The 121896-nt window shown below is 39.3% G+C and overlaps 1 protein-coding gene across 2 annotated transcripts; it reads right to left on the reverse strand.

Moving 5' to 3' along the window:
• Positions 1–8292: 8292 nt before the first annotated feature.
• GRB10 (growth factor receptor bound protein 10) lies at positions 8293–121681 on the reverse strand. Of its 2 annotated transcripts, none has more exons than XM_063304243.1 (17): positions 121221–121681; positions 86935–87032; positions 61924–62020; positions 48757–48973; positions 46258–46399; positions 34871–35027; positions 28306–28421; positions 25287–25361; positions 22805–22942; positions 20805–20915; positions 20244–20342; positions 18471–18548; positions 17482–17598; positions 16179–16245; positions 13983–14070; positions 13383–13476; positions 8293–11881 (listed from the first exon to the last, which is right to left on the reverse strand). In XM_063304243.1, the coding sequence occupies exons 2-17, from the start codon at positions 86983–86985 to the stop codon at positions 11735–11737; spliced, it is 1794 nt and encodes a 597-aa protein (XP_063160313.1). In that variant the 5' UTR covers positions 86986–87032; positions 121221–121681; the 3' UTR covers positions 8293–11734. The 2 variants fall into 2 exon arrangements, with proteins under 2 accessions (XP_063160313.1, XP_063160314.1); XM_063304244.1 differs by lacking the exon at positions 121221–121681 and adding an exon at positions 107255–107407.
• Positions 121682–121896: the final 215 nt, after the last annotated feature.

The following is a 121896-nucleotide window of genomic DNA, read 5'->3' on the forward strand; positions in this document are numbered from 1 at the left end:
ACAAAATATTATAAAATAAAATTTAGTAAAAATAAAATAAACAGTCTTGTCTAAATGATCAATGTAATTGATGGTGATGAATTTTACAGACAAATTGTCATTCTATATCCAACACACGTTGTTTTAACCTTTCCACCTTTTTATAACCCATTGTTATTAATACATCCCATGACAGGCCCTAACTCGGTAATTTTTGGTGAACTGAACTTCTCCAAGCTGATTCAAAATTATCTGTAAGAACTAGGGGTCCTGGGCCCATAGGGAAGGACATTAACCAGTGTAAAAATATACACAGCCATATGCTGGTTTCCATTCTAATCACTGCTGCCTCACAATGAAGGACAATGTTGAGCACATTTTCAAGGACTTTACTTGAACAATAGACCTTAAGAATCTAGCTTGTACTCTCTCAAGAGGGGCACAATAGCTAACTTTTGTAGAAAAAACTTTAAAGGCAGCTAGTATAAATAGTAATACCTCTGAAATAATGGAAAGATCACAGGGCTGTATGCAGTTTGGGGCATTTGGAACAAGATAACAATATAATGGGCCTTGTGATTACCAGAAGAGTGAAATACTATCTCCAAATATTTAAAGATTTTTAACTTGCTCAGTCAGGTGTCCATTCAGCTTCAAGACTATAATCTAGAACCTTTTGCAAACACCACTATCTTAGTTTTAGAATAATTTATCTCCAGCGCTTCATCTTGACAGTATTCAGCTAAAGTGTGCAGAGCTCATTGTAAACCAGTTGGTGTATAAGATAGCAGTACTGCATCATCTGCAAACCAAAGTATCACAATATGTTTATCGACCAGTTTTGGAGGGTGGTATGCAAGGATGTTGAACCTAATTACTATATAATTAATATACAAATTAAATAACAAAGGTGACAGGATGCAGCCCTGCCTAACTCCTCTGTGTATAGGGATTTCTCTGGCATAATGTCCATGCATATTGCAATGAATTTTTAATCTAGAACTAGACAACCTGTGGCCTGTTGGGTCATCATTTCAGAAATACTTCTTTACCTAAACAGAGAAACAGAATGACAATGGGCAGATTGCTATTGGTTTTTTTTTCACTAATAAGAAAATGAAGTATTTTTTTCCCCCGTTGGCATAATTATCATGATATTATACAACAAAAGAGTGGCGCCATGATGGGTTTTTTGTAAACCAGTGATTTCTATACAATGTCTATATATGATATAGGTGATATATTTAGATTCTTAGTAATTTTGAGGTAGAAGTTTATCTTTTGTTCTGTTTAGAATTTTTTTTTTAGTTGTTTTTGGTATTTCATTGTTTACTTTTTTACTTTTATCTTTTGTAATCTTGTTTTAAATTAAAATTAAATGATGGAAAAATAAAAAAAAGAACAATGCTTTCTAACAGCACAAACTGTAATATTACTGTCTGAGCAATTATCTTTTATAAATAAGAACTTGGGCCTATTAATTGTGTACTGATGATGAGCATGTAACTGCTAAAATGTACAAACTTCTGTTGAAATTTGAAACAGAGGAAGAACAGGTTAAAGAATGTATGGTAAGTGGGTTAAGAACTTTGGTTATAATATACAGATGGATCAATGGGAAAATATGTGGTTAGAAGGGGTTAAATTTACATTGTGTTATGATCTCAAAGAGAATTTTTATAAAATGATGCATCACTGGTACATGATGCCAGAGAAACTATCTAGAATATATAAAGGCATTTCAAATGTATGTTGGAAATGTGAACAACATGAAAGGACGTTCTACCATGCTTTTAGGATTAATGAATAAAACCATGGAAGATTGCTTCAATATAATCTTACTGCAGCAATATTACTATATGCATAGAGATGGAACGATTCAACACTATCCACTATGGAGGAATGATTGGTGAAGTTGACAGATTTTGCTGAAATGGATAAATTGACTTCTTTGATTAGAGAAAAGATACTACGTACATTTATTGGTGACTGGAAGCCTCTATGGACTTTTCGCGTAAAAATGAAAAAAATGAACTTGTGATTTATGATTTTGATCATTACACAGGACTGATTATAGAAAGAAGGGTAATACAATATATTGTTAGAGAGGTTATATTTGTACTTATAACTACTGTGAAGAATATCAGAAGCTACTTCCTTCTATATTTCTTCTTTTTCCTTCTCTATTTTTCTTTAACTTTTTTTCTTGCACTTTCTGCTTTTTCTTTGATTTCTTTCTTTTCCCCCTTTTCTTTCTTACCTTCTTACTTTATATTAGCTTGTGTTAGTTTTTAATCTTCTTGTTCAAAAGCTTTAATAAAAATTATTTAAAAAAAGAACTTGGGCCTATTAACAAGAAATTTTGAGGTTTGTTGCTCAAAAGCTTACAGGAAGACTCACTTGCTATATTGAAAAGACCCTCTGGCTATCTCGAAGCCCTGGAGACGGACCCAATTAAACAATAGTCCTTGGGACGGAGAGTGAAGCAGTCTCAAGCTAATAAAGCCATAAAAGTTAACAGTGGTACTCAGACTAAACATTCTTCCCCACTATGAGATAAACAGTAGCATTTCTATTAATTGTAAAACTTCCCAGTTATAAAATTTCTATTCACATATAAATGAAGTTGTGCTTCATGTATCATTAAACAGCCTTAATTCCGGTTGCTGGGTTTCAAAAAGAGCAACAGTGACTTTCCTGGGACAGCTCTTTCATTGTCAGTATCAGCAAATAAATTTACATGCACCCAAGTAGCAATCGGTAACTAGTAACATTCAAGCAATCCACTATCCCTCTGTATGCTGCTCAAAATAAACGGTATCTTGCTATTTTTCAAATTGTTCCTATCTGAGTCTTCCATGATGAAAAAGAAACTCCTTTGCTCAATTCTGTCCCTCCCAGACCCCACAGTGTTCCAGTTGCAAGTAGTTCCTCTTCACATTTGCCCTTGACAGGGCAAGGTCTCAGGAGTCAACCTGTCCTGTCTCAAGCCACACACGCACAAACATGCAGAGAGGTCTGCAAACTTTACTAGGAAGTTTTCAAGCAAATAAGCAGCAGCAAAGGAAAGGGCCGTGCAAACGCACACACACACGCAGAAGAGAAATCAAGTCCAGCAAGCTTGCCTTGAAAGGGAGTCCAATACAAAACAGCAGGCACAGGAGTAGTCAGGTGAAGTCCTAGGGTCCGAACGTCGTAGCAAGGTCGTTAGCCGGTCCAGGTTCAAAGTCCCGGCCGCAAGAATTCAAGTCGGAAGGCCGGGCACACGGAGTCTAGGTTAACAAACGGTTTTGCCACCAGAGGGCTAGAGCTTGCTGCCCTTCTTAAATAGCAGCAGCCCCGGTGTTGCTCATTTGGAAGGCCTTTGTTGTCCGGAGCCTCGCAGAGCGCCTCTGCTGTGCTCGTGGCGAGCCCTTGCCCTGGAAGGGACGGCAGCTCAGACTCCTCATCTTCCGAGACCAGTGGCAGCTGTGACTCCTGGTTACCGGGCAGCACAGCCTCCTCTGCCTGCAGCTGCTCAGGCAGTGGTTGGCCCGGCGATGCTGGCTGCTCACTGTTGGTTTCCTCATCAGAGTCTGAGCTGGTCATGAAACAACCTGGCATGCAGAAACGAGGCCAAGCATGATCCTATTGAAGCTGGCCTTCTCAGTGCCTTTGATGTGTTGCCTGAGGTTGAAAAGAGGACTACTACGTAGGCTGGATAGTACTTTAAAGCACTTTAATGGCTACTGTTACTACAGCCAAACAGCTTTATTGAGCCTCATGTCCTCCAACTCTATTTGCCTTTGTCGGCAGACGAGAAGCCAGCTAAAATTCATCAAGCCCTGTCATCTGATCTGGAGATTGATACTCCTGTCCTTCATATTGATGCTAAATAGTGTTGGTGTAAATGTTGACGTTCTCCTCTTTGGAAACTTGGCCTCTAATTCAGAGGAGTTCTCCCTTACTTATCTCACTCTCCCAAATTAGGTTTCTTTACAGAAGCACCTACTTCTCTTTATCAAAATTTAATCTCTTTATCAGAGATTATCCCCCAATTACAGGGAGTTTAACAGTTTTAATTTGGGAATGCAGTCGCAGTGGTGGGATGTAAACAAGTGTGTAACATTGCTGAATTTAAGTAGCATAGCCTTCCAAGCAACATCAGAGAAGAACTTCAAATTGAAGTACAATAGAGACAAGCAAGCTTAGGCCACCACAAAGCCTGCCCCCACCTAGCTCCAGGGACTGGCCCCAATGAAAAGGATTTAAATCCATCCAATAATGTCTGATGTAATTCATAAAACAGATGTCACTGGCTAGATTCCAGGACATGGCCGTCAGTGGGCTAGGAGCAGAAGAGAGTCGTTGAGATGCTTGTGGATCTGCTTCTCCACGTTGTTCGCCAGAGTTTTGGAGGAGGAATTGTGGTATTGTCTTGGGGTGCTTTAGAAGCAAAATTACTCAAACTCAAGGGATTTGGACCTTTGTTGGTCATTGATGATTGTATTTTCTTCACATGGTTGGTATTTTCTTTGGCTTCAGATTCTAACCCCCCCCCCTTTTCTTTTGCATATTTTTGGCAAAGACCCCAAGGTCCTTAGGAACCTCAGGGGTGTGGATAAGAACAGTTTGAGCCTTTAATCAGCTGCCATTTTAGAGCACAATAAAATTACTGGAATGTGCATGAAAATGTATGGCCAGAAGATGGACAACTCCTTTCACACTTTCCCCCCCTACTGCTCATCAAAAGTTTAAAAAAAATGTGTTCCTGCTTCCCCCATGTTTCTTGAGGTAGTAACAGTGACAAGTGCTGCTTCTCTCTGCTGCCCATGTTAATTCTTCATTATTCATTTGCAGCCAAGCAAATATTATTGCACCTTGCCCTGGGTAGTGTCAAGCATGAATATTTTGCTCCCTTGGCTAGTTAAATACACACAATTCTGAATAATCAAAAGGAAAGGCTCAGCCTTATATAAAAAGGCAATGCAAAATGCCCCTCCAGAAGCAAAGGGATATTTGAGGATGTCTTTCTTTTGTGTAAAGTGCAATCTGTTTCTTCATGACAGCTGCAACTGGAAAATAGATTAATATGGGTGCTCATGTCATAATTAATATAAAAGCAGAGTTACGATTTTAAAAACTTATGGCTAGAAAAATTCAATAAAAGTTCAGAGTACAGTATTCAATATCTATTTCAATACAGCATTAACATTTTTAGAAAATCTACTACAAAGGTTAACTGATAATACTCAGATCTCAGTAGAATAGTAAGTTTAAATTTTACTGTTTTCCTATAACGCTCAAGTATTCTAGTTAAAGTGGATAGAACTGTATAGATTTTTTTTCAATCACAAACAAGCTTTGAGGCTTCCAGAAATCCAGTCATAAGGCCGTTCTGTTTTATAACATCCAACCCATTCCAAACATAACAATCATTAACTTTCTGTGGCACATGGGCACTTTCTTGCACATGAAATTGTACTGTTATACAAATAAGCTTCTATTACAGAATGTCCACAAATGTCACCTATAAAATTCCTAGTCATCCAATTCCCTAACATGAACTCCACACTTCAGTTTTCCTATCCTACTAACCTGCTCATGCAGTTTCTCTTTATTTTTATCCTGCCTTCCAATCCAGATATCCAAAATGATTTGACAGATGTGGGGTTTTATTGCCTATTTGTAAATATCTCTGTGGTAATTTAGCTCAGCTTAATTCATAACATCCTCCTTTGCTCAAGAACTTTATTATATAGAAGCAGTATCAAGCAAGACAAGCAGAAGTGCATTTATGCTACAAGGGAAGGAACAAAATGCAAAGAGCTACTGAAGCCACTTATGTCATTGCTGGGTCTAGTGATAGCAGTTTATGGCATGCTGGGAATTGATGGGACAAAAGCAGTATCTTAGACCTAACCTGGAAAACTTAGTGAAAGCAGCTTGATTTGCCCAACAGAAACAGAAAAAGCAGAAAATTTATATCAGGATGGTCTGTTTCAGTATTTTGTAGCATCAGTTCTATGAAAACTTTCTGAAATTTATTTTATTCCATTCTATTTCTATCAGTAACTTGAAGCACAGTAAAAAGGCAGCATTAGCTTGTAAGGCCAGGAGAAATGATAGAAGAACAACCGTTCCTATATTTCTTTTTCATGGAGCAGCCTACAAAATGGAGGGATGGTGTTGATTTGCAGGAACAATTCAGGAATTTTTTCCCAATAGCTTGCAATTCTCCATCCTATAAGCAGCCACACCCAGACTTACAATTTTTTTTATACTCTAGTCTATGGACATCTGCATCCTCTTTCAACAAAAATAGTTTCTAACATTGATCACAATGGTCCTTCTAAAAGTTAAACCTGAATTTAGCTTTCCTCTGGCATCCTCTTTCACCCTTTAAGTGTTTTAGTTACAGCTTGCTCTTAAAGGTGTTTAACCCCAATGTAAAAAATTTTTATGAATTTGTTGCTGGTCTGTTCTGGGAAAGTAGACTACTCTTAGGTTCACAATTACAAATAAAATATTAAAAAAACATAAGGAAAGTTTTACTCATTGGACCAGAAGTCCATTTAATCCAGTATGTGTGTAGTATGCTGAATAACAGTGATCTTGAGAGTGTTACTTAGGATTAAAAGTTTCCCTGGAAGTCAATATATATCCCATCATTGGGAGGGGAAATTATGCTAAATTCCAGAGTGATGGGAAATAGGCCAAACATTTCTTGTAATAAATGAAAGTAATAAATGGCCATCACAGAACCTACATGAGTTAAGCTAGTTAATCATGTCGTGTAGTGTTTGTAAAAGAAAAACACTCTTGAATCACATAGCCTTAGTATATTTAAGCTATAAAATCCTACTCAAATGTATGGGGCGTTGAGTCCCGTTACACATGGACTCCAGATTTAAGTTTTCATGCCCAAGCAGCACCCTTAGCAAATTAAAAGGGTCAACAAAATATGTGCAATAAATCTACTAAGTGTATCTGTAGTCTTGGAATCATCTTAAGTGGATGGAATGAGTTTCTTCTCCCTGGCTTGTTACAGTGACCAATCGAATTCACTCAAAATCTTGATGGGATGGACAGGATGACATAGCCCTCTTCCACTGTGGCTATTTTGTTATTTAAGATAGCTTTCAAGGCTAGAAGCTGCTCAGACCCTGATCCTCAGTGAATGTATCTAGTTCCCTTTTAAAACTATCTAAATGATGGAGTCCAGGTCCAATGGCATTGATCCTTCAGCACCTCATGATCTACAGGCCTCCTTTGTAAAGTGAGATGTAAGTAAAATTAAGAATGTACTGTTCCTCCTCTTCGTCATTTTTCCTGCTCTTTATCCAAGAGATTGCTATTCTAAGGTCATTCCCTTCTGCCTTTCCCAGGCACACAAGCACATAGCATAGGCTCTTAAACTTTCCTTCTGGTAGCTTTGCCTGTCCCTAAAATGTATTTTCTGTAAATATAGGTGCCTGCTTGCTTGAGCTGGGATGACCTTGGGTGACCCTGCTGGGAATACAGACTCTTGCCATACACTCCCAAAGTTCTTCGCTCATCCCTCCCAGAAACAACCCCCACCACAATGAGGCAGCACAGCAGGGCTTGGGACAGGAGGGGGGGTAAACTGTGTGTGTGTGTGTGTGACACACACACACACATACACCCCTGCCTTTGGAATTTCAAATGATCCAAATACAGTAGCAAGAATATACCTACTCTCTTCTTGTAATAAAGGCTGCCTGTTTCTCTGCACACATTAAAGTGCTGGTCTTGGGCTTTGCAGGCCTTAATACTGAAGAACTATTTGCATCAACTGCATGAGCATTTAAATCCCTCTTCAAGGCTCTGCTTTGCAGCCAGTTTAGACTGATAAGTAATAAGGAGAGGGCTTTTTAGTGCTGCTTCCATGTTGATGAAAATGTTTTTCTTCAAGCAGAATAGACAGCTGTGTCATGGATGATGTTTTTAGTTTGGTCTTTTTAATTTTTTGCATCTTGATCAAAATTTATGGTTTGTTTTATTTATTATTCAAATTTTGTTACCGCCCATCTCCCCCAAAAGAGGGATGCATTGTTCATTTAAAGGAGCACAATGTGGATATTAAGTTGATGGTTTCTTGTATATTCCACATCTTTTAATGGCTGTTGTCCTGAAAATAGCTTAATATTTTAATTTTAAAAAATACAATGAAAACATGTATATATTGGCTCAAGTAAATTGCTTGAGTTAATGCAAAAATAGTCCACAGGCAGCACCATCACCTACAGCTGTGTTATTGCATTGGGTGGATATGTCCCTTTGAAAAAACAAAATGAAACTTTACCAACAGTATAAAATGAATACCATTGTTTGAATATTTATTTCTAAGTACAAGAAATATAACCAGTCCCGTTTTGTACAAAAATACCTGAAAGATAACAATTAAGTTCACTAGTCAAAAAAAGGCTATTTACAATATGAAGCAATGCATATTGAGTAAGAGGTTGTGTCCCTTAAGTTAATACCTTTTGCATTCCCTGATAACTTTTGTTTCATTTTACAGTCACAATAAAGTCTTGTATTATGACAATATAATTTATGCTAAGCAAGTCTTGCCACTGGAAAGGTGCATTGATTGGTCAAAATGGTCAGGTACTTAGTGCAGAAAAGTTAAGACAAAACAATCTAAAAATAGAGGCACATATTTCTTCAAGATTAATTCAACAAATAAAAAGCTGTACTTTTAAAAAACACAAATAATATAACTTACCTATTTTTTTAAAAAAAATTACCAAATGGTTTGGCATTTTCCTTCTTAACATATTACAAGATGCTATATGACATTTTTTATTTACAAAACAATCACAGGCAAAAATAAAATAAAATCAACAGGCTCCAGAAACAACCCTGAGCATCCCTCTTTACATTCATGTCATTTAAATATTCTTTTAAAAAAAATCAAATTTCCTTCAATCCTTATTTCCTAAGTTGTTAGACAGACGCATCTGCTGGTAATGTTTAAGATGGGTTAGAAATTGTATATTTCCAGCAAAGGGAAGAAATGCAATAATGGCGTGCTCAAGTAATGTAGCTACCATTTTGAAGGTAGTACAAAACAGTCTGCATTCAAATTCATGATAGTCAGAACTTGTATTGTCAAATTCAATTAAATGATATTTTTATAACATGAAGTTATTGCTGGGAAACTGTGTAAGTGGAACTAAGATACTTAACTAAGTAGCTTAATTTTTAATAAACTCAAACCACCTCATTTAAACTTGAGAATCTGTATTAAAAAAAAATCCTGTAAGTCCATTTGAAAAATCTAGGTGGAACAAATATGCAGTATTAAGTCAACTCATGTTAGCTTACCTTAAAATGTTGACAAAATATGTAAAATGTAGTAACCAAGATATTTCTAACAAAAATCAAGTTTCTTCATTGTATATGTAGACATTTCATGGAAAAAACCCTATTAGATATGTCCTGTAAACTAAAATACAGTGTTTTTTCATCTGCTATGCATAACTTAAGCTGGTTATATTGTCTTAAGCTACTCTCAACAGTATATGATTATCTTGTGAATAAATAACTGTACTCAGTTTCAACTGCTCAGATGGGCTATTAGTTACATGCAATAATTAATATTAATTAATATCTATATAAAGGTTCAAGATTTCTGGAGAGGGAGAGAAAGGATATTCCATTTGCAAGTAATTCTGAACATTCATAGGCTGGAACATACTTCTTGATTTATAAAACACAAAACACTTCCTATATGCACTTGATCATCATCCCCAAAGTACGATAATCATAATCATTGACCTTATTTAAGTGCAAGCTATCGATGAAAGAAGTGTTGCTATGTAAACATGGAACAGCTGAAATGTTAAAAAGCAGTGGCCTTGATTCCGATGTTACAAAATCCTCCACATGGCATATCTCCATGCACACAGTTGTGTAGAATTAGAAAACATGAGCCAATATGAGTACACTGACAGATATCACACTTTATTTCCCCCCAATTACAGCTAGAAAGCCACGCCTTTCAAGAGAAATAAAGTATTATTTGTTCTGCATAGCTATGTACGCATTAACATTCCAAGTGTATGGTTTTAGGGAGGCTAAACCAGGACTGAAGCAAGGTTTCCCTAGTTGCTACAGATACTGGCATGCAAATTTTAGTGCATAAACCCCAAAGGATCAATTGTCAGAACTGTCAATGGCAAGTCCTTCTGTGGCAGAGACAGTTGAACATATAATTTCCAAATAAAAAGGATTCATCCAGTTATTGCAATGCTGCATGTGTATTGCTCTCTTTTACAGCTAGACTGAAATGGATGGAGAGAATGTGCAGCAGTGGTTGAGGGAAGATGTCCACAGTTTTGAACAAGCTCACAGTGTAAGTTTTGGCAATCCAGCAGCATGTAATCAGATGGCATTTCTCACATTTACTTCATTGAAAATCATATTTAACATGTCATCACTTAGGAAAAGTGTATCTATGCTGCTGGAGCACTCCTCAGTATCTTAGCTATAATTAGAAGCTTGGGAGTGCCACATGAGCGCTTCTCCGTTGTTCTCACTTGTGTAACACCTACAATAGTATTTTCACTAAGCAAAGAAACCTAAAACCAGAATTGTGCTTGGGTTATTGGAAAATACATGTCCAGAGGAAAAAAATAAATGGAAGGAGCATGCAGACTTACAGAGCACTCTTAAACTCCTAACTATGGTTAGAAGACTAGGCAGTGATATATGTGCACTGGAGCTGTATAATACATTGTGAAGAGTTAAGGAAATAATGCTAAAAATAGAAAACACTGATTTGTGTTATACCAAGTAGACTAAATAAATGACAACCCCTCCCCTCCCCACCAAAACATAAACAGAAAAAAGCCAAGTGATTCCAAATACATATATTATCATTCAGCTCTGAACTAGCTACTGACAGTGGATTTTCCCATGGGATATGTGCAGAAAGAGGAGCTCCAGCAGATTGGGCGGGAGGAGGACAATCAAAATAAAACAGGTTCAAAACATCTGTGCATAGAAGCAGAGTCCTCTTTCATACACACAAGCTACAGCCATTATACTAAAAACATACACTGGTGGGATGTTCTTTCCTTCCCAAAATTGTCTCCTTCTTGTTCCTTCAACAACATCAGCAAATGGCAGGGAATCTAGTTTCAAAAATCAGAAGACATTTTTTGTCTTTTGAATTATTGTTAGGCTGAAGCAATTCATGCAGTATAGGATTTAGAACACCCAAATCAGACATAAATTTAAAAACTGTATCAGCTAATGTAAGCTAAATATAATATCCAAAAGGAGTGCAAAAAAAAATTAAGAGAGACATACAAACAATATAAAGAGTGATCAATACAAAAAGAAAATATACTCAGCTTTAAATTGTCAAGATTATTCCAGGGCAAGAGTTCTTTTCAATAATTTTGCTTCACAAACCTGACTCTGTTAAGTGGACCAGCCAAGGGACAATTTCCAGTTTTGTTTAGTGTTTTTACATAACCTTTCCCAGTTTTTTGGGGTTGCTGGGACACTCAGCAGCAATCAGGCTTAAGATTTAGACAAAACAGCAAAATCTTGGACTGTTGGCACCAGCTCAAGCATCCCTTTCCAAGTCCCCTAGGTGCATAATTTTGATGGTACATTTTGTTCCTTAAAAGCAACTACAAGTTGGCTAATGTCCCACTGTCAACTTCCTTCAACAATACTTCTCTTCCATCTCCAGTCTTGGAACAAAGCCAGTCATCAGCATGGACTGGAACAGAGGTCATAAGGCCACCCGGATGCAGTGATGTTTGAGTTTACAAGGTAAAACTCCCTTGTTTAGTTGGTAGAATTCAACAAGCTGTATTAGGTCAGTGAATTTGGTGCTCCCATCATCCAGGCTGAAAAATATCTGTCCGTCATCTTCACACTTGAAAAATGAAAATGAAACAAAAATAAAATACTAAAACTTTCCTTAAGGCAGAAAATAAATCATTCAAAAAAGAGTATTAAAATATCTCAACCAGTATATGTATCTATATTCATCATTACCCTTACCTCTTAACTTCTTTCTTTCCTGCAAGCTGTAGTCTGTGAAATTACATGAATTCCACAATTCTAAGATTTCTGTGGAATTACACTTAAGTCAAACAAATCAGACCAGAGTTATCACTAAAGGCACAAATGATCAGGCTCAAAGTACCCTACTTTGGACACATTATGCAAAGAAGACTCTAATGCTGGGAAGGGTGGAAGGAAAGAGAAGAAGAGGACAACCAGCAGCAATGTATATGGGACAGCGGCAACGGTTGCACTGTTGGAAGACCTGAAGGACCAGGTTAAGGACAGATCATTATGGAAAAAATCCATCTATGTGGTCGCTGAGAGTTGACACTGAGTTGATGGCACAAAATCAATCAAAATTATCTCTTTCCAAAGTATTAACACTGCTTAAAATTTAAGGAAAGTTAGCAACTTAAGATCAATCATTTCTAGCAAAGGACCATCAATGTAGCATTTAAAGCTAGGAAATAAAGGAATGTATATGCTGATGTCAGAAATAGTACAGCTAATATAGGGAAATACATATACTAATCACATAAGTATTGTACAGAATGAACAAGGTTATCTGAGACTGACAATCCTATACAAATCAGAGTTCTGAAAGTCGGCCCACTGTTTTATGGATCATCATCATCATCATCATCATCATCATCACCATCTCATTACAATGTTCCTTAATTCTTCAATAAATATGAAACCACTGTCTTTTTCAGTTCCTTGGGTTCTGATGTCAAATGAAGTAAATGAAATATTTCTGTATGTTTTTCCTGATTCCTGATAGAGGCTGAATTTATGTCACTTGCCTGATAAATTTCATTCCCTGAAAAAGAGTATTTCTTTCCAACCTATTTATGCAAGAATATAACGTATGAATACAGCCTATATACCTAGCCCTAACCCTAACTCAGTGTCCTAACAGTCAGAAATCACACTGAGACGAGGAGTAGGTCTCTAGTGTTTATTGCTGCTACATAAGACAGAACATCCTAACAAACTGAAGAAGCGTGGGAAAAACCCAGACAGATAAACCCCCAAAGTCAAGGCGGGTCTGATCTGTGTCTCTTTGAATGGCTGCTTAATTCCTCAGTACTACGCATGCTTTTTCCCCCCTGGATAGAGGCCCCCTCCTGCTCGCCATCAGTACTGATGACATTCAGAGTAGATCAAAACCACAGTCAGTTACTGGATATTGTTCTCAGGAATTAGCTAGACATATTCCATTGCCACATTTTTTTGGTAGGGGGAGGGGGTTAAACAGATAGGTAATTGTCAATTTAACACTTCAGAAAAATTAAGGGGACAGAAAAAAATTCACATTCCAAAAGATATCACCACCCAGTACTGCCTGGGTGGAATACTATACTTACTGGTAAAATCTGAAAATGTTTAATTTTTTGATGATAACACAATGTAAGTACAAATGCCTTTGGATTACTCTGGCTGTCCCGAAGAAGAAATAACCTACAAAATAACACATGTTACTACCAGATTGACTATACAATTCTTATAAACAAACAACTCTACTGCTTTATGATGTGATTAGTACATAGCAGATTCTATGTCTATTCATAAGTAATCTAATATTTCACTGATGAAAATAATATAAAACAAAATTATACATAAGATGCTGATATACTATGTATGTTTAAGGATACAATATTAATCATTTTAGGTCTTGCAGTTTGAGCATTCCAGTGATTCTAGACAATTCCAACTCAATAAGCAAGCACATGGCTTGCATGCAAAGGACTTTGTTTCAATCTTGGGCAGCTTCAGGTAGGCTAAGTCAGTACAGATGGTCTGAACTGGTAAAAGATGGTTATTACTTTTTTTTTCTCCAAGGACCTTATCCTATAGGCATCTCAAGGTAGGTCAGAAGGATGTAAGTCTATCAGGGCACTCATTTCAGGGCTATTTCTGGGACTTGTAGGCCATGGAATAAATAGTACATAGTTAAAATTACATACCCATCCACAAGACCTTGTTGTTTAATAATCCTGTGTGATTCTTCTCTTGAGATCCTGCCATGAAACCAGTGCTGTGTCCTATGAATAACTGATGGAGAAATAAATGGTTAATCCTAGTATTTTGCAGTGTTTGTGTACAGTACAGTATGTGTTTTATCCTTGTTTATTAAATTTCTAACTTCGAGATTCGAAACATGACTTCTGGTGATTTATACCATAAAAATAAAACAAGACAAAAACATAATATTAATAAAATAACCACAATACAGTAATACAAGGTTCTAAACTGGTTCTGGAAGAGCTCAGTTTTAAGTAATTTCTGGAAGGCTAACAATGAGGTTGTTCATTTAACTTTAGAGGGAGTGTATTCTCTAATGTGACGGGCTGCAACTCAGAAACAAACCCTTTGAATCCTAGACCCTCTGTCTTATGGGCCCAGATTACCATTAGCAGATATTGGTGGAAACTAGGCTCTCAGAAGATTGGGTGGGCTCCTTCTGTACAGAGAAGATGGTCCTTCAGGTACCTAGCTGACAAGCCACATGTGGCTTTTTAAGTGAAATCTTAAGTTGTATTGAATTGCATTCAAACCTCTCTCTGTAGATATATAAACACACTTGCATGCACATATATATGATATATCCTCAATTCTTCTTTATACTGAATGTGTCCATACACTGTCTTTTTTTTTTTTAGTACAACTACAATGATCAGATTTTCTATTACATAACGAATTACTCAGATAAAGGAATCACTTAACACATCTCTTTGTCCCATCTCCCAACTAACCACTGTTCTGTTATATCCTGGATTGCCTAGTTCTACACCTCTAAAAGTACTATGCATCTCTTTTTGAGTCTCAAAAATGTTTGTATTTAAGGTATTTATGTGGCTGACCAACTCAAACATTTCAGGTCCAGGTGGCATACCATACGAAACAAGATAAACGATTTCAATTGATTTTTGTATTAATTTTTTTATTTATATTAATTTTCTTTCTTTTTAGCCTTATACATCTCCATTTGATTGATTATTTAGTCAGTCTGCTGGCCTCATAGCTGTAATAAAGATTTAATTTGACATAACACAGGCGTGAAATAAACTCAGAAATACAATCCACATAGGGAAGGTTTCTGCATTTGAATCTGTTGAATCTGATCAAGCTACAAACTAAAAGCCAAAAAGTGTAAGTTCTAGCAGAACAAAATAATTATGTAAATTATGGATATCAGATACAACAAGCTCTTATAATTGAATGTGTCTATACAAAGGTTTATTTTTGAAATTCTGAAGCAAGATTTTTCTTCTGCCCAGTACATAACCATAAGCCAACCTGATGAATTACTCCATTTTTTTTTCTGTCCATTTTAAGGGTTCTTAAAATGGACAGAACTTATTATATATACACTCTTATTAAGGGTTAATGTTCGTATGAATCAAAACAGTTCAATGCCATTTTCAAAGAAGTTATACTATCTTGGGTCACTAAGAATAGAATAAAACCTGTTTAGTAATGACTCCATCAGTGCATCAGGACTAAAAGCCCTAAAAGTGGGAAAAGCCATTTACTGTACTACTACGTTTAGTACTGATTCATGGGCTGAATTCAGCCTTAGTCACGCTTACAGTAAACTTAATGACAGCCAGTTAAAGGCCTTCTTCAACTCCTGCTGACTACATGAACGTATCTATACAGTCTTCTTGACAATACTATGGAAGTAGTTTGCCACTGCCTTCTTCCAGGATGTTGTTTCAACTTTTCAGTCTAGCCTATTATCCTCAGATCTCATGGTGTCTCTTATCCTTGTACTAGCCAGGACCTGCTTAGCTTAACTTTTTCAAGATCAGCCAAGACTGTCTAGAACCCGCCACCTGCTCACTTAAAAATATTTATATTAAATTGCTTAAAATTAGGTTGATTTCGGTGGGTCTGTATTCTCTATATTTAAAAAGTGAGTACTGAGTCTGCAGGTTTCTGGGTCTACAATGTAAAGAACCTAAAGCTCAAATACAGTGCACTCTGAATTAACTTCTTTTGGAGGGGGGGAGGGGGGAGGCAAAGAAAAAAAGTTTAACCTTCTGACTTAAGTAGAACAATTATTGTTTGAGTCTAGTTAAATCTGAAATCTAAATTCAGTGACTCAACTTTCACATTGAAATAAGAAGACCAAACTCAGCAGATGCCATTCTTCTTACTTGTGCTCAGCAAGGAAGGATGAAGTGGGCTTTGATTCCCCAAAATGTTCATTCTTGTGCTGCGTTTCTGCAGAACAAAGCATACAATTATAAAGCATTATCAGCTGTATGGAGCAAAAAGCATGAAGTCTGACCTGATTCTCTTAAGAGGGGGGGGAAAAAACTGATGCAAACTTCCAAGCCAGCTATGAAGCTCACTGGGGTGGAATGTGGACCATGAACTACATCCTAAGCTCTCTGGCAGGCAAGGCAGGATTAAACAAATTCATGGAAAGCAAACAATACTATTTTGAATAACCATTTGTCTGAGCAGTGATGACGACTCCCCAATCATTTATAGGAATAATAGTGTTTAAGAGGCAATTTGGTATATAAGTTTATATTTTATATATATTATATAAGTATACTGATATTTAAGATTATATTATATATTAATCAATTAATTAATCAATTAATAATGTAAGAGCCAGTTTGGCATAGTGGTTAAGGTGCTGGCCTAGAAGCCAGGAGACTGTGAGTTTGAGGCCTCCCTTAGGCATGAAAGCCAGCTGGGTGACTTTGGGGCAGTCAAAGTCAATCAAATATCAAATTCTCTCTCAACCGAACCAACTCACAGGGTTGTTGTCATGGGGAAAATAGGAGGAGGAAGGAGGATTAGGTATGTTTATATAAAGGCAAGATAATATTTTCTTCCATACACAAGAACTGCCTACTGTTCCACTAATAAAACAAGAAACAGGGTATTAGCCATTCACTATCTATGAATGGAGATGTAGTAGGTACAGTAGGTTGAAGAGCAAAAAGCCTCTGTTATACAATAATATGATCTCTGAAGAAAGAACAGGATAAAAATATCTATATCTATATCTATCTATGTCTACTGCCCCTTCATTCAGTTAATGCATGAAGCAGGCATAGCCTGACATCTCTTCCTTAGATAGTAGATTGGGTCCATGTATAATCTTCTTAAAGTGAAAACTTTGAATAAAAGGCATCTATAAAATGCCACCCAAAGGACTGTAAGGATTTCCCCAATACAGTCATTCCCACATCAGAGGAATCACACCTGCAGTGTGATTACTCTCCCCATTACTGATGACCATTTGAAGAATCAGCAACAACATCACAGAAAATAATGTCTTCCTTCGATCAAATATCAAATTCCTTTAAAAACCTTACCACAGCAGCTCCTATGCCATAGCTGATAACAACATGAAGTGCTTTTCTAACCAGTGATTGTGTCACAGATATGTTTTACAGAGAAAGGTTTGCCAATTGGCAAAGCAGAATGGAATTCTCTTACCCGCCAGGCATGGCCTTCTTCCAAGGCTGCACACTGTGCTTCTTCTGGATTTTCAATCACTCTTCCTATTTGTCCAGAAAAATCCATTGCTACTAAGGAATTTTCAGACACACTTCTCTGAAAGATTTTAAAAGTATTATTAAAATAAGGATAAAATCAAAACTGAAATCATAGAACAGGTAACACATGGGCAAATATATATAAAATAAATTATCCCTGCTATCACTCAGTCATAGGAAAGCTTGATGGAATAAATCAAGCAGATTTTAAACCATGGGTGGGGAAACCTGGCTCCCAATAGCCCCAGCAGCATGTCAATGGTGGAGGATGTTGGGAGCATGTGATTCAGAAATATATTCCCCGAATTGATTTAAAACAAATTCTAAAGGACAAAGAATAGAACAGTGTTTTTCGACCTCGGAACTTTACGATGTGTGGACTTCAACTCCCAGAATTTCCCAGCCAGAAACACTGGAATAGTACCCTGTTCCAATCACTCCCTGAGAAGACAGGCAATAACATTCTGAGATAAGTAGCAGAGTAGAACTTCTACTGATTTCATTTACTGGTACAGAAGTCAGGAGAAGCTAGGCAAATTGGACTCCCAATCCAATCCCATTCCATCACACAGCGCATTTTGCATATTATTTCATTTGTGAAATTTTCTACTTCTTTATGATGAAAATTACTAAAGAGTGTAACTGGATTACCATTCTGTCTCTACAAGGATGTAGGGCAGTGTTTCTCAACCATGGAAACTTTAAGATGTGTGGACTTCAACTCCAGAATTCCCCAGCCAGCATGTTGCCAGGGGAATTCTGGGAGTTGAAGTCCACACTTCTTAAAGTTGCCACGGTTGAGAAACACTGGTGTAGGGAATGTCAGGACTGAGTACTTAAAAGCTAGTTTCTACCATTCAGTGGAAAAAAGCCACCTGAACTCCTGCTTATGTTATTAGTGAAATAATCTCTGTACCTAAATTAACTTACCACAGGAGTGGTGAAGTGAGGAAGCAGATTGCTTCTCTGTTGTGGAATTCTGTAATTTTCATACAGCAACATCCCATACTGAGAAGTGGAGAGAGAAAAAAATACCCAGCTGTTTATTTTGCTCTGATTGTGATAATGTAGTATCTTTTGGTGCTTTTTAGCTTGACTTAAGCCAAAGACTTGGGCTCAGGAATTCTGTTCAGTTTTCAGTTTGTTCTGAGGAAGGCAATTGAATTAGAAAAATGCTAAAAATAACCCCCCTATGCTCCTACAAAGGTAGTAGAATAGAGCATTCATACTGAAATCTGCAACATTTTACCACTGAATACAAAATAATTGTGTTTATGGCGTAGAAGAAACATCCTGCCAAGATTGATTGATTTATTTAATGGATTTATAGGGCCACTGTCCTGACAAGCAGGAACCACGCCAAGACGAGGAATAGGTCTCTAGTGTTTTATTACTGCTACAGTAGACAGAAAATCCTACCAAACTGAAGAAGCGTGAGAAAACCCATACAGATAAACCCCAAAGGTCAAGGCAGGTCTGTTCTGTGTCTCTTTGAATGACAGCTCAAATTCTCGCTACTACACATGCGTTTTCCCCCCGGACAGGGGCCCCCTCCTGCTCACCATCAGTGCTCATGACAGCCACTGAACTCAAAACAGTGTGATTCTGGGTGGCATACAGGGAAAAAAAACCCCAATAAACCAAAATAACCATATAGCATTAAAAAACATACCCAATATCTAAAATATAAAATGGCGACCAAATGCAATAATTAACCAAAAGGGGACTCCATTCAACTGGATCCAAATGCTTGGAGTATTCTCAATTACTCTATTTTGTTTCTAGCTCCTGTCCTTTGTTAGAAAGATTTGCAGGCCTAGAATTCTTCATACCATTCTCAAGAGATGGCTATTGCTTTTTTTTATTTTCCCAATCCAGAGCACAGCCTTTGCAGTACAAGTAGTCCTCAATTAGTGACTACAACTGAAACCAGCAACTCTGTTGCTAAGTGAAGTGGTTGCCAAGTGGGAAAGCACATGATCACAACTGTGCTTTCCAGCTCAAAACTGACAAGGTTAATCAGTTTCACACCTTCATTTTCTTTGCCTCCTAACCACTCCCCTGCCCTTTGGAATGCTCACCTGGGTGCTGGGATAATTAACAGGAAAGGGATTAATGTTTATATTTACATTCATTGGAGAGAAAGGGATTACAAAAGATTTTCTTGAATTCAACTTAAACTGTTTTGGGTGACAAAAAAGGAGATATTTACAATAGAACAACTGCTCTGAAGTATCTCTAGATCTTTAGAAGCCCCACTATCCCTTTCAAGCCATTCTATAGTGAAGCATCTGGCATTCCCTAAACTGATCCTATCAACTCCCTCTGCTTGATCTACCAGCCAGGATGGCTGTTCAATGACATATAATTTTGGCTAGACTGCCAGAAACATCCTGGAAATTGTTCATTTTTGCCCCAGCTGCTTTGTAACAAGTACTGATTTTTTTGTTACTTCTACCAGCTTCATTTCTATAATCCTTATTTTATATAAGTGAACTTCCCTTGATCCAATTCCTGGACTTTCCCTATCTGCCTGCCATTCATTACAAAGATAATAATTTATTAAACATACATACATACATAAGCCTACCTACCTACCTCTTAAAAGATCCTAACTGTGCCTGTGTCTATACCAAAAATTAATGCAGGTAATCCAGATGGAGGCTACCATAAATGTGAACTAGCCCCATGGCTAACCAGTACCTTGAGCAATCTAAAGGCAGTCATCCAGCATGTTCTGCTTTGTTCATCCTCAGCACACAGCAGTCTTAATTCTTTAGTTTCATTTCTTACTCTGTTGGGCTACAAAACAAACAACGAAATATTAATTCTGTCTCCCAGACATGAAATTAATTTACAGTTTAGGTGTGATATACAAATAATAGCATCTGCTATATTGTGGAACATTTTGGAGTGTTCATATAAACTGAGAATATCTACATAAGCATATAGGCATTATCTCCTTTTTGAAGAAATCGATGCAGAGGCTGAAAGTACAATAGTTGATGTAAGGTACCTAATGAGTTTACTGTTTTGGTAAAATGTGAAATGGGACTTCCGGACCCACACCATTAATATTATACCAATTTGATGGCTAATAATTATATGAAATACCTAATTTGATAAAGGTCTAATTTTGTATGCTTTTTTTCTATCTAGGGGAAAATTTAGGATATAACTGAAATCATAACCATTTAAAAAGTTATATAAAAACTGAAGTTTAACACCATGAACCACAAACCTTGTAAGATTTAAAACCATTACCTTTATACAAAAGCCATAGTCTGTAGGTGCACTGTACATTTTCTTGCCTGCTATTAATGAAAAGATATTGCTGTCTTCAAGATCAGCTAGCAACTGCAGATGTCTTGGTTCCTGTGGAAACAATTGTAGTAATTACCTCACAGGGTGGTTGTTGTGGGAAAAATAGGAGGAGGAAGGAGTATTAGGTATGTTTGCTGCCTTGAGTTATTTATAAAAAAATAAGAAAGGCGGGACAGTAAGTAAGTAAGCAAGTAAGTAAGTAAGTAAATAAATAAATAAATAGCATTAAACCATTTTATATTCCCTGAAAATAAAAAGGAGAACCACTAGAGGGCAATAACATCACGCAAAAAGACTTGCTAGTTGTCACCTCCAGCAGCAATAAACTTGGATAATAATAATACCTTCCATATATTCAGAATCCAAGTATGTGCTTAAAGACATTATCATTCCTTGTCTATCAAATGTTAAAATACCTAGCAAAAGCTTTAAAAACTTGACTGACCCCCCACAACCTCAATTTATATTTGGGAACAATTTTTTTCCTATTAACTTTTTAGAGCATCCTGGTCCTCTACAGGTTTCAACTTTCAGAGGTAACTTCAAAGTGACAGCACTTAGGAGGAAGGCAAGCTTCATTATGAAATGCTCATCTTTTAAGAAAAAGAAAAGTGGAACAATCAGTTTAATTATATTTCAGATCTTCTTATGGGTTTCACTCTAATGGACCTATTTCTTTAAATGACTTTCAAGCCTAATTAGAACTTGCTTCTAATTTGTCTGCCTTTTATTCTTTCTGAGATAGCAAATTTGTCTGTACAGTTAAAAGCCAGAAAAGTTAGAGAAGGGACCATCTACTGCCTCAATTGTTTAAAAGAAATATTGAAGGTCAATGCTGGTTCTAGCAGCTTTATTTACCCACAAGGACAGAATGGTCTATAGGATTAAAGACTGGCTCCAGCTTTTTGTCTCCATTTACAAGAAATGCCCAGTAAGATACACAGGATATATATTCCAGAAACTGACAAATTTGGATTAAACAGGAAATAATCTTGATGGAGTACCAGGCAGAATAACAATCCCATAATAGATAAATCTATCCTTGGGGACCTCTATGTACAACTTTTTAAAAATCTTAAGTCACATTTGAATTCATTCCCAGGGATAAGTTATGGAGAAAACGGGAGGCAACTATGGTTGGTCAGCATCATCTATTTTTAATTCAACAGTTTTATGTCAATATATCTTTATGAGTAATATATGATCATTTGGAATGTTTATCTTGTCTTGTACTAATGGAAAGGGGTCAAAGAGAAATGCTACTAAAGCTTCTTCTATTTAATCTTTATACTAAGTCAGTCAGACTGATTTAGATTTTACTTCTCCAAACTAACAAACAGGCAACTCTCTATGCTACTGTATGCAGATGGTGGTGTTCTTTTCAATTACCCCAGGGCCTGGGGAGATCCCTTCAACCCTCATCTCCCATTGAGCAGTGGAATGCTTTTGATTAGACATGAAAAGACAAAGATGCTGGATATTGCCCAGCACCCGAAATGGCATATACGCCATCTGGATTGGAATCATGTAGAGCATATGAAGCTTTTAAATATTGGAACTTGTCTTCTGGGTATTCAGTTTGTGGAGATTATTTCTGAATTTGTAACTGAGAATGCTCAGAGAAGAGACACTATTTTCTTGTGCAATGGGGAGACAGTACTGATGATCAGCCACTAGGGTGTTTCATATGAAACTACAGCTCAATGATTTTGTGGTGCTCAACAATATAATTATAAAGATTACAGTTCATTAGAAGGATCTAATCTAAAACCTCAAGAACCCCCTTACTGGCTTTATGTTATACACCAAAACCAAGGTTACAATTAAATTCAGAGTACAGAGTAACTGGAACTTATACTCCAACATATTACTGACAATGATATCAGTGCCTTCAGAGTCAATTGGCTATCTTTATTAAACCGGTCTAATTAATCAAGTACCTTTGAAGATCCTTTTGTAGAACAATAAAGTCCAGATTTCCTCAGACAACCATACAGCTTCTTCCATGATTTTCTTCCCAATTCTTTCACATGTAAAAACCCTTGAATTTCTGGACAACTACTTGAATTTAAAAATTTCTGTTGAAGATAAATGGAAATGTTGAATTCTACAATTACAAAGAAAGAAGTACATGCAAGAGCTATTACTTAACTGGTTATTGTACCAGTGCAAATTTTCATGCTGAAAATTTAAAAAATTGTGCCACCTTAAAATGGCAGCCAGACACTTCAACAGAGAAGAGATTTTCTAATTTATTTCCCTAGGAAGATATCATTACAATAATAAATAATTCTAGAATATACTGCCCAATAGGACCATCATACTGTAATCCAAAGTAATTGTGGTTGTAGGTATAGGGACATAATACCATTCCAGGGATGGCCAACGACATTTCCCCTGAGACAACAGTAGCATGTTGTTATTCTACAATGAGCAAATCTGTATAATCTATGTTTGTCATATTCCCTCTTCAGATTTGTTTTAAAAACAAAGCAACAAACACGTTGACATGGGATTCATTGTTCATACATCATGTCGGGCTTCCCCAGCCTGGTGCCTACAGATATTATTAAAATATAATCTCCAAAATATCTAGTAAACCAGCTAGCAATTCTGAGAGCTCTAACCCAATATATTGTGGCAGAAGCAGACTGGGAAAGGCTGAACTTTGCTACAGTTAAAAAAAGACTCTGTATTGGCTTTGAACAGTCTCATTATAACATTTCTATACAGTTACTGATAGCCAGTTGGGTGTAGTGGCTAAGGCATCAGACTAGAAACTGGGAGTCTGTGTGTCCCATCTTAGGCATGAAGCCAGCTGGGTGACCTTGGGCCAGTCATTTTCTCTCAGCCCTAGGAAGGAGGCAATGGCAAACCACTTCTGAAATCTTGCCAAGAAAACTGCAGAGTCCAGGCAGTTTCCAGGAGTCAAGACTGACTTGAAGGCACCCAAAAAAAAAAAAGGGGGGGGTTGCTAAACATATGTGCTGCAGAAAAAAATTAATTATTCCATAATTTTAAGTATCTATGTGTATCTTAATCCATTTTATGGATTAATACCAATGTTTTTACCAATGCTTTTTCCAGTGTTGGAGGAAAATATTATTTGCAATTAGAGACATGATAACTGTATATTGACTGAAAATCTTACTAGCTGACCTTGTGTAGTTTATCCTTTTTTGCAAAGCCTTAGAGAAAAGAGTAAAATCTCATGATTAAAGGCAATTTTCAACAGGACTTTTCCTTCTATTCTTTTTCCCAATGGCTATGTCCTGCTTCAATAACTTGTTTCTCTGGGCCTTCTTTTACTTTAGGTGAGGTAGCACTGTTCCTGAAGCAGCAGCTTCATTGCCAGGAAAGGCTTCACCCAGATTCACTGGTATGCCAATTGCCTCTGTTTCTAGCAACAGTCACTAGTATTATTTCACACCTAGACAAATGCAATTTGTTCCACACAAGGCTGCCCTTGAAGACCATTTGGAAGCTACAGGCTGATACAAATGCAGATGCATACACACTATCCAGTCAACACCCACATAGCAGAATAATACCAATGTAACATTACAGCTGCCACGGCTGTCAGTTGGCAGCCATGTCCAATTCAAGGTGCTGCTCATTGGATGGATGGATGGATGGATGGATGTTTATGAATCAGGTCCTTGTTACTTCCAGGACTATTTGATGCCAGTAAAATCTCATCCTGACTGAGAGGGTAGGCTAAGAATTGCCCCCTCTTGAAGTTAGTGAGGAGGGCACCTAGAACCAAGCTTTCTCTGCGGCAGCCTCCTTACTCTGGAATAGCCTGCCCACCCATGAGGTGAAGAAGGCACTGCTTTCATCCAGTAAGTCTCTGGGGAGGAAACTGGCACTGCACTGAAAACATCTGTTTAGAGTTAGGGTGGCATGATATCTGAATTGTCACATTTTGGCATAGAATGGTGTAGAAAGAAAAAAACAGAGAAAATAGACAGATTACTGTAGAATGCAGTAATCATACCAGCCTGCATATAAGATACCTTTTTTTAGAAGAAGGTCACCAATCCAGCCTTCTTCTCCAGTTTACCTCTCATCCTGAATGTCAAGAGATCTGTCAACCCTACTTAGCCCTAGTTAACAACTGTTTTTACTGGCTTTTGCAAGTGTTTAGGAGAATTGTATTAAAGTCTGCTTCCCTTGTCTCTTCTGTAAGGCAAATAACATTCAGCCACACATTGTACACTGAAAGGCCCCAAAGTGGTTTAAACAAAAATTCAGAAATGTATTGCAAAGCCTGTGCTCTAATAATTCAAACTCAACACTGTGCTAGTCCAGTGCTTGTCTAGTCTTAATATATTCCTCCTTCTATCCAATCTATTCTGACACACATCATTTATTACCTCTTTACTCAACTTTGAAGGCAACTACATCCCCATGAAAGCTTACCTGTAAGAGTTGTGACTGTGGAATACAGCCATTTGTCTGCTGACACCAAGCAATCATCTGTTCTGGAAAAAAGTTCTGGAGTGGGGAGAGACAGCAATATCTGTGGTAATAACTTGCCGTTAAGGTACATCCAACTAATTTAGTACATATTTTAAAAATGTGTACTATTTAAAAATCTGAGTACATTTTTGCTGAGTTGTTTTTATTATTTCATATATATTCTGCCTTTGTGCTCTACAAGCTTTCAAGGCAACTAATGAACTCTATCCCATAATATGGACCTACCTTTTCAATCACAGCAGCATGGCTATTTGCACAGATCTTTCTAAAAATTAACTATCTAGTTGGAAATAAGGAACAAGAAGCCATGTCTCAGGTACCTATGTAACTGCTCCCACAGTTACATCATCTTGCTCCTTATTTCCAACTAGATATTTTTTAGAAAGATTTGTGCAAATAGCCATGCTGTTGTGATTGAAAAGGTTTTGAAACTCAACATTAGAGCAATGGTATGTGTTGAATCACAATATACCCATTTAACACCCGCAACAGGAATTATAGCAGCTACTGTAAATGTATGCAAATTGGATTAAGATACAGATATAGTCAATTTGCTTTCCCCTTCTGAAATACAGTAGTACAATACTGGGCAACTTTTAAGGATGAGGTATTATTTCATGTTATTAAAGGAAATTCTACTATAATTTTTAATAGATAGACCAATCACTAAGAACTACCATATAATTTAAAAAAACCTGTACTGTTTGCTTTTAGATGTCTGGTAAAAATATCGAAGTATCTTATATAATTAGCCTGTTGTTTCATGTTGTTCATACTGTGTGTTCTAATTGCTAATGGTTCTCTAAGCTCCTCCTAGCCATTACTAACTAAAATCAAAGGGAAACTTCCATGTTCAAGACATGCAATCTACCACTAAGAGTGAACAGCTCAAAATAGTATTGAGCTGTTACTTCCTCTTCCCCAAATGGATATTTGTTCACAAGACTGGCTTATAGATAAGTATCTGCTGAAGGCAAAAAGTTTCCACATAAAAACAGGAAGTAATGATTTTTTCATAAAAGTATAACAATTGTTATATTGTTTTCTACTGGGAATTATTATTGTACAATTATTATTATCTTATAATACACACTGTAAGCTTATTGCATTAGTATTATGATATTATAAAAGTTGATACTGCATAGTTTACAAAAAGAAACCAATTCTTTTCAGGACAACAAATTGGCTTCCAGTGGGAATGGCATTCTGAGTGCCTGTGCCTGCTGTTTCAGCAGGCAGAACAGGCAGCATGGCAGGTTTTGGGGGTTTTTTTGGCTCAGGCAGGCTTTCCTGAAGCCCAGAACCATTCTCCAGATCAGGGAGAACTCTCGGAATCATCCCATTTGTCCTCCAGAACAGTGGCTTGCAGCCTGGAGATTGCAAATAGCATTTCACTGTCGATGATAAGAGCTCCTGGGAGGTGGGGAAGTCATCATTTTCAAGCGGTGCTGTAGCCTTAAAGGGACACTAAGACCAGCCATCCCATTTCTAAATCACCAATTTGTTTTTTTTTTAAGTATATGTAGCCTAAGAGAGGCTTTTTACTTCGAGGAAAAGCTGTTTCTCTTGGTGCTTAACATTATTTTTGGGATTACTTTTTAAATGTTCTTTAAGTTTTGGATTTTGTTTTCCTTCCAAAGGAAATTTCAAAGATTGAGTAAATAATTGTCTTCCTGTTATTATTTTTGTATTAAATTTGAAGATATTAGCATTTTCCTACACATTGAATCGGCTGATCTGAACCTTCAGCTTTCTGCCTTCACTTGCCCTTGAGAACAGTCTGCTATTCACTTTCATTTTGTGTAAGGAACTTTCAAACTTTCCCTCATCGTTGACTCTCATTGATTAAGTTACTAGAGGGCACCGTAATCTACTGCCTGAGACATGGAGGATTTCAAACAGATACTTTTTGACCTTCACCAGGACTTCAAACAAATATCTTCTGACTTTTATCAAACCTTTATGCAAGATATCCAGGACATTATGGAAAATATGAGAGCTAAAATGTGCCATCAGGTTGGGGATCTGCTGGATGAAATTGAGGAATTTAAGAGTGATAGAAAGGTTTCTTTTAAGACTGAGCCTGGGATTTCCATCAAGATGCTGGATGAAGATTGGATAATGGAACTGGAGAAATCTAGGGCAGAGTGTGATTTGCAAGGTATAAGTAGGGTTGATCTCCTGGTGGAATGCCATGAAATGCCTGGAATCTTGGATGGGGGCAACTGGGCTGTTTGATTTTCTTAACAAGAAAGCCCTGTGCATATCTTGGGAATATGTAACTGCTCTAATTTATTTCGAAGTGGGATAAGGGTTGAAGAATATTTGGCTTGCCTTAAGGACCTGACTGATGTTATTTGTCTTTAAAGATTTGGACTTACTGTTTTGAACTGGCTTTGTTCTTTGTGTTTATTAAGATTTTGGGTTTACTAGGATTGAGATTATTAAAATTGTTATACCATTAAGTATAATAGCTGACAACTTATGTGCCTTTTGATTTTTATTATAGTAGACAGAAATGTATAGAATCATAGTAGTAAGGGAATAATTAAGTATGTTCTATCTTTTGAAGGGGAGAAAGATGTTTAGGAGGTTTATATGGATTTTTTTCCTTCATTTTAATATAAGGGGAAGGAGTAACTGTACTTAGTTATTTTTATTATGTGTTAAATGGGAATGACTTCTAGAAATAATGTGTTTTGGTTTAATATTGAGTAAGAGATCGATTATGGAAATTTTGTATATCCTTGATGTTAAAAGATGGAAGGCACATCTTCCTGTAAATTTAAAAAAAAAATTCTTCTCTTGCATTTCTGCACTATTTTAGTTTTTTTTCTTTTTTGTAGTTTTTGTTTTTATTGTAGTTTTTATTCTTTCCTTGAAACTTAATAAAATGTACTATTAAAAAAATAAGGAAAACAGATTGTGACTACATAAGAGAAAACGATAGGATGCTCACCACAGGATTCTTAAAGAATTCATATTTTGCATAGTTCTTCCTGAATAAAAATTTACTTTCACTTCCCATGGTAGACTCAACTTGAACAATGAGTTCATGATCTTCCAAGCATCTCTCTATAGGCAGAAGATAAAACAGACATTTTTCAGTTTGGTGAACTACAGGCAAGTATATGTTCATGGACCTGCATCTTCATATGCAGAAGAGAGAACAGATCAATGTTCCTAATCAATGTCTAAAATTTCCTCCAGATATAGATTTTCCATAGTGCAAGTGAAAAACTTTAGAAGAACATTATCTGCTACAGAATCTTTTCCGTATATAATGCATATTCCATGTATAATACATATTCCAAATCTTTTGTGTGTGCGCGCGCACAGCTTCAAGTCAGTTTTAACTCCTAGCAACTGCCTGGACTAGTCCCTGCAGTTTTTTTGGCAAGATTTCAAAAGTGGCTTGCCATTGCCTTCTTCCTAGGGCTGAGAGAACATGACTTGCCTAAGGTCACCCAGCTGGCTTCGTGCCTGAGGTGGGACAAGATCTCATGGTCTCCCTGTTTCTAGCCTGGTGCCTTAACTGCTACACCAAATTGGCTCTCTGTTCCAAATCTTACATGCTTATGATATAAATGTAAGTACTAACTAAATCTTTTGGTACAGTACTTCAACAAAACCCCTCTTGAAGTGGTTTTTAAGCTTCAAAGGAACTCCTAAGTTTGATACCACTTTAAAATCACTGCTCCCCAAAAGCACCATATTTTTCAGATAAATTTGATTTCTGAATTGAAAGATAATTCAGTTTGAAAGGACTGCTTATCGTCCTGAATCTGGTGCCTTTAAGATACTGTACAGTTGTGGTCATGATGGTTAGCACTAATAGAAATCCAACGTATCTGGACAGTTGATAGATCATAAATAGAAATTATCTATAAAAGGACACAACTTAGAAAATATAGCCATCAATCTATGGTGTTTTGTTTATTTTGGAAGTCAATGAAGGCATAAACATTTTGTAGCAAAACAAATGGCATGTTTGTTATCAAACTTATCAAACAATATTGAAAGCTGTTGAAGGAGATCTCTGATGAATATTCGTAAGTAAAAAGCTAAGACTGAGATTTAATGAATCCTATTTAGCACAGCTTTTGTATATATATATTATCTAATATAAGGCTTTACCTGGCAACAGGTATATAAGAAGTACAAACTAAATGCAAGTAGGTTAAGAAATACAGTCAGGTCAAGAAGTTTACAATAAACACATACCATATTCAGACAAATGGCTGGCACTGGCAGAAATGAGTGTGCCAATCTATGTTAACCCTTGATAAATTACAGCTCAATAAACCCCTTTGTTGCACCCATTAGTTGCATCTAATTAGTTGTGCCAAGCCCCCCTAGTTGAACCAAATTCAGAAATTCTTACAGTAATAAGAAGTGGGAAGAAGAAATACTTCTACTTCCCCCCATTCCATCCACAAAGGCAACTTTTGTCTGTCCAAGTAAAAGAAATGAACTCTGATCAAAGAAACTTGCTCAGATCTCTTAAAGCCAAATTGAATAAATGGATGGATGACTGACTCTGTCTGAAGAGTCTGAGTCAATAGTTTCCACTATGCAGATAGGAATCCTGACTTGAGTTGGGTCCACTATCTAAGGAGGAAAACCCTATCAGAAGCCTGAGCCAATCATGTTTTGGCCAAGTGTGTGCGTATTTGTCAGCACTGAGGAAGCAATGCCAGCATCCACATACCACTTTAGGAGTATGCTGTTAAACACAAGAATAAATAGCCTACAGCAAAGCAGGAGCTTAAGAATTAGATGAAAAAGGTGGCAAAAACCATCACTAACAACTCGGAGCAGAGTTAATGAGGTTATCATAGTAAAGTGATCTGAGGCACCTCCTGAGATTGTGCTTATGAAATTGTGTACTTTATTATTATTTTATAATTTAAAAATTATATAATATGGCTAAAGGCGATCAGTTCCTCAGATTTTGAAGTTTGCAACTCATGGATAATCAGGAATCTGATTAGTTTTAATTTTGATGTTAGATTTGATGGTAGATTTATACCAGCGAGGGTATATACACTTGAAAATAAAGAGAGAAAAAATGAACTAAAGCATCACTTGAGATACTAGTAGTAGTACTTGCCTGGCTGCAAACATGTTCTAGAAGGCACAATTAATTTTTTTTTCTCTTTTATAAAAAGTCTTCTCCAAGATGAACTTGCCATCTTCCTTATTCCAGGGATTAATAATTTCTCTTTTGGGTCTAGGGGAATGGAGCCCACTGTCCAGATAGGAATCTAGCACTAAATGTGTTAAGCTTTAGGTTCCAGGTGAGTATTTTTCTCTTTGCCTCATCATCCAGTATAAATGTCTTCTTGCTCTTTTATGGCAAATTTGCCATATTGCAGTATGCATCTGATTTTAGGCTACATTTTAATATATTATATTAGGTTGAGTTACAAAGCATAAACTAATTAGACCTATCAGGGATTCAACCTTAACCTTATGATATGATGTCTTTCTTTAGTTTTAAAAAAGTTCCTTGAATGTATAGGACAGCGTTTTTCAGCCTTGGCAACTTTAAGATTTGTGGATTTTAAGATGCTGGCTAGGGAATTCTGAGAGTTGAAGTCCACACATTTTAAAGTTGCCAAGGTTGAAAAACACTGGTATTGTATAGGAGTTAGTTTATTTGCAAATGTAAGCGTAGTATTAAACCAATCTGAAATCAAGATAGAACCAACCTTCTATTTTCAAACAGATATGTGTATTGGTCTCATTTAAAAAAGGACTTGTCCTGCAGAGCCTGCAAAACTCAAAATTCACATGTGCTTATTGCCACTTTACGTTCAATGCAAGTGAAATGTGCATACCTGATCCAATTTTCTGAGAGTGACAAAGTAAATAAGCTGGTACAGTTTCCCAGCTGCATTATTAATAATATATTAAATTTCTAATGTACTGAGGGCTACATTTTGGGGTGATCTTTCTTCCTCTGTCTCTCCCTTATTTCTCCAGTCCTATCAGTCAGCTAGAGCAAAGAAAGATGACTCTGGAAAGAAATCTAATCTCATTGCTTTGCAAGTGTTTTTGAAATTAGGTGGGGTCATACAAGGACCTAAGGGGCACAGATTGCATTTCCATGCAGTGTATGAAACAAATACCAAGCTAAGCCAGAGCAAGAACCACCCTTCTCAGTGCAAGTGTTAGCTGATATAGCACCCTTCTCTTTCCATTCATACTGCCTTTTATCAGGATTGCTGAGAGCAAGGGGAAAGGCCCCCTCCCAATCTGTAATACAAAGGTAATAACCCTATTCTGATAGCTGTGGAGTATTCTGAATACACAAAATGACTTAAAACAGAGTTCAGATCTTATTTACTTAAAGAACCTATTGGTTTTGGTGGGGCTTGTCTCATAGTGACTGTGCTTGGAACTGCAGCAACACCCTGCTTAGAAGTGGTCTCTCCTGATCATGGTGGGAGTTGCTTCTGTATCATGGGGGAAAAGTGGAACTTTTTACTTTTAAAAATCTGTAGCTTGCTATTTCTCCCCATTTTTTACGGAAATATACATTACAACAGCCAAATTTAATTGATTTACAAAAAAAGAAATGAACATGAAGGTGAACATGTTTAAATAGCAACATTTTACATTAGCTGTAGTTATATATACAAATTATTATGCTCCCCTGGGTACAGTTGTTTTCCAGGATGAAGAAAATATAAACACGGACCATATGAAATCTACAGGTAGTCCTTGGTTTACGATGGCAGTTGGGACTGGAATTACAGTTGCTAAGCAACGTGGTTGTAAAGTGTGATGTCACATGACCACATCACTTAGCGATGGCAGTCTGGGTTGCCATTATTAAATGAGGACTGCGTGGGTTGTTAAGTGAGGACCTCACATGACCACAAATTTCGACTTCCTGCTGGCTTCTCCACTGACTTAGCTTGTGGGAAGCCAGCAGGAAACAATGGATATCGTGATCATGTGACTATAGTTTACTGTGACATAGTAATTGCAAGCTGGGTGCCAAGCACCTGGATAGCAATCACATGACTGCGGGAATGCTATGACAGCTGGAATTCTAAAGACCAGTCGTAAGTACCACTCATTCAGTGCCACTGCAAGTTCAAACAGTTGCTGAACGAATGGACATAAGCTGAGGACTACCTGTAATTTCTATATCCTTGGGGGTGGGAACTTTTTTAACCCATTCCTTCCCAGGGGCTGACAAAAAGCAGTGTAAGCTTCACAGTGACTTGAAGGTGAAAATGACCCAGACTAGAGGAGTGGAGACTAAAAGAAGAACAAACTAGATATGGTAGAAGGGAAAAGAAAGTTAATTAGTATGTCATGCAGTTTCCCTTAGAGGAAATTATTATGATTTTGGACCAAATATCTATTTTCAGAAGGGAAACAAACCAAATAAAATCTGAGGCTACAGAATTTTGGTACAACCATCCCCAAATTTAACATCTGTAACAGTCCCACAGGAAAGACCTCAAAAGCATCCTTTTTACTCTCCTTTCTACATCTCCCACCACCCAGCTGATATAGAACTAGGACTCCTGTTCCCTACTGTCTGGTCTTTCAGAGAAAAAGTTCCTTTTAGTGGGCAAGAAACACTATAGCAGCCCTCCCCAATGTGGGCATCCACTAGCCAAATGGATTCAACTCTATACTTTGCCAGAATTTTCAGCAATAACCATGCTGCCTGGGGAACTCTGAAATTTGAAATCTACACATGGGGCAGTGGGGGTACCCAGCTTGGGAAAGAGTGCATTACAGCAAAGACATCACCTTTTAAAAAAAAAATCTATGATAGGTGGTGTAGCATAGCAGTTGAGCAAATCCCCAGTTCAAAACTTGACTCTGTTGACCTCACTAAATGGACGCAAACAAGCCATTGTATTTCAGCCTTAGCTTTCCCATCTATAACAGGAACATAATAATACTCAGTTATATTATAGGTAAAGGATTTTCCCGGATAAATATTTTAGATAAAGTGCTTTGAACATGTTAAATTATTACATGTATGCAAATCTTATTAATATGCTTTTAGGGCAATTCAAAACAAGCAGCTTGGATGTTAACATATACAGTACTAAATTAGCAGGGCCGCAACTGGGCGGGGGGGCAAGTGAGGCATGTGCCTTGGGCACTGCGCTGGGGAGGCGCCAAAATGGGCACGGAATCCATGTTTGCCCCAGGTGACACAGACCCTAGTTGCGGGCCTGTAAATTAGTGTTAGCATTACAAGAACATGCCTCATGCTGTCAAGTTGACCTTTCCACTTTCTTCTTACAGTGAAACCTCAGAAAGGAGACCAGAAACTTTCACATCCATTGTTTAGTTAACTGCAAGTTAGTAGTGTGCACAAATTTTGAAAAGCTAGGGGTAATTCTGTAGCCACCCAGAGTCACTCACTGAGATGGGCGGCTATAGAAATCAAATAAATAAATTTTAACTATAATTTATTGAAGCAACCAACTTCAAACCATAGAAAACCATTTTTTAAAGATTATAAAAAGAACCTAGAATTTTAAAATGAATTCCAATCTAAGAGAGAATGAGAGAGAGAAAGAATACTATCAGTGCAGCAGTAGTCTTCATATCCATTTATGAGTTTACCTGTGTCTTTCTAAAAGTCTTACTATGCATTTTTTAAAATAAGATTTTAAGAGCTGGTTGAATAGTACTAGTTCACCACTGCTGTATTTGAAAGAATGGAGAGGGAGAGGGATCACTATCTAAGATATTTTCAACTATAAGGCATTAAAATTATTCTTCTTGGTTGTTCTTCTCTTACTGTAACCATGGTTCCTTAATTTCAGTAGGTGCAAGAACAGCTGCTTAAAAACAGAGATTCCAAGTCTATGCAAGATTTCCTTACAATGCAACATGAAGTGTGCTGCCATTTTCACTTCCATAAAATTAAATTTAAGGAAGCACAATCCTAGCTTGTGTCAGACTAGTCTTAAGTAGACTTTCATGATGCCATGTGCTCAAACCTCCAAGTATCTCCACTGGTTCTTACCTTACAAGGAAATCTGACTCTCTGCTAATTATCCAAATAGAAGTCCATCCATTGCTGTGGTAACAGACATGCCCCCCCAAAAGAAGTCATCAATGCAAGCAGAAATGTGTACATTACAGTATATGATCAGATTCCCATTAATGTCATGGTAGAAGTCAGATATACAATGATGCTTATTATTACCTAAAAGATTGGCAGCATACATCTGCCAATATTTAAATGCAGAGGAAGCATATGCATATATCAGTGGTCATAAAATATATGATAGTCAGAACTGACAGGCAAATATCAACAGGAATATATTTTAAAAGTCCTGTTGTTTATGCAACACACATACATTCATCTCCTAAGTTACTTAAACACCTGTCAAATGTTTATATTTTTCCCTTTTTACTTGTACAAATTTCTTCATATAATCTATAACAGATTACCCCAACAGAGTGGACCCATTTCCTTATTAATGGAAATTCAAGTTTATAACAGACTTCCTTTCTGAATTCCTTCATACCTAATCCTATGAGAGGGTGATGCTCCACTAGGGCCCAGCTGTTGTCATCCACACAATGACTTTTGTAAACAAGCAACTGGCAGAGGTCCCGGGCTGTCATATCTGCTAAGATCTCAACCACCTTGCAAGTCCCATCTTCACTAAAAACTTTTATATCCTGCAATACAAAAAATGATACAGTTTATAGATAGCAGCAATGTCTTCCAAAAAACATTAAAAGAAAAAGAAATTTAACAGTTACTATACATAATCAATGCTGGGCACACTCTGGGTTATAATAATGAACCTCTGCACCCTGGGGCAATAAAATGCTGCAACTTAAGCCTGTTTGGACAATTTATCTGGTTTGGGAGTCATGAGAAGTAAAGCTATTAAAGATCACACACACTACCCTATACATACAATGTATCTTTGCTAGAAAACCAAGAAGCTAAGAGTCTTTGAAAAATGAGTCCTTACAACTATTTTAATATGAATAATAAATGCAATATTAGGGCTTCGAACTATTGGCAGGGGTGGTGAGGGGACAAGATTAATCACATATTCTTCACTTCAAGGTCTTTTGCCCTGGAGTGTTTTACCACCCAAAAAAATCAAATAAAAGATTATCAATTAAAACACAGCTATCTTGTTTAGCACTAAAGTTTGTCTAATTTGGAACTGAAATCATTTAAAACAGATTAATTGCAAGCACCAGTTATACTTCTTCCACCCCATATCACAAAATCCAATACTTTCTTACAACTAAATATACTAATAATTAAAAATAAAGAATAAAAAAGAATAAAAAATAAAAGCATTATCCTTAATCATTAGTAAGATGAGACTGTAGTCTGCTGTCAACTTATGAATCTTCATTAAATGGGTAATTCCCCATTACTGATTAATACTGTTTTAATCAATATTAATAAATAGTATTAACCCTGCAAAAAGAATTCCCAAAGAATCCCATTCACAGGTTAACCTTGTATTAAGATTTAATATAAGATTTAACCCTGTATTAACTTCATATGCTAAGTTGGGGGAGGAGGGAGGAAAAGAAAGCATCTTACCTCACCAGTATGCACAAAGCAGCAGTCAGGAGAACAAGATGGCATTTTAAAATACAGATTTCTTGTTCAGAAAGGTTGTTCTCTGCCTCTTCCAGCCCTTTGAAACTCCAAGCTCAAGCAACTCAGGTTATTTCAATGGATTCGTGTCAGCAAGCCCTGGTGGCGTGTGCACCATTTTCTGGGGGAGGCAGAGCTTCCCTCAAAGGGTTACACACCATCTTTTAGGTAGTGAATCAAACCACACTGTACAGACCAATCCTAGCCCTTTTTGTGACTGATGTAATCATTTCCACAGAACTCACAGACGTCCAAATTATGCCCCCCAGGAAGAATTTTCTTCCTTTATGACCACCCACATGCATTTAAAAAAAGAACAGCACATAACCCAGAAATCATTCGCCAGGATCACAAAAGTTCAAAAGAGCAAAATTCCGCAGCCCAAACCTGACCTGCTCCTTGAACTGCTGATCTCTTTGGCAAATCCCTCTCCATTCCCCACCTCGTGGAAGCAGCTGATGTCATGTTTGCAAGTTAAGCCCTTGAACTTCTTTCTCCAAGCTTCTAATACTACTGCTCCCCCCGCCAGCTTGCTCCCTCCCACTCTGCTTATCAGAAGCTCAGCAATGACTTTCTAGGGGGGCTGATGAGCTACCATAAATTCAAAGGATTCACCTGGCCGTTCCAGATGAACTCGTGTTATACTGTATATTTAAGAATGGGACCCCACGCTGCCTTAGCAGCTGCATTAATCTAATGCCTCGACAGCCACTTCTCCACCCACTTTCGGCTCAGCATAGAGTTGCATGTGCATGGAGAGGCATGATTAGGGAGGAGTTAAAATTTAAATGGGGAAAAAAAAACGACTCAAAGCTGGTGCATTCAGGAAACAGCATCTTTTGACAAGCAGGATGAGCCAGCTCTTTCAGAAGGAGGGGGAAGGGGAATCCTTATTCATGTAACTCTGAAAAGTGTTCTAGCTTCATAAAATTCCTGCACATCCAAAAACAAGTGTGTTTTTTTTAAACACTAGCCTAGAAATAAATAATGCACCTCAAAGTTTTGTGTATATACTGGTAAGATCCTTTTAAATCAGGATCTTGGGGACTTTATTTTCCCCATTGAGGCAGAATATTTCTTACTCAACTGGATATAAACTAACTAAGTCAGGTTCAACTGCTTTAATGGAAATGTTATTACTGGTAGAAAAGATATGCATTATGTTTAGTCATTACTGGGGGCAGCCAAAGAACCAATGCATTTCCTGAAAAATCTGCTCAGCAGCAGCAGCAGCAGCAGCAGCAGCAGCAGCAGCCGCCTCTTTTTAAGTTCCCTTCTCTCCCTTAGCGAGTTCATTTCAGAAGGGTGATCAGGTAAAACTTATTGCAGCAAAAATAATGTTTTATAGAACTTTAAAGTAACCAATAGATTATGGCATAGATTTAGGTATAACCTAATCACATCAACTGCTGCCCAAACTTTACTTTGTAAATGGCATATGAACGAAGTTTTCTACCATGGGGAACCAGGGAGATATGGGAAAGAGTTACCAAAGTAGCAAACATGTTTCATATACTGTTTACTAATTCTCAAGTTACTGAAAAGCCACTTGCAAATATTACCTCTATATCACAATTACTAGGCTGAGACAGACAGACAGACAGACAGTGGCTATCTAGTGAGGTCACAGCTGGGAAAAGTTTTAACTCAGGGACTCACTGTTCACATTGAACCAATACACTCACCCATTCACCAAATCTCAAGAGAGTAACGCTGACATTTATGGAGGACTTCTATGTAGTTACCACCGCATTGGTGCCAAAATATTTGTTGTAATTCTGCCACCACTGTAAGAACTATAACAGCCAATATACAGTAGATGGAAATTTATATAAACATATTAATAATTTATATATAAGTTTATAAATCATATGCAATCATATAAAATTATTTGAAATTATTTAATAATTTTAGGATTATAATTATATAATTACATATAATGCATTTTAATATAATAAAATTATATTAAAATACATTATATATATATATATATGTATAATATATATATAAAATTATATGTGAATTATAAATTACATAGATTTATAAAATAGGAAATTTCTCTAATTGGTTCTGCTCCTGCTGCTGCATAGCAATTAGACAGCATAAACAGCTTTACATTCAAGCTTAAGAGCAGCACAGAAAAGACACTCAGTTGCAGAATCCTAAGCCACCTCATAACAAGAGGGTGGGGGAAGAATGGTGGTTAACCCTCGACACACATTGCAATTTCCCCAGAGTAACATCTCACCCCATCCAATAATAAAAGCCTCCCTCCCGAGGCTTCCTAATTGTTATACCCGAATGAGGTATAGATATGAGGTATATGTGAGTGGGAGTGACTGAGCTGTGCATTATGGGATTATGTATGAGTAAGTGGGGGAAGCAAATGCATGAAAGAAAGAAAAAAACAGAGGGGGTAGGCTTGACCTTTTTTTTTTCTTTTTGCTTACAAGAGGCACCCATCTTTGACATGTGTCCCAAATGGTTGTGGCTATGAGGTTTTCTTGGCAATATAGAACTTCCACAGAGGCTTCAAAAAGATTCTCTACCTCTCATATACTGTAAGATAGGTAGGTCTGTATTACTGTTATTTATATAGTGCAGGTACTATGTGTTAGGAATGGTGCTACAGCCTTACTCATGATTCTCAGCATGAGAACATGCTGAGGGGAACAGACTGTGAAAAAAGAAATGCCAAGCCAAGGTTTTATTTAGAAAAAACTGAAACTTCTTGCAACATTAAGGTTCTTCATTCCAGAATTAATTTAAACAAGCTAGAATCTGTTTTACAAATAACTGCAGTTTGTTCCAAACTGTAACCTTTTAAAACCCTCCCCTTCTTCATGTATACAGGATGGAAGCACAAAACCTAGAGATCACCAAAGCATATTTTCATTATAGGGAACAAAGGAATTTGTGGCTAAAGTAATTCCAACTGGAAACCAGCATTAAACAAATCTGAGATATATAGTCTTCTTCACCTTTTTAGCAACAGCAACTATGAATAGATTATAACATTAGATAAAAGCTAACCCTGCTTCTCTTCAGCACTTTGCAAACTGGCATCTACCTTTATTTGCTATAATGAAAAGAGTCAAGTGTAGTTACCTGTCTTATCCAGTTAGAGGCTCCCTGACCTTAGTCCTTACCTCCTACATGCAAACAGCCATTCTAACCATAGAAGAGAGAAAGACACTAACCTGAAGTCAGCCTAGCATGTGCAAGGTATGGGTGAATCACAGAGGGTTGAAAGACTTGATGATCAATCAACAATGAAAGCCTTGCCTGTCATCAAGACTGCTCCCTTCTTTTTCTGAGCTTCAGTGTCAATATAACGGGCACGTGTGGTGTTACATGTTCTTCTCCGCATGTGCACACCTCCTCTTACTTTCTTCCTTCCCCATTTCACTTTCTATTTGCCCTTGACAAGCCCTGAAGGAGGATGGTTGAGATGGGTACAGTATATCAGTGGGTATGTGTGGCATTATTCATTTGGAATAATGGCTTTGTTTAACAACTGGTTTTCAACATTGCTGAAAGTTTAATGATCGGCTCTTGCGAATCAGTACGAGCCAGCTCCAGCACATCATTGCTTCCTGATATCCTCTCCCCAAATACTCCCCACATATAAGGCCTTGCTCTGGACAGATTTACATTACACAACACCTTGTTTCAAATGGCACGTCTAACTGCAGAATTCTACATCTTTTAAAATTGCAATCAGAATGTGCACTTCGAAATTTGGTATGTTTTTTGTAATTACTGTTTCAATAAATAGTATTAATCTCTGCCAGAAACAGAGCCACAGTCCCTGCTGTCCTCTTCATCCATTTTATAATGGATTTTTGCATGGTGTGTTTCACCAATCTATTTATACTACATTTAAAGGGTTTTAGGTTTTTCTAAAAAGCCTTTTGTGTGGTTTGTGGGACGTTTAGATGAGTGGGAGGTAGCCCAGGGAAACATGAATTTCAGGAAGTTTCCTCTCTTGCCAGGTCTTTGTGCTAGCGATGACACTGGGTATACCTGGGTCAGCCATGCATTAATACTGCAGGTTGCAGGCAAAAATCCTTAAGATCACTTTTCTGACCTTGTCAGACACGCTCAAGCAGTTTCTTAAGTGTTTTAAACCTGGGATTTTTTTTCCCAATGTAAGTTTAGTTAACTTGCACAACTTAACACTGGGTTAGTGAATTTTACCTTATTGTAAAGAATTTCAGTAATTTAGTTTCTCTTAATTTTTGGTATGTATGTATGTATGTACGTATGTATGTATTTATATCCCACCTTTATTATTTTTATAAATAACTCAAGGCGGCGAACATACCAAATACACCTTCCTCTTCCTATTTTCCCTACAGCAGCAACCGTGTGAGACGAGTTGGGCTGAGAGAGAGGGACTGGCCCAAGGTCACCCAGCCTTACTCATGCCTAAGGCAGGACTAGAATTCTCAGTTTCCTGGTTTCTAGTCTGGAGCCTTAGCCACTAGACCAAACTGGCTCAAATTAAGCAATTCACAACATGGTGCCCAAAATTAATTTATAGCGCTTACTGAAAATGAGTTTTAACATAGTTGTTGTTTATTCGTTTAGTCGCTTCCGACTCTTCGTGCCTTCATGGACCAGCCCACGCCAGAGCTTCCTGTTGGTTGTCAATACCCCCAGCTCCCCCAGGGACGAGTCCGTCACCTCTAGAATATCATCCATCCACCTTGCCCTTGGTCGGTCCCTCTTCCTTTTGCCTTCCACTCTCCCTAGCATCAGCATCAGCATCTTCTCCAGGGAGTCCTGTCTTCTCATTATGTGGCTAAAGTATTTCAGTTTTGCCTTTAATATCATTCCCTCAAGTGAGCAGTCTGGCTTTATTTCCTGGAGGATGGACTGGTTTGATCTTCTGGCAGTCCAAGGCACTCTCAGAATTTTCCTCCAACACCACAGTTCCAAAGCATCGACCTTCCTTCTCTCAGCCTTCCTTATGGTCCAGCTCTCGCAGCCATATGTTACTACGGGGAACACCATTGCTTTAACTATGCGGACCTTTGTTGTCAGTGCGATGTCTCTGCTCTTAACTATTTTATTGAGATTTGTCATTGCTCTTCCCCCAAGGATTAAGCGTCTTCTGATTTCCTGACCGCAGTCAGCATCTGCAGTAATCTTCGCACCTAGAAATACAAAGTCTTTCACTGCTTCTACATTTTCTCCCTCTATTTGCCAGTTATCAATCAAGCTGGTTGCCATAATCTTGGTTTTTTTGAGGTTTAGCTGCAAGCCAGCTTTTGCACTTTCTTCTTTCACCTTCATCATAAGGCTCCTCAGTTCCTCTTCGCTTTCAGCCATCAAAGTGGTATCATCTGCATATCTGAGATTGTTAATGTTTCTTCCAGCGATTTTAACCCCAGCCTTGGATTCCTCAAGCCCAGCATGTCGCATGATGTGTTCTGCGTACAAGTTGAATAGGTAGGGTGAGAGTATACAGCCCTGCCGTACTCCTTTCCCAATCTTAAACCAGTCCGTTGTTCCGTGGTCTGTTCTTACTGTTGCTACTTGGTCGTTATACAGATTCTTCAGGAGGCAGACAAGATGACGTGGTATCCCCATACCACTAAGAACTTGCCACAATTTGTTCTGGTCCACACAGTCAAAGGCTTTAGAATAGTCAATAAAACAGAAATAGATGTTTTTCTGAAACTCCCTGGTTTTTTCCATTGTCCATCGGATATTGGCAATTTGGTCCCTAGTTCCTCTGCCTTTTCTAAACCCAGCTTGTACATCTGGCAATTCTCGCTCCATGAATTGCTGAAGTCTCCCTTGCAGGATCTTGAGCATTACCTTACTGGCATGTGAAATGAGTGCCACCATTCGATAGTTTGAACATTCTTTAGTGTTTCCGGTTTTTGGTATGGGGATATAAGTTGATTTTTTCCAGTCTGATGGCCATTCTTGTGTTTTCCAAATTTGCTAGCATATAGCTTGCATTACCTTGACAGCATCATCTCGCAAGATTTTGAACAGTTCAGCTGGGATGCCGTCATCTCCTGCTGCCTTGTTATTAGCAATGCTTCTTAAGGCCCATTCAACCTCACTCTTCAGGATGTCTGGCTCTAGCTCACTGACCACACCGTCAAAGCTATCCCCGATATTGCTATCCTTCCTATACAGGTCTTCTGTATATCCTTGCCACCTTTTCTTAATCTCTTCTTCTTCTGTTAGGTCCTTGCCATCTTTGTTTTTGATCATACCCATTTTTGCCTGGAATTCACCTCCAATGTTTCTAATTTCCTGGAAGAGGTCTCTTGTCCTTCCTATTCTATTGTCTTCTTCCACTTCCACGCATTGTTTGTTTAAAAATAATTCCTCATCTCTTCTGGCTAACCTCTGGAATTTTGCATTTAATTGGGCATATCTCCCCCTGTCACTGTTGCCTTTTGCTTGCCTTCTTTCTTGGGCTACTTCTAGTGTCCCAGCAGACAGCCATTTTGCCTTCTTGGTTTTCTCTTTCTTTGGGATGTATTTTGTTGCCGCCTCCTGAACAATGTTGCGAACTTCTGTCCGTAGTTCTTCCGGGACCCTATCTACTAAGTCCAGTCCCTAAAATCTATTCTTCACCTCCACTGTATATTCCTTAGGAATATTAGTGAGCTCATATCTAGCTGATCTGTGGGTCTTCCCTAATCTCTTTAGCCTGATCCTAAATTGTGCAATAAGAAGTTCGCGATCTGAACTACAGTCAGCTCCAGGTCTTGTTTTTACCGACTGTATAGATGTCCGCCACCTTTGGCTGCAAAGGATGTAGTCAATCTGATTTCAGTGTTGTCCATCTGGGGAAGTCCATGTATAAAGCCATCTCTTAGGTTGTTGGAAGAGAGTGTTTGTTATGCTGAGTGAGTTGTCTTGGCAACATTCTATCAGCCTATGTCCTGCTTCGTTTTGTTCTCCCAGGCCATGCTTACCTGTAATTCCAGGTGTCATTTGACTGCCCACCTTAGCATTCCAGTCTCCCGGGATGAAAATAACATCTCTTTTAGGCGTGTTGTCCAGTAGGTGCTGCAGATCCTCATAGAACTGCTCTACTTCAGCTTCTTCAGCATCTGTGGTTGGGGCGTATATTTGGATCACTGTGATGTTAGATGGCTTGCCCTGAATTCGAATTGAGATCATTCTATCGTTTTTTGGATTGAATCCAAGCACTGCTTTAGCCACTTTACTATTAATTATGAAGGCTACTCCATTTCTTCTGTGGTCCTCTTGTCCACAGTAGTAGATCTGGTGGTCATTTGATGTGAAGTGGCCCATTCCAGTCCATTTCAGTTCAGTGACGCCCAAAATGTCTATCTTTAATCTTGACATCTCACCAATAACCACATCCAATTTGCCCTGACTCATAGATCTGACATTCCAGGTTCCAATGGTGTGTTGATCCTTTGAACATCGGATTCTCCGTTCACCGCCAGCACCGTCGGCCGCTAGCCGTCCTTTCGGCTTTGAGCTACCTGCGTCATCACGTCTGGGGCTAGTTGAGCTCATCCTCTGTTCCTCCCCAGTAGCATTTTGACCATCTTCCGACCTGGGGGTCTCATCTTCCGATGGTATACCGACATATCTCTGGTTGTACTGATCCATTTAGTTTTCAGGGCAAGAATAGTGGGGTGGGTTGCCGTTACCTTCCCCAGGGATCGCATTTAGTCTGACCTCTGTCATGACCTTCCCGTCTTGGGTGGCCCTTCACGGTTTAGCTCATGGCATCATTGAGGTGCTCAAGCTCCAGCACCACGACAAGGTAATGATCCTTTGCTGTAGCTTCATGCGTAAGGATAGCCATTTGAAAGAATTACACATCATACTTCCAGATAGAAAGTAGAGTCCCCCTCCCAAAACAATGACAGTTATCTGTAAGTTGAAAATGCTGTATCTGCTGATGAGAATTGTGGACAACAAGGAATGAGTTAGGAAATGCAAATGAATGCAAACACAGCTAAAAAGCATAGATGCTTTGATGATCATTTCTTGCTAGGAGGCAATTTTTTTTAGTGATTCTTAACCTTTTTTGCGACATGTGCAGTTACCTGTATTCCTCACTCTCACCAAGTTTTGTTCTATGTTTCTTTTTCATTTCTTTCCCAATATAGCCACACCTTCCCCTTAACCAAATTTCATACTATCTTCTTCACCATTTCTGCTGGAATGAAGGAGATACGTGTTTGTGTGTGCACTTGCTTGTTTCTGTGTATGAGAATGGTTTGTACCTTACAGAACACTGAAGTATCAATTAATTTTCTAAACTGGTTATTTTACTAGCAATTAATTTTACTTAATTTAATTAAATTTAATTAACCTAGTTTCTAACAGGTATATATGCATACCCAGATATATGTATTTAGAAATGTCCATACTTGTGTGGGGGAGAGGGGGAAAATCTCCAGAAGTGTTTACTACAATCTCCAACGCATACTGATGCAGAAGAACTTCCAAATAATCCCTCAAATTGATAGTCAATAATATACTATCAATGATCGAATTAGCTATCTCTATTTAATCACTCAGTCAGAATGACTAGTCTGCTGTTATTATTTAGCTATTTTAAAAAAACTTGAAAAGCTAACTTGACCAGCATTTTCTTCAAAAAATCCGAAGGATCAAATCTAACAAGCTATAATTAATCTAAAAAACTGTTATGCTATTTCTGCACCTATGGCTCCAGGAGCAATTAAAAAACAGAAATCCAGGTTGTCCCATCTTCAAAAAGAATTTCTCCAATTTGACAGAAAATCAGCATAAAGGGTGAACTGAAATATTCCCAGGCAGAATCTTTAAGGCTACCAGGACACTTTTTCTATCAACAGATTGAGGAGAATTTTTGGCAGGACTTGGGTTCTAACTATCCCTCTGCTACATGTTGAAAACAAGACAAACATTTAGGCTACTTTCAAAAGATAGCCTAAATATATACAGTCATGTGAAAAAGAAAGTACACCCTCTTCAAGTTCTATGGTTTTACTTATCAGGACATAATAAAAATCATCTGGTCCTCAGCAGGTCTTAAAATTAGGTAAAGGCAACCTCAGATGAACAACAACAGATGACATATCACACCGTGTCATTATTCATTTTACAAAAATAAAGCCAGAATGGAGAGGCCATGTGTGAAAAAGTAAGCACACCCTTACTGCTTCCATATGCATTAAGAGGTTAAGTAGCAGCCAGGTGCTGCTAATCAAATGCCCTTGATTAATTGATCATCATATATCCCTTCTCCTTCTCTCTTTTCCTCATATGCAAAACTTCATCTCTACTGTAGCTCTCCATTGCTCTCCACTGCACAAAGAAAGACATTTTTAACAAAATCTGGGTCTTCCCACTTCGTTGGTGCTTGTCCAACAGGAGACAGGGATTTTTGGGACTCTAACATCAGAGTCCTCCAGGAAAAGGTACAAGCTTGCATGACTCCTGTTTTAATATTGCTTATTTACATGAGTAATTTCCATTAAAAAAATCAAGTGTTTGGAAAGATGCTTCTATGTCAAGCTTTTCGGTGCTATTGCCTGTTAAGAGTTGACAGCACTAGGTTCAAAAGTTCAGCAATAGTTGCACTCTGATTTTGGCTGCTTCATTATGGCTATGAAATCAATTCGGAAGCAAAGGGTTTCTTCACCTCACAACCCTGAGCAACAGCAATTCTATTGTGTGCAGTTATACGAAGGTCTTTATGCTAAAAACAGTATTTAGGACACCCTTTGATCAACTACAGCATCTCATGATTCTTCCTTGTTAGCCCTTTTTCCTTTTCTTCTTTAATTTGAAAATCAAAGCAGAATAAAAAAAATAATTAACACCTAATTTGAAAATTAAAAGGGTTTATGTTAATATGGCAATTGTAGAACCTTATTCAATATTATATCAGCAACAAGATGGTTAAAAATCCCAGACGCCCAGAATAAATCAAATTATTGTGAACTTCATGAAGAATTTTTATACTTCCAAAGTGAATAGTAATTGCTTACAGTTAAAAAGATACCAAACTTTTTTGTTCTACTCACTGTAAATCAATTTTAAACTGAAACTTATTTTGAGCTGATTTAAAAGAAAAATGAAGTCTGCATAAAACTGGGATTTGGTGTTAAATGTTTATATTGCTCAAAGGACAGGTTTATTTTTAGCAATATAACATTTCTTCTCTCCGTTTTTTTATGATGACAATGTGATCAGTGATCTCAAGAAAACTAAGAAATGTCAATATTAACACCAGCCACTCCCAAAAATGCAAAGAAAAGGCTCACTCACTTGCTTATCCATAGGCTGACTCTGAGGAAGAGATCCAGGTGCCAGCACAGGTGAGTTTGTAGGGCTGCAAAGTTCAGGGAAAGGATTTGGAATGGCAGGCAAAGAGGATGTTCTGAATTGTTGCTCTTCCTCTTGCAGACGTCTACAGAACATACAGAAATTTTCAGATAGAAGTCTGAAAGGCTAGTTAGGATTAGTTAAAGTGGGACAGAAATGAGAACCATGGTTAAGGTCACCAAAACAAAAAAAAAAGGGGGGGGGATTCATGTGTGACCCAGCAGCAGCACAAGATCCCACATCTTAACTCTACTTTTAAATACCTATTTAAAAATTAGGCCTACCGTTTTTTCTAATATCTTGCTAATTCTGTTCAGAAGCATCATAATAACAGCTAATTCAATAATCATATTTAGGCCAGGGGTATTTCATGGGTAGTTTTTGTTTCCTGGAGGATATGTAAAAATGAATTTCTAAGTTTTCTTCCTGTATTAGAAAAAATAGCACTTCTAGAAGTTTACAGATACTAATGTAGCCTACAATAGAATAAAGCTATTTACATTTGTATTTTATAAAGTTTTTCAGCAGCATCACATGATAACTATGTTTTTTTCTTTCACATTCTGCTTATTATATTGACTTTTTCTCATAGCTGAAGGTATTCTGCACCACAGTTTTCTTTTATTGTTCAATTACCTCTGTTTTGCCCTTAAATTAAATTTGTGTGAAAGTGAAAGGTCTCCTGTGCAAGCACCAAGTCATGTCTGACCCTTTGGGGGGACGCTGCTTTCACGACATTTTCTTGGCAGACTACAGCAGGGTGGTTTGCCATTGCCTTCCCCAGTCGTCGCCTTCCCCAGCAAGCTGGGTACTCATTTTACCGACCTAGCAAGGATGGAAGGCTGAGTCAACCTGAGCTGTCTACCCAAGAATCCAGCTTCCGCTGGGATCGAACTCAGGTCGTGGGGAGAGCTTCAGCTGCAATACTGCCGCCTACCACTCTGCACCACACAAGGCTCTTTTTTAAATTAAATTTACTTAGACACAAATCTGTTTCTAATCTGACTTAATGGACACTAATTTTTAAAGAATTCTCAACATCTGAAATGCTGTGATCTTAACATTTATTCAGAAACAAGGCCCTCTGAGTTCAGTGAGATTTACTTCCTACCAAGTATATTTAGTCATTTTTAAACAGTGTGCTGGGGTAAATAGTTTATTTTAAGAAAAGAGCTGTATATTGTTGTATGCAACCTAGAGTTGCTCTGGCAACTGAGAAGGCCTATAAGTTGATTAAACAAACAAGCAAACAGGAAGCTGCTTGCTGACCCAGCTTTGCCTTCAGCTTCCACTCTGGGTACCCTGTTCAGCCTTTGCTCAGGACATTCAATCCTTTTCAGTGCAGAGGCTCAGAAAGACCCATGCATGAGCTATTCATTTTCCAGCCTCTTTCTTGCCTCCGTCCAGAACTTCCAAAAGTTATCTGTCAGTGTAGAAGGATGCTGTACTTCAATTAAGTACAGCCTTAAGAGAAAGCACATTCAGAACACTGACTCATACAAAAAAGAAGAAATGGGTTTCAAGTTGCCAGCGCTTAACATCTCTTCTTCTCCTTCTCCCTAGCATTTTCCCACTATTGCAGGGTCTGCTTTTCAGATCCTGAAACGCCACTTTGCCCGATTGTCTGCATCCTCAGGGCTCGAGCAGGGAGATGCCCAATATCCAACGGAGCATACACATTTCCATAACATGGAGGCAGCTCTCTATACCCTTTGTTGCTGCCCAACACTTGGTTCCATACAGTGCCACAGGGCAACCGATCGTCTTACAGATCTTAGATTTGAGACAGGTTAGTATTTGTTTGTCACAAACCACACTGGTGAGTTCTCGCCAGTGCAACCAGGCCGCATTCACCCTCACTCGCATATAACCACTGATGCCACCATCACCTTGGAGATGGGAGCCAAGGTACCGAAAGATATCCACCTTCTTTAAGTTTTCTTCATTTATTTGGAGCATCCCATGGGTGGTTACAGTCTCTAGATACTCAGTTTTCTTTATGTTCAGATGGAGTCCAAAATGGCTGTGACAGGTGGCGATGGTCCATTCCTCCATGTGGTGCTGCTGGAAACTGCCCCCCATTTGGGGTGGGGCCAAGCTAAACATGGACCCTGACGTCAGGCTGCGGCAACAGGTCAGTCGGTATTTTAGTTGCAACAAATGGACTGAAGCCATTGCTTAACATTTATATTCATAAAAACAAAACAATTTTTCTGAGAAAAATGCACACTGCAACCAACAAGCTCAGAGAAATGCTGTACTAAATAAGTGTGTTTATGTGCTATGAGCCCTAGAGAACTCAGATGGGACCACTGAGATACCACTTTCTGCACCGAAGCAGAGGGATAATGTATCCTACTAAGTTTTTAAGGTCACTCAGACCCCAAATCTTAGGGCTACAATGGTTTGCTGAAAAGGATCATTGTTGCACTGGTCACGTACCTGACTGCCATGATGCGAACTGGTTGAGACCTCTGTATTTTCTGTCGTGGGGACACTGGATGCAGCGAATTAGTTCCTGAAGCTAACAGCTGGCTGCGATTTAGCTGGCCATTCTGAAGGAGTGGTGTGCTTTCTGAATGCATACTGAAGGTGGAACACAGACTTTCAAATGAGGAGTTCATATTGTTAACTAAAGCTTCCAAGTCCACATCATCATCTGAAAGAATACAAAGAGATTAACACTGAAGATCAGAAGCAACAAAATACAAAGCTAAAATTAAAATCTGTTTTCTTATACCACTCTTATATAAGTACGCTGAACTCAATGTCCACGTAACACATATCTTCTGAAATACATTCCACTTCATCAGACACATGAAGTATTTTGCCATGTTGCAAGTATAGTAGATGTATATATGACTGTAAACAATGAATTTAGAAGAAATGGAAAACATTGTACACAAAGACAGCAATAACCACATTATTAGGTGTTGGTTATTACCTTTAAAGCCCTACATGGCATGGGTTCATGTCACCTGAGGGACCGTCTCATCCCCATTACATCGACCTGTCCCATCTGGTCATGCAGAGAGGGCATGTTACAGACCACGTCTGTAAGGGAATTCAATCTGGCGGGGTTCAGGAAGCAGGCCTTCTCTGCAGCAGCTCCCGCCCTCTGGAACATTCTTCCCCCAGAGGTGAGGCAAGCCCCCTCTCTCCTGGACTTCCATAAAAAAATTGAAGACGGTTTTGTCATCTCACCTGGGGTGGGGAGGGGAGTAGTCATTCTTGGGGATGACTGGCACCCTAGAATGGCCCCTTATATATTCAGAGACTGAAGTAGAACCTCACTGCCATCTGGATTTTATTGCACATTATATTTTTATCTTCTATTTATATCTATATTTAATGGATTATTTATAATTCGTATTGAATTTTAAATTTTACTTCTATTGTAAACTGCCCAGAGTCCCTCCTTAGGGGGGAGATGGGCGGTGGTAAATTTGACAAATAAATAAATAAATAGCAGTGACCATTCAGAAAGCAATAGTTGAATGAAAACATGTTAAATTGGTCAACAGAAATCATAAGGCATATTATCCTTGATGATGCTACAAGTACACTGATCTACCCAACTCTGTCAACCTGCAATTAAATAAAAGTACTTCAGTTTAGTGGAGCACGTGGATCTTCTGATAATCCCCATCTGTCATGGGTATTATTGTCAAAAAGATTGCTTTACATTATGATAAATGTCATGGCTACTTTAAAATAATACTGTTACACTTCTGGTTCCCAAAGCCTCTTCTTGATCTGAGATTCTTAAAACATCATTGTAACCTGGATTCAGAGACAGTAAGCAAATAAAAAATATCATTTTACTAAACTGACTCCACTAATCACCACAGCTAGATCAATCCATGAAACAAGTTTGCTGTCTGTACGTTATGAAAACATGGAATGGATATGAAAGAACTACTTATATCCAAATCCACTTCCAGCTTAACCAGAACATACCACTAAATACACTGCCTAGATCAGAAAATCTAATAAATAATAATAATAATAATAATAATAATAATAATAATAATAATAATAATATCTGGACAGTAATAAACAATTTTAAAGATTTTATATGAGGTGTTTCTCAATCTACAATACCCATCAACAAAGTGAAAAAATCAAATCAACAGAGCTAGACACCTACCTAAAAATAATCTGCTACAGGACAGACTCCAGTAAAAAGATAACACTCCCAGCTGACACGGACATTTCCCAGTTCAAACCTCTCAAGCATACTGTGGCAGATCCCCAAAATGTTCTTAGATCTATATCACAATTTGGAAGTAATGTCAATAGTTCTCTTATACAAAGGAACGTCCCTTCAGAAACCACAAAAATCCCAAGTCGAAGTTGCTATTTCAGTCGTGTGTGATACTCTGTAATCAGATCTCCAAGTCTGTTTCCTTTTCAGGGACAGTCACTTCCCACTACTGACATTTAGATTTTTTTGGCTTTCTCACTATTAATTCTAGTTTTCCCACTTGATTTATGCCAGCATTTCTTTAATTCAGTGCTCTTCTCAGCAGGCTGCTGTCTCTGAACTCCATGAACTCATAATGGAAGATTGGGATGAAAAGAGAATGGGAAAAAGTAACTATTAACACTTTTTTCCAATCAGAGCATCCTCAGTGGAATTTTTCTTAGTGCTCCTGCTGGCAAAAGGACACTGTGGATTCAACTGTATTCAAACTGAAAGGCAGAAATTTCAACATACAGGTTATGGAACTGTGTATTATTGTTAGCTGTTTCAATTGCCTTCTGTCCACTGCCTATGTAGCTCCCCACCCCAACCTTGATGTATCTACACAGACTTTCTGCTGCCAGCTACAATACCAATGATTTAAAGCCCACCCTGGACAGAGCCAGTGAAGGAGAACAGACAAGTCCTCATATCCTGAACAGACACTCAGCAGCAACCAAAGACACAAACACCGGAGCCAGACTCTGCAGACCTGACACCAATTCTGTCCTCGCATCTCCTCTGGCAATCTTATTACAGAGTCTAACGTGCAGTATCAGAGTTTATATATCCACTCATCTTTTGGTTTGTTAAATGTCTTCATTTTTTGCTAAACAGAATGAGCCAGGCAATCTCCATGCCAAAAAGTTAACTAACTAGGACCACTCCAATATCAGAAATGGCTTCAAGATACAAAAATAAAACTTCAGCCCACCCCCAGATATTATAATAGATTTCTTTAACAAACAAACTCCAAATAAATAAATAAATATGGTACTTAGAATATTATCAAAAGCTTGAGATTTATTTCCTATTGCTTGAAACGGACAAACTTTTTTTTCTTTGTTTAAATCACGGTACTTTTGTTCTCTCCACCACCCTCAAAATGAAAGATATCTGTATTATCATCCAAACGTTATTTAAGAAAAGCTACTCCTCATAAAATAAATACCTGCACTTTCCGCATTTTCCCTTCCCACTGATTTCACCATTTGCAATTTTCAAATTATTTATATATAAAGTTGCAACTCTGCATATTAATTCCAACACTGAAATGTATGCTATAACAATTAGTATTTATTATGACACTATTTGGTTGTATTATAACATAAAACCACCAGGTGTCACCGCTTCCTTTAAAACAAAACAACGACTACCCCAATTTCCCCTATGACCAAAAGCCAAGTATTTGTAAGTTAACACTTCATAATTAGCTCAAGGTATGTCAAAACTCCTTCAGCAAAGGATCGTTACCTTGTTGTGGTGCTGGAGCTTGAGCACCTCAATGATGCCATGAGCTAAACCGTGAAGGGCCACCAAAGACAGGAAGGTCATGACAGAGAGGTCAGACTAAATGCGATCCCTGGGGAAGGTAATGGTAACCCACCCCAGTATTCTTCCGTGAAAACTAAATGGATCAGTACAACCAGAGATATGTCGGTATACCATCAGAAGATGAGACCCCCAGGTCGGAAGATGGTCAAAATGCTACTGGGGAGGAACAGAGGATGAGTTCAACTAGCCCCAGACGTGATGATGCAGCTAGCTCAAAGCCGAAAGGACGGCTAGCGGCCGACGGTGCTGGTGGTGAACGGCGAATCCGATGTTCTAAGGATCAACACACCATTGGAACCTGGAATGTAAGATCTATGAGCCAGGGCAAATTGGATGTGGTTATTGGTGAGATGTCAAGATTAAAGATAGACATTTTGGGCATCACTGAACTGAAATGGACTGGAATGGGCCACTTCACATCAAATGACCACCAGATCTACTACTGTGGACAAGAGGACCACAGAAGAAATGGAGATGTAATGAGTAAGGATGGCGAGCAGGGGGCTCTCACCCAGACTGTCAAGCGCATGCGTAGCACTGAGGAACTGTTCAGCCATTCAAAGAGACACAGATCGGGACCACCTTAACCTTTGGGGTTTATATGGCTGGGTTTTCCCACGCTTTCTCAGTTTGTTAGGATTCTTGTTAAGTACTACTAATAAATATTAGAGACCAAGTCCTCGCCTCAGTGTGTTTCCTGGTAATCAGGACATCAGCAGCCTTCATAATTAATAGTAAAGTGGCTAAAGCAGTGCTTGGATTCAATCCAAAAAACGATAGAATGATCTCAATTCGAATTCAGGGCAAGCCATCTAACATCACAGTGATCCAAATATACGCCCCAACCACAGATGCTGAAGAAGCTGAAGTAGAGCAGTTCTATGAGGATCTGCAGCACCTACTGGACAACACGCCTAAAAGAGATGTTATTTTCATCCCGGGAGACTGGAATGCTAAGGTGGGCAGTCAAATGACACCTGGAATTACAGGTAAGCATGGCCTGGGAGAACAAAACGAAGCAGGACATAGGCTGATAGAATGTTGCCAAGACAACTCACTCAGCATAACAAACACTCTCTTCCAACAACCTAAGAGATGGCTTTATACATGGACTTCCCCAGATGGACAACACTGAAATCAGATTGACTACATCCTTTGCAGCCAAAGGTGGCGGACATCTATACAGTCGGTAAAAACAAGACCTGGAGCTGACTGTAGTTCAGATCGCGAACTTCTTATTGCACAATTTAGGATCAGGCTAAAGAGATTAGGGAAGACCCACAGATCAGCTAGATATGAGCTCACTAATATTCCTAAGGAATATGCAGTGGAGGTGAAGAATAGATTTTAGGGACTGGACTTAGTAGATAGGGTCCCGGAAGAACTACGGACAGAAGTTCGCAACATTGTTCAGGAGGCGGCAACAAAATACATCCCAAAGAAAGAGAAAACCAAGAAGGCAAAATGGCTGTCTGCTGGGACACTAGAAGTAGCCCAAGAAAGAAGGCAAGCAAAAGGCAACAGTGACAGGGGGAGATATGCCCAATTAAATGCAAAATTCCAGAGGTTAGCCAGAAGAGATGAGGAATTATTTTTAAACAAACAATGCGTGGAAGTGGAAGAAGACAATAGAATAGGAAGGACAAGAGACCTCTTCCAGGAAATTAGAAACATTGGAGGTGAATTCCAGGCAAAAATGGGTATGATCAAAAACAAAGATGGCAAGGACCTAACAGAAGAAGAAGAGATTAAGAAAAGGTGGCAAGGATATACAGAAGACCTGTATAGGAAGGATAGCAATATCGGGGATAGCTTTGACGGTGTGGTCAGTGAGCTAGAGCCAGACATCCTGAAGAGTGAGGTTGAATGGGCCTTAAGAAGCATTGCTAATAACAAGGCAGCAGGAGATGACGGCATCCCAGCTGAACTGTTCAAAATCTTGCGAGATGATGCTGTCAAGGTAATGCAAGCTATATGCTAGCAAATTTGGAAAACACAAGAATGGCCATCAGACTGGAAAAAATCAACTTATATCCCCATACCAAAAACCGGAAACACTAAAGAATGTTCAAACTATCGAATGGTGGCACTCATTTCACATGCCAGTAAGGTAATGCTCAAGATCCTGCAAGGGAGACTTCAGCAATTCATGGAGCGAGAATTGCCAGATGTACAAGCTGGGTTTAGAAAAGGCAGAGGAACTAGGGACCAAATTGCCAATATCCGATGGACAATGGAAAAAACCAGGGAGTTTCAGAAAAACATCTATTTCTGTTTTATTGACTATTCTAAAGCCTTTGACTGTGTGGACCAGAACAAATTGTGGCAAGTTCTTAGTGGTATGGGGATACCACGTCATCTTGTCTGCCTCCTGAAGAATCTGTATAACGACCAAGTAGCAACAGTAAGAACAGACCACGGAACAACGGACTGGTTTAAGATTGGGAAAGGAGTACGGCAGGGCTGTATACTCTCACCCTACCTATTCAACTTGTACGCAGAACACATCATGCGACATGCTGGGCTTGAGGAATCCAAGGCTGGGGTTAAAATCGCTGGAAGAAACATTAACAATCTCAGATATGCAGATGATACCACTTTGATGGCTGAAAGCGAAGAGGAACTGAGGAGCCTTATGATGAAGGTGAAAGAAGAAAGTGCAAAAGCTGGCTTGCAGCTAAACCTCAAAAAAACCAAGATTATGGCAACCAGCTTGATTGATAACTGGCAAATAGAGGGAGAAAATGTAGAAGCAGTGAAAGACTTTGTATTTCTAGGTGCGAAGATTACTGCAGATGCTGACTGCGGTCAGGAAATCAGAAGACGCTTAATCCTTGGGGGAAGAGCAATGACAAATCTCAATAAAATAGTTAAGAGCAGAGACATCGCACTGACAACAAAGGTCCGCATAGTTAAAGCAATGGTGTTCCCCGTAGTAACATATGGCTGCGAGAGCTGGACCATAAGGAAGGCTGAGAGAAGGAAGGTCGATGCTTTGGAACTGTGGTGTTGGAGGAAAATTCTGAGAGTGCCTCGGACTGCAAGAAGACCAAACCAGTCCATCCTCCAGGAAATAAAGCCAGACTGCTCACTTGAGGGAATGATATTAAAGGCAAAACTGAAATACTTTGGCCACATAATGAGAAGACAGGACACCCTGAGAAGATGCTGATGCTAGGGAGAGTGGAAGGCAAAAGGAAGAGGGACCGACCAAGGGCAAGGTGGATGGATGATATTCTAGAGGTGACGGACTCGTCCCTGGGGGAGCTGGGGGTATTGACAACCAACAGGAAGCTCTGGCGTGGGCTGGTCCATGAAGGCACGAAGAGTCGGAAGCGACTAAACGAATAAACAACAACTATGTTAAAACTCATTTTCAGTAAGCGCTATAAATTAATTTTGGGCACCATGTTGTGAATTGCTTAATTTGAGCCAGTTTGGTCTAGTGGCTAAGGCTCCAGACTAGAAACCAGGAAACTGAGAATTCTAGTCCTGCCTTAGGCATGAGTAAGGCTGGGTGACCTTGGGCCAGTCCCTCTCTCTCAGCCCAACTCGTCTCACACGGTTGCTGCTGTAGGGAAAATAGGAAGAGGAAGGTGTATTTGGTATGTTCGCCGCCTTGAGTTATTTATAAAAATAATAAAGGTGGGATATAAATACATACATACGTACATACATACATACATACCAAAAATTAAGAGAAACTAAATTACTGAAATTCTTTACAATAAGGTAAAATTCACTAACCCAGTGTTAAGTTGTGCAAGTTAACTAAACTTACATTGGGAAAAAAAATCCCAGGTTTAAAACACTTAAGAAACTGCTTGAGCGTGTCTGACAAGGTCAGAAAAGTGATCTTAAGGATTTTTGCCTGCAACCTGCAGTATTAATGCATGGCTGACCCAGGTATACCCAGTGTCATCGCTAGCACAAAGACCTGGCAAGAGAGGAAACTTCCTGAAATTCATGTTTCCCTGGGCTACCTCCCACTCATCTAAACGTCCCACAAACCACACAAAAGGCTTTTTAGAAAAACCTAAAACCCTTTAAATGTAGTATAAATAGATTGGTGAAACACACCATGCAAAAATCCATTATAAAATGGATGAAGAGGACAGCAGGGACTGTGGCTCTGTTTCTGGCAGAGATTAATACTATTTATTGAAACAGTAATTACAAAAAACATACCAAATTTCGAAGTGCACATTCTGATTGCAATTTTAAAAGATGTAGAATTCTGCAGTTAGACGTGCCATTTGAAACAAGGTGTTGTGTAATGTAAATCTGTCCAGAGCAAGGCCTTATATGTGGGGAGTATTTGGGGAGAGGATATCAGGAAGCAATGATGTGCTGGAGCTGGCTCGTACTGATTCGCAAGAGCCGATCATTAAACTTTCAGCAATGTTGAAAACCAGTTGTTAAACAAAGCCATTATTCCAAATGAATAATGCCACACATACCCACTGATATACTGTACCCATCTCAACCATCCTCCTTCAGGGCTTGTCAAGGGCAAATAGAAAGTGAAATGGGGAAGGAAGAAAGTAAGAGGAGGTGTGCACATGCGGAGAAGAACATGTAACACCACACGTGCCCGTTATATTGACACTGAAGCTCAGAAAAAGAAGGGAGCAGTCTTGATGACAGGCAAGGCTTTCATTGTTGATTGATCATCAAGTCTTCTCAACCCTCTGTGATTCACCCATACCTTGCACATGCTAGGCTGACTTCAGGTTAGTGTCTTTCTCTCTTCTATGGTTAGAATGGCTGTTTGCATGTAGGAGGTAATTTTAAAGTCACTCTTGAACATTGTGTGGAGTCTTAGTTGGGTGGCTTTTGTCTGACTGCCAGTTTTTGAGAATTTTGCTTAGCTTTCCAACCTGGCATATTTTCTTGCATTTCTCGGCAATTTTCAGGCTGCTTGACTAGAATTAATACTGAAATCAGCACATGGAGATTCGCAAAATACTGCACATTGAGGTTTGTATACCAAGGATTATAAATGGAAATGAGGGTAAGTCAAATGACATTAAATTTTTATTTAAATATTTCTGTATTATAAATATACAAATATATAATTGTATAATATACAAATAAATCATACTGTATATGGGATTTACAGTAAAGGGTATTCTACATTTTTATTATTATTCGTAAACTTTATGATAAATGTATCTACATATGTGTATGTGTACATTCACACACACTTCCCAACCCCCCAAGAGACGATTGTTAAACATTTACCAGGACACCACTGCCTGGGAGTAGGTTCACTGAACTGCCTATTGGTAAAAGTATTTTGTGATTAGCTACACCCTCTATCTTGTGGGAGTCCCATAACATATTTTCAGAATTCTAAAGGAACCCTCTTTCTCCAAAAGGCTGGGAACCCCCAGCTTAAAACTGCATTTGTTGTCCCATTTCTCAGTTAATTTAGGCTTTCCATTTTTCACACTTAACTACTTTCTGCAGAGCATCCTTAATTTATTAAGAACTCACTTCAAGCTGGTGAACTTCAGCAGTGATCAAAAAATTATTATGTACATTCTTTTGGCAGATATTTAGAGTTATATGCCCACCCAGTGACTCTATTTAGAGGTCTAGAATAAAGGTTCAGCATGACTTATTTTGGGAAGGACCAAAAGCCTTTTAAATTTTTGTATTTTCCAGATCAGTAGTTAGTGGAAGGAGATCTATTTGAATATTTCTGGCAGAAAGACAGGCCATGTTCTGCAAAACACTGGTGTATTTTATGCTTTGTATTTCATTTTCCATTCTATTTAGGCACAACATGCTGCCAACAAGCAACAAATACTCACTCATTGATTCTCAATGTCTTAAAAAAAGGGAACTCATCAATTAACAACAATTAAAAAGAACTAGACATGGCATACAGTAATGTACACCCTCTTTGAATTCTATGGTTTTATGCATCAGGACATAATAAAAATCATCTGGTCCTTAGCAGGTCTTAAAATTAGGTAAAGGCAACCTCAGATGAACAACAACACATGACATATTACACCGTGTCATTATTTATTTTACAAAAATAAGGCCAAAATGGAGAAGCCATGTGTGAAATAGTAAGTACACCCTATGATTCAATAGCTTGTAGAACCACCTTTAGCAACAATAACTTTGAAGGAATTGTTTTCTGTATGACTATCAGTCTCTCACATAGTTGTGGAGGAATTTTGGCCCACTCTTCTTTACAACATTGCTTCAGTTCAATGAGGTTTGTGGGCATTTGTTTATCGTCCCTCTTAAGGTCTGTGTGAAGCCATGTGTGAAAAAGTAAGCACACCCTTACTGCTTCCATAGGTATTAAGAGGCTAAGTAGCAGCCAGGTGCTGCTAATCAAATGCACTTGATCAAATGCCCTTGATCATCAGCAAGTGTGACCACCTCTATAAAAGCGATGCTGGTCTCGAGCATTCAGGTGTTGTTAACACAATTCCAAAGAGTAAATGATCTTAGAGAAGCAATTGTTGCTGCCCATCAATCTGGGAAGAGTTATAAGGCCATTTCCAAACAATTTAAAATCCATCATTCTACAGTGAGGACACTTATTCACAAATGGAAAACATTCAAGACAGTTGCCAATCTTCCCAGGAGTAGACATCCCAGCAAATTCACCCCAAGGGCAGACTGTGCAATGCTCAGAGAAATTGCAAAAAACCCAGGAGTTACATCTCAGGCTCTGCAGGCCTCAGTTAGCATGTTAAATGTTAAAGTTCATGACAGTACAATTAGAAAAAGAATGTACAAGTATGTTTTGTTTGGAAGGGTTGCCAGGAGAAAGCCTCTTCTCTCTAAAAAGAACATGGCAGCATGGCTTAGGTTTGCAAAGTTGCATCTGAACAAATCGCAAGACTTCTGGAACAATGTCCTTTGGACAGACGAGACCAAAGTGGAGATGTTTGGCCATAATGCACAGCACCACGTTTGGCGAAAACCAAACAGCATTATCAGAACAAACATCCCATACCAACTGTCAAGCACAGTGGTGGAGGGGTGATGATTTAGGCTTGTTTTGCAGCCACAGGACCTGGGCACCTTGCAGTCATTGAGTTGACCATGAACTCCTCTGTATACCAAAGTATTCTAGAGTCAAATGTGAGGCCATCTGTCCAACAGCCTAAGCTTGGCTGAAATTGGATCATGCAACAGGACAGTGATCCCAAGCACACCAGCAAATCTGCAATGGAATGGCTGAAAAAGAAAAGAATCAAGGTGTTGCAATGACTCAGTCAAAGTCCAGACCTCAAACTGATTGAAATGCTGTGGCGGGACCTTAAGAGGTCCCATAAGACCTTAAGAGGGACGATAAACAAATGCCCACAAACCTCATTGAACTGAAGCAATGTTGTAAAGAAGAGTGGGCCAAAATTCCTCCACAACTATGTGAGAGACTGATAGTCATACAGAAAACAATTCCTTCAAAGTTATTGTTGCTAAAGGTGGTTCTACAAGCTATTGAATCATAGGGTGTACTTACTATTTCACACATGGCTTCTCCATTTTGGCCTTATTTTTGTAAAATAAATAATGACACGGTGTAATATGTCATGTGTTGTTGTTCATCTGAGGTTGTATTTACTTAATTTTAAGACTTCCTACGGACCAGATGATTTTTATTATGTCCTGATATGTAAAACCATAGAACTCAAAGAGGGTGTACTTACTTTTTCCCACAAATGTATGTTTTCATGTAAGGGTGATAAGCTGTGCATTAATTAGATGGCTGAGTATACATAAACAACTGAATGTTAGGAAAGAATACTCCTAAGACACGCAAACTGTTACTGGATCACTGCAAGGCCTGCATGCTGGTAGGGCCTTTCTGCTTCAGTGATATGTGTAAGACCCATTTCTAAATCTTATCCAAGTCAGGTTGGTAAGGAGGTTGATAAGAGAATGATACAGAAATTGCAGTGGGGTCACAGCTGGACATAAAGATTAAGAGATCTGAAGTATCTCTTCACCTAAGGTAGATTACATCAAACAGAATAATACAGAGCGTTAGCCAGTAGTCCACTACTGATGATAATACTGTCAGTGACTGGCCACTTGAGCTTTCACTCAAACACAACTCATAAGTAAATGCCTATAAATCTATTTATTAAAACAAAGCGTCCAGTACAAAATGAAAGTTGTGAATGGTGCTTCCCGCACAATCTAGGGTTTAAAATGAGCAAGCTTCTAATCCCCCCCCCCACTACCCCTATAAGTATGCGCCCCTCCTTCCCTGTACCAGCAGATGGCCAGAAAGGTTCTTCTTCGATGACTTTGGAGCAAGGAGTATCTAGCCCAAACAAAATGATTCACACTCCAGTCCAGCTCCTCCTCCCACCTGGAGACTCACCGCTTGACACAGGTTGCTCGAAGATGGATGCGAATCCGATAAGATGTTCTGGGAAGGTTTGATCGGGAAGCGTGACAAATACATTCCAAAACAACACAGGGTAAGAAATTCTGGCATAGATTACTGATGAATCCAGAACTGTGGCCTAAAATTCTCAGTTCTTTGTGCTACTTTATTCAGATGATGATGGCAATCATGATGATGAAGATGATTAGCCCAAATCAATCTACTACATGATGAAGACCTTTTAATGGGTTGTAATCCACCATAATGGTCCAGTGCAATTTGACAGAGAGATGTTTTTTGATTTCCCAGTTTAGGGCTGAGAGAAAGTGACTGGCCCATAGACAGCCAACTAGCTCCATACCTAAAGAACAGCATCTTAACCACTACACCATTTTAGTGCGGACACATATAAATTTATAGAAAAGATTCTAAAACTTTGAAAGCTAATTACTTCTTTATTAGTCTATGCCCAAGGCTGAGGGGGAACTTTAACTATAGAAAAGCAATTCAGACATTTTCTTAATCCTTTTTTTTTCCTGCTAGGCAATCTGTCAGTGGCAAACTGTGACAAATGTTTTAGAGCTTTATCTTGGGGAATCACAAGACCTGTCCTTTCTTTTGATGCTAATCTGCTGTTAGCGTATTGCTTTGCAATAAAGGGCTGTTCCCAGTTGGAATCCAAAAAACATCAGCCAAAGCAAAGAAATGAAGGCTGCCATGCAATGATACTCAATGACCCAGGAAAGCTTCAAATACTAAAGCTTTCTAAATGGATTGTGGAAGAGGTGCAGAAATTATTAGATAATTGCTTGATTTGGAGTTTCACAGATTGGCAAGAGAGTGATTCTCAGCTAAAGGCAATCAAATGTTCAGGAAGGAGAATAAAAATATATTAGTGACCATATTGTACCATTGGCACAGTCAGCTAGTGCTGTATGACAATCTACTCTATTGTATTTCATGAAACTACTTCAAATCCATTTCATATTACCTAATTTAATTCATTCCATATAACACTGTGGGAGTTTTAGAAATCCTGACAACGTATTTCTCTTTTCTTCATGTACATTAATTTCCTTTTAACATACAACCTAAGAAAGTGATGTGCTGAACCCAAAAGCCAGCCCCAGGAGTGTACAGTACAAAAAGTTTCAAATTCAGGCTTAAAACTGATTTGTTCTGAACACTGAAAGTTTCAAGCCTAAACCTGGATTGTTTCAAGTTCAAAACTTTTGAGTAAAGACAGAACTGCTCTGAACTAGAAGTATGGGACATTTCAAGTACAAAATATTTTGGACCCCTCTGGTTTACCACTTCCCTCAGCACGATGCCAACTGGAAAACGTTGTAATATTTAAAATATTATGCTATTGTGTTGTGTTGCTGGGTTTTTTTTCCTTATATGCCAAATAAATATGCCTATATCATATGTCTCTTACCTCCTTGGTGACTTAATGAGATGCGACTTGATTGTTCTTGGAATCCAGGTTCCACTAGATCTCGTCGTGTATGTGCCGATGTCTGATCAACAGTGTCCTAGAAGTAAACATCAAAAAAGAAAAATATTACTGATAATTGCCATGAATAATCTTTTTGTTTTCCAATGTTTAATGAGAAATGCAATCTTCAACAGAAATAAAGCAGTAAGGAAACAATGATTGTATTCTAAATTGAAAATAGAGTTACCACAGTATTCAGAAGTTGAAAATGAATTGTTGCCTTATAGAATTTTCCTCGATTTCAGGAGAAAAAAAAACAATTTGAAACAAGGCAGTCACAGGTTTTATTCTTGATCAGGTAACTGCAATTAAAACAATTTCCTTTTATTGATTTTCAGAGGAGCAAAGCTGTCTAGTGAGACCTGGTAACTAAATCCCAGCAAAGCAAGACCATGCAAAGACTCTATCACTCTATCTATCTATCTATCTATCTATCTATCTATCTATCTATCTAATTTGTCACCACCCATCTCCTCTGACCGGAGGGACTCTGGGATGTTTACAATATAGAATAAATATACAATAAAAATTCGAGTAAATATACGATAAAATTCCAATAAAATCCCATTAAAACTAAAACAATTTCTTAAATACCCCAGTTCATAAAATCCAGATGGCTATGATCTCTTCAATCATTATGTAGGAGGAGCACTTTAAGGCACTAGCCAACCCCAAGTATGTCGATTCTCCTCCCTGTCCCAAGCCTGGTGGCAGAGCCAGGTCTTCAACTTCCTCTGGAAAGCTAGGAGCGATGGGGCTAATCTCACCTCCGCGGGCAAGATGTTCCAATGGGTGGGTGCTACTGCCGAGAAGGCCTGCCTCCTGGACCCCACCAGATGGAATTCTCTTATTGACCGCAGCATGCCCTCTCTGCATGAGCGGATGGGACAGGCTGATGATACAGGGAAGAGGCGGTCCCTCAGGTAACCCGGTCCCATGCCATGTAGGGCTTTAAAGGTGATAACCAACACCCTGAATTGGACCCGGAAGCAAACTGGTATCCAGTGCAGCTCACATAGCAAAGGTGTTATGTGTGCCCTTCTAGGGACACCAAAAATAGCCCACGGGGCCGCATTCTGGACCAGCTGAAGCTTCCAGATACTCTTCAAGGGTAGCCCCATGTAGAGCGCATTGCAGTAGTCTATATGGGAGATAACAAGGGCAAGAGTGACCGTCCGAAGGGCTTCCCGATCCAGGAAAGGGCATAACTGGTGCACAACACAAAGCTGTGCAAAGGCCCTTCTGGCCATGGCTGCCACCTGCTCTTTGAGCAGGAGCCGCGAGTCCATGAGGACCCCCAGATTACACACCAGGTCTGCCTAGGGCAGTGCAACCCCATCCAGAACTAAAGATGACAAAGTCCCAGATACGGAGGAACCCTTAACCCACAGCCGCTCCATCTTAGCAGGGTTCAGCCAAAGCCTGTTGTTCCCCATCCAGACCCCTACAGCCCCCAGGCACCAAGAGAGGGCAGTCACAGCATCACTTACCTCACCCGGGATGGAGATATACAACTGAGTATCATCGGCATACTGATGATACCTCATCCCGTGGTGACGGATGATCTCGCCCAGCGGTTTCATGTAGATGTCAAATAGGAGAGGAGAGAGGACCGAACCCTGCGGCACCCCACAAAGGAGAGGTCGAGGGTCGGATCTCTCCCCCCCATCACCACTGACTGGGACCGGCCCTGGAGGAAGGAGGTGAACCAGCGAAAAACTATGCAGCCCACCCCCAATTCCCTGAGCCAACCCAAAAGGATACCATGGTCGATGGTATCAAAAGCCGCTGAGAGGTCAAGAAAAGCAAGGATGGATGCACTACCCCCATCCTGCTCCCGCCAGAGATCATCCATAAGTGCGACCAATGCTGTTTCTGTCCCATATCCAGGCCTGAAACCTGACTGAAAGGGGTCTAGATAATCCGTTTCCTCCAGAATCCTCTGGAGTTGTAATGCCACCACTTTCTCAACCACCTTCCCCAAAAAGGGGAGGTGGGAGACTGGACGAAAATTATCCAGTAGAGTAGGGTCCAACAATGGTTTCTTGAGGAGGGGTTGTACCAGTGACTCCTTAAAGGCAGCTGGAAACACCCCCTCCCTCAAGGATGTATTGACCATTGCCTGGACCAGCCACATGTCACCTCCCGAGCTGCTTTCACCAGCCAGGAGGGACATGGATCTAATTGGCAAGTGGTGGTGTTTACTGTCTGGAGTATCCTGTCCACTTCCTCGGGTCCAACAGGATCAAACTGTTCCCAGATAACATGGTAAGTACACTCCCTTGGTATCTCCACAGACCCTGCCTCACGCTTGGAATCTAACGTGGAGCGGATCCAAGCAATTTTGTCTTGCAGTTGTTTGGAAAATTCCTCTGCATGGCCCTGTAGGTGGGTCACTGCACCCACCTTCCCCAAAAGGGATTGAGTGATTTTAAATAGGGCCGTTGGGCGGCATTCTGCAGACGCAATAAGAGCAGAGAAGTATTGACGCATCGTCGCTCTTATCGCCACCAGGTAGGCCTTAATAGCGGCTCTAACCAGTGTTCGGTCAGATTCGGTCTTTGTCTTCCTCCAGCGGCGCTCTAGACATCACTTAATCCTCTTCAAAACCCTCAGCTCCTCTGTAAACCACACGGAACATCGAGTATGAGGCAAGAGAGGTCGCACAGGGGTGATCCTGTCCAAGGCCCCAGCCGCCTCCCTATTCCAGGAGGTGGCCAGGGCCTCCACTGGACCATGCAGCAGATCCCCAGGTATAACCCCCAGCTCCCTCTGAAACCCTGCTGGGTCCATCAGTCGCTGGGGGCGGACCAATCGAATGGGTCCTGCCTCTCTGTGGAGGGTGGCGGCATAAGAGAATCTCAAGGCCACCAGGGCATGATCTGACCATGACAATGGGGATAGCTGTAACTCTCCCCTCAGGTCACATTGCCACTGCTCTGACAAGAAAACTAAATCCGGGGTGAGGCTACTGTCTCAAGTTGGGTCGCGAATAATCTGAGTCAGGCCCATGGCTGCCATGGTAGCCATGAATTCCCGAGCTCCCTCAGAGGCCCGCCCCAGGGAAGGCAGATTGAAGTCCCCCAGAACCATAAGCCTGGGGAACTCCACTGCCAACCCTGAGACGGCCTCCAGCAGCTCAGGCAGGGAGGTTGCCACGGAGCAGGGAGGCTGGTACAGCAGCAACACTCCCAACTGCTCTCGTGCACCCAACTTGAAAAACAGGGTCTCACACCCGGCCACTTGTGGAGCAGGGCCCCTGAAGGCCACCAGAGACTCCTGGATGACAACTGCCACCCCTCCCCCCTGCCCTGGAGTCTCGGCTGGTGCCATGCCATGCCATAAACCCGGCTGGGCACATTTCCAAAAGGGGCACCTCCCCTTCGGGGCCCAGCCAGGTTTCAGTAATACATGCCAGGTCTGCCCCCTCTTCAGTGATCAAGTCACTTATGAGGGGGGCTTTGTTGTTAACAGACCCGGCGTTAAGTAGCAACAGCCGAAGACCAGGACCCCTATGGGTCTGCTGTTCAGGGCCTGGGTCTGAGCACAGAGGGCCGGAACATGCCACCAGTAAAAAACACCTGGGGCATCTTCCCCGAAGATGGCCCGCCCTCCGGCTCCCGCCTTAACATCCCCTACCCGTCCCCACCTCAATAGTATGGCCCGCCCTGCGGCCCCCAGAGACTCCAAATCCACCTAGCCCCATTCCAGCACTTCCGGAGTCTCCCGCTTGGAGTAGAGGACCCTCCATCCACTCATGCACCCTCACACATACACAGTTACCCACAGGGCAACAGCAAGCCCTCTGGCATACCAGCTCGCGCTCTCGGCGCCATCTGGGCCCAGCCATCACCCACTCATTCATTCTTCAATCACACTGCTCCTTGTTCGGCCTCTCTCACTGGTCGGCCAGGGGCATCTCATTCGCTCCCCCCCACCTCCTGCCTTTCACTCAGGAGGTGAGTGCTCTCCCACACCGTCAGACACTTCCTGACTCCCCCCCTCGTCTCTCACCCCAGGAGGGAGTCCTCATTCACGCTGGAGGGGCCCCAACAGCTCTCCACTGCTTCCAGGCAGGTAGGGAGGGGATGGCCCAGATCTCCTTGCCCAGCTCCCTCCACATCCTCGGGCCTACAATGCCAAGGCCTATACCCCTAGGTCTATCCCGGGTTCTCCCTGGTCGGCCAGTCAGTTCGCTCTCTAGCTGGTAGTCGACCTGCTCCACCAAACCAGGCCTCCAGGCTCGTTCCGCCGGCTTGCTGCACTGCTGGGCTGCTGCTCCGCTCACCCGCTCTGCCAGGCTGGACCTCCAAGGTGGGTCTGCAGGTCTGTCTCGCCACTGGTCTGCTGAGCCGCCAAACTGCACCGCTGGGCTGGCCCTCCAAAGTCAGGCCATCATGCCACTGAGCCGTCTGTCTGCTGCGCCACCAAACCGCCCCACCAGGCTGGTCCACCGAGGCCAGTCAGCTGGCCAGCAACGCCGCCAATTCACCGCACCATCAGACCACTCCCCTGTGCCTCCAGGCCACCAGGCCACCACAAGCCACCATCCAGCGTCCCCAGGGGTCACCCCAACACTCCTCATGCCACTCAAGCCTCCCCCGAGTCCCATATGCCACCAAACTGCTGCGCCAAGCTGTCGGGGCTCACCCAGGTCCGCTGCCCCTCGCCGTTCCATCCAGGATGCTCCATCCATCCCCGACCCATCAGGTATGAGGGCCGGAGAGTCTAGAAGTCCCCTCCAAAGCCCCCGATCAGATGAAACCCAGGAGTCTTCCCCTTACAGCAGCAGTCAGCATCGGCTTCTGCTCCTGGTCGCCATCTTGGATTTAACACTTAATATGCAACAAACTTCACCTCACTTCAGCCTAATTATACAAATATTACATTTGACCTCAGCACATAAAACCTATAAACATTCATAACTATTATATATAATTTTTATTAAAGGAATGTTTAAAAGAATAAAAACAATACAAATTTTGAAAGAGGAAAGGAAAGGAAAGTAATAAGTAAGTGGGAAAAATGGTACAAAAAAAGCAATAGAGAAAGAAAAAGAGAGGAAAAGTATAAAGCAGCAGCTTCCAATCTTCTTAACAGCAGTTACAAGTACATTTATATTTTACTCTCTCTCTAAGGTTCCATTCATAACTGCATAAAACTCCACCCAATATAATGTATGCATGTTCTATTTCAACGTTTAATATATACATTTTAGGTAACAGACAATTTACAGTCAGCTGGTCGAATAGGATATCTGCAGTAGTACACTGGAGCAGGACCTTAATTTGACCTTGGTAGGTCATGAGACATGATTAAGAAAAATAGGCTCATTCAATATCAGTTCAATTATGTGTTACTTATTTAAAGACTCAGAACGTGCACTCTTATTATTTAAAAAAAATCAGAATCACAGGGGTGAAACAATATGTACGAGATATACAGAATACACAAGACCAACGTTATCCTATTCCTAGCAGAACATACAGTGCATTCGGAAAGTATTCAGACCCCCTTCACTTTTTCCAATTTTGTTATGTTGCAGCCCGATTCTACAATCGTTGGAATTCATTTTTTTTCTCATTAATTTACACTCAGTACCCCATAATGACAAAGTGAAAACAGAATTTTAGAAATGTCTGTAAATTTATTAAAAAGGAAAAACTGAAATATCACATGTACATAAGTATTCAGACCCTTTACTCAGTACTTTGTTGAAGCACCTTTGGCAGCAATTACAGCCTTGAGTCTTTTTTGGTATGATGCAACAAGCTTTGCACACCTGGATTGGGGGATTTTCTGCCATTCTTCTTTGCAAATCCTCTCAAGCTCAATCAGGTTGGATGGGGACCGTCGATGGACACCCATTTTCAGGTCTCCAGAGATGTTCAATAGGGTTCAAGTCAAGTTAGGACATTCACAGAGTTGTCCCTAAGCCATTCCTGTGTTGTCTTGGCTGTGTGCTTAGGATCGTTGTCATGTTGGAAGGTGAACCTTCAGCCCAGTCTGAGGTCCTGAGCACTGTGGAACAGGTTTTCATTGAGGATATCTCTGTACTTTGCTCCATTCAGCTTTCCCTCAACCCCGACCAGTCTCGCAGTCCCTGCTGCTGAAAAACACCCCCACAGCATGATGCTGCCACCACCATGCTTCACTGTTGGGATGGTATCGGGCAGATGATGAGAGGTGCCTGGTGTCCTCCAGACATAACATTTAGAATTGAGGCCAAACAGTTCAATCTTGGTTTCATCAGACCAGAGAATCTTGTTCCTCACAGTCTAAGAGTCCTTCAGGTGCTTTTTTGCCAACTCCAAGCGGGCTTTCATGTGTTTTGCACTGAGGAGAGGCTTCCATCTAGCCACTCTGCCATAAAGCCCAGATCGGTGGAGGGCTGCAGTGATGGTTGTCCTTCTGGAACTTTGTCCCATCTCCACACAGGATCTCCGGAGCTCAGTCAGAGTGACCATTGGGTTCTTGGTCACCTCTCTTACTAAGGCTCTTCTCCCGATTGCTCAGTTTGGCTGGGCGACCAGCTCTTGGAAGAGTCCTGGTTGTGCCAAACTTCTTCCATTTGAGAATTATGGAGGCCACTGTGCTCTCGGGAACCTTCAGTGCAGCAGAATTTTTTTGTAGCCTTCCCCAGATCTGTGCCTTGCAATAATCCTGTCTCTGAGCTCTGCAGGCAGTTCCTCTGACCTCATGGCTTTTGCTCTGATACAGTACGCACTGTCAGCTGTGAGGCCTTCTACAGAGAGGTGTGTGCCTTTCCAAATCATGTCCAATCAATGTAATTTACCACAGGTGGACTCCAATCAAGGTGTAGAAACAGTTCAGCAACAAACAAGAGAAATGGGAGGCACCTGAGCTAAATTTCAAGTGTTGTTGCAAAGGGTCTGAATACTTACATACATGTGATATTTCAGTTTTTCCTTTTCAATAAATTTACTGACATTTCTAGAATTCTGTTTTTACTTTGTCATTATGGGGTACTGAGTATAGATTAATGAGAAAAAAAATGAATTTCAACAATCGTAGTATCAGGCTGCAACATAACAAAATTGAAAAAAGTGAAGGGGATCTGAATACTTTCCAAATGCACTGTAAGCAGTAGTGTAAGAGCAAACCAGGACTGAATTTCAGGTTCAACCCACAAACCCCAACCCCTTGGTTTGCAAGCAAAATGTATTTTTCTAACAGTACACACACAGAACCAGTCTCTGGAATATAATCCCAGTGCTACAACCACAACCTGGAAGATATAAAACAAATTGAGAGGAGAGAGGAACCTGGGGCAAACAGAGAGTAGATCTAATTGATCATGAAGTCACCACAGTCTAATACCAATTGTCTATGATTAAAAATAAAAATGAAGCCAGAATAGAAAGTTGTCTTACTTGACATATTTGCTTAAAAACAAATACTCACTTGCACCTGCAAAATATCACTACTGCACGCAGAATGAATAACCCCTTCCTCCACTTTCTTCTCCTTCTATATTAAAATTGGAAACTGTATTGAAAGACTTCTCCATGACTAGGAGTTATAGATAAGATTGTGCATTAGAACAGTTTCTCAACTAACAATACACTGTAGAATTCTAAGTGCAATGTAATTCCTCTTTTCATTCCAAAACTAAGGTGACTATACTCACCAAGTCCTGCACTAACAGGACAATAACCAAACAGACAAGGATCTCTTGGTATTGGCGCAACAGGCATCAAATGCTATAATAAAATTTGCCAGCTATTAGGACAATAACTATATGTGGGGAACAGTTAAACTATTCAAAGTCAAGGTTATAAGTCTTATCTTATAGAACAGACACACACACACTTTCCATGCAAAAGCATTGTGAAGACACTTTTAAAGTATAAGAGATGCAATGAGAATATAAATAGCAAGAATTGGGGAAGAGAGAAAATAAAAACAAATCACCAACATTCACACAGAGAAGATCCAATTGAAGAGAAAGGTCTTCAAGAGACAGTTAAAAATGTTAACAGGAGGTACTTCATGAACTTTAGGGGAGAGGATAGTAGAGTGTAGATGTCACTATGTAGCCTCTTCAGTCAGAGCAATTTTTCACATCACTTTTGAATACCAGTCATCCAATTATATGCTTATTTGATTTATCCAGTGTTAGCAATAACAAACCTGGCAGCTAAATTAATTTCCTACATTTCATCAATTTATTTTCTTTTGGAAATATGAATAATAATCCAATAGCATGAGTCACTGTTTAGTGATTTTCTTCTTTTTTCAAAACCTTTTGACCAAAAAGACTAATTAGGCATTGCCACCCAAGATGGAATATGTACCAATTTTTTTACCCCCACAATATAATCTATTGTTTAGATTCTAAAGGTTACCATTTATACTTTTAGCAGGCAATAGTGCTAAATGGATTTTCTTCATGATCAATTATGTAAGACTGAAATAGATTTAAAAGGAATACGTCACAAATTCAGTATCAAGCAGAACAGTAATTAAAAGAACATTCAGGCTTCTGTCTTTTCTTAGTATTTCTTTATTTCTGGAAGCATTCCAGCTGAATGGAATTGTAAGAATGCACCTTCTTGTCTACTCCACCCAATTGGATTTCTAACTTAATATAGCAACTCAACAACTTTTGCAGTCTGATAAAAGTTTGCTACTTGAGGTTATCCACTGAACATATTCAGGATTTAATATTTTATCTTAATGCTCTCTCAGAATAACTCATACTCTAGGTGTTAGAAACCATCACCAATATAAATCTTCCATCCACAGCATGGGTTTTCAAGATGCTTTTTCCAGGACATTTTCTATTGGCCTAAATCACCTGATAATTCTATTATCTGACCCAATTACTTGTATATAAATGTACATGGCATATAAATATCTGACTTTATCTCCTCACGCAGTTCAAAGAAGCTAAATATAAACAATATCAGAAAAGAGTTAATAAAATGCATTCAGAATGCAATTATATCAAAAATTCAAAACCAACCTCACTTGTGGAAATACCCTCCAGTAATACCACAAAACAAGATTCTCCACAAACAGTATCTAACTTTATAGCACCATTCATTCCAACTTCCTTTTTTACATGAAGAATACTAAGGATACCTAAAAAATGACAGCAGCTTGGATTGATGTGGAACCAGGGTTAAATCAGAAGTAAACAGACCATTAATCATCAGGGATAAAGTATGTCACAATATTAAGAAAATGTGAAAGGTGTGGCCAGAGATCCATAAATGTACACCGTAAACTCTTCAGAAACTGGGAATTTAGTGAGTTTAAAGAAAGTTTGGATGACTGATATTGGAAGATCTGCTGGCAGCAATGTATATAATAAAATATGGACTGTGAAAGTCCTCAAATTTATCTCGGACAGAATTAAAGAAGTTAGCCTTTGAGTAATTCCTAGGTAGAATATATTTCCCATAAAAGTGCACATCTATAAAAAGAATAGCAACTTAAAAACTGACAAGTCAGACATATTATTATACATAGCAGAAATGCTCAACTATCAAAAAGTTTTGGATTGTAATTTTTCATGTGTGAATTGGGATTATTCAGAAAGAGATACATCCAAGTCCCTTATTAGACTTATTATCACTTTCTGATTATTTACATATTCAGTCATCAGATAAAGAGTTACTGACTTTTCTTACTATAGCTCCCCACAAAGTAATAGCCATACTTCATGGAAGGATGAAGTAGGATATTCAGATTATCAGTGGCATAAGAAGGCATAGCATCTGCCTTTGGCTAAACATTTAATTGATCAGAGGAGGGTGAAAAGAAATATTAATTGTAACAGTAAATTTTCTTTAATATAATCAAAATAGCAAAGTTGAGACTATCCAACTTATTCTTAATCAACCTTGAGAATAAATAACCATGATGATTTATGGGATGGTCTGATGGGGTATTCATGTATAAGTGACATGTTACTGTTAATTTTGTAATTACTTACTTTATATAGTCTTAGAAGGGTTATATATTTCTTCTTTAGTTATGATTATGGATGTTGTGTTATTTATTATATATTGTTTTTGTTCTTTCAGTTATTTCAGTATATACATTATGATGTTAATTGTATCTGTTTACAATAAATTTGGAAGGGGGAAGCATTTCTACATGAATCAAGCTTAATTTTAACTTTTACAAAGACTAATTTTTTCAGTAGACCTAAAATGGTTAAAAGTGATATTATATAAGAGGCCCAATTAACTCATTCCCCAAAATAAGCTTTAACCTTATTTTTCAATCACTATTACTCTATAATAAAACTTTACATGGCAATCAAAATTATACCTACAGTCCTATGTTCTCCATATATACATACATACATACATATATATCGGTCTGAGTGCAGGTACTGAAGCCAGTCCCAAACAAACAAGGATACCAATACTTGCCAAAATTTCAGTAGGATCAGATAATAACTCTCAAACTGAACACAAACAGTAATTGAATTATGAAACTCCTTAATAGCTAATTAACATAAATCAATTGCCTGGCAAAGTAGCTCAAGAGGTTTATGTCAAAATTGGAGATAAATTCATCAATTAACAGTTTTCTAGGAATAGAATAATAAAATAATCATACAATCTAAAATTCTAACATCTAAATATATAAAATTATAATTCAGACCCAATGGTATGAAGATTGATTTACTACAATTTAGGGAATAACCAGACAAAATATCATTTCATATTGAAAAACTAAGATCAACAGAGGTTTGTGGTACATTTATGAAATGTAATAATCTGCTCAACCTTGCCTACTCTAATTCCTTTAATATTCTCAGATCACTTTAGAGAATGAGCAAGAGGTTCAAAGCCATTGATAGCTTGCTCCTCCATGAATTTGTCTACCCCTATTTCAAACTTTAAATGGGTAGCTACCACATGTGATGGCAGTGAATTCCATGTGATATGTAAATGAATACTTCCATTTATCCTAAATGTCTCTAAATTTCAATGAGCAACTAAGAGTTCTTATATTGTGAGAAAGGCAGAATAACTTCTAACAACACTGTCCATCCATGCAAAACTCCATTCATGTCTACGTGAAGTTTGAATTTTTTGCTCCAAGGTGCATCACTGACATTCTTGAGACCTGTTCACCCAGTTTGGAGAGAATGTTTTGGAGCTCTTTCCAATCCCTTTTTACTTTATTGTCACTGGAGTAATAAAATCCAATGGTATCAGCAACAACCCTTCCTAACTGCTACACTCTAACTGGCAAAAACCACTAGTTGCCATCACTACCATCTCAATTTCCCCAGTTAGCACAGAATTCAACTTCAGAAAAAAGCTGCCCACATGGACCTTCATATAAAAAGAAAAGTTTCAGGCAGCGTACATATGACATCCTCTCTAATAATTTCCCCCCACTACAACCCCATGAGAGAAGTTTGGTGAAAGAGTATGACTGGTCCAAAGTTCTCCTAATGAGCTTCCACTGCTGAAGGTGGACTTGAACCTGGCAATCTCCAGTCCTATCATAATGCCTTAACCAGTATACCACACTTATTCTACAGAAAATATACAGCATATACAGCAATAAAATTTGTTGATAATTGTCTTCATGGGGATGGGGAATATGATAAAATTTCACATGAAGAATTTTATTGGCACTTAAGCAACTCTCCAAATGAGTCAAACTAAAATTCTTAGAAAAACTAAAACAAAGTAAGAAGTGAGAAATACAATTCCCATAAGGACTATTCACCACTGACAGAATTACAACACGTTACAACCTTCATTCAATTCCTTACAGTGGTTCAATTAAGGGTCTGAATAGGAATGGGGGGATTACATGAAATGTCTTCCCTTCCTCAAATGTCAAAATAGCAAAGGCTGTAACAAACTTTTGAGTCACAAATCATAAATATAGCAGCCATTTATGAGATAACATTCTCCATAAATTGTATAAAGACATTATAATAAATAAATTATTTATTATTTTATTTATTTATTTATTTATTATTCAAATTTTGCTACTGCCCATCTCCTCCAAAAGAGGGACTCTGGATGGTTTACAATAAAATTAAGACTATAATAATAAACAATTAAGATCTTATAAAGACAATTTACAAATATAAAATACAATATAAATAAGTACAAAATCCAAGGGGTTAAAAATTCTGATCAGGTGGAAGGGGCTCTAAGGCACGAGCCAACCCCACGAATGGTTGCCCACCTTCCCTCCCCATGTGAGACGGCAGAACCAGGTTTTCAGGGCCCTCCTGAAGGTCAGAAGTGAAGGCGCCTGCCTCACCTCTGGGGACAAAATGGTCCAAAGGGCAGGGGCAACTGCAGAGAAGGCTCGCTTCCTGGATCCCGCCAGATGGAATTCTCTTATCAACGGGGTAGGTAACATGCCCTCTCTGCATGATCGGGTGGGGCGGGTCAATGTTGTGGGTATGAGATGGTCCCTCAGGTAGCCTGGCCCCATGCCATGTAGGGCTTTAAAGGTCATAACCAACACCTTGAATTGGACCCAGAAGCAAACTGGCACCCAGTGCAGCTCACACAGTAAAGGTGTTATATGCGCTGATCTAGGGGCACCAAAATTAACCTGCGCGGCTGCATTCTGGACCAGCTGAAGCTTCCGGATACTCTTCAAGGGTAGCCCCACGTAGAGCGCATTGCAGTAGTCTATATGGGAGATAACAAGGGCATGAGTGACTGTTCAGAGGACCTCTTGCTGCAGGAACGGGCATAACTGGCGCATACCCCAAAGGTGAGCAAAGGCCCTCCGCGTCATGACTGCCACCTGCTCTGTGAGTAGGACTCGTGAGTCCAGGAGGACCCCCAGATTATGCACCGGGTCTGTCTGGGGCAGTGCGACCGCATCCAGAACTAAAGATGACAATTTCCTGGAAACCGAGGAGCCGTCAACCCACAGCCACTCCGTCTTAGCAGGGTTCAGCCGAAGCCTGTTGTTCCCCATCCAGGCCCCCACAGTCCCCAGGCACTGAGACAGGGCAGTCACCGCATCACTTACCTCACCCGGGATGCAGATGGATAATTGGGTATCATCAGCATACTATTCCCATGATACCTCATCTCACCAAGTGGTTTCATGTAGATGATTAAATAAGAGAGGAGAGAGAACCGAACCCTGCAGCACCCCACAATGGAGGGGCTGAGGGTCGGATCTCTCGCTCCCAATCACCACTGATTGGGAATGGCCCTGGAGGAAGGAGGTGAACCAGTGCAGAACGCCGCCCACCCCCAACTCCCTGGGCTGTCCCAAAAGGATACCATGGTCGATGGTATCGAAAGCCACTTAGAGGTCAAGAAGAGCCAGGATGGATGCACTACCTCCATCCCGCTCCCGCCAGAGATCATCCGTAAGTGCGACCAATGCAGTTTCTGTCCCATATCCTGGCCTGAAACCTGACTGAAAGGGATCCAGCTAATCCGTTTCATCCAGAATCCTCTGGAGTTGCAACACCACCACCTTCTCAACCATCTTCCCTAAAAGGGGGAGGTGGGAGACTGGACGAAAATTGTCCAGCACAGTTGGGTCTAGCGATGCTTCTTGAGGAGGGGGTACACCAGCGCCTCCTTAAAGGCAACTGGAAACACCCCTTCTCCCAAAGATGTATTAATCATCGCTTGGACCCAACCACATGTCACCTCCTGGGCTGCCTTCACCAGCCAGGAGGGATGGATCTAAATGACGGGGTGGCATTCACAATCCGGAGGATCCTGTCCCCTTCCTTGGGTCCAACAGGATCAAACTGTTCCCCGATAACTGGGCAAGAACATTCCCTTGACATCTTCACAGATCCTGCTTCACTCTTGGAGTCCAACTTGGAGTGAATCCGAGTGATTTTATCCTGCAGTTACTCAGAAAACTCTTCCGCACAGCCCTGTAGGTGGGCCACTGGGCCCATCTTCCCCAGAAGAGTACGTGTGATCTGGAACAGGGCCGTGGGGCGGCATTCTGCGGATGCAATAACAGCGGAGAAATATTGGCGTTTCGCTGCTCTTACTGCCACAAGGTAGGCCTTAACAGCGGCTCTAACCTGCGTTCGGTCGGATTCAGTCTTTGTCTTCCTCCAGCGGCACTCTAGATGTCTCTTAAGCCTTTTCAAACCCCTCAACTCCTCCGTAAACCACAGGGAGTGTCAGGTTGGATGATGCAAGAGAGGCCGCATAAGCACGATCCTATCCAAGGCCCTGGCAACCTCCCTATTCCAGGTAGCAGCCAGGGCCTCTGTTGGACCGTGCAGCAGATCCTCAGGTATAACCCCCAGCTCCCTCTGAAACCTCACTGGGTCCATCAGTCGCCGGGGGCAGACCAGCCAAATAGGTCCTGCCTCCCTGTGGAGGGGGGCAGCATAGGAGAATCTCAGGGTCACCAGGGTGTGATCTGACCATGACAATGGGGACAGATGCGGCTCTCCCCTCAGATTACATTGCCACTGCTCCGACAAGAAAACTAAGTCCGGAGTGAGGCCACTGTCTCGAGTTGGGTCCCAAATAATCTGGGAAAGGCCCATGGCTGCCATGGTTGCCATGAACTCCCAAGCTGCCTCCAAGGCCCGCCCCAGGGAAGGCAGATTGAAATCCCCCAGAACCATAAGTCTGGGGAACTCCACTGCCAACCCCAAGACAGCCTCCAGCAGCTCAGGCAGGGAGGTTGCTACGCAGCAGGGAGGCTGGTACAGTAGCAACACTCCCAACTGTTCTCAGGAGCCCAACTTGAAGAACAGGGTCTCACAACCGGCCACTTGTGGAGCAGGGCCCCTGACGGCCACCAGAGACTCTCAGATGACAACAATTAATTATAATAAATAAATTATCAAACTCCTATAAAAAACTAATTAGTGAAAAAAAAACTTTAGTTGAAAATAGGTTCAATGTTTCAACAAGACAATAGAAGCCTACCTCCAAAATCAACCATAAAATACTTTTGGGAAAGAAAGTTAAATGGTTTGTAACAGCCTTCCCAGTCTGATATGAATATAATTGAAAATTGATAGGGAGCTCTCAAAGATACATGCAGGAAGACATAAGAACAGTTCTGGTCTAGAAAACCTCTGCAAGGAACAGTGGGAAAAAGTTCCAAAATAAAAAGAGAAAGACTCTTAGCTGTTATTTTACCAAAGGAGGTGTTACAAAGTACTGACTGAAATGACAGCCAAACTTTTGTACCTGTCATATTCAATGTATTTGAATCTAGAAACAGCTGCATGTAAATCCTAAGTATGCATTCAAATTTGCAGAAAGTTGCGTTTAACTTTGTGCCATGTAGAGACTGTGTCAGCTTCTGTTCACTTAGGGACTCACTGAAACATACAATTTGATCAAGGATGCGTAACTTTTGCATACAATGGTACACCTCAGTGAAATAAAACATCCAGTATTGAACAATGCTTTGCTTTTCTAACACCAAAGAAAAACGTTACAGTGTCATAGTGTGTAATCCAAAATGCATAGCCCATAACTAATTCAAGTATAATTGAATTAAAAAGAAACCAGATGTTTCCTCAATCACTAATAATTAATACTGTATATGATCTGCAGGAATGGAGGCATTACAACAAAACTTCATTTTAACTGACTTACTGGAGGAAGGGATGCCTATTGTTCAGACACCTCCATTGAATTGAAAAGTAGGACTTTCAGGGATTTATATCATTTGTGTGTTGATGTCATGATGATGATGATGGTGATGATGGAAATTTGGTTCACTGAATGTAAAGTCTGATAAAGTGAGGTTTCCTTGTATGTAACAGCTCTTTCAGACTCCTTTGTTTGTTGGATATATATCCCCCCTCCCATTCCTCACTCCCAGGAACTTAAGGCACCATGCAAAACACTCCCTCCTCCAATTTTTCACCAAAACAACCTTCTGGGTATGTGAAACAGAGAGAATGACTGCTCCAAAATCACCCAGCAAGTTCCATGGCTAAAAGTGGAATACACTGGTTCTCACATAGACGGTACACTGTAAAAGGGGAGCCTACCCTTGATATAAATTTTAACGTAGTTCTTATTGGGGATCTGAGATTGTTAAGTTTGGGATAATTCTCTGCACCACATACATTATATTCAACACAGAAAACTCTAACGTAACATCTTCTATGGCAAGGTAGTTTTTTGGCCCAGAACATTCAATCATTCAAAACCACATTCCCAACCTGAGAGAGGGCATCCCAGACCACAAATGTATCCTAAGTTGTTATCCCAATGTACCACTAATTACTCAAGCATGAGTGAGATCACAGACCAGCCTTTTTATATTCTGTATTTCCTAAATAGAACTTTCTGAAGCTCAAACATAAAAACACTGCACAGAAAAGGATAGATAATATCAGCTACTTACTCATAGTATGTGAACATATGACAAATGGCAAGGAGCTATATTGTCTGAAGAACTAGTGCAGCATAGAAGCTAAGGATATATCAGAAGTGTATAAATCTTGAAAGCACTAAGAAACGTATTTAAATGTGAAGTTGTCTGAATTGGGATACCAGCAGCTGTAGGAAAGTGAAAAACTTCTTAAGAGGAGCCCCATTCTTGAGCAATAAGGTGTCTAACCAATAAGAGAAAATCCTTATCCCTGTGATGTGTTTCTTATAGAACCACTGCATTGGAAAAGGCCATTCAATTCAGATTTGCCCAATATCGCTTGCTCAAGTCAAGGAATTCATAATGCACCCCCATAGGTAACTGTACAGATTCTTTTTGTGACAAAGATTTAAATGTGTATAGGCGTTTTGTTCCAAATGGTTTTTTATGTTCACATGAAATCTGCCTTCTTGAATCTTTAAACCCGTGATTCCATATTCTACATTTTATAATAACAGAGAACAGATAAGCCCATTTTGGTATATAGAGCTATTTTCTCTTCCTCAGTCTGTTCATCACAATGCTAAATATATCAGGTTCACTCAACCTCCTGTCATAGGAGTTAATTTCCAGTCCATGGACTATTTTTTAATTATTTTTCTGAAACTAATCCAATTGATCTGAAGCCTTAAAACATTGCATCCAAAACTGGACAAAATTCTCAAGATCAGGTCTGACCAGTACAAAGTAGTCTGGAATGACCATTTGGAAACAACAGTTGGTTTATACTTCTACAAATTCAATTTGCTTTTTTTTGTAGCTATGTTGTGCTGATGACTTATAATAAGCCTGTGATCAACTACAATTCCAAAATCTTTTCAAGTGCCCCAGTGCCATGCTGTGTTGTATTCATCGCCCAGCTGTTCATTGAGATTTTTTCCCTAAATGAAAGCATTTGCTTTTTTCTATTAAATATTCTGTTGTTGTCTGCCCAGCTTTCTATCCTATTAACGTAATTTTGTTATTTCTGTCTTCTTAGGTATTGGCTATTCAGCTCAAGTTTGTGTCATTTCCAGGGAGGCAACATGATATGATAGGCAATATCCTTAGGGGGGAGATGGGCGGTAATAAAATTTGACAAATAAATAAATAAATAAATATGTCCCCGAAGGTCTGGGGCGTACTGCCCAAATTCCATACCCCACCTAACTTTTAAAAAATGAGTAAAACCAAAGTTAAATAGGAAGGTGACATTCTGAAAGGCAATGTATTATCCCCTAGCATTTACAGCAATGCCTTTGGGCTTCAGGCAGGTTCCACCTGGATGGCAGAGAGCATCCTGAAGGGCATCTGGTAAATGGACATTTTGTGAATAGATACATTCCCCTTTGAGTGGATCACTATATGCTCCTAACGTTCTAAATGTGCCACTGGCCCAAAAAAGTTACCAACCCCTAATCTCTAATTTAATAAGCATTCCCTCTTACCTACCCCTCCAAATCATTAATAAAATGCTAAAAAACATAGGGCCAAAAAGAGCCTTGCAGCATCCAAGTAAATACCTCTTCCAATCTGATGAAGAACCACTGATGTGCTCTTCAGCTAATTATGGATTTACTGACTTGTAGTGCTATCCATCCTACATGAAACTGGATTTCTAATCAGAAACCTGTCAGAAACCAATGTAGCACCCACAGAACCAGGGTTATATAGTTTTAATACCTCTCACCTGCCACTAGGTGGGCCACTGCACTTTGCATCTATTGCAATTTCTGATTAATCTTCAAAGGCAGCTCCATATGAACTTTACAGTAGTCTAGCTTCAAGAGGATAACTGTGGGGCTGGGTTTGCCTGACAAAAATTAATGATGAAATTAAAGCTTGCCAAATGGTCAATGTAATGTATGTATAAGCTGTGAAATTTCTGCAAAATATGTTTTCGAACAGGAACGTAAAAGTTTGTAAAGAGTTGCTTCCAAGCTCTGTTTCTAAAAGCAGTAGGTTTTTTTTAATATCACCTGTTTACTTTTTAAGTAAGTATTTCCTACTTATACAAGATGTTTTAATTATTCACACCTCCATGAATTCTGTCTAACATTAAGAAAGCAGAATCCAATGCATTTGTCTTGCTGTTTATATTAGCAGCATAAGGCCATGGGATGGAAGGGACCTATCAGTTAAAGTGAACTTTTTCCTCTAGGTTTCAGTCCTTTCATGATGAATTGAGTAAGATTCTTAGAATAAGAATCAGTGATTATATCACTATAGAATAAAGTGTTCAAGTGATGTGCATGATTACTGCTGTGACTCCTGATTGCGTAAGAATAGGAGTGCACAGAGTTAGTCATCCTATTTTCTGAGAAATTCTGGAACTACAATCTGAGCTTCCAGGAACACAAGGTAAGCACTGCCAATTCTCACTGCTGGATTTTTATTTTTTAAAAACAGAGAGAGACAGAAGTTTGGAATGGTCTCCTGGAAACATCAGTAGTAAGAGGCACTTTTAGCACCACAAGTTTAGAAAAGCGAATGCATTTGAATGTTAAAAGTATTAAATACAAGTTTTGTCCAAATACATTATTTCTTCAACATCAACAGTTAAAATTCTATGCTCCAACTAGGGTAACATTAAATTTGATCTAACACTAACTGTAACACAGAATGACAAATGAATTAAGGCTTTGTGGGGACAGATACAATTCTTCAATATGAAAATCCAAATTCAATAGTTACAGCTGAGGAATGGGACTTGCCTTAAGTTTAGGCAGCGAAACGAAAAAGTCAAACAGAAAATGGGTCAACCTTATGCACATCTACATGGTATGTTCAAGATTAAAAACAGAACTTAGCTGCAGAACGATATGCATAGATCAGAACTCAAGAAGAGAAGCCCCCGATTAACAAAGTAAGAGAAATGTGGCAATTAGTCTACGGATAAACACCGGCTTTTCGGCTTTGAAATGGAGATGAGCACCGCGCCCTAGAGTTGGACACGACTGGACTTAACGTCAAGGCAAACCTTTACCTTTAACCTTTCACTGGAACTTGCAACTTTGCTAGCTTCCAAAACATGGGTGAGAACTAGGATAGTATAGAGGTTATAGCACAATATCAAACAAGATACACAGAGATCTGTTTTCAATGACCACTTAACAAGCAGTTCAGAGGGTGACCAGGGCCATTCTCTGTCTCGGAATAATCCATCCCACAAGGCTGTAATGAGAGTACTTGCAATGAAGATACAGGTAGCAATTTGAGAAATATAGGGTTCTGAGTATCTCTGAAGAAAGACAGAGTAGAAATACAATCCTAGATGACCTGCCTCCAAATCATTTAAAAATGTATCATTTGTATCATTTGTATCTTATCCTTCCTTCCAGGAATGCAAAGGTACAACACATGGAAGTTATTGAGAAGCAGTAGGTGAGGATTAGATTTAGAATACAACTGGCAGGCATCAGGTTAGAGTAGGCTGATTTAGGCATAGACATGATAATTTGCTCAAAGGGATGATGCATAATTTGCTCAAGGAGATGATGCATTCCTCCACCTGGAGGAGGTTGGGGGGCAAAGAAAATGACTTACATCATAGACACATCTGTAGTTAATTTAAGACTTCTTAGTGTTGTACTCAACTGGCACCACAGTCACAGAATGTGCAATGGGACAAGAATGGACAATGGATATGGAGAAACATGCAATTACATAAGTACAGAAACATATCCCTATTTCTAACCAGGGATTCCAGAGGTCCAGGATTGGGGGCAAATGGACTCAGAGACTCTGGGGGTTGTAGGGCGGGGCATGCTATTGAGGTGGTGATGGGCCAGGGATGTTATGATGGGAGCCGGAGGGCGGGCCATCTTCAGGGAAGACACCCCCGGTGTTTACTACGGGTGGCGTGTTCCGGCCCTCAGACCTAGGCCCCGACAGCAGACTTGTGGGGGCCCTGGTCTTCAGCTGCTGCTTCTTAACGCCAGGTCAGTTAACAACAAGCCCCCCCTCATATGTGATTTGATCACGGAGGAGCGGCAGACCTGGCATGTATTACCAAAACCTGGCTGGGCATGGAAGGAGGGGTACCCTTTCAGAGATGTGCCCGGCCAGGTTTCAAGTATGGCCCAGCTAAGATCCCAGGGCAGGGGAGGAGGGGTGGCTATTGTCATCCGGTGTCCTGTTCAGACTATGAAACCAGGCAGAGTAATATCAAAATATTCTTTATTAAGTAACTATTTACAATAATTAAGTCCTTGAAACAGGAAGAACTAGATTCAATTGGGCAATGGCAAGACCACCGGCAGGATTGCCTGAGGAGCTGGTGACAAGGCAGCAGAACAGGACTCCACAACAGGAACTGGAAGGCTGGAAGAGACTGGAACAAAAGGTATTGCTGAAGACAACAGGTCTCAAACTGGAACAGTACTTGAGTTACACTGATGCTGGAACACTGGATGGAGCTGATCAGAGCCCCCTGGATTCTTCTGAGGATTAAGGACCAAACTGGATGGAACTTGACGACCCGCACTGGACTGGAAGCCAGTAACTGGAGTCTCAAAACAAGACTGAGAACTTGAAACAAGGCTGGACTTGACTAGAAGCTCTGGACTAGGCTGGATTCCCTGGACTGGAGACTTGGACCAAGACTGGAAACTCAGAGCAAGGCTAGACTCAACTGGAAGCCCCGGACTAGGCTGGATTCTCTGGACTAGCAACTTGGAGCAGAACTGGAAACTCGGAGCAAGGCTAGACTGTGATACAGTTTCACTACAAGATAGGTGTGAAACTCCTGAGCAATGTTGAGCACTCGAAGCACAGTTAGACCAGACTGAAGATACACTACAAGACTGGGGATTGAAGGCGCACTGAAGTTGCACAGAAGAACAGGAGCTAATCGGCGACCTAGGAACGTTGCAAGGCTGCACCAAGAACTCGGGCTGAAACTGTGGAACAGGAACATGGCAAGGCTGGACAAATTCACTGGACTCAGCTGGACACTTGAAGCAGGGCAAGAAGTGCGTCTGGAACCCACACAGGATGACCGTGGAAATCCAAGGCTGGATGCAAGGCTGAGATTGCTGGGCTCGGCAAATAGAGCATCCTCAGTGGTAGCAGAAGCAGGATTCAAGTCCTCTTTAGTGGAGAGCAAAGGCGTTGATTCCTCTTCGGCAACAGACGCTGTCTCCGATGCTGGTAGGGACTCTTCCACTGAAGCTGCAGGTTTGTAGGATCAGTTGTCTCCGGCAGCTTGCTCTTTGCGCGTCTGCCTTTTATGCCGATCCTTCATGCGCCTGGACCCTTCTGCAGGCAATCGGGCTGCCTTCTCTTTCATGCATTTTTCTGCCCGTCGTTGGCGTGCACTGATTGGAGGATTCGAATCCTCCCCTGAATCCTGGCCAATCAGTGCCTTGGACTCTTCCCGTGCTGCTGACTCATCCTCAGGTTTTCCCGGTTTCAGCCCAGTAAGTTTCTATTTCCTCCTCTGACTCAGAAGAAGTTTCATTTTCTGAATCAGAGGCAACTTTGATTCTCACATCTGGGAACCTCTAGTGGCCTTCAGGGGCACTGCTCCACAAGTGGCTGGTGACCCTGTTTTTCAAGTTGGGCTCCTGAGAGGAGTTGGGAGTTGCTACTGTACCAGCCTCCCTGCTGCATAGCAACCTCCCTGCCTGAGCTGCCAAAGGCCATCTCGAGGTTGGAAGTGGAGTTCCCCAGACTCATGGTTCTGGGAGACTTCAACCTGCTGACCCTGGGGCGTGCCTCAGAGGCGGCTCGGGAGTTCATGGCCACCATGGAAGCCATGGGCCTTTCCCAGATTATTTGGGACCCGACTCGAGACAGTGGCCTCACTCCGGACTTAGTTTTCTTGTCGGAGCAGTGGCAATGTGATCTGAGGGGAGAGTTACACCTATCCCCGTTATCATGGTCAGATCACACCCTGATGACTTTGAGATTCTCTTATGCTGCCCCTCTCCACAGGGAAGCTGGACCCATTCAATTGGTCCACCCTTGGCAATTGATGGACCCGGTAGGGTTCAGAGGGAGCAGGGGGTTATACCAGAGGATCTGCTGCACAGTCCAGCAGAGGCCCTTGCTGCTTCCTGGAATAGGGAGGCAGCTGGGGCCTTGGACAGGATCACGCCTATGCAACCTCTCTTGTCCCATCGAACCCGACACTCTCCATGGTTTATGGAGGAGCTGAGGGTTCTTAAGAGCACTGCTGGAGGAAGACGAAGACCGAATCTGACCGAACATAAGCTAGAGCTGCTGTTAAGGTGTACCTTGTGGTGTTAAGAGCAGCAAAACATCAGTATTTCTCCGCTCTTACTGCATCCACGGAATGCCGCCCAGTGGCCCTGTTCAAGATCACCCGATCCCTTTTGGGGAAAGGGGGTTCAGAAACCCACCTACAGGGCTGTGCTGAGGAGTTTCTGGGTATCTGCAGGATAAAATCATTCGGATTTATTCTCCAAGTGTGAGACATGATCTGTGGAGATGCCTGGGGAATGTACTTACCCAGTTATCTGGGAACAGTTTGATTCTGTTGGACCTGAGGAAGTAGACTGTATCCTCCGGACTGTAAATGCCACCACTTGCCAGTTAGATCCATGTCCCTCATTGCTGGTGAAGGCAGCTCGGGAGGTGACATGTGGTTAGGTCCAGATGATGGTAACCACATCCTTGAGAGATGGGCTGTTTCTGGCTGCCTTTAAGGAAGCATTGATGTGCCCCAGACTCCCACCTCCCCTTTTTGGGGAAGGTGGTTGAGAAAGTAATGGCACTGCAACTCCAGAGGACTCTGGATGAAACGGATTATCTAGACCCCTTCCAGTCAGGTTTCAGACCCGGTTATGGGACGGAAACGGCATTGGTCACACTTATGATCTCCAGCGGGAGCAGGATGGGGGCAGTGCATCTATCCTGGCTCTTCTTGACCTCTCAGCGGCTTTCGATACCATTGACCAAGTATCATTTTGGAGCGACTCAGGGAGTTGGGGGTGGACAGCATGGTTCTGCGCTGGTTCACCTCCTTCCTCCAGGGCCAGTCCCAATTGGTGTTGACAGGGAGCGAGAGATCCCGCCCACAGCCCCTCCTGTATGGAGTGCCGCAGGGTTCAGTACTCTCTCCGCTCCTTTTTAACATCTACATGAAACCGCTGGGTGAGATCATCTGTCACCACAAGATAAGGCATCATCAATATGCTGATGGTACTCAATTATACTCAATTCATCCTGGGTGAAGTAAGTGATGCCATGACCACCCTCTCTAGGTGCATGGGGACTGTGGGGGTCTACATGGAGAACAACAGGCTTCAGCTGAATCCTGGTAAGACTGAGTGGCAGTGGGTTGATGGCCCCTCGGTATTCGGGAATTTGCCATCTTTAGCTCTGGATGCGGTCGCACTGCCCCAGACAGACCTGGTGCAGAATCTGGGGGTCCTCCTGGGCTCACAACTCCTGCTCAAATAGCAGGTGGCAGTCATGGCCAGGAGGGCCTTTGCTCAACTTCATGTTGTGCGCCAGTTATGCCCTTTCCTGGATTGAGAGGCCCTTTGAATGGTCACTCGTGCTCTGGTTATCTCCCATATAGACTACTGTAATGCACTCTACATGGGGCTACCCTTGAAGAGTATCCAGAAGCTACAACTGGTCCAGAATGCGGCCGTGCTCCAAGATCAGCACATGTAACACCTATGCTGCGCGAGCTGCATTAGGTTCCAGTCTGCTTCCAGGTCCAATTCAAGGTGTTGGTTATTACCGTTAAAGCCCTACATAGCATGGGTCCAGGTTACCTGGTCATGCAGAGACAGCATGTTACGGACCACGTCTGTAAGAGAATTCTCCTTCTCCTTCTCTCTTTTCCTCATATGCAAAAATTCATCTCCACTGTACGTGCCTATGAATTTCTACAGTGATAATGAAGGTTCGAAGCATTTGAAAATACTCTTTCAAGCCTGATACAGAAAAATTCTGCTTCAATGTGAACATTTAACAAACTTGTCCAAATCGATCCAATTTAGTATTTGGCCAGATCAAATACTCATGTCTATTAAACTATAGTTTCTAAAACATCATCAAGCACAGACCCACATCTCACTTGAAATACTGTAATACACTGTACATTATTAGACTGTGAACAGCTATAGCCAACTCTTATATATATATAAAAAAGAGTCATTGATTTAACATTACCCTAATTTAATGACATATATTATCATGTGAATATACAGAGATGATGTTGAATCCAATTCCATGTTAATAAAATCAGAGAATTCTAGAGTTGGTCATCCCATATCAAGGCAGGAAGGGAATGGCTGAATTCCACTGATTCAGAAAGACAGGAGGAAAAGGCTTAGAATTTAAACCCTGGAGCAGGCAGACAGGCAGGCAGACATACATAGGGACTGTTTTCTCTATTCTTCAGAAACAAGCTATTCTGCATAGATGTGACTTCTGTTGTATCTCCAATTAAGCATATCTGTGAGATACTGAGCACAAAATGAAGTTTAGCTATGTGAGATAGAAACAATTTGACCAGTTTATTGTCCAGAGAAGGGGCAAAGCCATGCATATACCTTAAACAAAGCACTCTGCTGAGAGAACATACAATTGAAGTATATGGAATTTAATTAAGTTATAACTTACTATTCGGTATGGATGATGCAAAAAGGAGTCTGGGCATCCAGCTAAAGCCATTTTACTGACAGTGCTTCTTCAAAGTTACATCTACTGTTTCTTAGTACCTGCAATATAAAAACAAGACTATGAGAATATCATCCTAGAGATATTTATTGCCTATTTATTGTTATAGCTAATAGTTCAGTATCTTGTGTGAACCTAGAGCATTGGACTAATTCAGTAAAAATATATAAGGTGTTCATGTCATCACAACTTCTGGATACAAAATAAGTATTTAAAATAAATATATAAATATTTGCTCCCTTGTTTGTTTTACTGGAACATCTGGGCAGCCTATGCTCAGACTTCTCCATACTCTCCTACTCATCCCAACCTCTCTTACATTTATTATGGCCCTCTTCATTCCACCAAAACCACTGCTTGTTGTGAGCATGCTGCAGGTAGCCTATGTGCAAACATAACAGTATTTCAAAATAATTTTTTAAATTAATGTAAAAAATACAAACACCAGCAATTTATGGAATTCCATTGTACAGTAACTGGCTTTAAAAGAATGGGCGTTTGCAGTTAGATTGGCCATTGCTATACAAACCATGGAAAGTTCTAAGCACTGCTGTGCTCATTTAAAGCTCCCTATCAAACACTGTCGTCTTCTCTGTACCACTCAGGGGATAGTACTGTTATATTTAAAAATCCTCTCTGCCTCCTGTTACCCAGTCCCCTGACCAACACCAAAACTAGACAAAGGTACTATGCTCTTCTAGATTTCAGGGTCAATGCATATATTCAGCTCAGGTTTCACAAGTACAGGTCCTCCACTTACAAATGTTCGTTTAACAATGGTCCAAAGTTATGAAGGCCTCGGAGTGGGTGCTTTAGAACCTGTAAAGCACTTCCAAGCATTGCAAAACGTCGCACCCCCACCATGCAGTCACATGATCGCATTTTCAACACTTGGCAATTGGCTCGCATTTATGACCGGTTGCAGCACCCCATAGTCACATGATTGCATTTTGTAACTTTTCTGCCATTTTCCAGCAAAAAACGCCCATTTCTTAATGCCCACAGTGATTCACTTAATGGCCGCCATAAAAATGGTCATAAAATCGGGTCCCATCAAATGGTGACTCAACTTACAACTGCAACTACTTACAATGGAAATTCCTGTCCCAATTGTGGTTGTAAGTCAAGAATTACCTGTAGCAGAAAGGGAGAGTCAATCCTTGACTGTAGTGAACTTCTTAAAGTACCTGAATTGTGACCTTCTACATGGTCACAAGAGAGAGGAGCAGGAAATTAGTGGTACAGAAGAAATGTTCAGAATGTTGCACTGTGGGCTGTTGAAAGAGAAAGATATCCCTCCTAAATACAAAGCTGAACTGCTAACTAAACTGTACAACTCCTGTAATGCAGTATTAGGAGATGGCAGATACCACTGTAGTCTGGCTTACCTGGGATTTAGTGGCACAGAATAGGCTTGCTTAGGATCGCACTGTAAAATATTATTTCAGCCACACAGTGAACAATTCACAAACCAGTTCTTCATGATATCCATCTAAATGTTTGGTGTTTTTTTTACAAAGAAGCTATAGAATTGGGGGTGCAGAGTGTGGGGCAGAACTTTTAGAATACAAACCTGTTATCCTGATGGTTAACTTTTATTATGAAGTGCTATGAGAAAGCTGCTGCAATCCTAGTTTTGCTTACCTAAAATAAACTAAACTAAACTTAGTAAAACAAACTTTTTCTTTTAATTTACATCATATCCCTGCAGCAGAAAGACCACTCACAACATTGTTATATGTTGTGGACCTAAAGAACATTTGAATGGATAAGTAACATGCTTTTCTTAAGCTTAGTAAGTAAATAATAATAATTCAAAAGGTTTTCATGATTTGCATACAGGCTAGATGATTCCATTAACTGCTGCTTGTTTGTTCTTTCCAATCCAGGAAGCAGGGCTCTTATTTTCTTCAATTTACCAATTTAAAATTTTGTAAGTGTGCACAAAGAGCCCATATGCATCCTCAAAACAACTTATGTGCAGGAGTGTAGAAAGAGGGAGAAAGCAATAAACCCAATTCTGAATGATTCATTATATTTTAATCTATAATCAGAGTTTTCTATCTGATTGCAAATTTTTTAAATGAAGCAAACAAACCCAAAAGCAAAAACAGAATAGATTAAAAATAGCACAGGAAACAATAAATTAACCAAAAAACATAAAAAGCCATTATAGCAGAGCAAATAATTATCAAAGTCCGAAATCAATGCGAGAAGATAAATGTCTTAGGATGGGTCCAAAAAGTGGAATAATGTAGGTGACAGGTGAGCCGCAAGGAAAGCATATTCTGGTGTACAGGACCTCACAATTGGAAGGGAAAAAACTTCTCCCTTGCACTCTTTGCCCTAACTTCATTTGCTAGAAACATGAGGAAAAATGACCACAAAGCTTTACTAATAAGCTCTCATCCATGTTTAACTGGATTGAGAGGATGTTTTCCTCCACTTATGACAGCCACTGCTCCACTTGATTTATTTTCCTCACTCCAAAATAATATCTGGCAGCTGAAGGAGAGAAAATAGCATGCAGTATGTCAGCAGAGCGTTTAAACTGCCCTGAATATCCAGCTATAATCTCAAAATCTATGCAGATAAAGTACCAGGGAACAAACCTTTCAAGAAATGTATTTAGGACTGGATTTTTTCAGATAAATGGATTATCCCTGTTAAGGAGCAGGAGGTGGGACAAATAGATGAAAGGGAACTGAAAGATGAGGTACAGAAGTTTAGTAGACCCCAACCTTGAGCTTTTATGACCTTGGCCCATTTGAAGTTAGCAGTCTTAGAGAGGATTTTTTTCAGATCAAAGGAAAAGTTTTTATAGTTCAAATCCCATCCCCAGATTCTGTCCTCTTCATAGCTGAAGATGTTCTCAATTAGGAGGGAATGAAAACAGAATTGTACACAAAAGCCCTTTTCACATTCTTAGTAATTTTAATAATACATCAAGGCATGGCACCTTCATTTCCATTTCCTAGGACTATGTATAATTGTGTATTTAATTTGCATTGTGATTATCACTTTTTCTCTACATATCTTATTATTGTCAATACATCTGAGGAAAATAGTTTTAAGAATGCAAAGGGAAAAATATAAACCTTTCTTAAGAAATATTATTTAACTTAAGCATGCTAATTCAGGAAATCAACCTACAGGCAAAAATATATTGAGATAGAAAAAGATGGAGGAGGAGAGAAGCCTATTAGTCAGTTGTGCATTCTCCTTCTCCTAAACTTCAAATGTTCTGCCTGTTACTCTCTGTTGATTGACAGGAAGAAGGGCATCCCCATTCAGAAGCTTTATTCCATTATTCTACGACTGTCAAATACATGCTCTCTCTGATTAATGTGAAGATGTTTTGGCTCTGAAGAGAAGGCCTGTGGTCCTTCCAAAAAGCAGCAACTAAAATCATGCACTGAGGACTCCACCCAATAGCCCCAAAATCACTCGTCTTAAATGGTTGTCATGGAAGCACTGTGGCTAAAGGCATGCTCCTTAGAAATTCAGTAATAGTTACTGTAATTCTTTCTAATAATAAAAACTTAAATCTGTACAATTCTGAAATTATGTAGACTTGGAAAGCTTCCATTCTCATTAAGACAACTAAATGAAGCATAAAATTAGGATTATTCTGTTGGAGACTAAGATCAATGCAGAAGGACACACTATTATTAAAATAGTAAGTTATGCTACATCATATCTCAGCTTAGTGCAGTAGAAAATTTCCTGAAAAAGCCACTATCACTATCCAACACTGTGAGAATTGCTGAGAAAAAAAAAGTGCAAAAAAAGCATAGCCATCAAATCAGTGTAGTTTAGGAGAAGGATCATGGCTCAATTCCCAGGTTCAATCCCTGGCATTTCCTGTTCGAGATCTCATGTTGCAAGACTGTGAACAGGCTGTACTTAAGATTCTGGGGTGCTGATGCTAGCAGAATAAGCAGTATTTGACCACAAATTTGATTTCATGTTAAGGAGTTCATTCGATCCATCGACTAGAGTTCTTTCAGAAAAAAGCTACAGGGCACACCTCTGAAGACATCAAATTGCTAAAGCATGTCTCATAGTAACATATGGAGCTACAAAAGAAGAGCAGGGTATGGAAGACCCCTGCTAAAATTTTGTACTTATATAGACCTTATACCATCCCAGGAAAAATACATTAATCCAAGCTCTACTGGACTTCACTCTCAATGAATCATCACCAAAAAACGTATAAACAACAAACCAGAAGAGAAATCTAATTGCTATGCATCATATAACTGAGAGACCTCCAATACCAAAATATCTTCCTGGATTCTCCAAATGAGAGAAATCCAAAAAGACTATCACAGATGTCTAAAAGTGAAGAGTTTCCCACCTGAAACATTTTAGGGCTGTTTTTGAAATGGCATGCAAATAAATACAGCAGCACAGGGTCTATCCCACTTTTAAGAGAATAATCTATTACATACTACGCAACAGGCACAAAGCAAAATAGCCTTTTCTTTCACAAGAGAACAGGAAGTTCACAGACTCTGGAATATTTTGAAGGTAAAATCCACTTAACAAAACCTTTCCTTTCATGATTTAGAAGGAAAATCTAACTTCAGAAGGTTCACCTGTATTTTAGTGCAACCCAGTCAAATGAAGTCCAAATAAAATATTACCTAGTGTCAATATGTGGCATATACAACATTTGGACTGAATATTCACAAAATATTCATCTCTGATCATATGAAAAAGATCCTTTTCAACACAGAAAAAGTCTATAGGTACCAAATGAAAGCCACTATTTTTTAAAACCAGGTTTTACAAGGTAAACATCGGCCAATAGTTTTATTTTTGTGGTTTTATTTAATGCTAGAAATTCTACTGGAATTTTATGTATCTTGGGTAAAAATAAGTAAAAAGTAGCTTACCCTAACCCTATGTGTAATATTACTGCCTTCTTAGCTGTTGTCATACTTTATTTCACCACCGAGTGGGGAAAGAATTTAGCTTGTGTTGTAAACTAAAGCGATTATATAAAAACTAAGAGAAAAGGGTTTGTTTTTCTTTTAGGCTCTTGTTGATGAAGTGGGAAACTACAAATGTGTGACTCTACAGGAAGAGTTACACAATGGAATGTAGAAAGACAAGTAGAGGAAAGAGACAGATAAGTGGTTGGACAGAGAAGCCTAGAGAGAGTCTGGAGAGGATGGTAGCCAGGCAGACCACCACGACTGCTGCAATTTGCAAGCAAACCACCTAGAGCTGTAAGCAAAAGCCAGAGAGTAGATGGAAGCTTGTCCAAAGATTGTGAAACTAACTGGAGTAGACTTGGTTAATGGTGGGAAGATAGGCAGAGGCTGGTGGAAAGGTTGGAGATGGTGATGAAAACTACCATCTGAGTGAGAGGGGGATGATAGAAGAATATTCCCTCCTGGAGACTGCTGAAATACAGAGGCAGCCATACTGCTCTATAGGACTGTCCCTGAATGGCTTCTCCCTATCTGCCAATCCAATGGAACTCCTTGATATACGGTCGTGCTCATAAGTTTACATACCCCTTACAGAATTTGTAAGATGTCAACCATTTTTATAAGTAAACATGAGTGATCAGACAAAACATATCCTTTAAAATTTGTAATATGATTCAAATTAAACGACCAGGCATCATAGAATAGCACAATAATTAAACCATAGCAATAAAGGAAATAATAAAATGGTCCTGTTCAAAAGTTTGCACCTCCTTAGTCCTTGATATTGTGTATTGCCCCCTTTAGCATCAATGACGGTTGCAGCTTTTGTGATAAGTGGATGGGGGTGGCACTCCCCTGGACAATTATTAGTGAGTCCTCCTGTTAGAACAAGAAGTAGAGGCAGCAGCCAAGAGAGTTTCTGTGCAATTTACATTTGTTGTATCTGCTGTAACCATTCCTGAAATGGGAGGCTTTGCTCATGGTCACTCACTCCCATGCCACTTCACACCTGCAACTCTCTGCATGAGGGCAGTCCTTGAAGACTATTCAGACACTGCAGCTGGTTCAGCATGCAGTACCCAGAGTAGTTATGGGCATACTCATGTGGCACCTCCACTGCAGGAGCTGCACTGGCTGCCAGGTAGCTTTCAGGTGACAAACAAACAAACCTTTATTACGGTCAAAGACCAGCATAAGGAGGGTGGGGTACAGTCAGTTAAAAGCATAGAAAGTACATTAAAATCTAATATAAAAAGCTAAAGCACAGAAATACATTAAAATCTGATGTGAAAAGCTAAAACACAAGAGTCCAGAGGGAAAGGAGAACGTAAAGAGGAAAGAAAATCTAGGAGGAGGGATAGGAGCACAAAGGTTAGTATATCTGTAAATACAATACTCTAGTAAATTAAAATAAATGCTAGTTTGTGGCACCAGTCATCATCTGATGAATTTTAAGCGTTGCTGCGCACAACCTGGCAACATTGTATGTTGTGGCAGGGTTGGTATCTGACAGCAGCAAGGAGATGTAAAATCGCCCTGGGTATTTATACAATAGTGGTAAAATGAGGCTAGTTTGAATGTCTCTTTAATACAGGCACTGGAGGACCACATGCTCTGTTGTTTCTATGTGACCAGAGTCAGAGGAGCATTGTCTCTCTGGGTAAAGAATCTTCCTTTATCGGCCTTCAGGGACAGCTGAGGGGAGGGTGTGACATCGTGCCACAGTAAAGGCCCTCTGATGGTTGGGTACCTCGAGTTTAGTTAAGTATGTCATAGGGGAGGCAGAATATCTGCTGGATTCACTGGCAATAAAGGCTGGGGACCTGGCTAAATCCAGTTGGCACTCTGCGTCTGCTACACACTGTTTAATGAGTGCTTTGGCCTGATCATATCCCAAGCTTTCAGGTGAAATTCAAGGTGACCAGTCCTTTAAAGCTCTAAACAGCTTACAACCTGCCTATCTTGAGATTCACCGCTCTGAACGAAATCTGAATTGGAGAGAATGCACAAAGAAGTGCTCCACTGAAATGATGGCATCTTCAGAAACCCCATCTTTGTGTCTTCTTGGTAGTGGCCCCCTCCTCTGGAATGACACACAGACATGGTTAAGTTTTTGAAGGGCCTTGAAGACCTGGTATTTTGGGAAGAAATGGAATGGCACCTTTGAGTGTGTTGTGGGTGTTTGCTGTATTTTGTGGTTTGCGTGATTTTAACCCTATTATTGCCAGCAGATTGTATGATAATCAGAGTCTTCTGATTGCACCAGCAATGAAAAGTAAAAACTCAGTACACTACTGGCAAAGATGCATTTCTACCCTAACTTTTCAAGCACGGTTTCAGAGCCTCAATCAAGAAGACATCAACCTCAAAAGTATTTTTGGCTCTCCTATACCATGAATAGCCTTTCAAAGGGCATAGCAAAAGTGAGAGGATGAAGTAATAGTTCACAACCTTTTAAAGAAGATTATCTTCTATTTAAATTAGAATATTTTTGGCAGCACCTAGAACTGCTCACATCTACAAAGACAGGCTGAAGAGCCACTAATTTATCTATAAAGATGACACATTGCCAGATCATGAATATTAAAGAGAAACTAATGCCTTAGAGCACAAGAATCTGAAGTCAAAATGAGATACTTATGTCTGTTTTTTCTGGACACTGATGTTAAGAAATCAAATCTGCAATACCTCATTATTACATGCTTGAAACAGAAGTATTTCTCTTTTTCTCCCCCTCCAATTCAAAAATAATACTCTCATGGAATTAATTTTAATATTCATAAACCACTGATTATATAGCTGTCCTTAGCAATGGCAACTGGTGTGATTTGTTCTTAACAAATCTGAAATATACGTCTTTTTATACTAATGTGTTTACAGGCCTATACCTGCAATTTGACCTCTTCCAGCAATCTGAAAACCCCAAAGTCACTTTTGCTCATTTAAGATTTACAACTACTTTCATACAAATTTTCCTGTCTGCTAGCCTGAAATCAACTCTTTAAAAGGGGAGACCTGAGAGGTTGTTACTTGCCAAGAAGGACCCCATCCCTTTGTGGTCTCAGGACCTGCCGCAGAACTGCAGAAGTTGGGAGAGAGAAATTCATTAAGAAGTAGAATGGGATGGCTAAAAAACGTGTCAAAAGCTAAAGACAACAGAAGTTGAACAACTTTTACTCCTGTATGGGAGGGAGGGAGGGCAAATACAGTAACCTACTTGGCAACCTACCTACCTAATAAGAAAAGTAGCCTACAAAATTAAATACTCAAGTAGAAAAAAACCAGAAAATGACAAACTCCCAGGAAATAACACACTGCTAAATAAACCTTAGCAAGAAGTCTTACAACAGAAAGAAACAAAGACTCACAAAGGCACTCAGAGCTCAGAAAATGCTCTGACGTATATGCTTACCTATGGGGAAGCAGTGTACAGGGCTATGGGTTCTAGTCATGGCAGTTCTCAACACTAGAGCACATTCATAGGCTTTTGGTAAAGTAATTAAGAAATTTTCTGCAGAATGCAGAATTTTTAATGTATTAAGTTTTTCTGCCATGAGCACATCTGAATAGAACAGCTGCTATGCCTTTCTCCCTCAGTTACATGGCTCCAGGTTCACTTTTCCAGAGATGGCTCCCTTCAGCATCTTAGGGCCATCTTAGGCAGGCAGGCTGAGAGCAAGACACCGTATAGTAGATTCCCAAGTAAAACAAATGATGCGGCCTCTTGTTTCACAAAACAAACATCTGTACGCAGGGTGAAAGTGTGCTCAAATATCAATAGAGGACCAAGAGTAAGGACTACAACACAGTTTGTCATAATTACTATGGAGAAGTTTCCATGTGAGCGTTCAAGGGAGTGTAAAGCTTGTGAGCGCTAGTGTTTTCTTGTATTTTAGTAAAATTAAAGCATAAATATTTTCTTGATAGGTGATTGAAGAAATGTCACCACTGTTTGTACAGTACTCTTTTTTGCAACCTACCTACCTAATAAGAAAAGTAGCCTACAAAATTAAATACTCAAGTAGAAAAAAACCAGAAAATGACAAACTCCCAGGAAATAACACACTGCTAAATAAACCTTAGCAAGAAGTCTTATGTCACCACTGTTTGTACAGTACTCTTACTTGGCAACCTACCTACCTAATAAGAAAAGTAGCCTACAAAATTAAATACTCAAGTAGAAAAAAACCAGAAAATGACAAACTCCCAGGAAATAACACACTGCTAAGTACGAAATGGGTTGCTTGGCTACATGCTAAATAGAATCCTCCCATGCATACAACGTAGACACACGTTTTTATTTTGTTCTTATTCACATCTAAAAACAAGTGCTGCTTTAAACTCTATTCATACTTTATATGACCAAAAGTTCTCCTCTTAACAAAGTCAGGTAAACAACAATTGAGGTATACAGACTTATCCTGTTCAGGGATCATACAAGAAGGGGACCATGGACATGAGTAAATTAGCACAGCTCCAGGTCAATCATCTAATTGGAAAGCATTTTCTCTCTGTGGAGAAACTCTAAAAAAAAATCAGAATCCCTAATTACATGGAGAATCTTCCAACAGAAGAGATTCCCCAGTACAAGTGGTCACATTCTTCAGGTGGGAGCTGATGCAAACAAGACATTCATTCATTCATTCATTCGTCATATTTTTATTACCACCCATCTCCCCCACTCAGGGGACCCTGGGCAGTTCACAATCAAACAGTATAAAATACAATAATATCAGAATAATATCAATAAATATACATATAAAATATAATAAAATCCAAGTGATGGCAGATCTAATTCCACCCAAAGGGGACCGGAACCAGGTCTTCAGCCGTTTCCTGAAGTCCAGAAGAGGCCAACCTCACTTCCGGGGGAAGGATGTTCCAAAGGGCAGGAGCTGCTGCAGAGAAGGCCCACCTTCTGGACCCCGCCAGATGGAATTCTCTTGCAGATGGGGTCTGTAGCATTCTCTCTCTGCATGACCGAGTTGATGTAACCGGGTTGATGTAACCGGGACTCATGCCATGTAGGGCTTTAAAGGTGATAACCAACACCTTGAACTGGACCCGGAAGCAAACTGGCACCCAATGCAGCTCGCGGAGCAAGGGAGTAGTATGTGCTGATCTTGAGGCACCAAAAACTGCCCGCGCAGCTGCATTTTGGACCAGCTGTAGCTTCCGGATACTCTTCAAGGGTAGCCCCATGTAGAGCGCATTACAGTACTCTATATGGGAGAAGACCAGGGCGTGAGTGACCGTTTGAAGGGCCTCTCGCTCCAGGAAGGGGCCGATCTCTCCTCCCCTGCCTGCCTCCCTATTCCAGGCTGCAGCCAGGGACTCCACCGGACCGTGCAGCAGGTCCTCGGGTATAACCCCCAGCTCCCTCTGAAACTGCACTGGGTCCATCAGTCGCCAGGGGGCGGACCAATCAAATAGCTCCTGCCTCCCTGCGGGAGGTTTAATATGCTCACCCCTTTTTGACCTGACTCTCTCTTCACATCATGTCAGAAGGGAGGTTCCTTATAGTCCCAAAATGGAACATGTTAGGTACAAAAAGCAGCTTTGCCATTTTAATAACAACAACAACAGCAGCAACCTTCAAACATGCTGGTTTCAGTAATAAATTGCAGTCATATTATGATAGTTAGCCTAAAGACTCCATTACAGTCTTTAGGAAACAATCTATTTTCCATCAATTTCTGACGTGTTTAGAGCATGCTGTCACATTTATTTGTTTTAAAAACAAAATAATTACATACAGCCTATTACAGAAAGAGAGAAGCCACTGAAACTAAATATGGTTTATTCAGCTTTTAAATGAATCATAATGCTTTTCTTTTGTCCTCACTTAGGAAGATGTACTTTTGTAAAGAATTTCTGCATTTCACAATACAGTATAAAAGCACTCTTTATGCAATTAATTCAAACTCCTCCAGTTACAGAGTTAAAAAAAGGAAATGGAGGAGAAATTCCTCTAATGGAAGACTTTAGATGCCCAAAGTCATGAATTTGAGATAGCTGGCCGTTTAAATTGAAATAATAAATAAAGGAGATGGTTGATAATATTTATGTCATGAGTAAGGATGGCGAGCAGGGGGCTCCCATCCAGACTGTCAAGCGCATGCGTAGCACTGATGAATTGTTCAGCCATTCAAAGAGACACAGATCGGGACCGCCTTAACCCTTGGGGGTTATATGGCTGGGTTTTCCCCACGCTTCTTCAGTTTGTTAGGATTCCTGTTAAGTACTAGCAATAAATATTAGAGACCAGTTCCTTGTCTCAGTGTGTTTCCTGGTTGTTAGGACAATTTAAGGTCTAAAAACTGTTGAGAGGATCTTCATCTAGACTGAACAGAGAAAGATACCAATATCACATTTACAGCAAATATATAAAGAGGGGGAAGTCTGTATGTTTGTTTGTTTGTTTGTTTAATGCTACCCAACTCCAACAACTCTGGGCAGCTCAGAGTAAGTTTAAATTCCACTGCTCAGATGTCAGGCAGTGTAAATTACATAATGAATCACCCCAAAATCTGATGTCCCGCTAATGCTGAGCACTTTCAATCAACAGCACAAAAAAGGTAATCCACCAAAAGTTTGCTTATTATTACTCTCATGCAAACAACACTGTTAATTACTCCATGCAAACACTGAGTTTATTTTAAATGTATTTTACAGTAATTTTATTAAAAAATTACAATTACAACAATAAAAACTAATACAAACTAAAAAAGAATAAACAGAAAAAATAGTGCAGAAAAAAAGAATAGAAAAAAGAAGAATATAGTAAAGAAGAAAAGAAATATATAAAGAAATGACTTCCCCCTTCATCACAACAAGTATAAACAATTTTAGTAATTCATCTCCTTCTCTTAAAATACAAGTGATCTCTTCTTCCCACATCCCATCTCTTATCTACTGTATAAACAAATCCTTAAAGTCTTGTCATTTCAATCTTGATGTCAGCAAAAGTCCATTAAGGGCTACCAGAAATAACATCATATCTATTTTAAAGATGATCAAATAAAACAACTTTATATTCCTTCCTTTTACTTCTAACAATCTTGATCTCTAGTCCTTTCAAATAATGTCCTAGAACTTTATTTCTTTTCATTTTTTCTTTGTCCTGTCTCACAAAATTCTTCAAAGTTTTAACAAGCCTCTTTTGTAAATCCAATAAAGGAAAAGTATCCAAGTCACTCTCTTGATTTGTTATTTATATATCCCTTTTAATTAAGACATCAGCTGGTTTCTTTTGTACAGTATGTCCAGTATAACTTCCAGGAAAGCAAAGGCGAATTGAAGACGGCTCCGCAAAAAGCAGAGCTGATGACTGCAGTGGAATGAAGACCAGGTGAGTAGACCAGCTCTTTATAATTCCTCTCTGGACAAGAAGAGGAGATCACCCACAAGTATTCCAGACAGTTGCTCCTCACAAGGAGACCACAAGACAGTGGTCTCTGGTGGGTTTAGAGCTCTGGGAGATGAGGGAATAGCCATCTTCACTCACACCATGGCCAGCACCTTTAAGGACACTGCATTCGCATACTTCCTTTTCTAAAATCACTTTTGGAAATTGCTTGTTAACTGCTTTTCAGCTATTAGGAACCTTTCGGTGGACATGTTTTACAGCACCAGGTGAGTTTCCTTCAATCCTTAGCAAAGTTTTAATCTCAAGGTTAGGAACTTAAAAAAAATTTTTTTGGAATAAACAACAAAAGGGTGCTTAAAACTTTGATTTTAGAAAGTTACTAGTGGACTAAAGGTGCAGAAAAATTTGAAAAAAGATTTTGAAATTAATTATAAAGAATCCTTCCTGTGGGAAAATGCTTTTGATTTGAATTCCTTTAAAAATATATAAGACTTTAAAAATTGGACAGTAGAGAGAATTAGAAGGAACTAAAGATTAAAGAACACTTAAATTCAACTTACAAATACAGAATGAAGCATAATATTTTAACATTGGACATACTGAAGGATATTTTTAACAACGGAGCCAGAAGTTAATTTTAAAAATGTCTGCCTCTATAGATAGACTGTGTTTAAAAGATGTTATGGAAGAGGGAAAGCTTTTACCTGACAAGATTGAGACTGATTCAAAAGTGGATTTAGAAATGACAGGCTACAAGAATGACATGGAAAAAGAGTTTATTTTAAATGTGTGGCTCCCACAAAAATTACATCTATTAGCTTGGAATACATTGCAAATAAACCAATTCAGTAGCTAGTTGCTATAAGCACTCTTCAAACATTGGAATATGTTATCATTTTCAAATAAACTTCAAGAAAAAAATGGGTCTCATTTCACAGCTATATCTAATGGTATAATATCTTGGTTACTAAATAAGAACCACCAATTGCTACCAAAAGTCAAAAATATATTTTCCTTTTTTCCTTATTTATCTTATAACAATTGTGAGAAAAATGCATATTGTGAGGTTTGAGTCTGATCCTGACTCTGAAAACAAAACTTATCTTGAGTCAGAAGGGGAAAACAAAACTTATCCGGAGGGAATTGGGGAAACAGAAACCAGGAGCAGAGCGGGAGAAATCAGAGACGCTCATTGGACAAACTTCAGAGGGAGGTTAGAATCCTCCAATCAGTGCTCGAGAGACAAGAGCAGAGAGGCACACGAAGCAAAAGGCAGCCCCATTGGCTGTAGAGGAAAAATGATACGGAAAGGTTCGCTTAAAAAGGCACACGCGCCAAGAGCAAGCTGCCGGAGACAACCGATCCTTCGAGCTCATAGCATCTGTAGAAGAGTCCTTACCAGAGTCAGGGGCCTCGTCTGTAGCTGATAGGGAATCAGAGCCAGCTCCTCCTGCTATCGCAGACCTGTTTCTTTCACATGCCACTCCAGTCGAGCCTAGTCTTGCCGTTCCAGCCAAGCACAGTTTTGCTTCCAGTTCCAAGCCTCGTCTCGCTGTTTCAGCCCAGTCCAGCCTCACTTCGTTCCACACCTTGCCTTGTCGTTCCAGCTGAGTCCTGCCTTATCTCCAAATCTGAGCCTCACCCTGACGCTCCAGCCAAGTCCTGCCTTGTCTCCAGATCCGAGCCTTGCCTTGATGCTCCAGTCTAGCCTTGCCTAGCCTCTGTTGTCAAGCCTAGTCTAGCCTCCGTGCCAAGCCTGACACTCATGCCTCAAGCCTCCTCCTTGCCACATGTTCTAGCTACACCAGGTCTTGCTGCCTCATTGAGAGGATTAGCTGAGTTTTACCTTGCTGTCTGCCATGAACTCCTTCTACTTCTGAGTCTGCAGCCTTGCCTTGTTATCCTCCACTGCCTGGGTGGACTTGTTTGAACTGCACTGTCTAATCTATTCTGAGGACTTTCATAGTTGTAAATAGCTCTTTGTAAATAAAGAATTTAATAGTAATTCTGAACAGGACACATATGTAAATATTGGAAATGCAGAATTCACAAGCCTCTTTAACCAACAATGCATACCAATTGTCAATTCCTGTAGATCAGATATAGATTTATCTTTCTAGTATTGTATAATCATTTTTCTGGCTATTCTTTCTCCCCCTCTCCACTCCATGCAAAATCTCCTGTTCTTGATGTTACAATTAAGCCCCAAACACTGTGAACGTAGCTAAGAAGAAAACTTTGACCCACAACAAGTCTAAACTAATGTTAAACATTATTTGATTTTATCCTATCATTGTTCTACTTCAGGCTAAGTTCTGACCATAGGAATGTTTCAACTTCTAAGTAGCATTCCCAGTAATAAGAAATTACATGCAACTTTTGTTGAATACACAAAGTCATTTTAATATAACTTTTCCATGGAGAAAAGGTTCCAATTTTTAACTACATTCTAATCATTTTCATATGTACCTTGTGGCAGTAAATACCAGTCTACATATTGGTACTGAATGCCACAAGAGACCTCCCAAAACATGTCAAGGGGGCTTCAGGCTGGCTGCCTCCCATTTGGAAACTATTTAGCTAGCACTGCAGAAGATGACTCCTCTCCGCCTTCTCCCATAGCACAAGTTTTCCAGAAGGCTGAGGGGGACTCCAAGGCAGACTAAAAGGGAAAAGCATGGATGCTTTTCTTCAGTCTTAGAAGCAAGGGGACCACTATTATTTTGTAAACAAGCCTTGAGAAAGTGTGCCATTCAAAACATCATTAAAAGTGAAGTGCTAATTTGAAGCTTTCCATAGCCTTACAGTATACCAAATTCAGATATTAAAAAATAAGATCAAGAATAGAGCTTTCTAGTTGAACAACAAAACGTAACTGTGTTATATTCTGCCTCCCCTGCCATAATTTGTTTGATATTTTCCGAGTTTCTAATAAAATAGATAACACAAGTTTTAATGACAAAAAGGAAGGGAGAAAGAAAGCAAACAGCAAGGAAAGCAAACACATTTAGTAACTGCACAAATAAATCATAATTAAAGGTTGAAGAAAATATCTCACTCTAAAAAATAAATTTTTGAGAAAACTGAAATCAACTCAGAACCTTTCAAAAACGTCAAAAGGAACAGCTTTCTCAGCATCCAAAAACTATTGGCTGCTGAATTTTCTATATATTGAGTTAAAGCAAGTACAATAGTCAGAAATCTGATATTATCAGACTCTTGACAGTCCTGTATAAAGCTAGCCCAAATTGGATGTACAATAGTCGGAAGAACAAACTGCAGGCCCGAGAAATTTACATTCTTGGCATCCACATTTATTAAGGAAGTAGGTCTATAACTGGAACACATAGTAGAATTCCTAACCAATTTTGCCTCAGTGATACTAAGGAGGGTGGGGGTGGTAGGAATTTAGTTGAAAAAGTTTCATCATTCATTTTCAGTAAGAGAGAAAGAAGAAGTCCACTATATTTTTTGTATCAATGAGCAAGAAAATCATAAGGGCCAGGAACCTTCCCTAATTTCATTAGTTTAGCTGCAGTTACAATTAAAAAGAGAGGTAAAGATTACTATAGTGTTCACATTTTCTATAGAAAATTATTTCTCTTATCATCTGTTGATAAGAAATTAAAATTACAGTTTGGAATATAATTTTTCAAAACGTATACATTAATATAACTAGAATCAGTGCACATGTTTTCATATTTTTCACACATAAAACATATAGTAGCACACTGCTAAAATTACTTAAGTATAAAAGCCAGTGGCAGAATTCTCTCCCCTTTGCCAGTACTTTACCTGGGGCCTTACATTAAAAACCTTGTTTCAAAAGGTGAATGCTTGTTGAGTTCATTTTTAGCAGAGACCAAAGATCTACATTTCTCATAAGAAATAAGAGTTTCTTCTTCTGCATAAATTTTGCATCAAGAGATGTAACTTTAAATCTTTTTTGCTTTTCATAAAAGGCATATTACATCAAATAAATACTTTTGTAATTTCCCACCATACCATAGACTGGGATGAAGCTATGTCCAGAGTCATACCACCTCCAATTCTATCTGCTCAACAAATCTCTGTCTTTCAACAAATGTATTTCTACATATGAAAGGAAGGAAGATACATTCATATTCAGAAAGATTAATACATTTCTAAATATTCACTAAATCCATCCATGCATACAACCATGAAAGAATTGCAAACTCAGAAATGTAGTATGTATGCACGATCTAGGAAGGTTTGATTCAGATTCCAACTATTACCTATTCTTAGTATACAAATTTGGAAACAGTTATGTACTTATTCTGAATCATTTAGATTCAGTAATGTTAACGACAATCTTCCAATCAAACAGCAAGTATTAATTACCTTTTTCATCTTCTGTTTTTTTCAAAGATGAACTTCGAAAATTTCCTAAACAAAATTACACCACCACCTGGACATTTAGAATCACCACTTGCATCCATTTCTGGACCCAAGTTTCTGTAACAACAGTCTGTCCTGAAAAAAATATTAATCTTCTATAAAATTGCAATTTCTGTCCCTTTTTTAAAAAATGCATATAATGCTTGCACTTAAAAGACTACAAACTTATTGTTCCATGCTACTGCAAACTGCTACAAGAAATAGTTACAGTAAGTTCCAAATCTGCAGTAGGTAGGCTCAGTGCAAGCATTCCCACCATGATATGCTTATAACTGCTTTTAATTATTAATACTGCAAATACAGTGAAGGAAAAAGGGGGAAAAAATCCTACTAGTTGACAACTTGAAAAGATGTAGCTTCTTCCATAATGCCAGATGTGAAAAATAAGAAACAGAGATGGGAGGGAGTGATAGAAAAAAAATGAATCAAGCCATAGCCACTGAGAAAAATACAGTTTATTGTAATCTTATAACTCCAAGGACACTACATAAAATTACTACATAAAAATACCTTCTTAGGAACTAGAGATTTAAAAAAACATGGCAGTCTGAAGTTGGAAGTACACACCATGGCAAAACATGGAGAATATTTAGTCCTCCAAAGAAACTTCAGCTGCAACATAAAGCAGTGGGATTTTTTTCAGATTTGACAGAAGTATTAAAGGACCTCTGAATGTCAGTTAATTATGTTGCCTATAGGTTTAGCCCCACTAATATTTAGAGATCATTTTAAGTCATCTTGGCTAAAAAAAGTCTTAGACAAAATTAAATTGTTGGGCTTCTCTATGGAAAGTCTGTGCTCATTAGGATTTGATAATGCTAGAACTGCCCTGAAACAATGAATCTGGGATATAGATCTCCAAACAAATTTAAGTAAGACGCTACACCCCAATTTTCTTCCGAAAGGGTTTGCTCCAGCTTCTTATCTATCATCTATCACAATTTTGAAATTTTGTAAAGCTTTCACTTTAGCCAGGCTGGACGCACTGCCCTCAGCAGTCCTTTTTGGACGTTTTAAGGGTACTCCCATGCACCTTCGGCTATGTCCATGTCATGACGGCTCAGGAGAAACCCTAAGTCATATGTTGTTATGTTGTTCCCTATATAAGGAATCTAGACAGATCTTTATATATCCATTATTGAAGAAATTTCCAGGCAGGGAGAGTGACTTCTATCTAATATTACTTCTTTCAGACAAGGACCCAAAAATATCCTCTCAGGTTGCCCAGTTTTGCCCTACCATCTGCACAATACGCCGCACCATCACTTAGATTTTGAATTTCTTAACATAGTATTTTATTTCAATTCATTTTAGTATTTTCATTCTTAATTAATTTTGGATTGTAGTGTATTAATTGCTTTTGTTTTTATATATATACACATATGTATGTATTAATGTAAGATTGTAATGATTGTTACTATTATATAGTTTTATTTTGTCTGGCCTTAGGGCTGTAATAAATGTGATGATGATGATGAAGGTACAGTAATCTGAGGAAAACGTAAGGTTTTTATTTTTATTTACATAAATGTTTATTTCCCATTCAATCATTCCAGCATATCTAGCTTCCTATGTGAGTTAATTCCACCCAGTAAATCTGAGAAATTTCACAGTAAACAGGATAGGTTTATCCGCTATACAAAAAGAAAAGATCTCAGTGTTGTATGCTCTCTACATTTCAAACTGATACTCTTAGCAGAACTAACACTTCATATATTAGTGCTTTCATAAAGAGAACAGGCTGAGCCTTCTCTGCTTGTTCTGGAAGCCAGCTACACATAATTCTGAGTGAAACTGAAATTCTAGAAATGTTACTTTGTCTTGGTAATAATCTGATTGTTACAGTATGAAAAGTAGTTTCAGTATCTTCTATATTTCTCCACATCTCAAAGGACAAAAAAACCATCTTTCTTAGTCACTGCCAACCCAAGGATGGAGAAGCTGGTGGCAGAAGCAGTCAATGAACAAACCAATAGCAAAGCACAAGATTTTACTCAGTAAAAATTAAGTAAGTTAGTAATATTCTAGAAAGTGCTGGTATATAGGATGCTCCTCCAACTACAGCACCATTTTATTTTATGAATTTGTTTGATTTATATCCTGACTTTTCTCCAGGAATTCAGGACTTTTACAAGGGAATCTCCCTTTATTTTTATCCCCATAACAAATCTGAGAGAAAGTGACTGACTCAGAGACACTTACAGAGTTTATATAACTGAAGGTAGACTTGAAATGGGTCTTCAGCAGCTGAATTTTTACACCACACTGGCTCTCTTATTTTGCACAGTCTATGAAAAATGATCTAGATTTTATTCAGAGCACCTCCAAGAGGAAGGGAATTAAACAGTCTTGAAGAGGTCCAGGAGGGACCACTTTTCAGAATACAGAAACAATACACTCTACAAAAGTATATGAGAGACAGAAGAAAATTCATCATATATATGGGTATTTAACGTTTTATATAGGCATATATTAACATTCAAGATAATCTCCGAAACACTAGTGGCTTTGCTTAGTAAGTGAATCTAAAACAATGTGATTTGTAAAGCAGAGCTACTCTCAGATAAATGCACACAATCACATTTCAACACTCAAATAACCACATACCAAAACAAATATAGAAACAAAACAAATGCCAGTCATATCTATGCTGAGTTGTCTTTTGTAACCATCCATCTGCAGATGCTACAGTGTAAGATGGTTTAAATAGTTGTGTGCCTCACAGCAAAACATTGCTCAGAACTACTAGTAGACATACACATAATCTATAGACAAACTTCCATGCTTAAAAGGAAAAAACCTAAGGGAGGCTCCAAGACTGAAACACGTTTTTAGACAAAGCCATTTGAAGGAGAGTCTCCTTGCTACAGAAGTGTCCCCAAGCCTATTCAGTTCATTATTCCCAACACTCCCTTGGCTGTCAGATTGCAATAGCTTAACTAAAACCATTTAATCTACAGCTGACTAAGTTTGGTTACTTCATTTCTTTGTATGTGCATGTGCTTTAATTGCATGTTGTATTACAGTATGCATACAGCAATGAATCCCTACTACAAATTCCATGCGGATCATGGAAAAGAATCCCTTAGACAGATCAGAGCCAAGCCCCAGACAGAGAAGCAAGGTGGTGGACCAGAAAGAGAGACAGAAAGTCTTTCCCTAACTGGCACGCTCCAAATGCACTGAGACACCAATTCCCAACCAGCACCAGCAAGGATTTCTGGGGCTTGCTATTCAAACACTTCAGAAAAACAGTAGGTTGGAAGAGTCTGGCATAAAAAATTGACTCTTTTGACTCTTCTTTTTGAACAATAAAATGAGGTTATAGGTCAAAAGGCTACAAGTATTTTTTTTTCTGTAACTAACTGCAGCATTAGACAACATGACACACCCTTCTATAATAAATAAATGTTCACCTCTCTGCCAGGATTCATACAGAAACATACATGTTCAAGAACTGTGAGAGAAGAAGGAGCAGTTACCATTATGGCTTAGGGGAAAAAATAGGGTGGTAAGGCTCTTTCTGAAATACCTGTTTTTATATATAGGCAACTAAAACCATTTCCTGGATATCGGCTGAAAACACTAGGGAGGAGGACAGGAAGGGAGACAAGGAGGCAGATAAGCACAACTGGTGTTGTTATGTTTATATCCTGTCCTTTCTAGAAGTATTTTTGGCACACATCTATACCATCGGGTGATTCTCACTGTAAAATAAAAAATGTCAATCAAAGCAGAGGTTTGAGGTTTGGTTTGAAGGTCCAAAAGTAGTTCACACTGAAAGGAATAATAGTAACAACTTGCATGTCATGGACATTACTGGGAAGACTGCAATGGAATCACATTCTTCCCCCCACCCTAAAGAATAGCATAGCAAAATGGATCGAATTCCTTTTACGAATTCAAGGAACAGAACTCTAACCTATGTTGGGCTATGTTTTAAAGTGCTAGTCTCTCACAAAGAAAGGGCAGCCATTAGAATGAAATACCCTTTAACTATTTTATTTATGGCATCATCCTTCCTTTCTTCCTTCCTTTCATCGTTCATTTTGAACTCTTATCCATAAGACCTCAAAGTTCAGACTGTGCAAAATGTTTGATCCCAGGCTGCATTGCTGAAGCAGAAGACAGTAAGCAAATGAAAGTCAGTTTATTGTGAAGGCCAGACAATGGAGACAACAGGCAACAACTGATGCTAGATAGACCAGAAGTCACTAACAACTAGAGTTGTATCATTTCCATGAGGTTTGAAGCAATAGGAATCTTTTCCCTTTCTTGGGAAAAATACAGAAAGGGGAAGTAAGTTCAGAATATCTTCTATCACAGGAAATCTTGTGTGATAGATTCCAAATACAGAAAATGACATGTATCACTATCAGCAGTTTCAGCTGAGTTTTATTTTTCTATCCGATAATTCTAGCCTGGTAGAGTAAACTAGGACTGGGGGTGTAACATCTCACAATGGCAAAATGATTTCTGTACTATTGCCAAGAGAACTGCACAGATGTGAAACTTGACTCCTAGTGATTACATGGACACTTATGGGCATCTTTACACACACACACTCCCCTTTAACTGTTTCATGGACTGATATTTTGTTTGTATTGCAACGAACTTATTTGCCCTTTCACATACTAAGATTATAACTTGATTGAACACATTAAGATTATAACTTCATTATTTACAAACACAGTTCAATTACTTTCACAACTTAGCCATTTTATATATTATTTAAAATGAAAATATCAGGAAATATTTCCAAATCATCTTCCCAAAGAAAAGCAGGAAAGAAAAATTTGCTAATTTTTCTGGATTCTTTTTCCCAAGCCTTCACATATCTTGTATTAAGCAAAGATGGCATCAGACGAACAAATCCAAAAGACTATCAAATGACTGCAGTCCAAGAATACAACACAAGGCTAAAGGAGTTGAAGGGCAGGAAATGAACAGATCTGAAGAGTACTCACAGAGGATACAGACGTGGACACTGTTCCGAATTAAAGTATTAATGTCTTGGCCTTAAAACCCCTACACCAAGAACCAACTGTTTTCATTCAGATCAATCAAGTCCACAAGATTATTTCAGCACAAGATCCAACTTTCGACTACAACTCTTATTTCCAGGGCACGTTTCTTTCTCATCAAGTCCATAGTCTCTATATTCAAGTGTGTGCTGAAATGTCAGATTTAGCTATTGGAAACCTACACACAGAAGATGGCAAAGCCTCTTCACTGAATCCTGGCTGTTAAAGTTCTGCCTCATCCTTAGATGAAAATCTTATGAGAGGATAAAGCCAGGAGAGACAAGAAAGCAAGTAAGCTTTTGGTTTCCACAACTAACCCAGAGAGTTTCTAGTCCATAGGACTTCCAGAGAAGTTGCTAAGGAGTAGGAGAACAAAGTTGAAGCAGATAAATCCATTGAAATGCTGCATTATGGAATATGTCTCAACTTCTATTATCTTCATAAGACAGATTGAAAAAAAATATGTAAAGACTTAAAAGTATTCTAACAATACATTTTAAAAATAGTATGACCAAGACAGCTGAAAGATATCATCATAAATGTATTTTCTAATCATATTCTATTCTGCTTGCTAATATGGAATTAACAGACTACAAAAATAAAGATAAGTGATAAGAACTTGGACGTGATACAACAGATCTAACCAAGAACAAAGTGTATTCCAGCAGTCTTGAGAACTGAGGGAAAAGTTTCTGACTGATGTGCAACACCTATCAACTAAAACCTAACTATGGTAGCAGTTTGTAAAAGAGGCCCCCATTCGTGATGGTTCCTATATTTGTGGGTAAGAGGCAAGCAAGCCAAATGTAAATGATGCAGGAAAGAAATACAAGGCCAAATGAAGTATCCTGCTCTGAAGATGAAGAAGGTAGTACATTAGAACATGCAAGATTTTAGGTTATTTCTATGTCGTATTTTATGCCATCATTCTTTTTCATAATGGCTACCTGTCTTGCTGTCCATAGGCTTTGGGTGGGTTTTTCAAGTTACTAGTGAAACCATCATATTTGAACAAAAATATTGTTACACAGTTCAAGAACACAAGAAATTTCTTTTCTTGTAGTGAGAGGCAGCAAGGAGTTTTACCTGCATACTGGTAACTCTATAGTACATCTCTACATGACTTTCCTCTGTGGCTTAATGCAAATGCTCAAAAGCAACATGAAACTTTTGAGGCACTGCATGAGATCATGAGACAGAACAGAAATCTCTCATAATAATCTTCTGAATCAATCCTTCTGGAAAGGATCAAAACTACTGCAACACTACCTGTATCCTAACCAAAATAACTAATCTGGAAAGAAAGTCACCAAGAGATCCAGAAGAATTAACGAAGTCATACTTCCAGGTTCCATCTATTGAGCAGCACACATTAACTGACAGAGTGACCAATTATTCTCACTGTCCCCTACAGGTGAAAGAGCCATAACTCTTGATCCTATGACACATTCCAAACATAGGGAATATAGCCAAGCAGAACACTTGTTTCTTCATTTAGCAGCACTCACTCTGAAGTCACACTGACATATAATTTCAGACCCAAATAGGACAGATACAAGGCCTTTGACCACTGAACTAATCTTTATTGAAATTTCTCTGAAGTATCTAATATACATGAAACAAATTTTTCAGTTTTATTACCCACATGTTATGAGATCTAAAAAAAAAACTTGTGGCTGCTTTAGGAAGCAATACATTCAAATTGTTTTTCCAAAGGACATGTAAATAATTAATACCAATTTCATCTACTTCCTTCAACTTCTTATCAAAAAGCCTCAGAGGAACAATGGCATCAGGATCAAGAAATCAAAGCAACAACTAAATTGAACAAATTGCCAATTTGTACTTATTTAAACAATTAGCCAGATAGAGCAGATTTTATGACAAATTCCTTTTATCTGATTTTATCTTTTTCAAAACCATTCATTACCCATAAGATAATAAAATTTGGTTTTGGGACCATGCTTTTTAGGAAATAAATGGTATTGCAGGTGATACAGTCTATCAGCCAATCTATTAGTTCTTTATTACAGTCACTAACCAGAATACAACAATCAATAGCAGATGGAACAGAACAAACAGGATAGTTTACAGTTAGATCATTGATGCAATCAAGGTGTGTCTGGTTTTACAAAAGGTGTTAACAAAATTTGGCCATGTCCATAGAAACTGAATCATGTTGGTATGATAATAACAGCTATACATGGAAAAAATCTGAATTGTCTGGGTACTTGTGAAATAAAAATTGAACCAAAGGTTTATCTCCAATTCTGCTGCCGCATTTTATATTTTAAACTTTATAATTTATCTTATATATGTGTTACATATAAAATATGTAATATTTTCTTTTTATATCCCTTATCCTGGACCAAAATAAAATAAAATAAAATAAATAATCATTACTATAGATATATTTCTTCTACAATGGTCTCATCTCATCTAACTTCACTAGCAATGTGTCAAGGAGGCACTGATGTTCTCAATTGGTCAGGTAGATGTCACCCAGAAAACTGGTGGGCCTCAATTCTCCAAGCAATTGGTCCACATTCTCAGACTATATAAACTAAAGATATCTGAGCAGACATGGTATAATCCAATTATCTATCCACTGTATCAAGTAATGATAGCCATATCAGCATAAAATAATATTTCTTCTCTGGCATAAAATAAGGTCACAATTTGATTTTTATTTTATTCTGTCAGGTGTGGTATGAATCCTTAGTCTTTATGCACTGTTTGTTGTTTCATCACCCTCAACTCAATATATTAAGTAGTTGGCACAATGTATAACTGGATCAAGAATATTTGGGAGCAATCAGGTCACCCACCTTCATTTGCATCTGACAGGTCAGCTACATCTCAGAAAATGATTGATTCCTTGATTCCTCACCCTCCTGGAGTGAACCATTAAATTCTGTCTTCTGCCCCTGCAGAATTGACACAGGCAGCCTGAAGGTCAAAACTGCTCAGTTAATTATCTATTTATGCCAACAGAGTATTTAAAGCCACCAAATACTGAGATCATTATCCCTTAGGGCCATGCAGAAAACCAGGACCAAAGTATCACTCACCACATTAGTTGGGCTAAATATAAAGAAACAGATTCATGATTGACCTGGTATCTATGAAGTCCTGAACAGTTTATTCAGAAAAAAGTCCACTTATTTTATCTGATTTAGTTTCCAATTTGGAGGAACATTCTATTATAAGTGTTATAATGCAGTCCAACTACAGATCTCCTGTTATACAAACTTCTCACAGTTTGTTATGATTGTTCTCAATATCTAGCCTTCTTTAGCTATGGCCCATTAATCTTAGGTGAGTTTTTTTTTTAATAATCCAAAATTAGAGAGAAGCACCCATCTCATAAATTTGTACCAGTCTCATCAGTTCAAAACCACAACTGGAAAACATTGAAGGCGTTTTAATTTATTTAACCAACTTATAATCTGCTTCAATCACAATAGCAACTCTAGATGGTTTATCAACCATAACTAATTAGGTTTAAAACAACCACAAGGCAAAAGACATCTAGCAAGTAACATATACTTGCTCGATTTGGGATTGGTAGATCAGTGGTATCCCCTGCAAACCAAAGTTAGGTATTATTCTTATCTTTGTTATAAACTGTTTTAGATATTTTGAATCAATTCGTCATTGCATCTAAAATATAGATACCATAGTCATCTTTGATCATAGTAATCCTCAAATAAGAATTATTTCCAAAGTTATAAATTCAGCATCACTATATTGAATTGTATGTGAAATGAACAAGGCGCAAACTATTGTAAGTGTGGTAGGATAAGAAAACTAGGTATTGTATGCTGAATCTGAATTATCTACAGTATTTGACAGATCTGGTTTCAAAACCCTTCTGTCAGCCACATGTAGAAATCTGGCTCAAATTTAGCACAGAACAGATATCCACAAAAAACAAGAATTCCCTCCTCCATGAAACAACTTTTATTTCAAAAATTTGAATTAAATTTATATTGATTTACTAATCTGTAGAACAATCCTGTTCAGGAAACCCATATTTGCAGGTTGGTCTCTGTGAGTATCAACCTCTCTAACCTTAATCTGTGAATAAAGATAAGATCTAAACCCAGTTCCCATTCTCAATCAGAATTTTATGACTTTTAGATTTTCCCCAGACAAGTTACAATCAGGTAGTCATTTGAATACCTGATACCTAAACAAGAGTGTAATGTCTATATTCATAAGAAAATATGCATATATGTTCCTTGAGATATGTTCATTGAAGGAATATGTTTCAATGATCTCTAACAAATGTAAATTAACCCATGCATATATGAAGAGTTTTAATAAAAGCATTCAGGAAATGCTGCTTAAAAGAGCAATTGTATAACACTTTAAGGTTGACCGATTAGATTATCATAGCTGAAACAACAAAGGAAGACAATAAATCAGAGATTTAAGATTACCCCCCCCATCCTCTTAATTACATCTGCTGAACACATGATTGATTTTACTGTTTTAAAAGATTTTGAATGTTATTGTTCTTGGAACATTGCATAAAATAGAAAAGCCTGACACTTACTTTTGATTATAGATATGTAACGTTTTATGTATGCATGTTTTTCAATTTCTCAGAATTATACATCTCCAGATCTGTCAAAGAAACACCAAAGAAACTGAACAGGGTTTGAGTATTAGAGATTTAAATAAAGAACCTCCAATCCTTTTAAGTGGAATTTTTTAAAGTGGCATAAAGGAAAAAAGGAGAAAGGGATGTAAATCTCTCGGCCTATGCAAGACATAGCTAAACCAGATTGGGACCTTGGATATTTCCCAGAAATAAAAAAAAAGCAGAAGTTACTGGGCATGATTGTAGTGTCTGTTATAGATTAAACTATGTGTTACTTATATTCCTGGAACATTCTTCTATTGGCATAGAAAAACAATACAGTGGTCTACAGATGTTTTGACTACAACTTCCATAGTATCCTGCTACTGGTCATGCTATCTGGTTCTAATAAGATGAAGGGCATTTGGAAGAATCGGGAGGGCAACAGATTGATTATCCTTGTTCTAAGGCATCCCCACTAAAAATAGATAAAGGACATTTTCACAGAATATGTAATGTCAGCAGACCCTGAAGCTTTCCTAGACAAATCTATCCAAGAGCTAGAGTCTAAAAAAACACACTTTTAGTTTTCATACTCGATTCGTCATATCTGGCCAATCACCTCCCTGCTTATTAAATAAGATACTGCCTATATATACAATTCCTGTTTAAACCATAACTATGACTTTATTTACTGCCTTTTTAACACTTCTGGTTTGCTGGTAAGTCAAAGAGAAGCACAGAAAGGCTACGTATAAACAAAAGCCTTAATTGTATCTCATCATTAAGCCTTCAGAACAATACACATTAATACATTCCCTTTCCATTCATCTTATTTATAATTAAGTCCACAAAAGCTACTAGCCTGAAAGACAATAGGCTACCAGGGGAACAAAATTCCACCAAAATTCCAATAAATAGTGATATTTATTTTTCATTCCATGTTAATATTTTCACAAAATATGCAGCTGAAGAGAAATAGGCCATTTATTGCTGAGGTCTACTAGGGCATACCAGGCATGATATGCAAGAGAAAAACATATTCTTAAAAATCTTCCTGTACTTTACTTTTCTAGGTGGGAAAACTGCTTCAGCCAAGCAAACCGGCAAACATACCTTTCCATATCTCTTTTTGGTGCTTTAAAAGGTGGATCTTTTGACTACCGTGTACTTGCAGAGAGCTGGGCAGCTTTTGCAGAACTTGCTATCTTGAAAAACCTACACAGGGTCAGACCTGATTGGTATTTGGATGAAAGATATCCATGGACTACTAGGGCTACAAGCTAGACCAGCCTTGTCAGCCTTTGTCAACCTTTTGACTCTGGAGGAACCCCAGAAATATTTTTCAGGCCTCAGGGAACCCCTGCACATTCAGGCTCAAATGTAGGCCAGAAGTTACAAAATTATTATATTTGTTTCCTGAGTAGGCCTGTCTATATGCATTAACAGTGTTCTTAAATAAAAATAAAGAATGAAACTTACCTCTTTAACATAAAGTTGCCTGAATTTGAAATAATTTAATAGATCGTCATCTCCCAGAGAACCCCTAGTGACCTTTCACAGAACCCCAGGGTTCCATGGAACCCTGGCTGAGAAACTCTGAGCTTAGACTGAGTTTTTTTTTTTAAAGAAAGCACCGACCAACCATTTCTGTCCCGTTAATAAAAATCTCACATGAACATGCTCATATAATCAGCAGGAATCAAGCTTGACCTGAAGGACACTTAACTCCAAGGGCTACTTTTGCATCATTTTCACTGACCTGCTTTCTTTCAGAAAATCCTTTGCCTACATTTCCAAACACCATTTTCTAAGATGCTCTTTTTGGCAAAAACAGAAAGTTCAACCTCTCATACAAATCCCTAACAAATACTTCCATTATTTAGGTTTCTTTGACAGCAACAGATGCTCTCATAAACCACATTCTTAAGAATGACAAGGATGGCAGAATAGGCCAGAATATTATACCTGCACCCCACAAAAGAATTTATAAATATAGATGTTTTCTCATAGCAATAAGCAGTTTATTTACCAGCACTGTTTCTTCCTTATGAACTCTGCAGACTGCAAAAATTATCTTTTCATGTAAGCCATGCCACAGGCTAGTTAACAATGTAATTTTAGGAGCAGGAACTGTGCCTTGTTCCTTGCTTCAGAAGCTGTTAAATCTTAAGTATTAACTAACAAGTCCACATATGCATGTATGTTTAACTCAGGAATTGTTTACCAAATTAGGGTTTGAATGTTCAGATTTGGCCCAGCTACCAAAAAGAAGGTATTGTTTAGCAACAAGTCCTGTTTTGATGTTACTGACTTCAAATTTCAGCTTGTTTTAACTGTAGTTTATCAGTTAACTGTGGTTTATCATTATGTGCAAGTCAGAGCAATGGAGATGTGAGCAAAGAACTGTTCTGCAGCGGATGCAACACTCAGTAGCACATTTTTCTTTCCTGAAAAAATGGCAATACAGACCTCTTGTTGCCACAAAGAGAGGAACCTACTTTACTATGAACATCCACAAGTGGGATGGCAAAATTTTACCACCAGGCATAACAAAATTTTAAAAAAACTGTCAAGCATTATTATCTTTCCTTCAGAGTTGATGTCCCCCCAGCCAATATCTATTGATGTTTAATTTTCATCACAAAGTACCTTACCACCTCTTTGATTTCAATAGTCTTCAGAAGTGTAACACACTTTTTTCCTATGATGGGCTAATACAACTCTACTTATAACATGTACTTCACACAGGCAAGTTGCTAGAGTATGACACACATTATGGTTATCAGTCACAAGTAAGGAATAAATGGTTAAACCTCTCCAATAACATTTCTGGGGCTCAGAGTTTGTGATCAGAGTTTGATTTCTTATCAAGCAAGTGCATGTCTAATCTAGTATAGTTTACTGTCAAAAGGATGCTTTAATGAAATCTTACAGCAAAAATGAAAGAGCATCTCAGAATCTCAAACTCTTACTTTCTGGTCATATCAAAAGATTAACCAGCTCAGGAGCCAGAAATCCTTTTCATTTACGCAATAGAGAGGATGTGAAGGGAAAGGAAGTTGATTCTTGCTGTGGGGAACATGGCCAACAATCCTTGATTGCTGTTTGAGCATTTGGGATAACTGCCAGAACTTGGTTATTTACTGTGGGGGAAGGGTGAGCAGGTAACCTAAAAATGATGAAATAAGTGAGCTTCTTTCCTGACCTGTAAAATTGTTTCAACCTTATTCAACAAACTGGTGAAAATAAATCTCAGCTCAATGTTAAATGCAAACATAATCTACTGTATAAAACGCCTAGAATACACAGACTACCCTAATATATAACATATGTTGGCTATATCGTGAAAGACTGTGCGGGTGTGAGAAAACATTCTCTGCCCACCTAATAACTGAAACCAAATAAAGACTTTGTCCACATGACGGTGTCCAGAGTAAGCTATTATCTTTTACTACATGAAAAAATAGGTATAATATTGAACAACCTTCCATATAATTTTATTAAAAGTTTTAAAAACAAAGGTAAAAACTAATACAAACTAGTGTAGAGTAAGAATGAAAAAAGAAAAAAAAAATCAAAGCAAGAGCTACAAGTGAAAGAAAGAAAATTAGAAAAGAAAAAGATACCAAAAAGTGGCTTCTGATCTACTTTACAGCAGTTATAAGTACAATTATAAATTTACCTTCTCTAAAATTACATCTTGACTCTCTTCTTTCTATAATCTATCCTATCTAATTACCAAACCATAAATCATAAATTCATTTTTTTCTGTTTTACACAAAAAGTCCATAAGGGGTTTCCAGTCAGCAATAAACATAGATAATATTGAACCTTTCAAAAGTATTTTTAAAAGCTGTTATAAGGGTTTCAGACATCAGCATATGCTACACACTATGAACACTTAGAGAGCATTTCTTAAATAGTATAAATACTTTATTAAATATTCTCAGCAATACTTCTATTTGTTTTTTAAGATCATATTTTTTTCTTGAAACATCCCTGTTTCAAAGAGATTTGAGCTCTGAAAAAGATTCAAACTTCACTATTTATTAATCAGATTTATTTACTTGCAAAGATTAATCCAAAACTCTGTGCAGCTCACAAATCACTCAGGACAAAATATCACAAATTATTAAAACATCATCCATAAACATTCAATAAAAGAACTTAAATACAAAATATAAAACCAACACCTCTCCAGTCATAGCACTATGGCCCCCCAAAAAAATCTGACAAAAAAAGAACTCCCTTTAATAGAGAACTCCCTAAATGATAATACAGACTGATCTAATCCATCTGGGGTGGCCACTGAGAAGACCCATACTCCATTCCCATCCCAAATCCACAGTGTATCTTGTCAGCTTTCATGCGTAGGACAGAATCCATTGGGAGAAGAGGATCCTGTAGGTACAAGGATATAACACATATCCTGACTTCCCTCCTCCAATTTTTCCCCATGACACAATGATGTTGGGCAGAGAGGCAGTGTTTGGCCCAAAGTCATCCAGTGAGCTTCCAAGAGTGGACTTAAACCTGAGTCAGTCAACCCAAAACATGAATCATTGCACACTACCTCTCAGCTTTAATTTTCAAGCTGTTCTGTCAGTTGTTGTCTTCTTTAAAGAGCACTGCTTGGAAATAAATGTTCATTTATCTTTTAGATAACAAACATATCTGCAAAAGCTAAGGATGGTCAGACCTAATTAGTACTTGGATGGAGACCATTAGGAAATATCAGTGCTATGAGATAGACTGGGAAGTCAAAAAAACATCCTAGAAGAAGGTAGTGGCAGTCTGTTTCCATATAGCTGCCAAGAAAATTACATAGATGTGCCATGAAAATACCAGAGTAAACCAGTGCTTTTTTATTCTTTAATTCTGGTAGTCTTAAGGAGAGTCCTAAGTATCAAAGCATTAGTAGAGCTTAATTTAAATATCTGCAGCCTTCTCCCAAAAAGAAACTCATGGTTACTTTACCCCCTCCCTTTTTAAAATGTTTTAACTTTCACACTTTCTTTGCCATCTTCCCTATGAACTCTTCATGAACTCTTCATAAGGAAGCCTGTGAGTTTGAAAGCCTGAAAACTATTATGGGATGCTAACTTGGTCTGATATTATGTGCCATCATGTTGTTTTCGACTCCTAGTGATCATCTTTACAAAGATCCATCCCTAACCTGGTCTTTCAGGTCTTCCAACAGTGCACTCATTGTCACTGTAACTGAGTCCATCCACCTTGCTGCTAGTCATCCTCTTCTTCTCTTTCCTTCCACCTTTCCCAACATTAGAACTTTCTCTAGAGACCTAGGTCTTCACATTATGTGTCCGAAATAGGATAGTTTGAGCCTAGTCGTTTGTACCTCGAGTGACAACTCTGGATGTTCCTTAATATCTATTTGGAGTCTACCTTTCTATTAGCCTTCGCTTAATAGTAATAAACCGTTGAAAATTTTAATGGCAGTTTGCTGCTTCTGCACTTGTTCCATTCACAAAATCTCTGCCTCCTTATCCCCACTCACACTGGTCCTCTTCTCTCCCCTAATCCTGGGATTAGCTTTGCTGCCATTCTTAGTACCTTTAAAATATCAATTAAGTGGCCCATGAGAATATCAGAAACTCTTCAGTTTATTTAATAGCTTAAATAACTGAGGATACATGATGCATGGGCAGGGGGAATTCCCACAATAGTGATCCATGCATCTAACCTGGAATTTGTACAACTTTATAAAATGAAACGAAAAGGAAGTACTTCTAATACCGTACATGTACTTTTTTACTACCAACTGTTCATAGTTACAAAGTTAATTTCTGTGAAAAAAGATACATCAGTTGTACAGCCCAGTGAGAAAATTAAACAGGCAATCACTATCTATCACTGCTCACTGTCCCATTTAATGTATTCCATTGCTGAAGTACACTGTATACTTTGAACGCATTCTCTCAGATCAAAGAGGGTTGAAAAGATCCTGAAAACCTGACCAACACATCTTGGGAGCTAAGGAGATACTTTCCCAGAATTGTTTCCAAACTGTAGATTTTCCACAGCCAAACATTAACAAGTTTCCTCGATGTTAGAAAGGTTAGTATCATCTGCTAAAACTTTAACTCATTTTTTTGTTTTGAACACTAACCACAATACATTCTCCAGCCTAAATAATTAAGGACCAGACATTCTAAATATGTACAACAATGATCTAACAGTTGAATCTGCAAGATCATGACCTTAAGTGATAAGAATCCAGTGTGAAACTACAAATGTGTTTATGAATCAATGTCGGAGTAAGACACTGGCACATTTCAGATTAAAAATACACACACACAGACACACAGACACAAAGTCCAGCTCATTTGGCTGTGTGAATGAAGGTGGGGAAGCTTAAATCTATTGCTGAAATTATGGCCCTACTGAATTACCTTCTGGATAATCCAGGCTAAGGTAGTTGAATAATTAAACATATTCATTTTGCTGAAAATATTTTAACCACCATAGTGGGAGTAAGTGAACTGCTGTGTTAACAGTACGTAAAAAGAAACGCAAATGGCAATATGGAAACAGACGTATGAAAATAGTAGGAAACAGCTTTAGCTTTGAGACAAAAAGAAAAAGGGACCAGAGTTTCCCTCTACCTAATAATGAGCAGACAGCAAGTAACAGGGATGTATTCCAAGAACACCTTTATGGATATGATTGCCAAACATGACTGTTTTTGAAAAATCTTATGTCGCGTAAATTAATCACATCAATTTTATGTGGTAACTGGCACTCTTTAAGGAAAGTTGGCTCCCCTAATCCAGAAAAGATCACAATACAATGTTGCTAAGTATTTTTCTAATGTTTGATGGGGGGGCATATTCATCTCCAAACAGAGGACTTTGGGATTAAACAGACAACATGGCTTCTGTCATCACTCTTCCCTCCACTCCTCTGGTTCCAAAGGAATTAACTATCTGCATGTTCTGCACTGCTTAATTAGGAGAAAGAGAATAGTAAGTTTAATACTCTTTGCAAGTTATCTTCTGCAGTTTTGAGAAAATAAACAGTTAGCAAGCCAAAGTTACATTAAGGGGAACAATGCATCTGTAAGGCCCACACTCATATCTTCTCAGATTACAGTTCAAAGAATATGTTTTACCAGGCTGTTGCCGGATTAGCTCCACAATTCTTTTCCCTCCCCCTTAAATCTTTAGATGCATCCTCTCTTCCTCCCCACCCCACCCCATCCAATCTCTGGATTGACCGACTCCCCAAAGTGGGTGGGGCAGAGAATAGACCGCACTACCAACCACAAGTGATTGGCACAGCCGGGCAAGCCCCTCAAATCTAGTTACTTAGGAGGGGGTGGGGAATAGGAGGAGGAGAAAGATGAACTCCACCCTTATTTTATGATGCAATGTGGAAAAGACACAGAGACCGAGGCCGGAGGAACAAAGTTTCTACGCCCGAAATCTTGTTTTTTTTTTTTTAGTGGAATGCAAACCCACAGAGCGAAGATTTGTGTCACCCGGGAAGAAGCACTGCCCGTTTCAGGCATTTCTAACTGGTTCTATAAACTTCTAGCCCTCCCCACCCAACCAGCGGCGCGCGTGCCAAAAGGAGAGGAGAAAGGCGAAGGCGTGCTTATTAAACGCAAGGGGATTTACTTCCCAATAAAGACAGCTCGGGCCGCCAGCTTCCCAATCGCAGCCGAAGGGCCTCCCCGCTCCCGCTGCAAGCGAAGTACTGCAAAAAGCCCCCCGCCTTTCTGCTAGCACCCCCGCTCTTCCACACGGGACGCGATCAAGGCGCCTTGTGCTCAGTTGCTAGCCCGCTTCCCAACCACAGCAAAGAAACGGAAAGCGAGGCACGACCCGGCACTTTACCTCACTTCTCCAGGCAAGACTTACCTGCCAGGTCTCGAGCTCTCCTCCAATGGCCCCTCTTTTCACCCTGTGGCCTCCCTTTCCTTCTGGGCGACGGAGAACTCGAGCGAGCTGTGCGCCCCCGCCCCCTCTTCCTTCCACACGCTGTCTTCTGACCGCGCTGATCGGATCAAGTTTAGGGCGGGCTAAGAACAGCAGTGCGAGAAGAAAGAGAACCGGGGCAGGCAAACAGGAGATCCTCTTGCATCAGCACCCGGAACTTTCTTGGAGGCTACGGCAGGCAAAAAAGAAACTCCTGGCGTCCACACGTACACAAAAACCCGCATACAAATAACCAAGCAAGACCGGTAGGAGGAAGAAGAGAAGAAAGAGTCGGGGGGAGGAGTCTTCTTGTTCTTTCGCGACTATGTATTTACGGTTGCTTATTGGCTTTTCTCCTCAAGATTCCTTGTATTAACCCGGGACTACTTGCCCGCGCCGCCGCCCGCTAGCACTTGCTTGGTTGCTCAGCTGACTCTTCCCAACCCAGCAGACGTCCCCCCCCTCCCCCTTAACAGGGCCTTAAGCCCTCCCATCACCGCGCCTCCCGCTGTCTGCTTCACGCAGTCGCAAGTGATCGTTTCTCGGCCATGTATGCTTCGGGAGTTTCCGAGCGGCTGCTTCTAGGAGCCGGTAACTTTTTTCTGATACAGAAGGGCTA

This window comes from Candoia aspera, chromosome 4, assembly GCF_035149785.1.
Source record: "Candoia aspera isolate rCanAsp1 chromosome 4, rCanAsp1.hap2, whole genome shotgun sequence".
NCBI lineage: Eukaryota > Metazoa > Chordata > Lepidosauria > Squamata > Boidae > Candoia > Candoia aspera.

Coding starts and splice junctions, on each gene's coding strand:
- GRB10 (XM_063304243.1), bottom strand. CDS start 86,985: ATGGCTTTAGCTGGATGCCCAGACTCCTTTTTGCATCATCCATACCGA. Junction 20,343..20,804: donor ACTATGGCTTTTGTATAAAG/GTAATGGTTTTA, acceptor TTTGTTTTGTAG/CCCAACAGAGTAAGAAATGA. Junction 11,882..13,382: donor AACATTTTCAGATTTTACCA/GTAAGTATAGTA, acceptor TCATTTTTCAAG/TGTGAAGATGACGGACAGAT.